The sequence below is a fragment of the Archocentrus centrarchus genome, chromosome 15 (assembly GCF_007364275.1).
Source record: "Archocentrus centrarchus isolate MPI-CPG fArcCen1 chromosome 15, fArcCen1, whole genome shotgun sequence".
Classification (NCBI taxonomy): Eukaryota; Metazoa; Chordata; class Actinopteri; order Cichliformes; family Cichlidae; genus Archocentrus; species Archocentrus centrarchus.
The window spans coordinates 156,932-301,110 of record NC_044360.1 but is presented as its reverse complement, the minus strand read 5'-3'; the positions used below and the strand labels follow the sequence as shown (position 1 = coordinate 301,110).

Sequence of the window (144,179 nt, the reverse complement as noted above, 5' to 3'; positions counted from 1 at the left end):
TCTGGGGTCACCCACGGTTTATTGTTGGAGAAGCACCGTACCTTCTTGGTTGGCACAGTGTTCTCCACACAGAAGTTCATGTAGTCTGTGATGCAGTGGGTGAGGGCGTCGATGTCCTCACCATGAGGCCTGCAGAGTTCCTGCCAGTCTGTACATTCAAAACAGTCTCTCAGGGCCTCACTGCAGTCCTCAGACCACAGTCTTATTGTCTTCTTGGTGGGGGGTTTCCTCTTCACAATGGGGGTGTAGGTGGGGTGAAGAATGACCAGGTTGTGGTCTGAGTGGCCAAGCGGGGGTAGAGGTGATGAGCTGTAAGCCTCCTTTGTGTTGGCAAACAGCAGGTCTATAGTTTTATTGTCCCTTGTGTGGCAGTCGACATATTGGGTGAAGTTAGGGAGAGTGGAAGAAGGTGAGGCATGGTTGAAGTCCCCAGAGATGATAATCAGGGACTGCGGATGTGCCGTCTGTAACTGAGAGACGGTGGTGTGTTCTGTTATTTAGTCATTTGTATGTTTTTCTGGTTTCCCTGTGTTCCTGTGTGTTTTGTCTCTGTGTCTTGGCCCTTCTGTGTTTAGTCTCCCTTCAGTTGGGTTCCTTGTGTTTGGTATTTGGGTTCCCTCTATGTATCCTAGTCCTCGTGTTTTGTTAAGTCTGCATGTGCATCATGGTGAGTCACTTCCTGTTTTATTTTGACAGTCTTGTGTTCCCTGTGCTTTCTGTTTAGTTTCACTTCCTCTGTTATTAGGTTCATTTGTTTCACCTGTTGTTCCCTGTTGTTTCCACTCTCCCTGATTTCCTTGTATGTATTTAATCCCTCAGGTTTTCTCTGTTCTTTGTTGCGGCATCATCTGTGTTTCCCCTCTGCGGCTGTGTGTTTTCTAGTTTAGTGATTTGTTTTTCTATTTTTTTCCCAGGCTTTGTGTTTTATTTTGCCATGGTTGAGATTTTGGGTTGTGTGTGTGTGTGTGTGTGTGTGTGTGGGGGGGGGGTTGTATTATTCAAGTTACCTGCAAATAAAGCAGTGTAAGTTTAGTTCTGTCTCCTGCGTCCTGCGTTTGGGTCCTCCCCTTCCCACCACACAGCCCTAACTGTGACACTAAAGGTATTTTAAGTTCAGTAACTTCCAGTTCTATAGGCCCAATAACCATTTCAGACCATGCTGTTTTTTTTGTTTTTTTTAAACTGTATACCTTATCAAACCCCTCAAAACAGACTATACACTGGAGGTTTGCACCTTATATCCTGACAGACCAAAAGTTTTTGACTTACTTTAAAGAAGAATTTGAGATATTTATGTCAACTAATTTATCGTCTAGAAATGACCCATCAGTAATATGGGAAACATCCAAAGCTTTTTCTAGGGGTCTTATTATATTCTATACATCTACTAAGAGATGTAGGGACGCTGAGCAAAGAAAGATTTTAGAGAACAAATTAAAGCGGGCTGAGAGGAAATATGTCACACATTCATCTGCACAGAATTTTAAAGAAATAGCTACACTTCGAAGCGCCCTTGACACACTTCTGACTAAAGAAGCAGAAAATCAGATCAGATTTGTGAAACAAAAATTGTACGAGCATGGAGACAAGGTGGGGAAATATTTAGCATCTTTAACAAAGAAAAAGGCTGACTCCCATACTATTCCTTCGGTCACAGATGACCAGGGAAAGCAATTTTTTTTAGAATGCAAACATTAATAACATATTTAAGAACTTTTATGAAAAATTATATAAATCAGAATTACAGCCCAATGCAGCTGAAAAAATTGATAGGTTTTTCTCCTATATTAAGCTCCCTTGTCTGAGGACCAGAAGATGAGCCTTGATGCTCCTGTATCTAAAAAAGTTCTATATGCAATAAAAGATTACAATCTGGCAAGTCGCCTGGCCCCGATGGACTTAGCGTTGAGTTTTACAAAGAGTTTCATAGCCTCTTAATTCATCCTCTCTTAAATATGTTTAACTATTCTGAGACCCATTATTATTACTAAGACCCAACTGGATTTATGAAAGGCTGTAATTCATACAATAATATGTGTCGGCTGCTAAACACCATCCAATTTTTTTCAGCAGAAATCTTTAAGTGGTCTTGTGCTTTCTCTTTATGCAGAGAAGGCATTTGACCATGTGGAATTATCACATTTGTTCTATATGCTGTGTAGGTTTGGACTGGGGAAAAGTTCACAAATTGGGTAAAACTCTTATATGAAAATTGTATCTCAGCTGTGTACACAAATGGATTGCGGTCTTCCTACTTTAGTGTCTCAAGAGATACAAAACAGGACAAAACGTCTTCCCCCTGTTTGAACACTTTCAGCTAGACTTACAGAGAATGAATACCCTTCCTTTATCCTGGATAGGTCTAATTGCTTTTTCAAAAATGAATATTCTACCCAGGCTACTCTACCCAATACAAATGGTCCCAGTAGTACTATTGAGTAAGGCCTTAAAACAATTAAATGGTTGGTTTAGCTCCTTTATATTGTCAAAAAGAAAGGCACGTCTCAAAATGGCCATATTATGTCACTCTTCAGTAGAGGGGGGGCCTTGACCTCCCTGATATCCAAAAATACCAACTCAGTGCTCACTTGCGTGTCATTGCTGATTGGGTGCACAATAAATCTACTTCACTCTGGATTTGACATAGAGAGCTCTATGTCTGACTTTCCATTAACAGCTTTACTTTTTTTTAAAGAAAGCAAAATCCCTTAAATTGGTCTGTAACAATCCAATTACTATAGCCGCAGTTACGGGGTGGCATACAATTAGAAAATTAGAAGGTAGGTCACAAACAACCTCGGTTTTTACTCCAATTTGTAATAATCCAGATTTCTTGCTGGGAATAATGGATAATAACTATAAAACCTGGACTGACAAAGGAATACTCAAATTACAGGACTTTATGGAAAATTCTACTCTGTCATTCAATCAATCCATCCATGCAGCCATCCATTTTCTTCCACTTATCCGGGGCCAAGTCGTGGGGGCAGCAGCCCAAGCAAAGAAGCCCAGACTTCCATCTCCCCAGCCCATCTGGAGGGACCCCAAGGTGTTCCCAGGCCAGCCTAGAGATATAATCTCTCCAGCGTGTCCTGGGTCTACCCCGGGGCCTCCTCCCGGTAGGACATGCCCTGAACACCTCACCCAAGAGGATTGACTGTTCACTGATGTTCTCATCATTTTTTCATTGTCTCCTGCTATTTGTTTCCTTTTAATTTTTGAGACACTTCTTTTTTTTTTTTAAAGATTTGTTTTCGGGGTTTTTTGGCCATAGTGGTCAGGAAGGTGGGAGGAGAGATGGGGGAAGAGACGCAGCAAAGAGCAACAGATCGGGACTCGAACCTGCGCTGCCTGCATTTTGCCTCGCAGCATACATGGTTGCTTGCTTTTTCACTGAGCCACTCGGGCGCCCAACTGAATTTTCTGAATTCTGACAAAGTCTAGTAAATCAAAGTTTCTTTATTCTTTCCAGAGATTTAAAGAAATAAAATTTATTTTTTAATATCTAAAGATGCCATCCTATTGGAGCCTGTTATTGCTTCCCTCTGATTTTTTTTTCTGAAGTTTTCACAATTTTTTTAGATGGTTTTGCTTTGTTTTAGATTTTATATTCACCAAATCTTTGTTTAAAAACTTTTTTATTCATCACAAAACAACATGTTTATTTAGGGTGTTCTGCTATTTAAACTCAGGAACATCTTTGATTGGCTGGTGTACTCTTTGTTGACTGCATCCTTCAGCGTCCATGTGGCCGATGTGGTTGATCCATCCACCTTTCTTCACACCGTAACTCTGCGTCTGTTCTCCATCACTGTCATCTTCCTGTGGCTGCGACTCATGAAACATGTCAGAGGCTTCAGGTAACAAAGAGCTACAGTTTACTGCTAAATCATATGGTTTACTGCACAGGTAAAGTTTATTTTGCACTTTCAGGCTGATGGGGCCTTTCATCGTCATGCTGGGGAATATTGTTGGGGACGTGATGCGTTTCCTGTTCCTGTATGCTGAGATCTTTATCCCATATGCCTGCAGCTTCTGGATCATGTTTGGAGGTCTGTGTGTGTAGGTGGGTGTGTTGGTAGTTGTGATACCATGATAACAGCAAATTAATCCCACCCCCAGGCATGACCTCGATACCCAGCATGCAGTCTGTCTTGGGCCTGCTGTACAGTCTGTATCGGATCACTCTGGTGGATGAGTACGAGTATGCTGCCATGGTGGCGGTGGATGGTGTCATGGCTCCTTTGCTGTGTGGGACATTTCTGGCAGCATCTTCCATCCTGTGTGTGAACCTGCTGATTGCCCTGATGACTGATACCTTCCAGAGGTCAGAGGTCACACCTGCACTCACCTGACAAATAGTTTTATTCAGTGAACTTCTAAAGTTGGACAGACATTCAGTTGGACCGACAATCAGAGAGAGCAAAAACTTTAGGAGACCACAAGTCAATAATCTGGTTTATTCTTAGAATAGAATAGAATGAAGGAAAATGAAGGAATGCACTGAGCAGCTCAGGAATGCCAAAAAGGCCTGAAAGACCACATAAGACAGCTAAAGAGGATAATGTCAGAATTATTTTCCCTGTTCATAAAAAAAAAAAACAAAAAAAACTCAAGACTGGCTACACTCAAGAAGGATAGATTAGAGTTTAGGGGTCATTCACAAATATCGACATTTTACAGAGTGTACAAAGCGTACTCTTTTTCAGACCCCCCCCCCCCCCCCCCCCCCCCAAAAAAAAAAACACAAAAAAGCATACAGCAATCCTTCGCTATTTCGCGGTTCACTTTTCGCGGACTCTCTGTTTCGCGGGTTTTCAATTGATATTAGTGTAAAATATTTATTGTGGTATTTTCGCTGTTTTGCAGGTTTTTGCGGTACTCATTCTTCACATGCGTAGTACGTGTTGTACAGTAATGTATATATTTGGTGTATAAGTGTGTGGGGAGGGTTTGCTGTATAACTACTAAAATAGCGTATAAGTATTAAAATAAATATAGTGTCCCTACTTCGCGGATTTTCACTTATCGCAGGTGGTCCTGGAATGTAACACCCGCGATAAGTGAGGGATTACTGTACAAAGAAAATGTTGATCTTTTTTCATGACATTTAATTTCACCTGGTTCTTTGGTATTGTAATGTACTAGGAAGTATTAAAACTACGGAACCCCACAAAGAATATAAGAGAAAAAAAAGATTTACTTTTGCGAGATCTCGAAAAACTTTTTAATTTTAGGCCGTGCGCTTCCGCGTAAATCTTGATATGGCAGCGTCCGTCAAGACGTTGAAAGGATTGGCAAGAGATTGCAGCAAAAGTCGCCTTTAATTTATAATTCAGCGATTCCTGTTGGCTGTAACCACGCAAAAACTGTACAGACATGAAGGAATGAACCTGACTGACTGTCTCGCTCTCATGCCATCACTGCTCGACTGATCGCCCCACACACACACACACACACAGAGCGCTGCCCCTCTCCCTTCTCCTCTAAGCCACTCAACTACAGTTATGAGGACACATACCTGTTTATCTATATCATATATATATATTCATTAAAAAAAGTGTGCGTGTGTGAGATCTCACAAAGTTTTTGCAAAATCTCGCTAAAGAACATCTGTCTCTTTTTTCCCTCATTTTTTTTCTCCCATGTCCCTTGCAGGGTTCCATAAAAACACCTCCTGGTGTTGAAAAATTCTGTAGATCTTGGTATTAAATATACTCTTTCCTATCTATTAAAACATTGTATTGTTGTACTAATAAAAATCCATCCATCCATCCATTATCCTTTTCCGGGTCGCAGGGGGGCTGGTACCTATCCCAGCTGTCATAGGGCGAGATGCAGGGTAATTCAATTCAATTCAATTTTAGTTATATAGCGCCAAATCACAACAAACAGTCACCTACTGTAAAGGCGCTTTGTATTGTGGGTAAAGACCCTACAATAATACAGAGAAAACCCAACAGTCAAAACGACCCCCTATGAGCAGCACTTGGTGACAGTGGGAAAGAAAAACTCCCTTTAACAGGAAGAAACCTCCAGCAGAACCAGGCTCAGGGAGGGGCAGTCATCTGACAGGAGAGAGACACGACAAAAGACATGCTGTGGAAGAGAGCCAGAGATTAATAACAATTAATCATTAAATGCAGAGTGGAATATAAACAAAGTAAACAAGGTGAATGAGAAACAGTGCATTATGTGAACCCCCCAGCAGCCTAGGCCTATAGCAGCATAACTAAGGGAGGGTTCAGGGTCACCTGATCCAGCCCTAACTATAAGCTTGATCATAAAGGAAAGTTTTAAGCCTAATCTTAAAAATAGAGAGGGTGTCTGTCTCCTGAATCCAAGCTGGGAGCTGGTTCCACAGAAGAGGGGCCTGAAAGCTGAAGGCTCTGCCTCCCATTCTACTCTTAAGTATCCGAGGAACCACAAGTAAGCCAGCAGTCTGAGAGCGAAGTGCTCTATTGGGGTGATATGGTACTATGAGGTCTTTGAGATAAGATGGGGCCTGATTATTCAAGACCTTGTATGTGAGGAGAAGAAATTCTATTCTAGATTTAACAGGAAGCCAATGAAGAGAAGCCAGTATGGGAGAAATATGCTCTCTCTTTCTAGTCCCTGTCAGTACTCTAGCTGCAGCATTTTGAATCAGATGAAGGCTTTTCAGGGAGCTTTTAGGACAGCCTGATAATAATGAATTACAATAGTCCACCCTAGAAGTAATAAATGCATGAATTAGCTTTTCAGCATCACTCTGAGAAAGGATGTTTCTAATTTTAGAAATATTGCACAAATGCAAAAAAGCAGTCCTACATATTTGTTTAATATGTGCATTGAAGGACATATCCTGGTCAAAAATGACTCCAAGATTTCTCACAGTGTTACTGGAGGCCAAAGTAATGCCATCCAGAGTAAGTATCTGGTTAGACACCATGTTTCTAAGATTTGTGGGGCCGAGAACAAGAATTTCAGTTTTATCTGAATTCAGAAGCAGGAAATTAGAGGTCATCCAGGCCTTTATGTCTTTAAGACATTCCTGCAGTTTAACTAATTGATGTGTGTCATCTGGCTTCATTGATAGATAAAGCTGAGTATCATCTGCATAACAATGAAAATTGATGCAATGCTTTCTAATAATACTGCCTAAGGGAAGCATGTATAATGTAAATAGAATTGGTCCTAGCACAGAACCCTGTGGAACTCCATAATTAACCTTAGTGTGTGAAGAAGACTCCCCATTTACATGAACAAATTGGAGTCTGTTAGATAAATATGATTCAAACCACTGCAGTGCAGTACCTATGGCATGGTCTAAACCAGTGGTCACCAACCTTTTTGAGCTTAAGATCCTTGAGCTTGACCCTGAACAAGGCAAGATCTACCTGTTGAAGCACTGAACATAAAAAAAAAATAACCCAAATACTTTCCAACTCTAGGCTTTTATTTATGTAGTAAATGTGTTGTTCATAGTGGACAAAAAAACCCAAAAAACAGTTTATTTCTAATAGTACAGATGTGGTACCATTACCGTGACCAAACCTGCCCCATAGAAATGACTACATTTACTGTTGTTCATTCTTGTTTAACAGAAGGGTAAATTAACACATTTTTGTAATGCACAGATAACACATACTGCCATTTATATAATTTTCCTGGTTGAACTTTACTAAAGTTGCTACATTTCCTTTTAACATGTGAAATAGCAGGATGCCTGGCAACAACCCCCCTAATCAAATAAATTGAATGTGGTTCTGAACAATCTTATGCAGTATCACTTTTTTACAGAGCCAGAAGGAAAAGCTTCTCCAGAAAAGCTCATTCAAGTCAGTGTGATGGTTGGGAATGAACACTTTCTGTAAGTTTTTTGTAGTTTGGCTCATAGGTGCAGACAGCCAATCTGATACAGTCTGTGAGGTGTCTGTCAGTGAGGGAGCTCCTATACTTTGACTTACCGTATTTTCCGGAGTATAAGTCGCACTTTTTTTCATAGTTTGGCTGGGGGTGCGACCTATACTCCGGAGCGACGTATATGTGACATTTATAACACATGAACCAAAATACTCCAGCCACTTGACATCTCCGTGAGCTGCAGCTTTAAGGCAGTCTTGCGTAACCTGTGGGCGCAGTGGATGATGGATGGAGAGCACAGCTTAACGGCAACTGGGAGAATGCGCCACCCAACTTTCCTGGAAGTCATTGGATGGATCAAGAAAACATGGGCTTCAGTGACAACCAAACCATCCTGTTGGGATTCAGAAAGGCTGGAATAATTGGAACTGCAGCTGACGACGAGTCTGACTAACGCGACACAGAAGAGGAAGCGGCGCTTCGTCTACGGAGTGTACAGAATTGTTTAGAAGTGACACCGAGGATGAAGAATTCAATGGATTGATGGTTTGGTTAACTTGTTAGTATGTTCTTTATGCTATGGTTATCTGAATAACTTAATGTTACGTTAACATACTGTAGCGATTCTCTTAGTTAGAGAGCGTGTTGATGTTGTGGGATTTCGGACTGTTCGGGAGGTTCGTGAAGGCAGCATGGAGAGAGAGAAAAAGACCGAGAGCTTGCCTGTGTGTGTGTTGCTGTTCCGCTGTTGTAGTTATGGTTGGCGTGGCTGTGGCCTACAGCAGCTGTTTTTCTGTTAATAAAGACGACCTTTGTTGTGAATATCGCCGACTTTGGAAGTGTGTTTACAACGTTACAATACCGAACACGTGTTCGTTGTGCGTCATGTAGCTGAATGTGCTACGTTAGCATAACGTAGGCGTAACCGTGTTCGTCCTGTTCTTTAATCCATTATTATTTTAAATTGCCGTTCAAGATGGAATTTCTGCTCTGGGTCTCGGATTCTATCACCCCCCCCCCCCCCCCCCCCCCCCCAAAAAAGTGCGACTTATTGTCCAGTGCGACCTATATATGTTTTTTTCTTCTTTATTATGCATTTTTTGGCTGGTGCGACCTATACTCCGGAGCGACGTATAGTCCGAAAAATACGGTAATTATTTTCATCTGTGAAAATGCCATCTCACAGAGGTAAGTGGAGCCAAAGTAGGCACTCAATTTCAGTGCACATGTAATGAGAAGAGGGAACTTCTCCCTGCTTACAAGTCCCCAAAAGTCATTGTCCTTTGATCTGGCTTTCAGTTCTGTCATTTTGCAAATCAATTATCTCCATGTCCACACCAGTTTGTAATGCAAATGCATGATGAAATTTTGCTGCTGTCTGCTCTACATCAATGTGCTGAAAGGGGTTTGAGACAAATGCAGCAATGTCCTCCATGACATTTAACTCTGCTGTCACTTTGTCCAGATGTGAGCAGTACTCCTCAGGATGGAAAGCAGCCTGGTCTTTGATTGTTTGAGAGAATTTTTCCAGGTTCGGAAAATGTGTTAGCTTTCTGGTGTTCAGATGTGTCTTCCAAACACAAAGTTTAGCTTTGAATGCATTTACTGCACTTATCATGTGGGACAGGTGTTTGTTTTTTCCCTGGAGTTCAGTGTTGAGGGCATTCAGTTTAGCGGTTAAATCCGTCAAAAACCTCAGATCAAGCAGCCATGCATCATCAGACAATTCTTTGTGCTCCTCATTCCGAGTTGACAGAAAAGTCTTTATCTCTGGAAGTAAATCAACAAACCTCTGCAGCACTTTGCCACGACTCAGCCAGCGAACGTCAGCGTGGAGAATTAGGTCTCAATACGCAGCATCAAGTTCATCCATTAACAACTTGAATAAGCGGTGTTGCAGAGCTTTTGCTCTAATAGAGTTGATCAGTTTGACTACCAATGTCATGACATGAGAAAAGCCCAAGGCTTTCCCAATCAAGGCCTGTTGATGAATCATACAGTGGTAGCTCATAAAGTCTGGGAAATCGGGATCATTGCGACACAGCGCTATAAACCCCAAGCGCACACCCCGCATCGCCGGCGCTCCATCAGTAGTGATCGCTACCAGTTTATGGATAGGAATGTCATTTTCACACACACATTTTTTAAACTCGTTGAAAATATCCTCACCTCTTGTTCTGTCCTTCAAGTGCAAAAGAGTGAGAAAGTCCTCCTTTGATGTAAAATCCTGGAAAGCCATTCTCACAAATACAATGAGTTGCGCTGTGTCGGTTACATCCAAAGATTCATCCAGTTGTAGAGAAAAATATTCACAAAGTGACAAGTCCTTTAAGACCTGTCGATCCACGTCCTCCGACAGTGATTCTACTCTTCTCCTCACAGTTGCAGGCCCGAGCGGGATACTCTTGATTGCAGCTTTGATTTCATCTTTGTTTTTGAAGTCGTTAAAAATTGTGTTTGCTATGATAGTCATTGCCTCCCTAAATAACTCCCCATCGGTAAATGGCTTCTTGTTTTTAGCCAAAACATTACTTACATGAAGCGATGCTTCTGTTGCAGCTTTATGTCGTGCAGTCGGTGTAATGAAGAGTGACTGCTGGGCTTTCAACTCCGATTTCAGCTCCAAAACTTTCCTAGCACGGATACCAGTCTTTGGTGAGAAGAGTTACTTGAATTTTGGGTGGTTTGTGTTGTGGTGCCGCTCCAGATTTCCTCTTTTACTCAGTGCTTGAGTTTGGTGACATAACATACATATACACTTGTCTTTAACTAACGTAAAAATAAATTCATCCTCCCATTCTGGATGAAAATGGTATGTTTTTGACTTCTTCCGCAGGGCCTCCGCCATTTTGGCAGCCTGCTACCTTGCAAAGTTGCGTCTTGTGATTGTGTGAGCGATTAGCTAAAAAAAAAGCACAAAGTTTTCTTTGGTCGCTATGGCTATGGGAGGGGAGGGCACACAAGTAGTACGCAGATGGTGCGTTTAATTTTCCTGTTATTTTCGGGATTTACTGGTAAAGTCTCAAAGATCTACTGGTCGATCGCAATCGACGGGTTTACGACCTCTGGTCTAAACTCTGTAATAAAATGTTATGGTCAACAGTATCAAAAGCTGCACTGAGGTCCAACAGGACAAGAACAGAGATGAGTCCACTGTCAGAGGCTGTAAGAAGATCATTTGTAACCTTCACTAATGCTGTTTCTGTACTGTGATGAATTCTGAAACCTGACTGAAACTCTTCAAATAAACCGTTCCTCTGCAGATGATCAGTTAGCTGTTTTACAACTACTCTTTCAAGAATCTTTGAGAGAAAAGGAAGGTTGGAGATTGGCCTATAATTAGCTAAGACAGCTGGGTCAGTGATGGCTTTTTAAGTAGAGGTTTAATTACAGCCACCTTGAAGGTCTGTGGTACATAGCCAACTAATAAAGACTGATTGATCATTTTTAAGATTGAAGCATCAATAATTGGAAAGACTTCTTTGAACAGTCTAGTAGGAATGGGATCTAATAAACATGTTGCTGGTTTGGAGGAAGTAACTATTGAAGTTAACTCTGAAAGATCAACTGGAGCAAAAGAGTCAAAACAAATACCAGCAGTGCTGAAAGCAGCCGAACATGAAGAATAATCTTTGAGATGGTTATGAATAATTTTTTCTCTAATGTCTAAAAATTTTATTTGTAAAGAAATCCATGAAGTCACTACTAGTTAACGTGAAAGGAATACTCGGCTCTACAGAGCTCTGACTCTTTGTCAGCCTGGCTACAGTGCTGAAAACAAACCTGGGGTTGTTCTTATTTTCTTCAATTAATGATGAATAGTAAGATGTCCTAGCTTTACGGAGGGCTGTTTTATAGAGCAACAAACTCTTTTTCCAGGCTAAATGAGCATCTTCTAATTTATTGAGACACCATTCCCTCTCCAGCTTACGGGTTATCTGCTTTAAGCTGTGCGTTTGTGAATTATACCACGGAGTCAGGCACTTCTGATTTGAGGCTTTCAGAGGAGCCACAGTATCCAAAGTTATATGCAGTGAGTATATAAAACTATTGACGAGATAATCGACCTCACTGGGAGCAGAGTTTTGGTAGCTGCTCTGCACTGTGTTGGCACATGGCACTGAAGAGCATAACAATGAAGGAATTAGATCCTTAAACGTAGTTACAGCACTTTCACAAAGACTTCTACTGTAATAAAACTTACAGTGGCTTGCAAAAGTATTCATACCCCTTGAACATTTCCATATTTTGTCACATTACAACCACAAACATAAATATATTTCACTGAAATTTAATGTGAAAGACCAACACAAAGTGGTATACAATTGTGAAGTGGAAAGAAAATTATACATGATCCAAAACATTTATTTACAAATAAAAAAAATGTCTCCACCAGCTTTGCAGTGTGGGTGGTGGGTGCTGGCCTTGAACGTGGCAGTGCCCTGGGGGTGTTTGGTGAGCCAGTAGTTTGCTGGCTCTCTCCCTCCAGGGGTAGTCTTCTACCTCCTGGTGTTACGCCCCGATCTTGGGGCTAGAGTGCAACGCCAAAAGATGGACAGGTGGCCCCCCTTGCCTCAGCCCCAAAAGCACCACACACCACAAGCGGGTCAGACATAACGATTTAACAGTTTATTGAATGTGCGAAAACATAGGCTCCTGGGTGAGCCAAGGCCAAAACAACAAACAAAATAGCTAACCCAGGAGGGAAAAAACTAACTAAACCCTACCCAAAAAAATGACATTCGCTACCCCTTACTCCCTAACCACAAAACAGGAGAAAAGATCTTCAAAAGAAAATGGCAGCTCACCCCTTATGCTTCGCACCTGAAACACATGGAAAAAAACACAACACTTTGCACTGCCAATGGGTGGATGAGGCAAGGTCTGACAGACAATATGCTCAGCTCAGCTGCCCTCACAGGTGCCGGCTGCAACGAGCCTTCGAGCTGTCAGCTGGCTATCAGCTGGTACCCAGAGCCAGTCGCCAGATGGAGTGCGAAACCCTCAGGACGTCCAATGGCCAGCGAAGGAGGCAGGGCAGTGAGTAGGGCTACTTCCTTGGCTCTGCTTGCTGTGCTGCATGATGTCCCACCCCTCCTTTTTAATTACATCATACAGCTCACAACACGTCATAGTACACATAGGGTCTTGGGGGGCAGGTGTACCATTCGGTGGTTAGTGGATGGAGCTACTGAGGTGGCTCCACTTATTTGTTCACTGCTGCCTGCTCCTCAATGGGCCTTGGGGGGTGGTTTGGATGGGCGCTGTTGCTCAGTGCTCATGTTATATCTGTCTCTCCAATAGCACTGTAGCTTTCACACAGTCATACACATTCCTCCCACTACATACACTCACATAAACCTAAGACATCACCCCAAACACTTTGAGTGGGAGGAGGGGGTGGGCGGGTCTTCCCACACCTCGGTTTCGTGTGCCCTGCCTGGGGTGGGGACTGGCTAGTGGTTCGGGGCTGGGATGGCTGATTCCCCAGGATGCCGCTGGCTTGGTGCTGGTACCTGCTTGCCCACACTTAGTGTCCATTTAAGGTCCGTATGTGTGTGTGTGTGATTGGCATATGTGTGTATTAGTATAATAACCTGTGTGTGTGCGTTTGCGCGCATGTATGAATAGCTGGGCCTGGGTCTGTGGCTTGCCTTGGCCCCTGTGGGATACAGTTGCGGAGGGTGGGAGTTACCCTCCCTACTGCTGCTCACTGCTCCTCATTGATTGTAACTGCTGCCCCTGGGATGTGGGTGCCTGTGGGTCCTGGGTTGCGTGGCCAGATGTCTTGGCGTGGCTTTTGGCCTGCTCCCTTGGTGACTGTGGCCGGGGGGTGGCTCAAAATTCACATTCAAAATTCAGATGTTCTCTGCTTTTCTCTTATAATCTTAACTTTAAACAAATCTACCAAATGAAGAAATGTAAATGCAGAACCACTCCTTTGAGTGTGTCTTGCTAATTGCCAATAATTACCACCTGTTATCTATTCCATTTGCACAACAGCATGTGAAATTGATAGTGAATCAGTGTCGCTTCCTAAGTGGACAGTTTGATTTCACAGAAGATTGATTTACTTGGAGCTATATTGTGTTTAAGTTTATATATATATATATATATATATAATAAAAATTAGCAACTACCAAAAAACTAAACTGAAAACAATGACAAACTAATGGCCTAATCTATAACTTAACATAACTCAGAAGAAACATAAAGCACACTGGGTGAACAGCCCAGCCCAAATAGTCATTTGTCTTCTGTCTAGTATTTATTTTAGAAAAAAGTTCTGTGTTAGCATGATAACCATTTTTTATAATAATTATGCTTATGTATATATTGCTCATTGAAAAAACTGCATTAGTGATGAACAGAGATGCCTACGTGAAGAGGAAACCTTTGTATGACCTCTTCAGGAACCTTCTGTACAGAGTATGTTTCTTTTAAAATAACTAAAATTATAAGGCAAAGTCTAACCGCAGTGTGGAGACCTTCCTTTGACCTGTCTGAGTTTCATATTTGTGTAGTTACCAAGAAAGTTGATAGAAGTGAAATGTTATATTAATTCTTTTGTGTCATTTGTCTTGATTAGGTTCAGCTGGTCCTTGTTCTCCAACTTTTTCCTCTTGCATTGATTACTTCATGTGTAACCTCACTTTTGCCTGTTTGTCACCCACATGTGTTCCTGCTGTTTGTTGGAAGTCTGTTATTTTTAATTGTTCTTTATATTGTTGGAACTACCTCTCTACCAACATTAAGAAGTGTGTTTTGAGTTTGTTTCATCTGTTTTGGAGTCCTTTTTTGGGTCCATTTGCTGCCAACCCTTGACTGTGTGTGTGTGTGTGTGTGTGTGTGTGTGTGTGTTGTAGGGTTCATGATAACTCACAGGCTAACGCTGTGATGCAGCAGGCTGCTGTCATCCTGCAAGTGGAGGACTCCATGCCCTTCCTGCATTGTTTCTATGATGACAAGTACATCTCCAACCACTGCTCACCATTGGCCGAACCCTACGATGATGCCATCACAACAAATCCCCATTACCATGATGAGATGGGACGTATTACAATACAGATCAAGGTGTGTTTCTGAAGAGAAGAAATCTAAAGTCATGTACTTCAGGTTCTGATTGTATCTGTGTGTCTTCAGGAGGTTCTGGACCAGTTCCTGGTCCTGCAGCGGGAGATGGAGACCACCACAGATCCACGGTGAGATCAGCAGAACACCAACACCATTGAGACTCAGTTTGTCTTTATTCAGCTACTTTAACATGGACTTCTCTCCTTCAGAATCCGGATTGACCAGGTGCAGCAGAACCAGCAGGAGGACCAGGATCTCCAGAATCAGTACCAGGAGAACAAAGACCTACAGAACCAGGACCAGGAAAGCCAGAAGCCTCAGGGCCTAAAGCACCTGAACCAGGAGCTTCAGGCTTTCCGAGCAGAGATGAAGGAGCTCCGGACTCTGGTCTTGCAGCTGGTTCAGACCAAGACTGAGTCTGTGTCTGTGTAACAGCTGTGAGTGGGGCTGGGAGGAACCTCAGAACATTGGACAATGGTGACACATGTTTCTGGGTTCTGGTTTTCCAGAAGCTCCTCCAGTCCAAGACTTCCTGTTCCCTTGTTATTTACAAATGCTAATAAATTTAAAAAGTCAGTGAGAAGCTTTCTGATGGTTCAGAGAATGTCATTCATCTTTAGACCTGCACACTGTGAGGTTTACCTGTTCACCTGCATCCAAACTAAGTCTAAAGTCTCGTCACTTGGCAGCCATCTTAGAACAAATCTGATAGTTATTTAACCCTATAACCCAGAAGGTGTTGGCCGTGGCACAATGTACTTTGAAAGTGCCACTGTCTGCGGACTTCCGGCAACAAATACCATAATACCCCTAAATGGCTGTGAAGTGCAATTTCTGTGCTTTCAGGAACTGTTTGAATTTTTCTGATAGGACAAACGGTTGCAGAGTTATGGTAAAAAGCTGACTCAGCTGTGATACGTTACATCTTAACCAGTTGTTTGTGGCTTGTAAGGGCAGGAAACTGGCACTTCAGCGGCGATTGCTCTGAGTTAAAGGGTTAAAAGCCCCGATGTACATGGATGGGGGAGAGAATCAGAACTTAAATTAAAAGGTCATCAGGAAAAGGAGCAAGATGGCGCCAGTGTCTGTGGCCTGCCTTCTGTCTCTACGAACTGTGGTTGTTTTCCTGTTGTTTTGGTTGCTTGTTACGCTTGGTACACTGAATGTCAACTCTCTATTTGTTTATGATTGCCAAACACTCCTAAATATACGTCAATCATGCATATGTTGGGAAGGTTTCAGTCAAGACGGGCAGAGGACCTTCTACCTCCCGCCTCCTTTGGGTATACCGGCTTACCTCCACCGTTTTCCGGCTCTTTCTGCATGCAGAAGGCGCAGACATCGTGGGAAATGCAGTGGCAGGTTGATAAAACTTAAAACCAGTTTGGCGTGCTCTCCTGTCGCTTTCTCTGGATATACTGGGCCGGCGTCTCTTCGCTTTATTTCGTGGCGGTTCCTGGATCCGATTGCCTCCTCTCTGGTTCCTGTGGTCGGCTCGGATGAGGTGCAACTGACAGGTCTCTCCTTTCCCTACCTCAGCGGTCGTGGGGTGAACCTATGCAATCTGCGGCCTCTCTCTCGGGCCCAACAGTCGGCTAATGCTGCGGCTCCTGTCAGGATGGCGCTGGTAAATGCTAGATCGCTAGCCAACAAAACGTTTATCTTGAAGGATTTCTTTACATCCCGCAGACTGGACTTTCTCTGTGTTACTGAGACATGGATGACTGTTGGTGAGTCTAGTGCTTTCTGTGAAGTTACACCACCCGACTGCACTTACTTTAATTCTCCGAGGATGTCAGGATGCGGCGGAGGCACAGCAAGAGTTTACAAAAGAACGATATAAGTGTAAACGGGTCAATCTGACAACATCTTATTCCAGCTTTGAAATTAACTTATTTGAGCTTTGCTCTGCCTCCCCAGTGTTGTGCGCTGTTGTATACAGACCACCCAAGTATAACAAAGATTTTATTGGTGACTTTGCTGACTTCTTGGCAGGAATAATGCTAAACTATGATCGGATTTTAATAGTTGGTGATTTTAATATTCATGTATTCCGGCCCCTGAAACCGTTGACCAATGATTTCCTACATCTTATTGACTCTTTTAATTTTGTACAGTCAACACAAGAATGTGGCACACTCTCAACCTTGTTTTAACATAGGGTTTTACTGTTTCTAATTTGGAGGTTTGTGATGCTATTTTTTCTGACCATATGCCCATTGTTTTTGACATGCCTTTCTTTTGTCATATGGTGAAATCTCACACTGCTACACAGCGCTGTTGTGTTTTTAATTCCTCCACTGCCGCTCAGTTCTCCGCAGCCGTTAACGCTGCAATCAGCCCTTCTGAGTCTCTCAGCTCTAATTCAGATGTCGAGGAATTTACCTCTCAATTCAACTCGACCTGCCAGACTGTCTTAGATACCGTGGCTCAGCTGAAAACTAGATTTTCCAAACCTCGATCTGAGCCTTGGATGAATGACACTACGCACGCTGCCAGGCGCGCTTGCAGGAGAGCTGAGCGAAAGTGGAAGAAGAACAAGTTACAAGGTGTCCTTCCAGTTGTTACGTGACAGCTGGCGTTTTTTATCAGAAAACTGTGAAAGCTGCTAAATCTAAGCACTTTCCTGATATTATTTCTTCTAACTGTCACAATCCCCATGTTCTTTTTAAAATTGTAAATTCTGCTCTAAATGCACCACAATTGGATTGCCTGGAGAGCTCCACTGAACTGTGTGAGAATTTCATGAGCTTTTTTATTAATAAGGATGCTAGCATCAGGGCCGTCATTAGTTGTTCTTCTTATGACCCCTCTATCTCTGTGACATGCCCAGCTGTTTTTGACCAGTTTGAGCCTGTCAGTTTGCCATCTCTGAGAGATATCATTGGTCATTTAAAGCCTGCTGGTTCTCCAAATGACCCCATTCTACCTCATCTTTTTAAGGAGGTCCTTTCCACCTTGGCACCATATGTACTTAAAATTATTAATGGGTGCTTAGCGAATGGTGCCTTCCAGCATTAAGAAGGCAGTGGTGTCCCCACTTATTAAAAAACCTGGTTTAGACTCGAAAGGAGCCAGTTGAGGTGGCTCGGGCATCTGATTAGGATGCCTCCTGGCCGCCTCCTGGGTGAGGTGTTCCGGGCATGTCCCACCGGGAAGAGGCCCCGTGGTAGACCCAGGACACGCTGGAGAGATTATGTATCTCGGCTGGCCTGGGAACGCCTTGGGGTCCCTCCGGATGAGCTGGAGGAGGTGGCTGGGGAGAGGGAAGCCTGGGCTTCTCTGCTTAGGCTTCTGCCCCCGCGACCCGGCCCCGGATAAGCGGAAGAAAATGGATGGATGGATGGACCACACTTATAGTAGGAGGAGACTTCAACCTGTTATTTAATGCAGATATTGACAGGCTCAGTACAGCAGTGAGTCAAAGGAACTGGCAGTCTGCAGACATTCTTAAACAATACATAAAGGATTTTGTTTTTTGTGATGCTTAGCGTTCACATCACCCCACTGTGAGAGATTATACTTTTTTTCCCACCAGAACGTCACTCTCACTTACAGTGGTATGCAAAACTTTGGGCACCCCTGATAATTTTCATGATTTTCCTTTATAAATCATTGGTTGCTTGGATCAGCAGTTTCAGTTAAATATATCATATAGTAGACGAACACAGTGATATTAGTGATATTTGAGAAGTGAAATGAAATTTATAGGATTTACAGAAAGTGTGCAATAAGTATTTAAACAAAATTAGGCAGGTGCATAGGTTTGGGCACCCCAATAGAAAAATTACATCAATATTTAGTAGATCCTCCTTTTGCAGAAATAACTGCCTCTAAATGCTTCCTATAAGATAAGATAAAACTTTAATGATCCCACAACAGGGAAATTTGCGCATTACAGCAGCTCAGTACAGAGAAAAAATGAAAAGGATGAGTAAGAACAAATAACTAAACTAAAACTAAAATAGAATAGAATAAAATAAAATAAAATAGCAAAAAAACTATACACATATACATAAGCACTATATACATAAATATATATATCAATGTCAATACACACATTTACATATACACACATATACACACACATCAAAACACTATATACAGATATCAAAATATTATATACATTTGTAGCCGGTAAGGGTACATTTTACATAAGTCAGCAGTCTCTCACACAACAAAATCAAAATCTTTTAGTTATCCCACATACAAGACTAAGAACCAGGGAGGGGCAGAGCTTTTCAGGCAGTGGTGCCAAAGCTCTGGAACTGTTTACCACTCCAGCTCCATTTAGCTGACTCTGTGGCATCTTAAAAAAACTGTTGAAAAGTTTTCTGTTTAACCAGGCTTTCTGCTCACTTTATTTTTATTCTTTTTCTTTTAATATGGTAATGTTAATATGTTTTTAACATTATGTTTTATCTGGGTTTTTGATATTGTGTTTTAATTATTGTAAAGCACCTTTCTGTCTGTGAAAAACACTAAATAAATAAACTTTACTTACTTACAACAATTGCTCTATCACCTGAATCCTGTTGCTCCTATGTGAGAAGGTGATGCATTGGCTTATGGTATGTTGCAAATTTCAGTAGAGCTGCAACTATCACTTAATTTAGTAATCGAGTATTCAATCAATTATACCATCAATTACCAGAGTAACTGGATAAGAAATACTTTTTTCACATTAACAGTTCATCTGCATATTTTAACTTCCGTACTGCAGTTTTTCCCTGTGTGAAACAAACAGGGTGGATGAAGCAGCTACAAAGTTCTCTTTTCTTCACTTACTGATCAGGTGGTTGATGAAGGACCTCCAGCTGTTTCCCAATAAAGGGTTAATGGTGCTTACAGGGAGAAAACGTTCTTCCGCTCCATCTGAGCTCACCGGCTCCGCCTCTTTCCGCTTGTGCAGACAGACTGCACGTAAATCAGCTGACTACTACTGTTGCGTCATCAGTGTTTATGCTGATAAACTGGGGGCTGCGTGAGCGCAATCTTGTAATGCTTTATATTCACAAGCATTCTCCTAAATACGTTTCTACTGCAGGTCTATATTTAGTCACTAATCAGGGATTAAAGTATAAAAAATATTTTGACGGTACCGGACGATCACTAGTGCTAATGGTGGCGCTCACTAGCAGTATGTCCGGGAGCTGAAGTAGCGAAAAAAATAACAGCTGAAATTCTCAGCACAGCGAGCACAACACACGAACACGCAGAGAGCGGTGGAGGCGGAAAAAACATGTCAGAGCTTCTGTTTACAAGCATCCTGGAGACAATTTGATAAGCGGCAGTCCAAGGCCGCCAGGGAGCCAAATTCCTGATTCTACAACTTGTTTTGGTACAGACTGTACTGATTAATTTGTTGACAGCCTTCAGTCTTACTGGCACCTCTCTGTGGTGAAAAAAATCCAATTCATCCGAATCTTCTTGGTTCATTCCTTCGCTGTGCAGAAACAGATACATACATCTCCAAGATCTTACCCCTCTGAATCAGCTCCAGATATACAGAGTCTGAATTTGAGTCTGTACCTTCCTGCATTCCTGTCATAAGCAGCCTTACCCAGGCCAGATAGCTGCCTAGACTTCCTGAATTGCAACGACAAGCCAGGTATCTCCCGGTCCAATTCGGAGAAATCCCAGTGTCAATAAGCCGAATGTGTGTGTCCTCCATTGTCAATACGGCCAGGCACGTCATCTTCCACACCACACAGGAATCCATAATGTAGCCAGCTGGAATGTCAATTAATAAGAGGGAATAGGGTTCTCCTTCCCCCAATCTCCTCATGGTAAAAATTTGATCAAAACAATGGCGTTGAGAGACCAGGTGACCAGATCCATAATTATAAATTCCAGTTCGGAAGTTGTATGAAGAGAGGCTCTAAAGCAACAAGCAGGGTAAAAAGGGAACGGCTGGGGAGAGAAAAAAGACATGCTGTGGAAGAGAGCCAGAGATTAATAACAATTAATCATTAAATGCAGAGTGGAATATAAACAAAGTAAATAAGGTGAATGAAAAGAAACAGTGCATTATGGGAACCCCCCAGCAGCCTAGGCCTATAGCAGCATAACTAAGGGATGGTTCAGGGTCACCTGATCCAGCCCTAACTATAAGCTTTATCATAAAGGAGAGTTTTAAGCCTAATCTTAAAAATAGAGAGGGTGTCTGTCTCCCGAATCCAAGCTGGGAGCTGGTTCCACAGAAGAGGGGCCTGAAAGCTGAAGGCTCTGCCTCCCATTCTACTCTTAAGTATCCTATTATCCAAAGTCGTATGCAGTGAGGATGTAAAGCTATTGGCGAGATAATCGACCTCACTGGGAGCAGAGTTTAGGTAGCTGCTCTGCACTGTGTTGGCACTGAAGAGCATAATAATGAAGGAATTAGATCCTTAAACTTAGTTACAGCACTTTCAGAAAGACTTCTACTGTAATAAAACTTATTCCCCACTGCTGTGTAATCCATTAAAGTAAATGTAAATGTTACTAAGAAATGATCAGACAGGAGGGGGCTTTCAGGGAATACTGTTAAGTCTTCAGTTTCTATGCCATATGTTAGGACAAGATCCAGAGTATGATTAAAGTGGTGGGTGGGCTCCTTTACAGCAAATTGAATCTAACAATAGATTAAATGCAGTGTTGAGGCTGTCATTCTCAGCATCTACATGGATGTTAAAATCACCCACTATAATTATTTTATCTGAACTGAGCACTAAATCAGATAAAAAGTCTGAGAAATCAGACAGAAACCCTGAGTAAGGACCAGGTGGACGATAGATAATAACAAATAAAACAGGTTTTTGATTTTCCCAATTAGGATGGACAAGACTAAGAGTCAGGCTTTCAAAAGAATGAAAACTTTGTCTGGGTCTTTGATTAATTAATAAGCTGGAATTGAAGATTGCAGCTAATCCTCCTCCTCGACCTGTGCTTCGAGCATTCTGACAGTTACTGTGACTCGGGGGTGTTGATTCATTTAAACTAACATATTCATCCTGCTGTAACCAGGTTTCTGTAAGGCAGAATAAATCAATACGTTGATCAATTATTAAATCATTTACTAATAGGGACTTGGAAGAGAGAGACCTAATGTTTAACAATCCACAGTTAATTGTTTTATTTTTTGGTGCAGTTGATGAAGCTGTATTATTTATTGTTTTTGAATTTTTATGCTTAAATAGTTTTTTACTGATTTTAGCTTTGTTTTTTGGTGGTCTGGGAGCAGCACCGACTCTATGGGGATGGGGTTTTGGGGGGATGGCAGGAGGAGAGAAGCTGCAGAGAGGCGTGGCTGCCTGCCACCTGCAGAACCACTCCTTTATCTGATCTAATATCAAATTGTTTAGACATTCAAAACGCAAATGTTCTCTGCTTTTCTCTTATAATCATAACTTTAAACAAATCTACCAAATGAAGAAATGTAAATGCACAAAAGAGTACATCGGTAACTTGTATTTTATTCTGCATGGGCAAACAAATAGGTTTTTTAGTTCTCTATGCTTTGCTTTGTAACAGAGCGGCAGCTCAAGGTTTGGCACTTTGTTTTGGGTCTCAGATTCGGCTGTTTCACAAAGTATTTACATGCACTGTTTTTTTCTAACATTTCTTTTGAGGTTTCACTAAAACTGAGTTTCTCACGTAGACTTTTTCTTAAAGTTTAACAACCATCTTCTGGAAAAAATTACCTCTAATAATTTGCTTAAAATACTTCAACTTGGGATTTTCAAGGCATTAGTCTATTATACTGGCTTTGTTTATTTATTATTCATTTTTAAAGCAATAAACTCCCCACTCCCTTTTTTGTGATTTTTTTTTAGTTTTTTTCAATTTTTTTAACCTTTTTATCCATCTATGATTGGTTTATCTCTCATATGTATTGGAATCGAAACCGAGATTTTTTTGACCAGCACACCCTTATCTACAACCATATCTATCCAAATTAAAGAAAAGAAAAAAAGAAGAGATAAAAAAACTTAGGGCTATAACTCTCATCTACATCTACAACTTCTCTCTCTCTGACTTTCACTTAGATTCACACGCACACACACAGCAATGCTAAAACCTTGGCACCATTCTCTTTTCTTTCAATTCTTTTCTTTCCCCACACATACGGACACACACACACACACACACACACACACACACACACACACACACACACACACACACACACACAGCTATGACATTGCATAACAGCTAATATGACCACTGGAAAATTGTCCTGTTCCTCTAAACTCTATTCCTATTTAAACAACAAATGACACCATACTTTTGAAAAGTAATTCACCTCAAAATATTTTGTCCTTTTTTCCTATTTCTCTCTCCCTCTCTGTCCTACTGTTACACTTATACACACAGATACACAAACTGTTGCACACACATACTAAACGAAGCAACCATTTTTCTTTTCTCTCCCTCTGAAACACACATGCAATACAAATACACAGCAGTACTCAGAGTCACACACACACACATGGAGGCCTCCTTACACACAAACACAGACACAGAAACACATTCAAGCATCCATCAGTTTTTATCAATATACATTATTTTTATAGACCAGGGTTTGGCAACCCGCAGCTCCGGAGCTGCGGCTCTGTGTGACTTGGTCCAAGTCATGATACCACGATGGCATCATGGCAAGTAAAATACCAACAATGATAAGAGTTTTCAACAAAAACACAACAGCAGCTGTTTCACAGTCTGTCTGCAGCAAAGAGGCAGAGCCGTTACAGAGACGGTGAGGTCAGGTGGAGCAACCGGGAAACAGCTGGAGGTCCTTCATCAACCACCTGATCAGCAACATGAAGAGAAGAGAACTTTGTAGCTGCTTCATCCACCTTGTTTCACACAGAGAAATCTGCAGTACAGAAGTTAAAAAATGCAGATGAATTGTTAATACAAAAATTTTTTTTTATCTGATTAATTAATAGAATAATTGGTCGAATACTCAATTGCTAAAATAATCGATAGTTGCAGCCCTATTTGTATTCAGATAGCCATAGTCAAACATTAGTTTTCAGCACCAGTGGAGCTGTGAAAGGCCTTCAAGAAAAAACTACAGGTGGCTGATATTTGAATGCAGGAAATGCTTTTAGCAGCTGATCGATAAACCATCTGGATTTTTTTTGTGTGTGTGTATGCTTTTTACGTGATTTCTGCAAACCCATTAGTGGAAGGAAACAACACTCGGGGACACATTTTGTTAGATCAGTTTTTGTTGTAATTCTAAATTGTGACCTTGAAACATTAAAATAAAATTATTTATTTATTTTTTTTTATTTTTCATTTCTCAATATATGCGTCACTCGCGGTAGCCGGTAGCAGGTACCAGCTTCCGGTAGTATTTGCAGCTCTCAGTGTTTTCTTTTCCACAGAAACCGGGTCGTAATGGCTCTTTGAGTGTTAAAGGTTGCCGACCCCGTTGTAGACATTTCTTTCCCAAGTGACCTAATTTTGGGAGTGCTTAATGAATTTGCTGACCTTCTGTTGTCAGGTGGGTGAATCAAAGTTTCTGACCCAAACATCAACTTTTACCTGATTAAGATGGAGATGTTTCTCCTTTAAACTTAGCTTTCAGCTTAATATCTGTGCTTGCGAGTTTACACTAAAATAATTTTACATCACTGGTTATTTTGACGCTTCACCCTCTTTTTAATCGGAGCCCTTTTTCTACACCCAGTGTCATCAGTCATTTTGTCAGTCCGTCAGTAAGTCCAAACTGCAACAACAAAAACGTTAACAAGGTACCATTTATATTTTTTCTTTTTTAGGGATTCTTTTCTCTTTATTCTTTATTTCTTCATTTCTGTGTATTCTTTTATTTTTTCTTTATTCTCTTTATTTTTTGCTATCTTTTAAGGCTTTTAAAGGGTTTTAGTTGCTTTTTTTCAACTCTTTTTTTCTTTTCAACTCTTTTTTCCCTTTAAACTCTTTTTTTTTTTTCTTAAACTCTTATACCTGTGTGAAATGGCTCGAATTGCTCTCTATGACACTGGTCACTTGGTGTTGGCTCTCACTGCGGTATTGTATCACTTCCTGTTCCTGTTTCGGAGCACAGTGTTTTGCTGTCTGTTAGCTGTTATATCTGTATAACTCGATTTATCTGGATAATAACATATTTTAGTGTAATCTTCACCTACTTTAAATAGCATACTCTTTGCTGAATCACCTGTATTCACATTACTCACTTTATTTGTTTTTAGAAATTCGCTAGCTTAGCTCAGCTAGTAGCTTAGCCCTTAGCCGACTCACTACCAGCATGGCTTCTTCTCCTGTCTCTCCTGCACTTTCCTGCTCTGGGTGTCACATGTTTAGTTACTCCTCGGCCTCCTTTAGCAGTAACGGTACTTGTAATAAATGTAGTCTGTTTGTAGCTCTGGAGGCCAGGCTTTCTGAACTGGAGACTCGGCTCCGCACCCTGGAAAATCCTGCATCTAGCCAGGCCCCTGTAGCGGGTGCGGACCATGGTAGCTTAGCCGCCGTTAGCTCCCCCCCAGCAGATCCCGAGCAGCAGGGAAAACAGGCCAGCTGGGTGACGGTGAGGAGGAAGCGTAGTCCTAAGCAGAAGCCCCGGGTACACCACCAACCTGTTCACGTCTCTAACCGTTTTTCTCCACTCGGCGACACACCCGCCGAGGAACAAACTCTGGTTATTGGTGACTCTGTTTTGAGAAACGTGAAGCTAGAGACACCAGCGACCATAGTCAAATGTCTTCCAGGGGCCAGAGCAGGCGACATTCATGGAAATTTGAAACTGCTGGCTAAGGCTAATCGTAGATTTGGTAAGATCATTATTCACGTCGGCAGTAATGACACCCGGTTACGCCAATCGGAGGTCACTAAAATTAATATTGACTCGGTGTGTAACTTTGCTAAAACGATGTCGGACTCTGTAGTTTTCTCTGGGCCCCTCCCCAATCAGACCAGGAGCCACATGTTTAGCCGCATGTTCTCCTTGAATCGCTGGCTGTCTGAGTGGTGTCCAAAAAATGACGTGGGCTTCATAGATAATTGGCAAAGTTTCTGGGGAAAACCTGGTCTTGTTAGGAGAGACGGCATCCATCCCACTTTGGATGGAGCAGCTCTCATTTCTAGAAATCTGGCCAAATTTATTAACCCTCCTAAAAACTGACTACCCAGGGTTGAGACCAGGAAGCAGAGTTGCAGTCTTACACGCCTCTCTGCAGCTTCTCTCCTCCTGCCATCCCCCCAAAACCCCATCCCCATAGAGTCGGTGCCTGCTCCCAGACCACCAAAAAACAAAGCTAAAATCAGCAAAAAGCTATTTAAGCATAAAAATTCAAAAACAATAAATAATACAGCTTCATCAACTGCACCAAAAAATAAAACAATTAAATGTGGATTGTTAAACATTAGGTCTCTCTCTTCCAAGTCCCTATTAGTAAATGATTTAATAATTGATCAACGTATTGATTTATTCTGCCTTACAGAAACCTGGTTACAGCAGGATGAATATGTTAGTTTAAATGAATCAACACCCCCGAGTCACAGTAACTGTCAGAATGCTCGAAGCACAGGTCGAGGAGGAGGATTAGCTGCAATCTTCAATTCCAGCTTATTAATTAATCAAAGACCCAGACAAAGTTTTCATTCTTTTGAAAGCCTGACTCTTAGTCTTGTCCATCCTAATTGGGAAAATCAAAAACCTGTTTTATTTGTTATTATCTATCGTCCACCTGGTCCCGACTCAGAGTTTCTGTCTGATTTCTCAGACTTTTTATCTGATTTAGTGCTCAGTTCAGATAAAATAATTATAGTGGGTGATTTTAACATTCATGTAGATGCTGAGAATGACAGCCTCAACACTGCATTTAATCTATTGTTAGATTCAATTGGCTTCTCTCAAAATGTAAAGGAGCCCACCCACCACTTTAATCATACTCTGGATCTTGTCCTGACATATGGCATAGAAACTGAAGATTTAACAGTATTCCCTGAAAGCCCCCTCCTGTCTGATCATTTCTTAGTAACATTTACATTTACTTTAATGGATTACACAGCAGTGGGGAATAAGTTTTATTACAGTAGAAGTCTTTCTGAAAGTGCTGTAACTAAGTTTAAGGATCTAATTCCTTCATTGTTATGCTCTTCAGTGCCAACACAGTACAGAGCAGCTACCTAAACTCTGCTCCCAGTGAGGTTGATTATCTCGTCAATAGTTTTACATCCTCACTGCGTATAACTTTGGATACTGTGGCTCCTCTGAAAAGGAAAGCTTCAAATCAGAAGTGCCTGACTCCGTGGTATAATTCACAAACGCACAGCTTAAAGCAGATAACCCGAAAGCTGGAGAGGGAATGGCGTCTCACTAAATTAGAAGATGCTCATTTAGCCTGCAAAAAGAGTTTGTTGCTCTATAAAAAAGCCCTCCGTAAAGCTAGGACATCTTACTATTCATCATTAATTGAAGAAAATAAGAACAACCCCAGGTTTCTTTTCAGCACTGTAGCCAGGCTGACAAAGAGTCAGAGCTCTGTAGAGCCGAGTATTCCTTTCACGTTAACTAGTAGTGACTTCATGGATTTCTTTACAAATAAAATTTTAGACATTAGAGAAAAAATTATTCATAACCATCTCAAAGATTATTCTTCATGTTCGGCTGCTTTCAGCACTGCTGGTTTTTGTTTAGACTCTTTTGCTCCAGTTGATCTTTCAGAGTTAACTTCAATAGTTACTTCCTCCAAACCAGCAACATGTTTATTAGATCCCATTCCTACTAGACTGTTCAAAGAAGTCTTTCCAATTATTGATGCTTCAATCTTAAAAATGATCAATCAGTCTTTATTAGTTGGCTATGTACCACAGACCTTCAAGGAGGCTGCAATTAAACCACTACTTAAAAAGCCATCACTGACCCAGCTGTCTTAGCTAATTATAGGCCAATCTCCAACCTTCCTTTTCTCTCAAAGATCCTTGAAAGAGTAGTTGTAAAACAGCTAACTGATCATCTGCAGAGGAACGGTTTATTTGAAGAGTTTCAGTCAGGTTTCAGAATTCATCACAGTACAGAAACAGCATTAGTGAAGGTTACAAATGATCTTCTTAGAGCCTCTGACAGTGGACTCATCTCTGTTCTTGTCCTGTTGGACCTCAGTGCAGCTTTTGATACTGTTGACCATAACATTTTATTACAGAGATTAGAGCTTGCTATAGGTATTAAAGGTACTGCACTGCAGTGGTTTGAATCATATTTATCTCATAGACTCCAATTTGTTCATGTAAATGGGGAGTCTTCTTCACACACTAAGGTTAATTATGGAGTTCCACAGGGTTCTGTGCTAGGACCAATTTTATTTACATTATACATGCTTCCCTTAGGCAGTATTATTAGAAAGCACTGCATCAATTTTCATTGTTATGCAGATGATACTCAGCTTTACCTATCAATGAAGCCAGATGACACACATCAATTAATTAAACTGCAGGAATGTCTTAAAGACATTAAGGCCTGGATGACCTCTAATTTCCTGCTTCTAAATTCAGATAAAACTGAAGTTCTTGTTCTCGGCCCCACAAATCTTAGAAACATGGTGTCTAACCAGATACTTATTCTGGATGGCATTACTTTGGCCTCCAGTAACACTGTGAGAAAACTTGGAGTCATTTTTGACCAGGATATGTCCTTCAATGCACATATTAAACAAATATGTAGGACCGCTTTTTTGCATTTGCGCAATATTTCTAAAATTAGAAACATCCTTTCTCAGAGTGATGCTGAAAAGCTCATTCATGCATTTATTACTTCTAGGCTGGATTATTGTAATTCATTATTATCAGGCTGTCCTAAAAGCTCCCTGAAAAGCCTTCAGCTGATCCAAAATGCTGCAGCTAGAGTACTGACAGGGACTAGAAAGAGAGAGCAGATTTCTCCCATATTGGCTTCTCTTCATTGGCTCCCTGTTAAATCTAGAATAGAATTTAAAATCCTTCTCCTCACCTACAAGGTCTTGAATAATCAGGCCCCATCTTATCTCAAAGACCTCATAGTACCATATCACCCCAACAGAGCACTTCTCTCTCAGACTGCTGGCTTACTTGTGGTACCTCGGATACTTAAGAGTAGAATGGGAGGCAGAGCCTTCAGCTTTCAGGCGCCTCTTCTGTGGAACCAGCTTCCAGCTTGGATTCGGGAGACAGACACCCTCTCTATTTTTAAGATTAGGCTTAAAACTTTCCTTTATGATAAAGCTTATAGTTAGGGCTGGATCAGGTGACCCTGAACCATCCCTTAGTTATGCTGCTATAGGCCTAGGCTGCTGGGGGGTTCCCATAATGCACTGTTTCTCATTCACCTTATTTACTTTGTTTATACTCCACTCTGCATTTAATCATTAATTGATATTAATCTCTGGCTCTCTTCCACAGCATGTCTTTCTCTCCCCTCAGCCCAACCGGTCGCGGCAGATGACTGCCCCTCCCTGAGCCTGGTTCTGCTGGAGGTTTCTTCCTGTTAAAAGGGAGTTTTTCCTTTCCACTGTTGCCAAGTGCTGCTCATAGGGGGTCGTTTTGACTGTTGGGTTTTCTCTGTATTATTGTAGGGTCTTTACCCACAATACAAAGCACCTTGAGGCGACAGTTTGTTGTGATTTGGCGCTATATAAATAAAATTGAATCCTAGTGGCTGCCGCAAACTTAAACTCCACTTTCTTGGGACAAGATCTGCTTGCTGACCTTCTTGCCTGCTTGCCTGCCTGCCCTCCTTCGTTGGAGACCTGGAGAATTCCTGTAGCACCTTCATCATCCCCTACCCTTTTTGTGAATCACCAAGTGGATTCCAAAGTAAGCGCCCTCTTGTGAAAGACATTAACCCATGTCTATTTCTGTTCCCAGTGGCCCCGTGTTCAGGATTTCTCTTTTCACTCATTTCCCCTGCCAGTGTTGTGAAATAATTTTATTGCAGAGCTGTTTTCTCGAGGTTGTGCATTGTTGGGTTCTTTTAATAAGTTGGCTCACGAGCCGTGACATCATGGCCTCGCCTCGTCATATCTGTCTGATCTGCTCCACCTGTACGTTCCTTCACGTTCACTCAGGTCAGCTGATCTGGCACTGCTGGCTGTCCCAAAGACAAAGAGGAAGTCCAGTGTCATGGTCCTGGGCCGGTGGCCCAGTATTCTGTGTTCTTGTGATATAGTTCTGTTTTATTATGGTTTCACTGTTTCTGTTCCCCTGTGTTCTGTTGTGCTGGTGTCAGTTGTCCTTCTGTGTCTGTATTCCCAGGTGTTAAGCCGGTGTGTACTCTGTTAGGTTATTTCCTGTTTTATTTTGGTAGGTACGGTGGCCCAGAGGTGTCAGGTCAAATACAAAAGCCGCAACACAAATACAAAAGCCGCAACACAAATACAAAAGCCACAACGGAAATAGAAAACCACAACGGAAGTGACACAACCTGCAACATAAGTAACAGTGCCTGTTGAATGAAACAACACGGTCATGGATCAGCTGTGTGGCAGGTAAGAAGGGGACCCCAAGGCAGACGAGGTAAATGGAAAAGACAGTCTTTAATTGGAAAAGTGCAGGACAGAACCAGGAACAAAACCAGAACTCAAAACCAGGACAAAAGGGAATTACAGAGGAACACAGCAGGGGAGCGAACGACAACGATGCGACGAGGACAAAGTGAAAACACCGACAATATAAACACAGCAGGTAATGGGCAAATGGGAAACAGCTGGGAGGGAAACACAGGAAGCACAACTAAACCCAAAGCGCACAGACAAAAGACCTACCAAAATAAAACAGGAAAGAACCTAACAGAACACACTGGCTTAACACCTGGGAAAACAGACACCGACAGATAACTGACACCAGCACAACAGAACCCAGGGGACAGAAACAGTGAAACCATAACAAAACAGAACTATATCACAAGAACATAAAATACTGGGCCACCGGCCCTGGACCATGACAAACACGAAGAGAAGCTTTGCTTGTCTCTGTCAGTCGCGATATAATTTTATATGTCCATAAGATGATTTCATATCGCTATTATTAATGGCTAGCGGGTAACTTGTGCTCCGACCGTATACTATAAATCCCACAATGCACTGAACAGCTGCTGCGTAGGCCAAGACCTGTGCACAAACTCATTTTTTGTTGCAAATGACACAATGATCAGTTATCAGTTGATAAAAACAACAATCATCACGTTTTACAGTGACATTTAAGCTAGCCTGACCCCCCCCCCCGCAAAAAAAAAAAAGGCCAAATGAAAAGTGGAGAATGGATCTTTCGAAACAGGAGCAATGCAAAGGACCTGATTGCTAACATCGCAGGTAAACCATGTGTTTCTTTTCCTCGCCTGCTATGTTCGATATGGGAGAAGAAGCAGAGGGAGACCTGCACAGGTGAGCTGACAGTGCATCACTGCGTCACACAGCAGACAGAAGCACCGCAACACAGACAGTGAACTTTATAAGTGGCAAAGATTTAAATCACCGGCAGTTTCGGATGAAATAGTTTATGTATTTGGTGACGTTCTTTATCACACAGGTGCCATGAGCTACTTGAGGAAATCTGTCAAGTTCATGAAAAGTACAGGTTGAAGTCCCAGCGGGGCTTTGGGATGAAAGGTGTCTTTGGGAGTCGGCTTCTCTCTGCGACACAATGAAGCAATTTCAGATAACTTGCGTTGCTTAGCGACAGTACGGTGCAAAAAACGGAGATTTGATCGCTCAGAAACTCCCGATTTGGAAGCTATAACTTCAACTATATTCTATTAAATCGTCTCCACAGACTCCTTGAGTTGTTCATTACAATTAATGTCTTTATTGAAAGTTCTGAAAAAAAAAACAAAAAAGAACTTATGTTGCATCACTTCCATTGTGGTTTTCTATATCCGTTGCAGGTTTTGTATTTGTGTTGCAGGTTTTGTATTTGTGTTGTGGCTTTTGTATTTGTGTTGCGGCTTTTGTATTTGACCTGACACCTCTGGGCCACCGTAGGTAGGTCTTTTGTCTGTGTGCTTTGGGTTTAGTTTTGCTTCCTGTGTTTCCCTCCCAGCTGTTTCCCATTTGCCCATTACCTGCTGTGTATATATTGTCGGTGTTTTCACTTTGTCCTCGTTGCGTCGTCAGTTAACTTTAGTCGTTACTCCTGTCGTGTGTTCTGTAGCTGTGTGCACTATGTCTATTTCTGGGTTTACTTTAAGTTTATGTTATGTTGCCAAGCCACGTTATTAAAACCTTGGGTTTCAAGTGAGCTTCTTGCCTCATGAGTCCTGCCTTGGGGCTTCTGACTTGCTTGCCACAGCCTAGTGATGGCAAAACCACGCTTTCTGAAGCTCTGAACCTTTTTGAACCATTGTGTCAAAAATTGGTTCGCTACTCTTGGGTGACATCTGCTGGCCACAGTGGTTGTTGCACAGCCAATTGAAGCCGTGCAGGTGTGACGCACCTTTCATGTGTATAATAACATTTCTTAACATGTGTTGGGACAATTCCTCAAATCCAACTGTGTTTTATATATTTGTTCTTTGTAGCTCATATGTAAAAATAATCTGCCTGAGTAATTCTATCTATGAAATGATAAAAAAAATAAATAAATACATTTGGAAAATGGTTTGGTTTGTCATTGATTCTAAATTACATACTGGACAGGGAAGATGTTCAATAATAATGAGTCAGTAGGTGAGATTGATCCGTTTCCCCCTCTTTTTTTGGTGTACAGTTATTTCCTTTGTTATTGTGCTTGGTGTGCAGGAAATGTGTGCTTATGCACATCTGGGTTTTTTTTTTTAATTATTATTCAGGAATAATTTTTCCACAGTAGATGGGCTTCACTGACTTCTCTTTTTAGGGACAGCTGCCCCAGCCTTTGAGAACATCCTTTCAGACGGAACACAAGAAGCTGGTGTGACCAGGAAGTAAGAAAGGGAGAAAGAAAAGCACCTCTTGAATGATGTGGCACTATGAGTATTATATTTGAATAAACGCTGAATAGGTGTGTTGTGATCACTGCATCTTCTACGTTGTTCGAGCTCACCTGTTTGCTTTTCGACACGTTGAACGTCGCTGGCCACTAATCGCACATTTGGTCACCAATTTAAAGGTGGATGCATAATTTTATGTTTTAAAATAATAGCTAAAACTAAAAATTCATTAAAATTTCTCAATAGAAGGCCTTTTTAAAATGGAAAGTTTTTAACTGCTTTTTAAAAGAATCCACAGAGTCAGCTGAGCGTAGATGTAGGGGTAGACTGTTCCACAGCCTTGGTGCCACTGAGTGAAAGGCTCTGCCCCCCCCTAGTCTTTAGTCGTGTGCGGGAAACAACTAACAAATTCTGAGCCTGTGAACGAAGACAGCGAGAAGCAGTAAATTTTTTGAGAAGCTGGGAAATATAATCTGGAGCCTGGCCATTTAATGCTCTGTATGTGAAAACGAGAATTTTAAATTGAATCCTAAAATCAATTGGGAGCCAATGTAAGGAACGTAAAATCGGAGTAATGTGAGCTTGCTTGCTAGAATTTGTTAATAATCTGGCTGCAGCGTTTTGTATTGCTTGGAGACGTGAAAGAGATGATTCGTCCAAGCCAGTAAACAGGGCATTGCAATAATCTAAACGTGAAGACACAAATACATGAATCATTTTTTCCAGATCAGCCTTGGAGACCATATGTCGTAACTTAGAGATGTTCCTTAAATGAAAAAAGCAGGAACGAGACAGAGATCTTACGTGTGAGTCAAAGCTCAAAGAGGAATCAAATATTACTCCAAGATTATGGATGCTGGACTTAGCGGTGGGACAAAAAGAGGCAAGAGTCTGACTGACTTTTATATATAGCTCAGGAGGAGCTATAATCATAGTCTCAGTCTTATTGGCATTTAAAACAAGGTAATTACTGGAGAGCCACTCACTGATCCAGGTTAAACACTGGACTAGGGTGGACAACCTATCCAGCTGCTGGGGCTTAAAAGACATATACAGCTGAATATCATCAGCATATAAATGGTAAGAAATCACCTTAAAAGACTGAATGATGCCAGCTAAAGGGAGCATATAAAAAGAAAATAATAACGGACCCAGGACTGAACCCTGTGGGACCCCACAATTTAGGGAGGCAATGGTGGAAGTGAATTTGCTGGTCCTAACAGAGAATGTCCTATCAGATAAATAAGAAGAAAACCAGTCTAGTGCTGAGCCAGAGATACCAGCCAAAACCTTAAGCCTGTTAAGCAAAATGTTATGATCAATGGTATCAAAGGCTGCACTGAGATCAAGTAAAATGATGACAGAACAATTCCCTGCATCAGAGGCCTACATACTGACTAGTTATTATACAATACTACTGTTAGTGTCTGTGTAGATTCTCAGTCATCCAGGTCATAGTAGTCTCTGGAGCTTGAAAAAGGCGACTGGACTTCTTTTTGTTTCTTGAAGACGTTTCACCTCTCATCCGAAAGGCTTCTTCAGTTCTCAACCAAATGGTGGAGAGACCCAGGTATTTAAACCCCTGTGGGCGTAGTCCCCTGGAATACTACTGTTACTATACAAGTTAACTTGTAATCCAATCCGTTACACTATTATTATATTCAGTGTTTTTTTACTTTTAAATTGAAATTGTGTGCAGAAGGTAAAAGTAATAATTTGCTTGTTTTTTTTTTACTTTATTTTTTTGACTTTTCACTTAAATGTACTAAATAAAACAAACACCGGAAAAAAACAAAGTTGGCCCCGCCCGTCTCCTTGTTCGTTTCCGGTTCCGGGTTCTTCCTGCCCCAGCGTACAACAGAGGGAGGAAAGATGGCGGTGGCCGAAGCTAAAAGAGATCCATCGTCCGCTTTATGCTCGGAGTTTCTGAACTTCTCCGCCAAAGACACCGCGTCGGTAAGCGGCTCCTGGAGCCCTCAGCCTGGGCTAAGGCTGCGCTGTGCGTCCCGGTGTGCGGCGGAGCTCAGCCCGCTGCTGTTCGCGCGGTTTAATGATCCGCTGCTTGTTTTCATGCTAATGCTAAAGCTAAACATCTGCCTGTCTGTGCGTCACTTGTTTACCTGTCTGCCCGTCAGTCAGCGGTATCAGGACCTGTTGATAACCCTGATTCAACCCTTTAATTAGTCGCGTCAAACGGTTGCTAGGAGGCTGTTTAACGGCAGTCACAAATTTACAGACGGTCACGTGACCTCTGAACACCGGTAAATTAATCTGTGTAGCTGTGAGAGAACAGCTGGAGCACAGATGAGAGCTTCAGGTATGTTTGACAGCTTATGAATTAGAGATGAGGTTCAAGTAACAGCTGACAGGTGCTGAACACAGTTAGGCAGCCTCACAGGTACATTTTACCTGTAATTATGTTTGTTATTCTCATCTACAGCAGGTGGTAGACCTGATTGAATAGAATAGAATACCTTTATTGTTCTTATACAGAATGTACAATGAGATTGGAGGGCCACTCCTGTTCAGTGCAATGCAGTAGGAAGTCACACTTCCTAAAATATAAAATAGAACTTCTAAAAATATACATAAAATAAAACTGAATGTATAAAAATATATACATTGTAAAAAATAAAATAAGCATGTGCATATAATAATGAAGATGGTGAGTATTGCACTTGGTGAATGAATATTGCACTAGTGGATGAACATTGGACATTCCACAATATAGGTGTGACAGATATTGTTCAGTATGAATGATATAATATTGCACAGAGATGTGGGTGTTGCACAGTTAAAGTGGGTGAGTGTGTGAGTTCAGGGTGGTGATTGCTCTGGTGAAGAAACTGTTCTTGAGTCTGTTTGTTCTGGCTGTGATGCTCCTGTAGTTCCTGCCAGAGGGCAACAGGTCAGAGGTCAAAGCCAGGGTGTGAACTGTCCTTGATGATGTTTCTGGCTCTGCTGATGCAGAGGGAGGTGTAGATGTCCATCAGGGAGGGGAGAGGGCAGCCAGCGATTCTTTGTGCTGTCTTGACTACCCTCTGAAGCCTGACCCTGTCTGCCTCAGTGCAGCTGCCGTACCATACTGTGATACAGTACGTCAGCAGGCTCTCAATGGATGAGCGGAAGAAGGTCAGCAGCAGGTTTGAGTCCAAGTTGTTCTTCCTGAGGACCCTCAAGAAGTGAAGTCACCGCTGAGCCTTCTTGATAACAGCTGTGATGTTATCTGACCAAGAGAGATCAGCGGAGATGAGGACACCAAGAAACCTGAAAGTGTGGACCCTCTCCACACGTTCGCCATTGATGTAGAGGGGGGCTGGGTCAGTGTTGATGATCTCTTTGGTTTTCATGGTGTTAAGTGCCAGGTTGTTCTCTGAACACCAGGCTGTCAGCTTCAGGACCTCCTCTCTGTAGGCTGCCTCATCTCCGTTTGAGATAAGTCTGACCACTGTGGTGTCATTAACAAATTTGACGATGAGGTTGTTATTGTGGGCTGGACTGCAGTCATCGGTGTAGAGGCAGTACAGGAGGGGGCTCGGCACACAGCCCTGTGGGGAGCCAGTGCTCAATGTGCGGGTGGAGGAGAGATGGGGGCCGAGTCTGGGGCCGGTTGGTTAAGAAGTCCTTTATCCAGGAACACGTGAGAGGGGGGAGGCCCAGGGTGTGCAGTTTGGTGGTGAGAATGTCCGGGATGATTGTGTTGAACGCTGAGCTGTAATCCACAAAAAGCTCTGCTGCTGCTCCAAGTGGCTCAACACAGAGTGGAGAGCTACAGCGATGGCGTCCCCTGTGGATCTGTTTGCACGATATGCAAACTGATGGGTGTCGAAAGTGGGGGGCAGATGGTCTTTGATGTGCTGGAAAACCAGCCTCTCAAAGCACTTCGTGATTTTGGTGTGAGGGCCACAGGGCAGTAATCATTTAGGCTGGTGACAGATGACCTTTTGGGCACAGGGATGATTGTGGCTGGTTTTAGGCAGGGGGGGATGACCCCTTGGCCAGGGAGAGGTTGAAAATCCTGGTGAGAATCAGGGTGAGCTGGTGGGCACACACTTTGATCACCTTGCCAGGTACTCCGTCTGGTCCAGCAGCCTTCTTGGGGTTCACTGCCAAGAGCACGTGCCGTACCTCATGCTCCTGGACAGTGAGTCTAGTGGAGCTGGAGGGGCAGGGCCGGACCAGATGGGTGGTCCCGAGGTGTCTCAAAGCGAGCAAAGAAACAGTTAAGTTCCTCTGCTAGTGACAAATTCAGGTCTCCTGCAGTCACATCACAGCCTCTGAAATTTGTGATGCTCTGCCCTGCCACACCTCCCGTGTGTTATTGCTGTACAGATGGGACTCTATTCTCCTCATGTAGTCCACCTTGGCTTTTTTAATTCCTCTTTTCAGGTCAGCTCGAGCAGCACTGTACAGAGCTCTGTCACCTGACCTGAAGGCAGCATTGCGAGTTTTGAGGAGTGAACGGACCTGGCTGTTCATCCAGGGTTTCTGGTTAGGGAAAACCTGGATGTTTTTGCTAACAGTCACATTTCTGATACAGAACTTAATGTAGTCCAGTACCGTCCCTGTGAATGCTTCCAGGTCCTCGTGTTTGAATAAGTCCCAGTCTGTGTGTATGAAGCAGTCCTGTAGGTCGCAGAATGCGTTTTCAGGCCAGGTTGTAATGGTAGGCCTGGCTCTCCCTCTGAGGTTGGTGTATGCTGTGGTGAGAAGCAGGGAAGAATGGTCGGACTGGCCGAGGTGGGGGAGGGGTTTGGCTCTGTAAGCGTGCTTAATGTTGGAGTAAACATGGTCAAGAGTGTTCTCCCCTCTTGTAGAACATTTGACATGTTGGTGGAATTTCAGTTCAATTCAATTCAATTTTATTTATATAGCGCCAAATCACAACAAACTGTCGCCTCAAGGCACTTTGTATTATGGGTAAAGACCCTACAATAATACAGAGAAAACCCAACAGTCAAAACGACCCCCTATGAGCAGCACTTGGCGACAGTGGAAAGGAACAACTCCCTTTTAACAGGAAGAAACCTCCAGCAGAACCAGGCTCAGGGAGGGGCAGTCATCTGCCGCGACCGGTTGGGCTGAGGGGAGAGAAAGACATGCTGTGGAAGAGAGCCAGAGATTAATATCAATTAATGATTAAATGCAGAGTGGAGTATAAACAAAGTAAATAAGGTGAATGAGAAGAAACAGTGCATTATGGGAACCCCCCAGCAGCCTAGGCCTATAGCAGCATAACTAAGGGATGGTTCAGGGTCACCTGATCCAGCCCTAACTATAAGCTTTATCATAAAGGAAAGTTTTAAGCCTAATCTTAAAAATAGAGAGGGTGTCTGTCTCCCGAATCCAAGCTGGAAGCTGGTTCCACAGAAGAGGGGCCTGAAAGCTGAAGGCTCTGCCTCCCATTCTACTCTTAAGTATCCGAGGTACCACAAGTAAGCCAGCAGTCTGAGAGCGAAGTGCTCTGTTGGGGTGATATGGTACTATGAGGTCTTTGAGATAAGATGGTGCCTGATTATTCAAGACCTTGTATGTGAGGAGAAGAATTTTAAATTCTATTCTAGATTTAACAGGGAGCCAATGAAGAGAAGCCAATATGGGAGAAATATGCTCTCTCTTTCTAGTCCCTGTCAGTACTCTAGCTGCAGCATTTTGGATCAGCTGAAGGCTTTTCAGGGAGCTTTTAGGACAGCCTGATAATAACGAATTACAATAGTCCAGCCTAGAAGTAATAAATGCATGAATGAGCTTTTCAGCATCACTCTGAGAAAGGATGTTTCTAATTTTAGAAATATTGCGCAAATGCAAAAAAGCGGTCCTACATATTTGTTTAATATGTGCATTGAAGGACATATCCTGGTCAAAAATGACTCCAAGATTTCTCACAGTGTTACTGGAGGCCAAAGTAATGCCATCCAGAGTAAGTATCTGCTTTGACACCATGTTTCTAAGATTTGTGGGGCCGAGTACAAGAACTTCAGTTTTATCTGAATTTAGAAGCAGGAAATTAGAGGTCATCCAGGCCTTAATATCTTTAAGACATTCCTGCAGTTTAACTAATTGATGTGTCATCTGGCTTCATTGATAGGTAAAGCTGAGTATCATCTGCATAACAATGAAAATTGATGCAGTGCTTTCTAATAATACTGCCTAAGGGAAGCATGTATAATGTAAATAGAATTGGTCCTAGCACAGAACCCTGTGGAACTCCATAATTAACCTTAGTGTGTGAAGAAGTCTCCCCATTTACATGAACAAATTGGAGTCTATGAGATAAATATGATTCAAACCACTGCAGTGCAGTACCTTTAATACCTATAGCAAGCTCTAATCTCTGTAATAAAATGTTATGGTCAACAGTATCAAAAGCTGCACTGAGGTCCAACAGGACAAGAACAGAGATGAGTCCACTGTCAGAGGCTCTAAGAAGATCATTTGTAACCTTCACTAATGCTGTTTCTGTACTGTGATGAATTCTGAAACCTGACTGAAACTCTTCAAATAAACCGTTCCTCTGCAGATGATCAGTTAGCTGTTTTACAACTACTCTTTCAAGAGTCTTTGAGAGAAAAGGAAGGTTGGAGATTGGCCTATAATTAGCTAAGACAGCTGGGTCAAGTGATGGCTTTTTAAGTAGTGGTTTAATTACAGCCACCTTGAAGGCCTGTGGTACATAGCCAACTAATAAAGACTGATTGATCATTTTTAAGATTGAAGCATCAATAATTGGAAAGACTTCTTTGAACAGTCTAGTAGGAATGGGATCTAACAAACATGTTGCTGGTTTGGAGGAAGTAACTATTGAAGTTAACTCTGAAAGATCAACTGGAGCGAAAGAGACTAAACAAATACCAGCAGTGCTGAAAGCAGCCGAACATGAAGAATAATCTTTGAGATGGTTATGAATAATTTTTTCTCTAATGTCTAAAATTTTATTTGTAAAGAAATCCATGAAGTCACTACTAGTTAAAGTGAAAGGAATACTCGGCTCTACAGAGCTCTGACTCTTTGTCAGCCTGGCTACAGTGCTGAAAAGAAACCTGGGGTTGTTCTTATTTTCTTCAATTAATGATGAATAGTAAGATGTCCTAGCTTTACGGAGGGCTTTTTTATAGAGCAACAAACTCTTTTTCCAGGCTAAATGAGCATCTTCTAATTTAGTGAGATGCCATTCCCTCTCCAGCTTTCGGGTTATCTGCTTTAAGCTGTGCGTTTGTGAATTATACCACGGAGTCAGGCACTTCTGATTTGAAGCTTTCCTTTTCAGAGGAGCCACAGTATCCAAAGTTATACGCAGTGAGGATGTAAAACTATTGACGAGATAATCGACCTCACTGGGAGCAGAGTTTAGGTAGCTGCTCTGCACTGTGTTGGCACTGAAGAGCATAACAATGAAGGAATTAGATCCTTAAACTTAGTTACAGCACTTTCAGAAAGACTTCTACTGTAATAAAACTTATTCCCCACTGCTGTGTAATCCATTAAAGTAAATGTAAATGTTACTAAGAAATGATCAGACAGGAGGGGGCTTTCAGGGAATACTGTTAAGTCTTCAGTTTCTATGCCATATGTTAGGACAAGATCCAGAGTATGATTAAAGTGGTGGGTGGGCTCCTTTACATTTTGAGAGAAGCCAATTGAATCTAACAATAGATTAAATGCAGTGTTGAGGCTGTCATTCTCAGCATCTACATGGATGTTAAAATCACCCACTATAATTATTTTATCTGAACTGAGCACTAAATCAGATAAAAAGTCTGAGAAATCAGACAGAAACTCTGAGTAAGGACCAGGTGGACGATAGATAATAACAAATAAAACAGGTTTTTGATTTTCCCAATTAGGATGGACAAGACTAAGAGTCAGGCTTTCAAAAGAATGAAAACTTTGTCTGGGTCTTTGATTAATTAATAAGCTGGAATTGAAGATTGCAGCTAATCCTCCTCCTCGACCTGTGCTTCGAGCATTCTGACAGTTACTGTGACTCGGGGGTGTTGATTCATTTAAACTAACATATTCATCCTGCTGTAACCAGGTTTCTGTAAGACAGAATAAATCAATACGTTGATCAATTATTAAATCATTTACTAATAGGGACTTGGAAGAGAGAGACCTAATGTTTAATAATCCACATTTAATTGTTTTATTTTTTGGTGCAGTTGATGAAGCTGTATTATTTATTGTTTTTGAATTTTTATGCTTAAATAGTTTTTTGCTGATTTTAGCTTTGTTTTTTGGTGGTCTGGGAGCAGCACCGACTCTATGGGGATGGGGTTTTGGGGGGATGGCAGGAGGAGAGAAGCTGCAGAGAGGCGTGTAAGACTGCAACTCTGCTTCCTGGTCTCAACCCTGGGTAGTCAGTTTTTAGGAGGGTTAATAAATTTGGCCAGATTTCTAGAAATGAGAGCTGCTCCATCCAAAGTGGGATGGATGCCGTCTCTCCTAACAAGACCAGGTTTTCCCCAGAAACTTTGCCAATTATCTATGAAGCCCACGTCATTTTTTTAGACACCACTCAGACAGCCAGCGATTCAAGGAGAACATGCGGCTAAACATGTGGCTCCTGGTCTGATTGGGGAGGGGCCCAGAGAAAACTACAGAGTCCGACATTGTTTTTGCAAAGTTACACACCGAGTCAATATTAATTTTAGTGACCTCCGATTGGCGTAACCGGGTGTCATTACTGCCGACGTGAATAACGATCTTACCAAATCTACGATTAGCCTTAGCCAGCAGTTTTCCATGAATGTCGCCTGCTCTGGCCCCTGGAAGACATTTGACTATGGTCGCTGGTGTCTCTAGCTTCACGTTTCTCAAAACAGAGTCGCCAATAACCAGAGTTTGTTCCTCGGCGGGTGTGTCGCCGAGTGGAGAAAAACGGTTAGAGACGTGAACAGGTTGGTGGTGTACCCGGGGCTTCTGCTTAGGACTACGCTTCCTCCTCACCGTCACCCAGCCGGCCTGTTTTCCCTGCTGCTCGGGATCTGCTGGGGGGGAGCTAAGCTACCATGGTCCGCACCCGCTACAGGGGCCTGGCTAGATACAGGATTTCAGGAGTACAGTCTTGAAGTAGGCCTTGTTAAAGTCTCCTGCGATAATATGAACACTGTCGGGATGGGCCTGCTGCTGTTTGTTAATGGTTTTCAGCAGGAGAGAGAGCACAGGTCAAACCCTAACCCTGGTAACCAGCTGATTACTGATATCAGTGTAAGTGGATCCAGATAATAGAATGATATCCTGGTTATGCTCAACTCACAGCTGCTACTGCAGAGCTTGGTGTTGGCTGACTTTGAGCTTCGTTTTCTTCTTTTTTTTTTTTTTTTTTTTTTTTTTTTTGGTGGGTCTTAGTTTTAGGGCAGTGTTGGCTGGTTGTTGGCTGGTTTGTAGGGAAGTATTTGCTGGTTGTGGGGCAATGTTGTTCTGTTGTCAGCAGGTTGTTGGCAGGGCCCTGCTATCCAGGTCAGTGTGTTACTCTGACTGACACTGAGTGACAGTCTGAGCTGATTATCGATGACCTGCAGCTCCTGTTTCCATCACAGGTTCTGTCAGCGAACAGAGCCTCAGAGTTGGACTGTCTGTCTCTCACTGTGATATTATTACCTGTGTTTCTGCATTAGTGACACTTTAAAAAGTTTCACCCGCACTCACCTCTTCATGCACTCCACAGCACTCCTGGTGGTCAACAGTATAACACAGGGGTCTGCAACCTGTGGTTCTCCAGCCTCCTTGTAGTGGTCCAACTGACCTTAACAAAAACAATAAAATAATAACGATTATCTCAAATTAATTAATTTTATTTTTGTTGCACAGTTATCTTGGTGTTTGTGGTGATACGTTCGTTATCAAAGTATAAAAAAGTTTAAATAATTTTTCAACTAAAATATACGTCACATCCACTTCTACAGCCCTTGTAAGTGCCTGCAGATGGCGTCTTGAGTTTCTTGATCCCCACCCTTGGTAAGCTAGCCATGAATAAATCCACAAAAAGAAATCTCAAACGAAAACAGAATTTAATTCTGCATGGATAGATTTGTTTATTTTCACTGTGAACAATGCTAGCTTACCTGTGTGCTTTATATTTGGTGAGAAATTAGCAAACAACAAAAAATGTAGCGGTGAAAGACATTTTCAAAACAAGCACTCAGCATTTGCTGAAAAGCACCGAACAAGTGGCTCAACTCTCCAAACTTATATACAGCTGCTAGTTGTATGGCAGCGCAGGAGATTGTAAGAAGGGGAAAGCCGGAGAATACATGACAGAATCATTCATAAAAAATATCAGAGCATCTGTTCTTTGACTTCCAAAAACAAAAAGGAAATTGTTCATAGAATTATAGAAATGCCTCTCTCTGCAAAGACATCAGGGACAGGGCCATTAAAATGGCAACAGACATCACCAGTAAGCAAGTAGATGACATCAATTCAGCTCAAGCATGTTCTATTGCCTGTGATGAGTAAAGCGATGTAAATTATATTGCGCAGACAGCACTGTTATGCAGATACGTGAACTCTGATGGGCCGTAGGAGGAACTGATTGAACTCCTATCAATAAAAGGCCAAACACAGGGCCGGACATTTGTGAGGCTGCTGTGAGTTTGTCTAAAAGCCAAGTGAATAAACACCACTCACCTGGTGTCACTGATGGGACACCTGGTATGAGAGGAGCACAGAAGGGCTGTGAATTTACTTCAAAATCGCTGGATCGAAAACTGACGACTTTTCACGGCGTCTTGCACCCAGAAGCATCGTGCACTTAAACATCCCCCCCGAATGTATGGAAGTAATGAACCTTGCTATTCAGCTAGTGAACAGAATAAACACAGACAGTTCTGTTCATTGGTGATGAACATTGGTGATGAAGTTGACAGTGCATATTTGGATCTCCTGCTGCACATCGAAGTTTCGTGCCTGTCCAGGTGTTGAAATCCTTCGCTGCTTGTGTGGAACATGTGAAAACCTTGAAAAGCAAAGGCTTCAGCTATCTCAAACTGGGAGATCGAGGTTGGCTGGAAAGGTTGCACTTCATGGTGGATATGACAAGTCACTTAAACACACTGAACAAAAATCTTCAGGGAAGGGAAGCACGGCTCTGCAGATACTGGAGGATGTTTCAGCGTTTGTTGATAGTGTTTGCTAGAGATGTACAGAGAGGTATGCACTCTCACTGCTCCTCCCTGGGAGAAGAACACAATCACATAAACTGGGATTTTTGCCAACATGCAATTATTGTAATGCAAACTGCCTTTGGAGAAAGATTCAGTGAGTTCAGAAAGAAAAAAAAAACACTATCCTTCACTGTCACAGCCCTGGACATTGACCCATCCCTGCTGAACATTTTCACATTCACAGGAGGAAGTCAGTCCGGTCTTGAAATGGAACTGGCAAACATCATGGATAAAGACTTGTGGGTGTCCAAGTTCAAAAGTCTGACAGCAGATCTCTAAGAAGGCTCCTATCTGAAGGCCTACCTGACCAACTTGAAACATACCATTCCACACCAATATAGAAAAGTATGCATTTGGCGTCCTGCCAATCTTTGGCTCAACATACTTATGTGAGCAGGTTTTCACGGCCATGAAGTCCAACTATCGCTCCCACCTCACAGATGACAGCCTGCAGTCCTGTGTGTAGATCACAGTCACATCTTACAGCCCTGACAGTGAGAACCTCTGCAGCCATCTCCAGAAACAAAGTTCACATTAAACAGCAGCATTTAACAGACTATTATTTTTGAGTAGAACATTTATTTTAGACCCAGGGCTGATGTTGTTTTGATTGTATGCTCCGATTGATTGCTGTACGTGGCTGAGGAAAAGAAAACAAGAGGATGACATCACACTGAAATGAACTTTAATTACACATGTTCTAATTTTATGTTTACTTTTTTAAACTTTAACCTGAGGCTGTATATTTTACTTATATTTCTGTGGGCTCATTTTTATTTCAGTAATTTTACACAAATATGGGAAGACTCAGATTGGCCTGCATTGTTCAGTGTTGAATTCCTTTCAAAGTAGGTATGCAGTAGTACCTCTGTGTGGGGTTTTCCTTTGTTATAAAAGGTAAAAACAGAAAAAGAATAAAACTTATAAAACTTTATAAGCTGTGTTATGTTTTGCAGCTCCAGGCTACTTTTCTTTGGTGGAAGAGGGGGCAAAAATGACTCTTTTGATAGTAAAGGTTGCAGATCCCTGTTATAACACATTCACAGCACTTGAAATGTGAGTGTTTTATCTGTTATTATGAGTGGTATACAGGTGTGTATATACACACAGGTAGATGTCTGTGTAGATTCTCAGTTATCCAGGTCATAGTAGTCTCTGGAGCTTGAAAAAGGCGACTGGACTTCTTTTTGTTTCTTGAAGACGTTTCACCTCTCATCCGAAAGGCTTCTTCAGTTCTCAACCAAATGGTGGAGAGACCCAGGTATTTAAACCCCTGTGGGCGTAGTCCCCTGGAGGTGGTTATGACCCTCTATTGATCATGTGCTTGAACACATGTGCCCAGGTGTGAAGGGGGCGTGGGTCATATTTAATCAGTGGTTTCAGTTGAAACCAATTTAGGACTCCGCTCCATTGTTTCCTGTGGCCTATTGAGGTCACTGGAACAAAGGTGTGAATGGGGGTTGAGACGTCTGGGAAGGGAGCTCAGGACAGCACTGTAAGCGGGGGAAAGTTGGTGACGTAATCCACCTCCTCTGTTCAATGATGGTTGTTCACAGTGGACATAGATGGCTTCTTTCACTCCTCTTTCAAACCATCTGTTTTCCCTGTCCAAAATGTGGACATTGGCATCCTCAAAAGAGTGCCCTTTTTCCTTCAGATGCAGATGTACTGCTGAATCTTGTCCTGTCGAGGTGGCTCTTCTATGTTGTGCCATTCGTTTGTGAAGAGGCTGTTTGGTTTCACCAATGTAGAGGTCCGAGCACTCTTCACTGCACTGAACAGCATACACTACATCGCTGATCTTGTGTTTGGCGGGTTTGTCCTTGGGATGAACCAGTTTTTGTCTTAGGGTGTGACTTGGTTTGAAGTATACTGAGATGTCATGCTTGGAGAAAATTCTTCTGAGTTTCTCTGACAAGCCTGACACATATGGGATGACAATGTTGTTCCTCTTGTCCTTCCCATTCTCTGTAGTTTGTGTTTGGCCTTCATTCCTGTGCATCTTAGCTGATTTGATGAAGGCCCAGTTGGGGTAACCGCATGTTTTGAGGGCTTTCTTAATGTGTGTGTGTTCCTTATGCTTCCCTTCTGCCTTAGAGGGAACACTTTCCGCACGGTGTTGTAGGGTCCTGATCACCCCAAGTTTGTGTTCCAGAGGGTGGTGGGAGTCAAAGAGGAGATACTGGTCTGTGTGTGTGGGCTTCCGGTAAACTTCAATGTTGAGGCTTCCATCTTCCTCGATAAGCACCGCACAGTCCAGGAATGGTAACTTGTTATCTCTGGTGTCCTCCCTGGTAAAACGTATGTATTTATCCACTGAGTTAATGTGACGAGTGAAGGCTTCTACTTCTTGGGTTTTGATTTTGACCCAGGTGTCATCTACATATCTGTACCAGTGGCTAGTAGGGTTTAATCCCGAGATCCGGGATTCCCGGGAAATGCGATCAGAACCATTTCCCGTTTCCCGGGAAACGTTAGACGGGAAACCGGGAAAAAAGTCGCGCGCGTCGATTTGACTTTCAGAAAGAAAGAAAGCTTCAGAATGTTAAATTTAAGGAAATGTTGAGAGAAGGGTTCGTTTAATGCGAAAAGCATTACTCTTCATTTCAGGCATGTTCAGCCTCCGTTTAAGGCTTCAGCTTCATCTCAAGCGTTTTAATAGAGGTATTACACAGTTGTGCTTTTTTCCTCTTTAATTTGTTGAAATCGTAGGCAATGTGTTTACCCTAAGGTATTTTGTATTATATAATTTTATATTATTATATATTGTTATATTGCATTATATAGCCTATAAAATATGCCTGCCCTGAACAATAAAGAAATTATCATGAAATAGATTGCTTTAACATATTTCGCTTTTAAAATGGAGTTGAGTAAAATGTATATTTTTTTAGGCTATAAGGATTGGCCAGTTTTTCAATAGACGATTCACAGCGAACCTACTTTAACCCTCAGACACGGTGTTATAAATTTGCTGTTGCCAGAATGGCAATGACCAAGTCGTGGTGCATTACTCAAGGCCCTGTGTTATGCCATATTATAGTGTAGTACGGTAGTTAACTTTTCAATGACTGTTACAGCGTTCCACTGGTGGAGATATAGCGCAACAGATGTCGCCACGACAGCGCAAGTGGCTGAGCCTTTATCAATGCTGTGGAGATGAACCGTATTGTTTTGCACCAGCAGTTGTAAAATATCTTGGTATAATTCCATGTACAATGCAGGAATATTCGAATTATATTTGTTAAGGGAGTGTTGAGGAACGATACAACACCGCATAGCTCGAGCACTCGAATGTCGAGATGTAGGTTTTATTGCGTTAATCAAGCCGACGTTACCCCCTACTGGGCATAACAGGACATAGCTGGAAAGCTACCTCTACAATATCACAATAGGTTAAGGCCGACACAGGCTACAGAAGGCCTAATTAAAATAAAAAAATAAATAAACTTTTTCCCGGGATTCCCGGGAAATGGCTCTTCATTTCCCGGGATTTGATCCATGTCATTTTCGGGAAAAATATTAAACCCTAGTGGCTAGGTGCCATCCCTTTGAAAGAACCAAGAGCTTTACTTTCCACTTCCTCCATGTAAAGGTTGGCTACAATGGGAGACACTGGGGAGCCCATGGCACATCCATGCTTCTGTCTGTAGAATCCATCATTGTATTTAAAATATGTTGTGGTAAGGCAGAGATCTAAAAGTGCACAAATCTGATCTGGGGTGAAGCTGGTTCTGTTCAGTAAGGAATCGTCTTCCTGTAGTCGTCTTCTGACGGTCTCCACTGCCTCAGTTGTAGGTATGCAAGTGAAAAGTGAAACCACATCAAAGGACACCATGGTTTCATCTGGATCCAGTACAAGATTCTGGACCTTGTTAGTAAAATCTGTAGAGTTTTCAATGTGGTGGGGTGTGATGCCAACAAGCGGTGATAAGATGGTGGCGAGGTGTTTGGAAATGTTGTAGGTGACCGAGTTTATACTGCTGATAATGGGTCGAAGTGGGACTCCTTCTTTGTGGATCTTTGGGAGTCCATAAATGCATGGAGTGGCTTCTCCAGCGTACAGGCGGTAGTAAGTGGGGCGGTCAATGGCTTTTTCCTTTTCAAGTTGTTGCAGGCAGCAAACAACTTTTTTCTTGTAGTTGCTTGTGGGATCACGTCTCAAGACCTCATAAGTATTGTTGTCACTGAGGAGTGTAGTTATTTTGTTGTGGTAATCCGATGAATTCAGCACAACCGTGCACCTCCCCTTGTCGGCTGGCAGTATGGTGATGTTTTGATCCTTGCTTAGGGCTGTGATGGCCTTCTTCTCCTGAGTGGTGAGGTTGGATGGAGGAAGTCTTGCACTGGAGAGAGTGGCTGAAACTTTCATCCTGATCTGTTCTGCTACAGGATGAGAAAGTTTGTTGATGTGATGTGGTTTCACTTTTCACTTGCATACCTACAACTGAGGCAGTGGAGACCGTCAGAAGACGACTACAGGAAGACGATTCCTTACTGAACAGAACCAGCTTCACCCCAGATCAGATTTGTGCACTTTTAGATCTCTGCCTTACCACAACATATTTTAAATACAATGATGGATTCTACAGACAGAAGCATGGATGTGCCATGGGCTCCCCAGTGTCTCCCATTGTAGCCAACCTTTACATGGAGGAAGTGGAAAGTAAAGCTCTTGGTTCTTTCAAAGGGATGGCACCTAGCCACTGGTACAGATATGTAGATGACACCTGGGTCAAAATCAAAACCCAAGAAGTAGAAGCCTTCACTCGTCACATTAACTCAGTGGATAAATACATACGTTTTACCAGGGAGGACACCAGAGATAACAAGTTACCATTCCTGGACTGTGCGGTGCTTATCGAGGAAGATGGAAGCCTCAACATTGAAGTTTACCGGAAGCCCACACACACAGACCAGTATCTCCTCTTTGACTCCCACCACCCTCTGGAACACAAACTTGGGGTGATCAGGACCCTACAACACCGTGCGGAAAGTGTTCCCTCTAAGGCAGAAGGGAAGCATAAGGAACACACACACATTAAGAAAGCCCTCAAAACATGCGGTTACCCCAACTGGGCCTTCATCAAATCAGCTAAGATGCACAGGAATGAAGGCCAAACACAAACTACAGAGAATAGGAAGGACAAGAGGAACAACATTGTCATCCCATATGTGTCAGGCTTGTCAGAGAAACTCAGAAGAATTTTCTCCAAGCATGACATCTCAGTATACTTCAAACCAAGTCACAACCTAAGACAAAAACTGGTTCACCCCAAGGACAAACCCGCCAAACACAAGATCAGCGATGTAGTGTATGCTGTTCAGTGCAGTGAAGAGTGCTCGGACCTCTACATTGGTGAAACCAAACAGCCTCTTCACAAACGAATGGCACAACATAGAAGAGCCACCTCGACAGGACAAGATTCAGCAGTACATCTGCATCTGAAGGAAAAAGGGCACTCTTTTGAGGATGCCAATGTCCACATTTTGGACAGGGAAAACAGATGGTTTGAAAGAGGAGTGAAAGAAGCCATCTATGTCCACTGTGAACAACCATCATTGAACAGAGGAGGTGGATTACGTCACCAACTTTCCCCCGCTTACAGTGCTGTCCTGAGCTCCCTTCCCAGACGTCTCAACCCCCATTCACACCTTTGTTCCAGTGACCTCAATAGGCCACAGGAAACAATGGAGCGGAGTCCTAAGTTGGTTTCAACTGAAACCACTGATTAAATATGACCCACGCCCCCTTCACACCTGGGCACATGTGTTCAAGCACATGATCAATAGAGGGTCATAACCACCTCCAGGGGACTACGCCCACAGGGATTTAAATACCTGGGTCTCTCCACCATTTGGTTGAGAACTGAAGAAGCCTTTCGGATGAGAGGTGAAACGTCTTCAAGAAACAAAAAGAAGTCCAGTCGCCTTTTTCAAGCTCCAGAGACCACACAGGTAGATGTATGCAGGTGTTCTGCTCTGTGTTCAGTTTTTCTCTTGTGGACATGAACACTGAACTTGTTGAGTTTTTAAAAAAAGAACTGAAGCTGATTTTTGTCCTGCTTTGTTTGCCATACCATTCATAGTCGCCTCACTTCCTGTTTAACCTGTGAAACATCACTGATTGATCTCTTCCTCTTCCTCCATCACAGCGGTGGCTGGCGGCGGCCGACCTGCAGCAGGAGGTGTACTGTCACTTGGCCGTGTATGTACCCAGAATCTTTTGCTTGGGGCCGTGCGGTGGGAGGGAGGAGCAGAGGGAGGAACAAAGGGAGGAGCTCGCCTGTCAGCTTCTCCTCCTCGCTCCATTTGAGTGGTTCCTGCTGGGGGAGGAGCCTGCAGCTGGGCTGGCGCTGCTGCAGGAGAATAACCGGCCGTCAGCACTGTGTGGGCACGTGTTCAAGGTGGGAGAACCCACCTACTCTTGCAGGTAGGAGGTGACACATGCACAGGTGACATAGGTAGCTCTACTTAGGTGATAACCTGTGTGTGTGTGTGTGTAGGGAGTGTGCAGCTGACCCAACGTGTGTCCTCTGCATGCAGTGTTTCCTGGGCAGTGTTCACAAAGAGCATCGATACAGGGTGAGCGTACACACATACACAGTTTGTTCATCATGGTTACATCGTGTTACCATCCTTGAATAAGTGAAGTAAAAGTTTTTTTGGTGGACGTCAGAGCGTGGTGGAAGATGCTGTTTAAAATGAGAAAAAAAATTATAAAATTTAAAATGAAACAAAATAAAGACTCTGAGAAAATAGTGAAAAAGTTATAAAGGAGGATCTCAGTTTAAGAGAAAAAGTTAAATAAAGAAGCTCAGTGGATTAATAATCCTATATATAAATAAATAGAGCTGTTCTTGGTAAAGTAAGCCGAGTACTAAAGATGCATTCAACAGCTGGAACACAAAAACGGAGAGGGGGAGGAAGATTATCTCAGAGTTCATCAGCACCAGCTGGATGAGATCACACAGGCTGACCTGAGATCTGCAGAAAGTATTTAAACTGGAATTCAAAGTCAGAAACTCATTGGGAACAGAGCTCAAACATCTAACTGGGATCAAACAAGAAGCTCTTCATCACTCCAGGGGGTCCTGAACCTAAACCGAAGCTTTGTTCACCAAGCTGTGCTGCATGTGTCATTTTCACACTAACTACATTTTTGAAAAAGTCTTAAGTCTTTCCCTCCTAAAGATGTTTGTTTAGACTCAGAGAGAGATCATAGAAAGCAGCAGTCACACAGTTAGAGCTTATCAGTGATAGCAACAGTGACAGGAAGCAGCTGCAGACTTCAGCTCTATTTGTACTGATCTGTGAGGACTGGTTCAGTTAGAGGTCAGAGGTTTGGCTGTCAGGTTCAGGTGACACTGAGGTATGTGTGTGTTTGTGACCACTAGATGACCACGTCAGGAGGAGGAGGTTTCTGTGACTGCGGAGATGCTGAAGCCTGGAAGACAGGTCCTTACTGCCAGAAACACACACCAGGAGACGAAAGCTGCGACGCTCAGGAGGTGAAATGGACGGACAGATGGCTGTCACTCTGTCTTTGCCTTTGTTAGTCTGACTTGCTGCCTGATGATTTTTTTTCCTTCGCAGGAATAGAATCATTTCTATTTAATTCAGTTTTATTTATATAGCGCCAAATCACAACAAAGTCGCATCAAGGCGCTTTGTATTGTAGGTAAAGACCCTACAATAATTACAGAGAAAACCCAACAGTCAAAATGACCCCCTATGAGCAGCACTTGGTGACAGTGGGAAGGAAAAACTCCCTTTTAACAGGAAGAAACCTCCAGCAGAACCAGGCTCAGGGAGGGGGGGTCATCTGCTGTGACCAGCTGGGGCTGAGGGGAGAGAGACAGGACAAAAGACATGCTGTGGAAGAGAGACAGAGTTTAATAATAACTAATAACTTTTCTGTAATAACAGAATCAGAAAACAACAAAAAAACCCCTCAGAAATAAACCCTCATTGTGCTCAGACTGCCCACTCAGCCTGATACTATCACCAAGTCATTCAGTAATGAGTTCCTCGCTGCACGTTTTGATCCAGGGAGGCAGCAAGCGGATGACCGATTGCTAGTGCTAATAGCCAAGCTCACTTGCTAATTATGGTTATAGCAAAAAAAAAAAAGGACCGTCTGTCTGTGACCTCACTCTGTGCTGTTTTTCTCTCCAGGACCCCATAACTCAGCTGCCTGCTGACATGGTCGGACGTGCGTTAAGCTTCTTCTTCATCATCCTGAAATACGCTGTTGACCTGCTGACCTGGGAGCATGAGGACCTGCTGCCAACAGGACTGGAGCCACTGTATGCACACTTTACCTTTATCTGAGACATGTGACAGGAAATACATCATACTGTAATATTCACTGTTTGTGTGTGTGTCTGTGTGTGTGTGTGTGTGCGCGTGCGTGTGTTTGTGTGCGTACGCGTGCACACACGCATGTGTACAGTGAGCGAGAGGACACCTACTACTGCATGCTCTTCAATGATGAAGTGCACACGTACGAGCAGGTGATCTACACGCTGCAGAAAGCTGTCAACTGCAGCCATAAGGAGGCCATGAGCTTCGCCACCACCGTGGACCGAGATGTCAGTACACACACACACACACACACACACACACAAAGAGGAGCTGTGATGAGGAGCTTCAACGATAATATTATAAGAATTTGCTCTCTGTGTGTGTGTTTGCAGGGCAGGAAGTCAGTTCGATATGGGGACTTGCAGTTCTGTGAACAGGCCAAGTCTGTTATTGTGGTGAGTGTTAACTTATGGGTTAATGTAAAAGTTTTCTCATCAGCCGTATGAACATTTGCCAGCTGTTGAGGGTAATTATTGACATGATTGGGTGTGAGGGGAAGATGTGGAGGGTTCAGCTCTCTGTGAACGATTGAGTGAACAGTTCATCAGGTTAAAGACATGAAAATTACTGATTTTGTCATCTAGGGTTCATAATCTGATTGTAGCACTTCTTATGTACCCCTGAACTGAGATACAGCATCCTAGGTTCGTTCCCTTTAACAACACACAACTAGGGAAAAACACACCCTCTTGGATACTGTAACTGAAAGTAAAATTTCTGGCAAATTGTTGTGTGAGTTTAACCTTTAAGTCATAATGGCATAAATCCCTTACATTCTAATAATCCCCGTATTACTCGGAGAAATGAAAAGGGTAGTGGTGCCAAAATTATGGTATTTATTTACATCAGCCACAGGCCAAAAACCCACCCACTGAAACAGCCTGGTGGTGGTAACTCAGTGCAGCAGAGGTTATTCCTTAACCTTTAAACGTATTTACATGTGTGGTCCCACATGAACTGAAAAGACAGGAAACAATAAAGGAAAATCTGGAAATACCAAAACAAACCCGTTGCAGGCCTGAGCATATGATGTTGGAGTAGTTAACCTATTAACTGGCAGTGTCCCACCCGCGGGACGTTTGTAGCGCTCTCCAAATTTGAAGCCTCATAGCGTCACAGTAACGCTGCAGTCCGCTCTCACGATGCTTTTATATGACAGACTAGACCCTCAGAATTGGATTGACACCTCATTTGGCCAATCATGTTATGAAATGGATTTTCCAGAGCCAATAATAACCAGACAGCGTCATCTGACTTCTCTGGACATGCCCCAGATGTTCTCCAATCGTTCTGATTGGTCAGCTCTGACCCAAAATCCAAAAACACAGATTATAGCCAATAAAATTCCTGACACGTGGGTATATGGCACTATGGGGTGGGTTTTCACATGAATGCATAAACTCCCTGCGTAACCAGTGCATCCTCCGTGCGTGAAACTGAGCAGGAACTAAGAGTCTGTGTGCCGTACTGCGTAAACTGTGTTTACAATACTTTTTCTCGCCAACGGATTATCAGAATGCATCAAAAACAGACTATATTTATTCAAAGAAGTGACTACATGACTCACGAGAGTGGATTATTATTTATTAGAGGATTTTGTCGCTGATTTGACCGGTTTTACGGAATCTCACGAATGGACAGCTGTACTCTGAAGGTGATTTATGGTACGTGTAACTTTTTATTCTCAGCTCGTCCTTGTATTATATGCTGTTTAGATGTAAATATGTATGTAATAGTGAGCTTGACATGCACCATTACACAGAAAATATCACCATACGCTGTTGTTGTGCCACTTATATTGTGTGTGTGCTTTGCATATGGAAATTTACAAGAGCAGTGTTGGGGGCAGGGAAGGTTGTTACAGGTCTCGATGAGGCTTTCACGGGGGTCTTTATTACGTTTATTACGGCAGGATGAGGAGGACAATGGTATCAGAGAAGGACTATTGGGAGGATTGTGGTTTTTTTATTTTATTTGAATATGTAGTGTTTACATTTACTGTAACTTTTGATCAATATACAACTTATTTACTTTGGGTGTGTGAAGGAATCACTGAAAATAGACTGGGGGGGTTTGTAAATGAAGGCCTAACATTTTCCTTTTACAAATTAGGGCAACCACTGATTTATATGTCTATAATTATAATTAATTCACATTATCAGTAACTTTGTGTATAGCAGAGGATTCCTCAGGGTAGTATCTTTGATTAGAGCCTCACTGATGACTCTATGTTGAGGCATTGAGGAGTTACAGCCATTTGAAGTTTGTATATCAAAGGCTGCTCACATGTGAGACCACACCTGGACATCAACACAAAAAAAACTTTACAAAACAGTAGGTTTTTGTGCTATCTTGATAAAATTTGAAATACACATTAAAAAGACTTCATTCTACAGCTTCATTATATTTTCCAGTCCATACCTTCTACACTCAGTGTGTTATATGAAAACAAACAGGAAAAATCCAGACGAGGCAAAAATTGTCCAATTTTTCTGTGTTCAAAACTTAATAGCTACAAACTCATTATAGTTACAGCATTTTTGACTGCAAGAATGAAAAATATAGCTTGTATTCTTCACAAAGAGACCAAGCTTTTGCTTGTACTCCAAAGAGTTCAGGAACAGCAGCTAATTTAATTTGGGTATGCTTTTTCAGGTGTTTTTGTTGATTTTGGAGTGGCCAGTTAACAGGTTAATGAGCACATAGTCTTTGCTAGCATGCAGCGCTGTAACAGGGTTACTCATTCTCTGCAGTCAGTACTGCTAGCAGTCCTACAGACCACGTGATTGTATTGTGGTAGTGACAAAAAACACAGTTCCACGAGGTTTTGGTGCAAAGTCCAGTTCAGTTCTGGTAGAAACTCAGTCCGACCCTGTATTGGCAAAACACGCAAAACTGTGCAATGGAAGCTTGTTTCCACCACTAAGAAGAAGAAGAAAAAAAAAATCGCCATCCGTAACTCGAAATTTCAAGTTTGCTCTGCCAATCGGGAAGCTCCGTTATGATACATCATTTCCTTGTTAACCAGAAGCAGGAGGCTGAAGGCATCAGCTGTCAACAGATCGACATGAAAACATTGATTCCTTTTATGTAGCTGTTTTTCGCTGGAAGGCATTCTGACTGTTGATGATCAAAAACCCGACGACAATTTGTTCATGTTTGCTAACACTGCTAGCTCACTGATACTTTTGCTACCCCATTTTGCGTGCGCATGCGTTGGTGTCATCTGCTTCCAGGCAAAAAGGAAATTACCTGTTTCACAGAGCTTCCTGATTGGCAGTAATAACTGGAAATTTTGTGTTAATGAAAATTTTGAGATACATAAATCAAATTGAGTCACAGATGGTTTTTTTTTCTTTTTTTTTTTTAGTGGCAGAATCTTCCATACAGTCCAGCTCTGCGTCGAAAACGGGGAAAAGAAAACAGCACTAGCCTCTTTCTGAACGAAGAGGCTACTGTATGGCCTGTCCTCAACAGATACTGTCTCTCAAAAAGCTGGTAGCTAGTCACTATCAGTACATGTCCGGCACATTACTTACCCTAACACAAGCTGCCCCTCGCTTCACTCTCCATCTTCTGCTAGTTCCTGCAGACCAACCAATCAGAGTCTGAGAAACGTAAAGTCTCTCAATGTGTACCAATCTCAGGCAGTACACAAAAACACTTTACAAACTATCACATAATCTATTATACAGTAAATGACTGCATACAGTATGCATATTAGGACATATTATTACATACTGACACCCACTATGAAAAAGTAAAAATCTTAAAGGGATACAATTCATTATTATCCCAACAAGAATTTGCCCATTTTCAGAAACCTTTAAACACTGAGGGTTTACCCTGGGGTTACACGATGAAATGTATGCACACAGCGAGCAGCTGCAGAGCTGCTGTATGTTTCTTATTCCAGCAGATGATGAACAGACCTCTCTGAGCTTGTACTGCAGCAGCTTGGCTCCACAGGAAGAGAGTCCAGCTGCTCCGTGTTATTTACAATCATTACCTTGCCCACCAATAGGAGCAGGGAGGTGATCTGTCTGCCAGTAATGTAACATTTTGAACCAAAATTGATGAAACTTTGTGGAAATATTCCTCAGGGATATTTTTCTTAAAACTTTCTGAGGAGAAAACAATGGAAATCTCACCTCCTCTTCCCCCCACCCCCAGAGGAACACCAGCCGTCAGTCGAAGCCTCTCCGGGTTCAGGTGATGCACTCATCTGTTGTTGCTCATCAGTGTTTTGCTCTGAAGGCTCTGAGCTGGTTGGGTCAGATCATTCAGTACTCTGGTATGTGTGGATTTCATTACCCACAATCCCTCTTTTTCTTGCTGCTGCATTTAGTGACTGTGGACTTTGTTTCAGATGGTCTGAGGAGGATCCTGTGTCAGGTGGGCCTGCAGAAAGGTCTGGAGGGAGAGAACTCCTCGCTGGTGGACCAGCTGATGCTCAGTGACTCCAAGATGTGGAAAGGTAACCGGTTGGACGGCCATGATCCACAACACTAACTTGTGTATAATGTCAAACAGTATGATTTTAGCCATCAGTAAATTCTATGAAGACACAAAGCAAAGATGTAGGGCTAAGATTTACTCTATAACTAGCTGGAATTTAGTTGCACGGTGGTCTCCTCACTGCTTTAGTCAATGCTAACTCACCCTTGGCACCCGAGCAGGTAACCTGAGGTCAACTGATCGGCAGTTTGTTGTGTCTGCAGGAGCAAGGAATATCTATCACCAGCTGCTCATGAACAGCCTCCTCATGGACCTCAAGTACAAGAAGATCTTTGCCATCCAGTTTGCCAAGGTAACACACCTGTGCAACATATCTAATCTACGCTCACCACCCACCTCTGTTACGTACACCTTGCTCATACTGGGTTGAATCCCCTTTTGCCTTCAGAGCTGCTTTAATTCTTCATGGCTCTGATTCAACAAGGTGATGGAAACATTCCTCAGAGATGCTGGTCCATGTTGACATGACTGCATGCTGCAGATTTGTCAGCTGCATCCAATATCTGAATCTCACACTGCACCACATCCCAGAGGTACTCTACTGGACTGAGATCTGGTGACTGTGGAGGCTGTCTGAGTACAGTTTCATGATCAAGAAACTAGTTTGAAATGATCTGAGGTGTTGAAACTAAAGGCTGCCGAGAAAAAAAACAAGGCAGTCTGTCCCAAAACATTTGTATTATCAGGAATTCGGCTCCCTAAGCTGGCCTTGAGGCTGGTAATCATATCTCCCTGGGTTGATGTGACAGCAGATGCACTCCCCCGCCCCTACCTTCCTTCTGCGATTTGTGTGAACTGGGATCTGGACTACCACGAGCACTCACACGCCTTTAGTGACTGTGGCTGCAGACACCCATCTCCCTTATGTTAGTCTTGTCTGTCCTACTCTTGGATGGTTGTTCTGAACAAATTCCGTTGTATGTATGATGATTAATTTCGTTGTATGTATAATGACAATAAAATTCTATTCTATTCTATATACCTGATGAGGGCACCTCATCACCATGCCTGTTAGAGCTGGACTGTAGTCTGGGCTGTCTTATCCTAGTAGAAGCTGAATAACCCCCTGACCTCAGTTTGTTATTCTCTGGCAGCATCTATTTATGGAGAAATCCTCTGAAGCTCAATGTAACAGCCTCAAAGATCCTTAAACATCCTCAGACATCCTTAAAAAGCCTTAAATAGGCTATTTCACACGACCTCAGACCTCCTCAGATATTCTCAGACAGCCTCTAAACAACCTTAAACTACCTTAAACAGTCTCGATCATCCTCATTCCATTAACATTGTTGACCGATGTGAGAGCAGCAGGTTTGGGTGTTTCTGCCCTGAGGACCTCGAGGCTGTAAATGCTGAGCTCAGAGGATATTATTGTTTTTAAAACCAACTTCCTGTGGATGTGGAGCCTCATTCTGACATCAGAGATGATGAGGTCACACTCAGTCTAAACATATGTGTTCAGATCTCACTGAGGTTTGACTGCTTTCCCTCCTTAGCAGATGGTGGCAATTGAATGGGGGATGGACTCATGTCTGATGGAATGCATTGAAGTTAAAGATCATGTTTTGCAAATTGGTGATCACTGAGAGAAAATTACTCATTCAGTATTCAAAGCACTAAATGTCCATAGATTATTCACGCGGCAAGCTCAGATGTTTCTTAGTTACTCATTTGAAGATAAAAAATTTGTATATCTATTCTTTTATATGTTAGTCTTCAGATTGGAAACAGGCAATTTTTCCTCCCCTGATGAACTCGTCTACCAATACAATAGTGGGCTTCAGGCCATCGTAAATGACCTTGCTTGTGTTCAAAGTCGGACTGTTTCTTTTTCTCATTACGCACCATGGTATACTCCTGTATCATGACTCCTCAAGGCCAAAGGTTGTCGTTTAGAGTGTCTTTACAGGAAAACTGGACTTACTGTTCACAAAGCTATGTATGTATGCTGATCATGTTCAGGTTTATAAGAATGTTCTGTCTACAGCTAAAGCTGAGTACTATGCAAATCTTATCAGGGCAGGTGAAGGCAATTCTAGAGTATTGTTCTCCACTCTCAATTCCATCCTTAAACCTCCTGTTATGCTATCCTGTCAGATGCATTCCACTGAGCATTGTAACAATTTTATGAACTTCTTTAATCTCAAAATCCAACAAATTCACCACCACTTAGCCTCCCAGAATCTCTCCTTGACCATTTTATCACCTACAATCTCCTGTAATTCATCCACCAGTACCTTTTCCAGCTTTCATCTTCCATCCATCGCTGAAATTTCTGCAATTATACAAAAATCCAAACCTACTACTTGCCAACTCGATCCCCTACCAACTTCTCTGGTTAAAACCTGTCTGCCATTAGTAGTAGTCTAATAGTGCACTTCCTACTGCCTCTTTTTCACTTCCTCTTTTTCATAACTTTCTCATTTTCATATGGTCACGTCCCCCTCAAAACTGAACTATCACCCCCTACCCCACTCACCCACCCACCCGCCCTCAGACTGACAGCTATCCCCCACAAGGGTTGTATCATCTCTATTATGTAATACCGCAGCTCAAACATCAGCACGTCTACACACACACACACACACACACACACACACACACACACACACACACACACACACACACACACACACACACACCTGCCCAGTATCAGCACCAGACACTGACCCCCTGGTGTGTGTGAATCAGTCTTAACGGATCTTAACAGAAAAAGCTTATCATAGAGTTGTCACGAAAACTTGTAGTTGTGCTAGAAAGCGGAGGATGACACCGGTCCGTTCATACAATCTGAAGCGGTGATCAACACCAGTGTGCAATATCAATAACAGACACCGACCCCCTGCTGCAACACCGTGCACATGCGTGGACCAGGCCTTAACAGGAAAAAAAAAAAACTAAAAACTAATCACAGGGATGCAGGAGTGTCACACAACCTGTGGGAGTGGTAGAAAAGCAGAGGAAGACTGGCCGGAGTGGTCATACACTCTGAACGAAGATCCTTGCGTTATTTCAGCAGAACACCGCAAACTCCATAATCAAGTTCGCGGACGATACTACGGTGATAGGCCTAATCAAAGACAACGATGAAACGGCCAACAGGGAGGAGGTTCAGCATCTGGCTGCATGGTGTGAGGACAACAACCTGGAGCTTAACACAGGGAAAATGAAAGAGATTATTGTGGACTTTAGAAGAACTGCAAGTCAGGCACACACCCCCATCTGCATCAATGGTGCAGTAGTAGAAAAGGTGCCCAGCTTCAAATTCCTCGGCGTCCACATCTCTGAAGATCTCTCTTGGTCCCTCAACTCGTCAGTCCTGGTCAGAAAGGCACAACAGTGCCTTTATTTTCTTCGGAGACTCAAAAAAGCTTACTTGTGTCCCAGAATACTCGTGGACTTTTACCGCTGTACCATTGAGAGCATTCTTACAAACTGCATCTCTGTGTGGTACGGCAACTGCTCCGCAGCTGACCGGAAAGCTCTTCAGCGGGTGGTTAAAACTGCCCAACGTATCATCGGCACTCAGTTACCCACCATACAGGACATTTACAGTAAACGGTGCCTGGGTAAAGCGAGGAACATTATCAAGGATGTCTCTCATCCTAATCATGGTTTTTTCACCCTACTTCCGTCTGGCAGGCGTTACAGGTGCCTTCGCTCTCGTACCAGCAGGCTCAGGAAGAGTTTTTTTCCTGAGGCTGTAACCCTGCTAAATTCCAGTTCATCATTGTAAAACATTACTGCACTTCGTATCATACTTAAACCTTGTACTTTTTATAAATGTTCTTATAAATGTTTTATCAGGACTAGTATAATCTGTAAATTTGCACATGGTATTATTGCACTATCTACACCAGCCCAACAATAATGTATATACTGTATATATTTGCCATATACTTAATTTTGTTTACTCTCATTCATTATTTATTCATGTAGCCTTTTTTATTTATTTATTCAACTTTTCTCTCTATAACTATAGGTCACTGTACAATTAATGTTACCCGTTTAATAGTCTCAATTTTTATATGTCTTTTATTCTACCTGTCTGGTTACTCCTGCACTTTAATTGAGCATCAGATGTATATAATCCCTATCTTGCATTTCTGGTTAGATGCTACTGCATTTCGTTGACTCTGTATTTTTACTTTGCACAATGACAATAAAGTTGAATCTGAATCTGAAACGTTATTTTTAAAACATGGCTCAAGGTAAGAAATATATTTTTTTTAAATTCTGACCAGACACTGACCAGGGGGTCAGTGTCTGGTGCTGATATTGGGCAGGTGTGTGTGTGTGTGTGTGTGTGGGGAGAGGTGCTGATGTTTGAGCTGCGGTATTACATAATAGAGATGATACAACCCCTGTGGGGGATAGCTGTCAGTCTGAGGGCGGGTGGGTGAGTGGGGTAGGGGTGATAGTTCAGTTTTGAGGGGGACGTGACCATATGAAAATGAGAAAGTTATGAAAAAGAGGAAGTGAAAAAGAGGCAGTAGGAAGTGCACTATTAGACTACTGCCATTTTTATCCCCTCTCATAACTGATATCATCCATTCCTCTCTCAATTTAGGTCAGGTTCCATCCTCACTTAAAACAGCCTTAATCACTCCTCTGCATTGTAGTTTTTGGCAACCATTTTAGTTTTAGTCTTAGTCTTTTGGACGAAAATACTTCTTAGTTTTAGTCAGTTTGTTATTTCTAAATGTGATAGTTTTAGTCGACAAAAACTCAAAGTTTTAGTCAAGTTTTAGTCAGCTTTAGTGGGGAAAAAATAAGAAGAAAGTATTAGTCTTTACAAATTAATTTAAATAGTTAGTGGTAACAGTGGAATAAAATTACTCCAAAAAATGCAATAAACAAAAACATTCTCACTTGGGCAATTGGGGCTTTATTTCTCAGAATTTGCTAAAGTGCAATAAACATACATATGCCCCAAATATAAGCAATGGATGAGGAACACATGCTTAACTTGACCTTGTCTGCCAGGGCAATCAAGTTGTATATTATATATAAAAACAGACACCATATTGCAAAATATCAGGGTGATGAGCCTTCAGATGCCGCTTAAGATTTGTGGTGTTTTTTCTGACAAGTTTACCGCCGTCTCCCTGGACAATAGATTCAGTTTTCCTTTCAAATGTGTTATATCGTCACCTTTTTAAAGTAATGGCCTAAGTCATTTTTTGGCAAAACTGATTTTTTTTGCCTAAATGATTTCCTCATGATGCTGCCGACCTCTGGTAAAATCGCCTACCTCCTCAGTTGAACAGATCCTGCAGTTTTACCCATTTAATATAATGGCCTATGTCAAGAGTGTGACTTAGGCTGTTTTATTTTGCCTCAGTCAAAAGACTGTGTGACACTTTTTTTTTTTTTTACAAGCTTTTCAAGATGGCAGCTGCTTCGATAAGAAAAAACCTCTCCCTCGCCACTGATGTTATTTCCATGATTCTGGTCTCATCCCCCATTGTTAAGTGAAGAGATTAACTATGATATAGACTAGGCTATAAATATTGCATAGTCATAAATCTTTTTATTCAGTTTTTTAGTCAGCAAAGTAGCTAAATCCATGAAGACTATCTGACTGTTACAAGTGATAGGCTGTTAAATCTGTTAAGTAATTTCTGCCTTTTCAAACAATATTTCATCTACAGGTTTTGCCTCATTTTTTTTTTAACTTTACATGATCTAAAGTAAGAAAATTTTGAAAACGGTATTGTAATCTGATAGCTAGACATTGTGTATAACAAAAAATTACATTATACTTTTGTGTTTATATTTGATGACTATCTCATGGACTACATCCACTGGGGTTTAAATACCTGGGTCTCTCCACCTTTCGGTTTGAGAACTGAAAAAGCCTTTGGGATGACAGGTAAAATGTCTTGAAGAAACAAGAAGAGGTCCAGTCGCCCTTTTCCAAGCTCCAGAGACCTTTATGACCAAGAACCTACACAGACAAGGGTTGAAATGTTTTTGTAGGCAATGCATTTGACAATTCTTTGGCCAGTCAGGGCTCATCGTGTGAAAATCATAATGAGACAGTCATTGAGGAGAGGAGGCAGGTTGTACCAGGCCAAGAGTCTGTTTCAGATGGAGCAGACGATACCTTAAACACTCCTGTTTATGATATTCAAGATGCCATGCAGACACAACCACATCATGAAGTGGGCAATTCTGATGATGATGATGATGATGTCATCTGTGAACCAGATTATCCCCCATCCTGTGATGAGTCCTCTGATCCATAAAATGGTAAATGGACTAGTTCTTATATAGTGCTTTTCTACTCTAGCTGAGCACTCAAAGCACTTCATACAACATGTTTGCATTTACCCATTCATACAAGCACTTCCTTCTACAACTAAGTGCTTAATAGCTAACATTCACACACACTCATACAGTTGTATTGGAGAGCAACTTGGGGTTCAGTATCTTGCCCAAGGATACTTTGGCATACAGACTGGAGCAGCCAGGAGTAGAACCACCAGCCTTCTGATTAGTAGAGGACCTGCTCTACCTCCTGAGTCACAGGCACCACCATGAAGACAAAATGAAAGCAGCCTAATCATAGCAATAATGTCAAAGTGCTTAATCACAATGAGTTCCTGAAACTGAATGCAAGTTACTTCATTAGCATCAGACCAGGCAAAAAAGTTGGAGAGCTGACTGCATGATTTGCAGGCTCTTCAGTTTAGCAGTGAAGGCAAAATCCATTTTGAGCTGTCCATCACGGAGGACTCTGCGTGGGAAGCACTGCCACAGAGGACAAAGGTGGATAAGAATATTTTCAAGTGCTCTGCCCATCAAGGAGAGAAAGTTCCAGGATCTCCAGTCAGTGAACCATCTCATGCCCATGTTGACTGCCATCACTTCTTTGACAATTTGCCGCATCAAAAGGCATCAGTCAAGAACCCAGCAAAAGAGCTGGAGGGAGAAGAGAGGAGATGTACATTTCTCCTCATAATTATGTTTAGTTAGTTATGCTTAATGGTTGACAGAGTTGAACATTTAAAATTGCTTAAGTCGCAAAGGCATGATAAAAAATTTGCCTAAGTCATTTATTCCTCTTATGTTACATAATGGACAAGCATTGTAATTAGCACGTCAAAAGTAATCTATTATCTTAACCTTTTTGAGTGAAATTATAAATAAATAAATTTTCAATTTTTAGTTTTTTTTTTTTTTTGTGTGTTTCCTGATAAACCTGAAAAAATTACTTAGGCTGTTATTTTAACAAGGTGATGATATTGAAAATCCATAGATCTTTTCTTGGTCTGCGTCCACCAAACCCCTTTGTGCAACGTCCAGCATCCGCCATGGTCCACCAGTGATTAAAGCACGTCAGACTCAACGGCCCGGGCCACATGCGGCCCGCCACATAATTTTATATGGCTTTATATGATTTCCTATAGTTATTATTAATGGCCAGTGGGTAAATAGTGCTACCACCACATATACTAGAAATCCCACAATGCACTGCAACAGTTTCCGCGCAGGCCAAGACCTATGCGGTGACCCGTTTTCAGTTTTGCCAATGACACATTGATCAGTGATCAGTGGATAAAAACATAGGCACTTTTTACAGTGACATTTAAACTAGCCTGCCCCCCAAAAATGGCCAAATGAAAAGTGGAAAACAGGGATTTTCCAAACAGGTGGGAGGCAGAGGACCTGATTGTTGACATTGGAGGTAAACCGTGTGTCTCTTTTCCCCACCTGTGATGTGTGGGGAAAATAGGAGATTGGTGGGACAGATGTGGGCGAAGACGCAGAGGGAGACCTGCACAGGTGAGCTGACAGTGCATCACTGTGTCACACACCAGGAGCAAAGTCCTGACGACAGAACACGCCATGAGCACCGCAACAAAGACAGTGAACTTTATAAGAGGCAAAGCTTTAAGTCACTGGCAGTTTCAGAGGAAATAGCTTCTGAGTTTGGTGATGTGCCTTATCACATAGGTGCCATGAGCTACCTGAGGAAACCTGTCAACTTCATGAAAAATAAAGTAAAAGTGTCAGCAGGGCTCCAGGATAAAAGGTGGCTGTGTGAGAACCATCCATACGTCCGTGGAGCTTCAGGGACGGGACTGCGTGATTAGGCGTGTGATTGCCAAAACAAAAATCAGAGCAGGTCTCCACCGCTGTGTTTGCAGCTGCGCTTTATGCTGAGAAACTGGACACACTGCACAGATTATGCAGCGTTTTTCTGACTGTGAAGCACAGAAATTCAGTTTTTACCTGAAAAATTAGAAAATTTTCATCAGCTTGAAATATTTTCATTTTTCCTGATGTTATTTTTGAAGGAAAATATAATTTTATATTTTATTTAATGTGTTGAGGAAAAGGTTGCTGTATTTTGGCCATTCAAATTCATATTGCTGATTAAAATAATTGTTTTTTAATCCTGTTTGGCCCGTGACTCAGACTCTGTCTTCAATTTTGGCCTGTCCTATGACTGAGTTTGACACCTCTGGGTTAAAGTACCGTATTTTTCGGACTATAAGCCGCTACTTTTTTCCCACGTTTTGAACCATGCGGCTTATAGCCCGGTGCGGCGTTTCTGTGGATTTTTCTTTAACCACCAGGGGGCTCTTTAGCAGGATATGAATCATGGGACGTCAAAGTTGGAAATCAAAGAAGAAAGCGCCAACAAGTGCTAGCAGCAGGCACAAAAGAGATTTTTTTCAAACTCCCTCATCATGGAAACCACAAAAAGAACTTCCTATGATGCCGCTTTTAAGTTGAGGGCTATCGACCTGGCACTACAGGAGGGAAATAGAGCCGCTGCACGTAAGCTCGGCGTGAACGAATCAATGGTGAATTGACTTGTTATAACTCAAATTTGGGGTTGTCTGTCCCCCTCTGCTGAGTGCCGAGTAATTGTGGAAAACCGAGAGCGGCGGAGATACCAGCGGCTTATAGCCCGGTGCGGCTTATATATGTACGTTTCCAGTTTTTTCCAAAAAATTTGTAGGTGCGGCTTATAGTATGGTGCGCTCTATAGTCCGGAAAATACGGTAATGGAGGTGGTGTGCGTGACCAGAAATAAATGGGATGCAGCAGCATTACTGATAGGTTTTAGCTTTTGACTGAGAGATTACAAGCACAATAGGCAGACATGTCATGCATTTTGGATGACTGACAGAACATCCATTAACCTTCTCACTGACGTCTCGTCATGTTTTAGTCATCAAAGAGCCATGTTTATCTCGTTATCGTCATAAAAAAAAGGGTCGTCAACGAAATAATTTTGTCATCATTAACAAAAAAAAACACTGCTCCTCTGTTAAAGAAACCTGGAGCTGATCCCAGTACTCTGAATAACTTTCAACCCATCTCTAATTTGCATTTTATCTCCAAAATTCTTGAATGAGTCATGGCTGATCAGGTCCACGCTTATCTTTCTGATAATAATCTCTTCGAAGAACTACAGTCAGGTTGTCATCCCCTACATAGCACTGAGACAGCTTTGGTTAAAATCACCAATGATCTGTTAATGGCAGCTGATTCCCATACTCATCCTCCTCAATCTTAGTGCAGCCTTCACTACCATTTCTCATTCCATTCTCCTCTACAGACTAGCTTCTTTAGGTTTTACAGATACCCCACTCACCTGGTTTGCCCTATCTCTCTGGCTGCACCCACATTGTTCAGTTTAAAAATTATAAGTCATCTATTACTCCAGTGTCCTCTGGCGTTCCCCAAGGTTCTGTGCTTGGTCCCCTCCTTTTTATTATCTATCTCTTACCACTAGGACATATATTTAGAAAACATGGTATAATTTTCACTGTTACACTGACGACACCCAGCTCTATATCTCATCTAAGCCTGACTGCAGCTCTGCCCCCGGCCTCCCTCTCTGACTAAAATCTTGGTTTTCACAAAATTTGCTTAAACTAAATAATGACAAAACAGAAATCTTGCTGGTTGGCACAAAGTCTACTCTGGCCAAATCTAACCAGTTTACTCTCACTATCGATAATTTCACTATTCCTGTCTCTTCCCAAGCAAAAAGCTTAGTGAAGAGCTTAGGTGTTATCCTAGATAGCACACTTTATGAGGCCCATATTAATAACATTACTCGGTCTGCGTACTTTCATCTACGTAACATAAACCGCCTTACTCCTGTTAGCACCACTGTCCTTGTCCATGCCCTGGTTACTTCGCGCATCGATTACTGTAACTCACTCCTCTCCAGTCTACCTCTCAAACTTCTTCGCAATCTTCACTTGGTCCAAAACTCTGCTGCCCGTATCATCACCAGAACTCCCTCTACCCAACACATTACCATATTTTGCAGACTATAAGGTGCACCGCATTATAAGGTGCAACATCAACGGGTCTATTTTCATACATAACTCTCACCGAGTTATAGGACGCATGATAAAACATATGTAGAGTGAAACAAAAGCGTCAGGTAAGTCTAACTTAATTCAACTTTATTCAACTCACAATAACTCAGACTATTGTTCATTTTTTTAAAAAAAGAAAAATATACTCACATTTTAAATCAGGCTCAGGGACAAGTTCTTGCCCCAAGTGGAGGAGTTCAAGTATCTCAGGGTCTTGTTCACGAATGACGGGAGAAGGGAGCGGGAGATTGACAGACGGATCGGGGCTGCTTCTGCAGTGATGCGGACGCTGCACCGGTCTGTCGTGGTGAAGAGGAAGCTTAGTGTAAAAGCGAAGCTCTTGTTTAACTGATTGATCTACGTTCCTACCCTCACCTATGGTCACGAGCTTTGGGTAGTGACCGAAAGAATAAGATTGCGAATACAAGTGGCAGAAATGAGTGTCCTTCATAGGGTGGCTGGCCTCTCCCTTAGAGATAAGGTGAGGAGTGCAGCCATCCAGGAGGGGCTCAGAGTAGAGCCGCTGCTCCTCCACATTGAAAGAAGCCAGGTGAGGTGGCTCGGGCATCTGATTAGGATGCCTCCTGGCCGCCTCTTGGGTCAGGTGTTCAGGGCATGTCCCACCGGGAGGAGGCCCCGTGGTAGACCCAGGACACGCTGGGGAGATTATATCTCCCCAGCGTGTCCTGGGGAGATATAATCCTGGGGAGATTATATCTCTAGGCTGGCCTGGGAACCCCTTGGGGTCCCTCTGGATGAGCTGGGAGAGGGAAGCCTGAGCTTCTCTGCTCAGGCTCCTGTCCCCACGACCCAGCCCTGGATAAGCAGAAGAGAATGGATGGATGGATTTTAAATCATTCATCTTCCACAAATCCATCAAATTCCTCATCTTCAGTGTCTGAGTTGAACAGTTGGGCTATTTCGGCATCAAGCATACTAGGTTCCCTCTCATCATTAGCTGAGTCAGTCTCGTTGTTGTTACTGTTTTGTTTTGGTTGCGGCCCACAGCAACCATTTAATTGTTAATAAAAGGGCAACTTTTGCTGGCAATCTCTCACCATCATCTTCAACATCTTAACAGACGCTGCAATATATTTTTTATTAATGAGGGTAAGAAGAAGTCATTTCTTAATTTTATATATAAGCCCTTCATAAATCCTGTGCACCAGTATATTTACCGATATAAGCAAAGAAAAAAACATTAAATTTAAAAAAAAAAAGAAAGAAAATCCCTCTTTGACTCAACACCAGAAACCTGAAAACTCCGCTGTCACCGTGTTTTGTGTACATACAGCGCTCATATTGCATCCCCTCGTATGCTGTGGCATCGCCCGGACCTCTCTTTGGCACCAAGGGGGGCAGCACACACACCCCAGGACCTGGATTTGGTCTTTAGCGACTTTTGAGACAGCCCACAGCGAGTTTTGTTGCACAAAAGTTGGTAACAGTGCCGGCCACCAATTGCCAGATCATGCACATATATATAGGCCAGCATAGATGAAAATAGGCCAAATCCATCATAGTTTTCATAGTTTACTGGGTACAGTTTCCATTTTTGGAACAATGCTTCCACTTCTTGCTGAATTTATCTCCGGTAGCTTTGGCTGCTTTCCACACCTGCTGCGCTGCACTCACAGCTTGGTGCTGTCTAATATCGTCAGTAGAGTCATTTTGTGAATCGATGATGGACTATTTTAGAGAATTCAATGAGGCCTTTGTGTCATTGTCCCTGGCCGGTGGCCCAGTGTTATGTGTTCTCTTGGTTCTGTTTCAGTTATTTCTGTGATTATGTTTATTAGTTCTCCTTTGTATTCCTTTGCATTTGATTCACCTGCTGTGCCCTGGTGTTTCCTCTTGCCCTGATTGCCTAATGTGTATTTAAGCCCTCCGTTTTCTTCTGTTCTTTGTCGTGTCGTGTCGTGACGGAGAACACACACATTGTGTGTGTTCTCCGTCCTTTGTGTCCCGTAGTTTAGTTCTGGCCTCAGCCCAGCCCAGTTTATTTGTTTATGATCTTCATTACAATAAAAATACATTAAGTTCACCACTTCTGAGTCCTGCATTTTGGGGTCTTCCTGCTCCTGCCACACACCGACACTTACAACTGATCTGCCAGACTGGAGCCAATATCGCTGCAGACAACGCAATGGTGCAGTGGTGTGGATGCCTCGGCCATCGGCGGTCAGACTGCAGCGCTCAAGTTACACAGACCAACCGACATTTTCTAACTATTGGAAAAGCATACGCTGGGTGTTACCCCCCTCCCCCCTGCTTTGTACGCTCTGGAAAATGTCGATATTTGTTAAACGTCCCTTTCGAAAGTTGCACTAAAACATTTTGACAGATTTTTGAGTGCAGTGTACCACATAAAATTGGTTCAAGGTCAGTAAGCAAAACAAGAATTCATACATAAGGCGCACTGCCGATTTTTGAGAAAATTTAAGGATTTTAAGTGCGCCTTATAGTGCGAAAAATACAGTACTCCTTCACTGGCTCCCCATAAACCAGCAGATTCCATACAAACCCTGCATTTTGTTCTGTGTTCATCTTCAGTGAGCTCATTTTTAAAAATGCCATTTTAGTGAAAGACTTTGAAAGGAGTCAGTGTGTGGTGGTGATAGTGTTGGTGGGGTGTCGGGCGGACAGCAGCAACCTCTGACCTCGAGGTGAAAAATACCCCCCCCCCCCGAACTACAGACGCTTGCAGACAGATTTTATAGAGGACAACCATGAGCGAGTAGTGTCAGTGACATCGCTGTCTGTCCAGCTTTTCACCGTACCGACTGTGGTGAGCACTCGTCCTCCTACTTCTCCTGCGCCTCCACACACCTCTGTCTCTCTCTCTCTCTCTCTCTCTCTCTGTGTCCCTCTCTCCTGCTCTTAGAATTACGAACGCTTGCAGAGCGACTATGTGAAAGACGACCACGACCGTGAGTTCTCCATCACTGACCTGTCAGTGCAAATGTTCACCGTCCCGTCACTGGTGAGTTCAGCCAGCTCCCGCTGGAGGAGATGGTCATTGCACCTGCTGATGTCACACCTGATCATTCCATTTTTGCAACTGCTGATATCACACTGCACACCTGATCTGTTTAAAGTGGCTGCTTCACCCTCAGGTGGAGCAAAGCCTTGATGTTAGACAGCACTGAGAGAAACTTTATCTAAAGTCATCCCAGAAGAATCACACAAAAGATGATCAGCTGATCGTTAATAATCATCAATGATCAATCAGAGGGCAGCATGGTAGTATAGTGGTTAGCACTGCTGCCTCACAGCAAGAAAGTCCTGGGTTTGAATCCACCATCTGGCCAGGACCTTTCTGGGTAGAGTTTGGATGTTCTCCCCATGTCTGATGGGTTCTCCAGCTTCCTCCCACAGTCCCAAGGCATGCAGTTAGTGGGGTTAGGTTACCTGGTAATTCTGAATTGCCCATAGATGTGAGTGTGAATGTTTGTCTGTCTGTCTGTGTTAGCCCTGCGACAGGCTGCTGACCTGTCCAGGTGTACCCCGCCTCTTGCTCTATGACAGCTAGGGTAGGCTCCCCCTGTGACCTTGAAAAGGAAAACTGAAAGAAAATAAATGTATGGATGGATATCAGAGTTTAGTTCAGAAAACCTTTAAAAATCTTTTGTTCTTCAGAATCCACCAAAAGAAAAATTGATGGATATTGTAACAGGCCTGACACTGAGCCCTGAGGAACTCCAATCCTTAATACTATTTATTTTTAACCGTGTGTGTCTGTCACACACGCACTGCAGGCCCGAATGCTAATGGTGGAGGAGAACCTGATGACCACCATCATCAGAACCTTTGTGGATCATCTCCGCCACAGAGACCTGCAGGGACGCTTCCAGTTTGACCGCTACACCGCTCAGCAGGCCTTCAAGTTTGGACGAGTCCAGAGCCTCATTGGAGACCTCAAGTGAGCACCACTTACACACCAGTTAGAGGCCAGTTCTTCTGCCTTGAATTTATGTTGTGATAATAGTGTACCTATGAGCCGTGTTCTGTAGTCTCATCTTTGTTCATGAGCCTAAATGGTGTTGGTAAGTGTAGATCAAGTTTTAGGATGAAACCAGTCCTCCCAGTGTAACCATTTCCTCTGTCTGTAGGTACGTCCTGATCAGCCCTCCATCTGAGTGGAGTGATCAGCTCAGGCTCAAGTTTCTGGAAGGTTTTGATGCTTTTCTGGAGCTCCTGAAGTGCATGCAGGTAATGTGGAGATGGTGTGAGGTTTACCTGTACAGGTGTGGGCCGAATGTCTCTGAGCATGTCTTTCTGCAGGGCATGGACCCAGTGGTGAGACAGGTGGGGCAGCACATTGAGATGGAGCCTGAGTGGGAGGCGGCGTTTACGCTGCAGATGAAGCTGACCAATATCATCTCCATGATCCAGGAATGGTGCTCCACTGATGTGAGACCACATACTGCTAAAAAAAATGCTACATGTAACAAGCTAAACATGTTACAGGTTACATGTTGCACTACATTTTTATCTTTCTACAGTTTTTTTACTTTTTTAAATCAATACCTGGTTGGTTATAAATAAACATTAATTAAGCCAGCTGATCTTTGCTTTTTTTTGTGCATGTTTGTGTCAGGAGTGTGTGCTGATTGAGGCCTACAAGAAATGTCTGAGCGCACTCAGTCACTGTCACAGCAGACTCCCAGATGGTGAGCAGCCAATCAGCTTGAGCTTGGCAGGTCACAGCGTGGAGACTTTCAGGTACCAGGTGTCTCAGGACAAAGTGTCCATACACCTGCCAGTCTGCAGGCTTCTGGCAGGTAAACACATACACGTGCAGACACTTTTTAAAAGGCACAGCAAGTTTCTTCATTTACTGTTTCAAGTTGTAAATCAATAATTAGATTGATTGATTACCTCTTTAGGTCTCCATGTCCTCCTCAGCAAAACAGAGGTGGCATCTCGATTCCCTGAGCAGCTCCCATTGGTCAGTCACAGATTACTCGTCACTGATCCTCTGATAGGAAACACGTTGATACCGATTAGATCCATTGATTATTGAAAACTTGTGTCCTCAGGGTGAACTTAGTCCCCCCCTTCTGATTGAACTCCCCCTCCGTTGCCTGGTGCTCTGTGCCCAGGTGCATGCTGGGATGTGGAGAAGGAACGGATTCTCATTGATTAACCAGGTGAGTTCCTACCTGCTTATCAATACCGAAGGGATCAATACTGATTGACTAAGTTTCTCTTGTTGTTTGTGTTTCAGATTTATTATTACCACAATGTCAAGTGTAGAGTGGAGATGTTCGACAAAGACATCATCATGCTGCAGGTACAACTCTACTTGGACACCTCTGCGATTCTTTCAATGCTGCATCCGCACCCTCCCGAACCTCGGCCCTCTTTATGAAGACTTTACCAACTTGGCTGGAGACTCACTGCTGACAGTCTGTGATTTCTGATTTGATGCAGGCGGGGGCGTCGATGATGGATCCAAACCACTTCCTTATGATCGTTCTGAGTCGATTCGAACTGTTTCATGTTTTCAGTACTGCAGACATCAGGAAGAGATACAGAGAAGCCAACAAGGTCAGTGCACCTCAACATCACTGAAATGCTCCATGGCTACAGACCTTTAGAGGCTATACCCCTAACACAAATAAATTTACCGATACTGATTTTAATTCTTCATTTTTTTCAAATAGAACCCTAAAATCTGTGTAAAAGAGAACTCGCTGATGTGTAAAACAAAGACCCTTATGAAGTTCCTGCTGTGTGCACGAGAATCAATTTAAGGAAGCTACAGGAGTTTATTAAATTTACAGCCACCTGTGGCCAACAGACAGGAAATCAGATTTTCCAGCAGGTCTCTTTAACATATATTTGTTTATTTACAGATTGTAATTTAAAATTAAAATCACCTCCAACATCACATCTGCCAGTCAGATATTCACATAAAGCTGTGTTTAAGTTTTAAATGCTCAAAAATCTGCTTACATTTGATGGTTGAATCATTAGAGTTTAGATGGCAAGCTTGACTCTGCAGATTAAACTGTGCAGGTGCACGACAGACCCTCCTGACTCTTCCTGACTCTGTCCTGTGTTTCAGGACCTGGTCCAGCAGAATACTCTGATCGAAGAGATGCTTCATCTCATCATTATGGTGGTCGGTGAGTTAGTCTCTAAAAATAAAACTTTAGAATTTAGAGTAGAATAGGTCATTTCTCCAGGTGGAATTCAGCCCTTCTGTGTGTGTGTGTTACAGGTGAGCGATATGTGGCGGGAGTCGGCCAGGTGGAGCCTTGCGATGAAGTCAGAAGAGAAATTATCCACCAGCTATCGATCAGACCGATGGCTCACAGCGAGCTGGTGAAGGCTCTACCTGAGAATGTGAGACACTCACCTGCCTCTCTGATCACCTGTCTTTTAAAATATGTTTTCCTTTTCACTTTATTGCTTGTTAAGGTTTTAGCTTTACTGTTATGAGTTAGTGAAAGTATTTTTGAGGGCACTGTTAGATATTAGAATCCAAACTCTTTCTAAGGTGGCTGACTCTCATTCATATAAGATCTGAGTCAACAGGTGAACCAGACTCACCTCAGGCTGGTGAAACAAACATTCAGAGGCTAAAAACATTTTCCTTTTCATTTTGTTAGTTTTCTGAGTGCACCATATTTGTTTGTTTGTTGGTTTTCTAAAGTCTATTTTTTTATCTTGGGTACCTAAAGTGTTATTTGTGTTGTTTTTAGTTTACTTTAACTTCGATAATAACCTGTGTTTGTGTCTGTTCAGGGAAACAAGGAGACGGGATTGGAGAGAGTCATCGACAGTGTGGCTTCATTCAAGTTAGTCTTCCACCTTAAATGTTATCAGTCCACCTTAAATGTATGTCCATCCTTAAAGGTAAGCTGTCGTTATTAACAACAGCGTCACTTGATAGAAATCAGTCCACTGGCTGTTAGAGGGAACCAGACAATTGAGGAACGAATGCCCATCCACTTTAAATACTATAGTACTGTCAGTAGTTCTGTATGTATTTGTACTGTAGTGCTGTGTGTATTTGTACTGCGTTGACAGGAAGCCAGGTGTGACAGGTAGAGGTCTGTACGAGCTTCGCCCTGAGTGGAGCAAACACTTCAACCTTTACTTCCATCACTACAGCAGAGCCGACCAGACCAAGGTATGCTCACTGATCCAGGGGCCTATTCCAGAAGGTTTTGCTAATAACTCTGAGTTTGTTAACCCAAAATGAGGGAAACTCGGGTTTTCAGTTCCAGAAAGAGAGCTAACTCCAACTCTGAGTCAGTTACCATGGTAACAGACTCTGTGACCCTAACCTGGCAGGTTTTATCCAACAACTCTGAGTGTCTCTCTGACTCCACCTCTCCTGCTGCACCTGAACCACCTGTCTGACACTCCCATTCATTTCCTCCTTCATAAAGATACTGCAAAGCGATCAGAGGAGTGAATTCATCTGCAGACGTTTATGTTCCTACAAGCTCTGAAATCCCAGTTAGACGTTAGTTTATTTTTTTTTTTACGTAAGATGAAGCTTTTACAGTCGTTCACTCGTCAACAGGCTGTAAGGACGGAGACAGCGATGATGTCATGGATTTATAATGAGGCAGCTGCAGCTGTCAGACTGTCAGTCAGTTCCTCTGAAACATTTACTGTAGTTACTGCAGCATCACTGTTACATCACACTGATCTGGATGAAGCTGCTGACACAGGAACACACTGTGGATGGAAAAATGTCCGGATCTTAGAGATGATGTGAATGTTTGAGTGAAGATGAGGCTGAAATGATTCAAAGACTTGAAAACTGAACTAAATGGATTTAAGGTGACTTAAATGATGTCATTCTGAAAGTTACGGCGTCTGAAGTTCAGGGTATGAAATTCCACATATTTTCCACTGAAAATCACCTAAATCGCTGATCATAGGCTCTATAATGGATCCGCAAACCGTGTCTGAGTCCACCCACGCAGCAGGAGGATCCAAATGGATCAGGATCATGGATTCAGACATGATAAGGCCCAGATCCAGTTCAGGCTCCAGTTATTTTGGAGCTCATCCAGTCTGGATCTGTTCATAATGGATTGATTTTCCCAATACGATCTGCATTCTTTAACAAACTGACCTTTATTTATTTATTTACCTGTTGCCATGGTGAATCCTGGTATCAGAGCTCCATTGACGATGGCTTTCTTTCCTTACTCACGCACGTGCTAATTCAGGGTGATCATACTCAGAGTTGATTGAACTAACTCTGATCAGCTGTTCCTGAACGGAAAACTCAGTTGCCAATGTCAGAGTTGATCAACTCAGGGTATGTTTTTAAATTCAGAGTTTGTTGAACATGCTTCCTGGAATAGGCCCCGGTCTCCATCAGAGTGATCATCTGGTTATTGATTGGTGTACTGATCGGAGTACTGTTGTCATGGTAATGCTGTGTGCTGTGTTTCAGGCTGAGGAGGCTCAGAGAAAGCTGAGAAGACAGAATGGGGAGGACACAGGCAAGCACACCTGTCTGTAACACCAGCAGAAAGACTGATGCTTGACATGGTCACTAAAATAACGTGCCTGTGTGTGTGTGTGTGTAGCCCTGCCCCCTCCTTCCCCTCCCCCCCTCCGTCCTCTGTTTGGCAGCCTGGTGAACCTCCTTCAGTGTGATGTGCTCCTCGCCATAGAGGGCGCTGTCCTGCAGTGGGCCGTGGAACCCAGCGGGGGTAGCTGGACTGAGTCCATGCTGCAGCGGGTGAGTGTGTGTAGAGTTAAATCAGTATTGTAGGTGTTACATCAGTATGAAGAGCTTTTAAGACTCACTTTAATCATCACTAGCGTTGCAACGATTCATTGAATAAGTTGATTCTAAAAAAATCCTTCAATGCTTTGTTTAATCTCATGTGTCACCATGTAAGCCCAAGTGTTTCACCCACATTTAAAACTAAAAAATAGACTTGCAGTAGAGATGTATCTAGAAGCACGTGTGAATAAAAAGTATTACAACATTCAGCCCATGCACACGTCAGTTTTCCAAACCAAAATAGTGATAGTACAACAGCAGTACTGAAAATGATGCTATCACAGTTTACCGTGGCTCTGTCTACACACCCACAGCAAAGAGTCGTTACCGAGACAGTAAGCTCAGGTGGCATCAAAGAAAAAAATTTTCTAGCTGCCAAAACAGCAGTGCTTATTCCTGTAATCACCATTAAAACCTTTACTGGCGGGAGTCCTTCATCAAACCACCTGATCAACAAGCTCCAACCTCAAGAAAAGATAGCTTTGTAGCTGCTCCATCCACCGCCGTTTGTATTACACAGCAAAAAATCTACAGTAAAGCTACCGAAGTTAAAATATGCAGATGAACTGTCAGCTTAGTCTGATATGGTGTTTAAAACAGGCAGCTCACTAAAGGCTGTTGTCAGCCGTCCTGCTTTCTCTCGCAGTGATACCTGCAGAATCTAAAGGGAGCGTGGGGTGTTCCAGACTGTATTCAATTTCAAGGTTTTAGTAATGTTGTTTTGCAGATTTAAATGAATATAAACATTAATAAAATTTGATATAAATTAAATTGTATTCATTTTTTAAAATGAAAAATGTAAAAATGAAAGCTTTTTTCTGTTGCTGCAGGCCATTAAAAATATATAGTAAAACTCTGAACCATCAACCTCGGACTGTTAGGACAATGAATTATTATTATTAACATTAATTATAAACAACTACACCATTACAATGTGTATATATTAATATGCAAGAAACGTTGCATCAAAGCACTGGGCAAGCCTCAGTTCTGAGAATGCTGATAGGCTGGCTTTTCTTCATTACAACCACCACATGCTCCTTTAAAGGCTTAAAATGCAATTCAATTCAATTCAATTTTATTTATATACCACCCAATCACAACATTAGTCACCTCACCTGCTTATCCTGGTCAAAAATGACTTCTGCAGGTTAATTGTCATCTGGCTTCATGGATTGATAAAGCTGGGTATCATCTGCATAACAATGAATATGTATGCAATGTTTTCTAATAATACTGCCTAAGGGAAGCATGTATAGTGTAAATAAAATTGGTCCTAGCACAGAACCCCGTGGAACTCCATAATTAACCCTCATGTGTGAAGAAGACTCCCCATCTAATAGACCCTTTTACTGTTTGTAAACACTGATGATGTAGGTAGCGATGCGCGCGCATTTTGGAAACGGAAATAGAGCGGAGTTCAATAGCGTTTCAATCTACAAGAAGGGATTATCAACGAAAGATCGTCAAAACTACCTGCAAAAATTAATTTTGACCACCGGCAACCGACTCCCTGATCCCTGTGGTACATTAGCAAGTGGCCCAGTATATATCCGTGGGCGGATATATACGTGTATTTGGTGGAGAAACCCAGCATATACACTGGAGAGAAGTTGTGGCATACAAGTCACTGGATGCTTACAATTATGTTGTTTGCAGCCGTGTACCGAACATCAAATATGACACAGACTTGGAGTTTTGTGTCTTGAAGGTAGAAGTTCTTCCAAGTCAAAGACAAGGAAACAGGACCGCTGTGTATGAGGCTCGGGTCATTGTAAACAAGTCAGAGAACTACGTCCTCACAGCAGATTGTACCTGCATGACAGCATGAGTACTTCGTCAAATTGCTTTTCTAGCTTGCTAAGAGTTTTCCGACTGCAGATATTGATTTACAATGAAAAATATGTACTCTTCCAGTCACACTGTGAGACACACTCAACCATTCATATGCGAGTCTGCTCAGACTTTTGACTGGCACTGCATTTTGTAATCTATAGTGCCATTAAATATTAATTTAAAAATCAGGACTCTCTGAGTCCAGCGATGCCTCACCTGTAAATAGCCACGCTACAGTTTAAAAGCCAAATAGCCTACCAGCTAATGCTGTTTACTTTAGATACCTGACATCCATGTATAAACACCGGAAAATAAATAACTTTACCTGATATAAAATGGGCGTTTCAAACGTGAGCATTTCTGATCCTGTCCTCAGTCCTGATCGTGTCCTTGTTTTTCCAATTTTTATCAATACATTTGATGGCTTTCAGCCACAGACGCCTCTGTTTTCTCTTAAACAGCCGTGATCCCATGGGATTCGGTACAACTTCAGTCCACTTTTGGTAAAGTAGAAATTCTGACACCCAAACACATAACAGCCAGACATTTTGATGCTGATATCGCTTTTAAATCACATTTAAATGCTGCGCAGTCTCCTTGTTCTTATTGATTTGAATGGAGTAGCAGTTCACTTCCGTTGCCAAAATGCACGCACATCCTTTGATGACGTAGGCTGTAAAAGGGTCTATAGACTCCCTAAGTCTATTAGATAAATATGATTCAAACCACTGCAGTGCAGTACCTTTAATACCTATGGCATGCTCTAATCTCTAATAAAATGTTATAGCCAGCAGTATCAAAAGCTGCACTGAGGTTCGAGATTGGCCTATAATTAGCTAAGAGAAGTGATCAATTTATGACTTTTTAAGTAATGGTTTAATTACTGCCACCTTAAAGCCTATGGTACATAACACATTAATAAAGACAGATTGATCATATTTAATATTTAATAGCATTAATTAATGGAAGGACTTCGTTGAGCAGTCTAGTAGGAATGGGATCTAATAGACATGGTTTGGAGGAAGTAACTATTGAAATCAACTCAGATCAGTCAGAGAGAGAGTCTAAAAAAAATCCCAGCAGTAAGAGAGGGTTAAGAGATACCTTATGTCAAACATTATTTATGAGGGGCAATAAACTATGATTTAAGACATAAATTTATGATTGTGATATAGTTAGTTATAATTCATATTTGTGTCATAAATGGACCATGCTTAATCTGAAAATAAAACTCACTAGAGCAGTAAACGGTAGCTGTGGCTCCAGCTGTACAAATTAGCCACATGGCAGCTCTAATGAGAGCTAACGCTCTTTACCCTCTGTCCTGAATCAATGTGAAAACTTGCACGATCCCTGAAAACTCACAGATATGTCATCAAGACTATTTCCTGGGAGCTTACCAAAGTGTTGATGTTCAGCATGGTGAACCACAAAGCTTTTACAGGGAGGTATGACCTGTCACTGTTTAATTTTCAACACAATGATCTGGAGTACTTAGCTCTGTGTCTGGAGGGGAGACAGATCCCAGCCAAAGCCTTTCAGCCAAACTTTAATAATGAGCGATCTGTTAGGGCAGGGGTGTCAATCTCAATCACAGGAAGGGCCAAAAATCACAGTCTGTCAACGGGCCGAACATAATTTAAAAAATATATTTTAATCAGCGATATGAATTTGAATGGCCAGGAAACAGCAAGTTTTTTCTCAGTACAATGAATAATATATAAAATTATATTTTCTTTTGTTTTGTTTTTCCCTCTTCTTGTTGTAGAGGTATTTTTTGTGTTTGCACCGTCTTATGTCAATTAGATCACTTTTTTCACACCTTTTCTCTTTCTGCACTCAGCAATATGTTTACGTCACTTTCAGTGCTGCAATTTACCACAATAACATACAATGCAGACGCACACACACCAACATACAGTGTACACACACACACACACACACACTAACATACAGCGCATATATACACACATACACACCCAACTTTAGTGAACACACAACACTTCACCTGTTAGTTTAAACATGAGCATGCTCAGATTTGTCTCATGGAATGTACACGGGGCTGGTTCGAGGGAAAAGAGACTAAAAATTTTTAATCGGTTAAACTTAAAGGCAGATGCTGTGTTTCCACAGGAAGCACGTGTATCCAAAACATCTGCACACACTTTCTCCTCTCCACAGTTCCCTCACACGTACTCAGCCTGCTACAACTCCAAACAAAGAGGTGTGGCAATATTAACAGGAAGATAAATTTTAACATTAGCAACACTACAATAGACCCAGAAGGTAGATTTATAATACTTAATTTATCTATTCATAATACAGATTTATGTATTGCTTATGTATATATGGACCAAATGTTGATGTTTACTTCACTCTCTGATGACACATCACTTATAATAGGGGGAGATTTCAATCTGGTATTTAATCCAGATATTGACAGGCTCAGTACAGCAGTGAGTCAAAGGAACTGGCAGTCTGCAGACATTCTTAAACAGTACATGAAGGATTTTGGTCTTTGTGATGCTTGGCGTTCACATCACCCCACTCTGAGGGATTATAGTTTTTTCTCACCGGTACATCATTCTCACTCCTGCTTAGACTATTTTTTAGTTATGATGATGAATTTCACAGACACTCAGATTCACCCTATCACTATCAGTGATCATGCACCGGTGTCTATCACTCTGACACAGAAAAGGGTCACACCACCAATTAGGAACTGGAGATTTAATACATCATTACTTAAAGAAAAAGATGTCCTTAATTATTTCAAAAACAAGGTTTCTGCGGGGTAGGAAAAGGTAGTGAATTAAATGAGGTCAAATTAAGGCTAGTAAAAGGTAGTAAACAGAATTTGACTTGGTAGTAAATTTTTCATCACCCCTTCAATATATTTTGATTTTTCCATTGATGCAGACTTTTTAAGTTCGTTTAACTATAAACTTTGTATAGAAATATAACTACTCAGCAGGACCTGAGCTGATGTTGATAGACGAGTGGTTCCACGGTCCGATCTGCTGTGTGCATGCGCAGTCATTTTGCGCCTCGTCATGGGAAAATGTAGTTTTCACAACTCTGGCGCGATGACCCGGCATTCAATGACTGGCTTAACCCTCTGGAGTACACGGACGCGCTGGTGCGTCAAAATTACATCACCAATTTTAGATGACGTAGCATCAGGACGCTGCTGCCATAAATCGAAAGTGCAGACTTCAAACTATGTATTAGTTTTTAAATTACGTAAATAGGCCAAATAAAAGCAGAGTTATGCCCAATAATTTATGCCATGCGTTTTCCTGTATATTGTCCTCACCTTCGATGCGCGATTTGTGCAGAAATAAACGGCGAAAACGTGAGTTTCACTAACAGGAAGTGCTTGCTAATAAAAACAAAATGAAACAAAATCATTCCCGACAACCCCCTTCCTATTGGTGGAAAAATGCCCCCTATCAACCAATCAGAAAATTATGCGGTAACACGATGCATTTGGGTGCATTTGACTGCTGCGGAGCAGATGAAAAAGTGGTAAAAGAGACATTATTGGCAAGTTATGCCAGTTTCTGTCTTGTGCAGGACAGAAACTGTTTTTTGAATTGGCATAAAAATTTTTGTCTAGCATCTTAATGTGAGTCCTGATTGCTCTGCAAATAGTTGTACACAAAAACACCTGAGGCCTTTCCTGCATTTTAATGTGAATAGTTGTATTTAACCTTATTATTTACTATATTTTTACACAAGTTTTGAAAATTTTACAACTTATATTTGCATTTTAATTGTAAAAATAATTCGTTAAGCATGTTTGTGATTTTTACAGTAAAGAAAATTTAACTTTTTCTACTCTGATTTTATGTTATCTGATTATAAGTCCAATGTGTTAATACAGTATGTCAAAATGAAATAATAACTATACAGTCACACACATGAGGTTGTGGTGAAAAAAAAATGATACCAAACAAGGCAAGGTAAAGAGTTTCTAAGGTCAGCTATGAAGCTAAAAACAAAACTAGTCAAAAATGGCCAAATATACCCCGGACCCCAAAGGGTTAAGCCGGTCATGGGGAATGATCGAGAGGCGTTTTGTGCAGCAAAAAAATATAAATTTGACCTGAAACAGTGTGACTGCGATCAAATCACACCGAGCATCCACCATTCACCAGCAGCGGATTCGTGTGCACGGGGAGCAGATCCCTATTATGTTTTTTGGTGCTACACAAAGCACTGCAACTGCAACCTCAAGGTCAGCTATGAGCACAAGTATTGCCCTCACACCTCAGCAGAAAACCAGTATTCCAATATTCTACTGGAAAATAAATTATCGGCTTGTGAAACTTGAATTTCATTGCATTTTGTTTATATTCTTAAAAAAACAAGTTTAGATGGATAGATTCAACTCATTGTCATTGTGCGCACAAGGCACACAACGAAATGATTGTTCCAGATCATTCATCCAGAGACGAGCATCTGCAGTCATGCAGCCAGAGACCGGCACTACCGTAAGGCAATGTGGTTTAAATGTGTTGCCCAAGGACACAATGCAGCACAGGCACAGGGACTCAAACCAGCAACCCGCCGGCTGCAAGGCGAGCACCTACCCACTGCGCCACTTTTTGAAATGTGTTTGGAATATTAACGTGTATGAGGTCTTAGTCAAGACAAAGTCACAGTTACACCTTCAAGTAAGTGGGATAACGTTTTGTCTTTGGTGAGAGATGGGCTATCATCTTACATGACTTAGTGCTGTGAATCCACTGCTACCCCCAAAAAGGCTGCTGCTCGATTTGATGCTGGTAGTAAAAATATTATAGAGGTAGTAAAAATAGGTAGTAAAAGGTAGTAAATTGAACTCTAGGATTCCTGTATAAACCCTGAAAAAGGAGTGGGCAACATATTTAGAAAATAATCATCTACCTGGAATATCACCATGTGCTCGTATAAGAAAAAGAAAGAAAAAACACTAAGAACAAAAAATTAAATCTTTAGAAACTGCCTATGCTGCTTCACCACAAGAACATATAATTAACAACCTGAAACTAAACTTGGAATTAAATGAAATAATTGATAAGAAGACACAATTTCTGCTGCAGAGGCTGCGTTTGGAAAACTTTGATCGTGGAAATAAATCTGGAAAATTCCTGGCCAACCAGTTAAAACTAAATAAATAAAAAAAACAGGTATTTTTTTTCTATTAAAGATTCAACTGGTAACATTACTCATGACCCACAACAAATAAATAAATCTTTTAAAGACTTTTATGAAGCATTATACTCATCACAGATTTATCCATCTGATGCTGAAATTGAAGAATTTCTTAATAATATAAATCTACCAAAACTAAATGACTAACAGGTTGCAGCTCTGGATTCACCTCTTTCAATATCTGAATTTTATGAAGCAATAAAGCATCTCCCAAATAATAAAGGTCCAGGCCCAGATGGTTTTCCAGCAGAGTTTTATAAAGAATTTTGGTCTGTGCTAGCTAGCACCCTTTTTTTTCTTCTTCAAAATGGTGACTCAGAATGATCACACATTATCTCCAAACATAAACTCTGCTAACATTAGCCTGCTTCTTAAACCAAGCAAAGACCCCACACTCCCATCCAGCTACTGCCCAATCTCTCTCATTAATGTAGACCTTCAAATAATTTGCAAAGTCCTTGCCAGAAGATTAGAAATTATTACTCCATTTATAATACATCTGGATCAAACCGGTTTTATCAAGGGTCGGCACTCGGCCATTAATACACGCTGACTAATAAATTTAATAGAATATTGATTTATTAACAAATTAGATACCACAGTTGTCTCTTTAGATGCAGAAGAGGCATTTGACCAGCTAAATTGGAAATTTTTATTAGCAGTTTTACAAAAATTTGGATTTGGTTCATTAGAACTGGATTAGAACACTACACAGCTCCCCAAATGCACGGGTTAGGACAAATGATCTTATTTCCCAAAGCTTCAGTCTGCAGAGGGGTACCAGGCAGGGCTGCCCACTCTCTCCCTCTCTTTTTATCATTTTCATTGAGCCACTAGCAGCAGTAATCCGACAAAATGCAAATATTAAAGGGATTCAAACTGAAAATAGAGACCATGAAATTAGCCTCTATGCTGATGATGTATTACTTTTCCTTGGGAATTCACAAGCTTCTCTTTTGAATACTATCACACTGATAGATAAGTTCTCATCTGTATCTGATTACTCTATGAACTGGGTTAAATCAACAGTTTTGCCCCTGAATTGTAATTTTCATAACACCTCTAGGACTCCACTAAAGTCAGGTAATATTAGATATTTAGGCATAAATTTTTCAGCCAGGCTCTCAAACTTGGTACAATTAAATCATACCCCCTTATTAAAAACAACAGAGGAGGATCTCTTGGTGGGAATTTTTAAAAATAACTAAGTCTTCACTTATCGCCTATAAACTAACACCCATTTGGAACAATCCAGATATTTGTCAGAAAAAGAAAATGCTGAATTTTTTTGTTATGGCGTGATAAGGGTCTAAATAATTTAGAACATATTATCCAAGATGGAAACCTTATTGCGTTCCAAGAACTTATATAAAAATATAGAATTGGCAACGGTAGATTTCTGGAATATCAGGAACTGAAGTCCCATCTTGCCGGGAAGATTTAATTTTAATCAATTGAATTTAGAAATACCTATATGGGTAACAGAATTTCTAAACCTCTGTACCCCCAAATTGTTGCCAAAATTATAGAAATTATTACAAAAAACTGATGATTCAGTTTCCCTCCCAATTCCAAAGTGGGAGCATGATCTTTCTGTCAACCAGGATAAAAACTTATGGACAGAAATATGTTTAAATATCTCCAAAATGACTAAAAGTCCCCAATTACAACTTACACAAAATAAAATTCTCCATAGAATGCACTATACTGGACAAAGGATGTTCCAAATGGGCTATACACACTCAAACATATGCACCCACTGTACAAGCAATTCAGAGGAGAATTATCTGCATGCTCTATGGTCTTGTATACCTGTTCAGAGGTTCTGGCAGAGGGTAATTTACAACAATATAAATACCAGCAGTAATTTTTTGGCAAATACCAGAAATCACTTTTTGGCACAAGACCGGCGGTTCAGATGACAGATTGCTCCATTGCCACTGTGTACAGTGTGGCGGCATGTACATTTTGTGTACATGCAGTGCAGTACAATTTTTTTAATGGATAGGAAAGAGTACATTTGATACCAAGATTTCCAGAATTTTTCAACACCAGGATGTGTTTTTAATACTTCCTATTACATTAAAATACCAAAGAACCAGGTGAAATTAAATGTCATGAAAAAGGTCAAGATTTTCTTTTTACACTTTTGGGGAGGGGGGTCTGAAAAAGAGTACTCTTTGTAAACTTTGGAAAATGTTGATAATTGTGAATGACCCCTCAATGTGCTGGAAAATCTTGAAAATTGACCTTGATGGTGCTTTAGAAGTGCTTAAAATTTGATCCTGGAAAAGGTGTACAAACCCTGAATAAAGAACCCCGGAGAACCCCACCCTTAAGAGGAGACACTGATGATGAGTACTGTCCCAGATGCACAGTGAAACTTCTATCAGACAGACATGACTGTAACCATTTGTCCCTTTAATGCTCACACATGATTCAAGGCATGACAGAAGAATACTATGATCTACAGTGTCAAAAACTGCAGTCAGGTCCAGCAGCACAAGGACAGCAGAATTACCAGCATCAAGAGTTAAAAGCAGGTCATTAAAAACTCTTAAAAGGGCTGTTTCTGTGCTATGCTGTAGCTTAAAACCAGACTAAAACTTCTCCGAGATACTATTTAAATCAAGATACGACTGTAATTGAATATACACAACCTTCTATTATTCCATCGATTAATTACATGATTAATCGATGGAATAATTGATAGAATATTCAATTACTAAAACAGTAAATAGTTGAAGCCCTAATCATTACTGTGACTTTCAGAATTACCTGTAGAGGGCACCCTCTGTCCGAAATAACATGAAACACCTGATTCTGAGTGTGTGTATGTTGACCTCACTTCCAGGTGCTTCACCTGGTGGGCATGGCTCTGCTGGAGGAGCAACAGCAGCTGGAGAACAGCAGCGGAGATGATACTGTCACCTTCAACTACACTTGCAAGATCATACGTCAGTACACCTGTGAATGTGTTTACCTGTGAATGTGTTTACCTGTGAATGTGTTTACCTGTGAATGTGTGTTCAGGTCCAGGTGAGGCGCCCAGTACTTCAGGAAGTGTCCTGGCTCTGCTGGAGAGTCTGCAGAATGCCCCTCACCTGGAGGTCCACAAAGACATGATCACCTGGATCCTTAAGGTAATTGCTGATGTCAGATTACTGCAGCATGTGTGTGAAGGCGTGCCACTGAATCACATTTTAAACAAAGATGAGGATGATGAATGTTTGCATTATCTACCTCCAGTTTTTTTCCTGTCATTGATCATTCATTGTGTTTCTGATAATCAGCTCTGTGTGTGTACGTGTGTGTGTGCATGCGTGCAGGTGGTGTCAAATATCAAAATGATGAGAGAGCGAACCTCATCGGCCTCCACAGTCACTGTCAGCCCAGGAAGAGGCCCCGAGGAGGTGAGAGTCAGCACCACTTCCTGTTCCTGTAACCGGGGTTATTGATTGATCGCCTAATTAATCGATGTATTGATTGGTTCCACATGCAGACCGTGAGAGACAAAGACAAGGCGGAGAGAAAGAGGAAGGCGGAGATGGCAAGGCTTCGCAGGGAGAAGATCATGGCTCAGATGTCAGAGATGCAGAAACATTTCATCAACGAGAACAAGGAGCTGTTCCAGCAGAGCATGGAGGAGCTGGAGGTATCCATGTCAGCAGCTGACCACAGGTACAACTTTATATATACAACTGTATGCACCTAGTGTGGTTCCTGATTATTTTAAACATATAACAGTCTTAACATTGATCAAAAAACCTGGACTGGATTCCACTGTATTTTCTAATTTTAGGCCTATTTCGAGGCTTCCCTTTCTTTCTAAAATTATAGAAAAAGCCATATATAGCCAAGTGAGAGCCATTTTGGACGAAAATTATATCCTCAAAGTCTTTCAGTCTGGCTTCAAGCCTCTTCATAGCACAGAGTCTGCCTTGATAAGGTTTTTTTTTTTTTTTTTTTTTAAATGCATTTTTGGCCACAGCAGCTTTTTATCATCAGTGGAGGGAGACAGGAAATGGGGGAAAGACACAGGGGGGGGACACGCGGAAAAATTGGCGACAGGTCAGGACTCGAACCCACGCCACCTGCACCACAACGCGGCATATGTATGTGGTCGCCAGCTTCACCACTATGCCACCCGGATGCTCCTTGCTAAGGGTTTTTAATGACATGCTCCTGGCTACAGTTGCGGGTGATTATGTGATTTTCTATTCTCAGAAAGCATAAAGTTGCTTTCCACTGCTACGCTGACGATACCCAAATATATATGCCCCTAAAATGTAGCGATGCAAACTCCTTACAGACCCTAACAAAGTGTCGCGATGAAATCAAAGCTTGGATAGCTTTGAATTTCCTGAATTCTAATGAAAATAAGACGAGGGTGATCATTTTGGGTCTGGGCGTCACTGGGGGGTCAACTTCTGTGTTTCTGGGTCCTTTATCCCAGTATGTCAAGCCTGTGGTCACAAATTTCATCAACTGCACCAAAGGATAAAACAATTAAATGCGGATTATTGAACATTAGGTCTCTCTCTTCCAAGTCCCTGTTAGTAAACAATTTAATAATTGATCAACATATTGATTTATTCTGCCTTACAGAAACCTGGTTACAGCAGGATGAATATGTTAGTTTAAATGAATCAACAACTCCGAGTCACAGTAACTGTCAGAATGCTCGAAGCACAGGTCGAGGAGGAGGAGTAGCTGCAATCTTCAATTCCAGCTTATTAATTAATCAAAGACCCAGACAAAGTTTTAATTCTTTTAAAAGCCTGACTCTTAGTCTTGTCCACCCTAATTGGGAAAATCAAAAACCTGTTTTATTTGTTATTATCTATCGTCCACCTGGTCCTTACTCAGGGTTTCTTTCTGATTTCTCAGACTTTTTATCTGATTTAGTGCTCAGTTCAGATAAAATAATTATAGTGGGTCAACACAGTGCAGAGCAGCTACCTAAACTCTGCTCCCACTGAGGTCGATTATCTTGTCAGTAGTTTTACATCCTCACTGCGTACAACTTTGGATACTGTGGCTCCTCTGAAAAGGAAAGCTTCAAATCAGAAGTGTCTGACTCTGTGGTATAATTCACAAACGCACAGCTTAAAGCAGATAACCCGTAAGCTGGAGAGGGAACGGCGTCTCACTAAATTAGAAGATGCTCATTTAGCCTGGAAAAAGAGTTTGTTGCTCTATAAAAAAGCCCTCCGTAAAGCTAGGACATCTTTACTACTCATCATTAATTGAAGAAGATAAGAACAACCCCAGGTTTCTTTTCAGCACCGTAGCCAGGCTGACAAAGAGTCAGAGCTCTGTAGAGCCGAGTATTCCTTTCACTTTAACTTGAATAGAATAGTATAGAATAGAATGCCTTTATTGTCATTATACAGGATGTACAATGAGATTGGAGTGACTTCATGGATTTCTTGACAAAATTTTAGACATTAGAGAAAAAATTATTCATAACCATCTCAAAGATTTATCTTCATGTTCGGCTGCTTTCAGCACTGCTGGTATTTGTTTAGACACTTCCGCTCTATTGATCTTTCAGAGTTAACTTCAGTAGTTACTTCGTCCAAACCAGCAACATGTTTATTAGATCCTATTCCTACTAGACTGTTCAAAGAAATCTTTCCAATTATTGATGCTTCAATCTTAAAAATGATCAATCAGTCTTTATTAGTTGGCTATGTACCACAGACCTTCAAGGTGGCTGTAATTAAACCTCTGCTTAAAAAGCCATCACTTGACCCAGCTGTCTTAGCTAATTATAGGCCAATCTCCAACCTTCCTTTTCTCTCAAAGATTCTTGAAAGAGTAGTTGTAAAACAGCTAACTGATCATCTGCAGAGGAACGGTTTATTTGAAGAGTTTCAGTCAGGTTTCAGAATTCATCACAGTACAGAAACAGCATTAGTGAAGGTTACAAATGATCTTCTTACAGCCTCTGACAGTGGACTCATCTCTGTTCTTGTCCTGTTGGACCTCAGTGCAGCTTTGATACTGTTGACCATAACATTTTATTACAGAGATTAGAGCATACTATAGGTATTAAAGGTACTGCACTGCAGTGGTTTGAATCATATTTATCTAATAGACTCCAATTTGTTCATGTAAATGGGGAGTCTTCTTCACACACTAAGGTTAATTATGGAGTTCCACAGGGTTCTGTGCTAGGACCAATTCTATTTACATTATACATGCTTCCCTTAGGCAGTATTATTAGAAAGCATTGCATCAGTTTTCATCGTTATGCAGATGATACTCAGCTTTACCTATCAATGAAGCCAGATGACACACATCAATTAGTTAAACTGTAGGAATGTCTTAAAGACATTAAGTCCTGGATGACCCCTAATTTCCTGCTTCTAAATTCAGATAAAACTTAAGTTCTTGTACTCGGCCCCACAAATCTTAGAAACATGGTGGCCTGATTATTCAAAACCTTGTATGTGGGAAGCATTTTAAATTCTATTCTAGATTTAACAGGGAGCCAATGAAGAGAAGCCAGTATGGGAGAAATCTGCTCTCTCTTTCTAGTCCCTGTCAGTACTCTAGCTGCTGCATTTTGAATCAGCTGAAGGCTTTTCAGGGAGCTTTTAGGACAGCCTGAAAGTAATAAATGCATGAGTTAGCTTTTCAACATCAGTCTGAGAAAGGATGTTTCTAGTTTTAGAAATATTACGCAAATGCAAAAAAGCGGTCCTACATATTTGTTTAATATGTGCATTGACGGACATGTCCTGGTTAAAAATAACTCCAGAATTTCCCACAGTGTTACTGGAGGCCAAAGTAATGCCATCCAGAGTAAGTATCTGGTTTGACACCATGTTTCTAAGATTTGTGGGGCCAAGTACAAGAACCTCAGTTTTATCTGAATTTAGAAGCAGGAAATTAGAGGTCATCCAGGCTTTAATGTCTTTAAGATGTCCTGCAGTTTAGTTAATTGATGTGTGTCATCTGGCTTCATCGATAGATAAAGCTGGGTATCATCTGCATAACAATGAAAATTGATGCAGTGCATTCTAATAATACTGCCTAAGGGAACCATGTATAATGTATATAAAATTGGGTCTAGCACAGAACCCTGTGGAACTGCATAATTAACCTTAGGGTGTGAATAAGACTCCCCATTTACATGTTCAAATTGGAGTCTATTAGATAAATAGAATTCAAACCACTGCAGTGCAGTACCTTTAATACCTATGGCCAAGGGCGTAGGAAGGAGTTTACTATTGGGGGGACATATATCGGAAACCTGACAGATCCGTAAATACTCGGAGCAAAGCATTAAAAATGCTATTTGATCTTTTACTTTCTTCTTTTTCAAATGTTTCTTGGAAAAATAGTGTTGTGTGTTAAGTTGTATTATCCTACTGCACGAGTCAGAGGGAGGAGTTGGGAGTTGGTCTTGTTTATGGAAACCATTAAAGTGTGTATTCTAACGTAAGTGATGTGGTTATTGAATTAACATTGGTAGCAGAGGATGGCTGCTGCTGGGAATTACAAAGTTCCTCCGTCGTTCGATGAGAAGACATCTTACGAAAGTTGGAAAAATGAGATTGAAATCTGGAGACTAGTTACAGACTTGGACAAAAAGAAGCAGGGAAAGCGCGCTGGAAACCGCGGCGCAAGACCTCAACGTCGATACGGGAATGAGTGTTCTTTTGACCAAGCTCGACTCAGTGTTTTTACAAGAAGAAAAGGATATACAGTATGAGGCTTACACGGATGTTGATCGGATCAAGAGACAGGGCGACACATCCATGATGGATTACATTATCGAATTTGATCGACGATACAAGTTACGTAAGTTCAAAATGGAACTGCCAGATGCAGTGTTAGCATTCAAGCTTCTAGACACCGCAGGGCTAAACGTTAAAGACAAACAGCTAGCTCTAACCGCCTGTTCCACCGTTACTTTTACAAACATGAAGTCGGCCTTGAAAAGAATTTTTGGCGATAACGACTGTTCGCCACTAGAGGGCGACTCCGCCTTCTTCACCAAATACACAGGCAAACGTGAACGGAGTTCAAACTCAGGAGAAGCACTAAATGTGCAATATGTCAAAGCACTTATCACTGGGCAAAGGACTGCCCCAACAAAAGAGAACATGTGAAACTAACAAATGTTGAGTGATCAAAAGATGATGTGGAAGAATGTAACATTACTGTGCTTTCAAACACTGCTTCGGGGTACCGGGAGGCAAGATGGCTGCAGGTGGGAGAGGTGTTGTCACAGCACTCCTGTTCTATTGTTTGCTTACAAAGTTTTCAAAGCCTGTTCATGTTGATCCAGCTCAGTTGGTTGGTAACATCTTACCATTGTTTCATTTAAATGACAACTCGTCAAAATATGAGGATCTGGGATACAAACAAACAAACATTGAACTGGCAAAGGCAAGCACCGGCTATGGAGCTTTCACACTGGCTGTGACTTTGGTTTACCCATCACTATACAATAAGTTTACCAAGAAGACTAAATCAATTACACCGACACAATCATCTCCGACAACTGGACTTATCGCCATATGTTTGATGTTATCCGGGGACACCCATGCCCAGGCCCGCACCACCTCGAGACGCCAAGAGAGGCTAACCCAGGTGCAGAGGACAAATGTGGCGCTCCTACCTTACAGGTATGTTCAGGTACATCTCCGTCTTCCTCTGCACAACATCCTGATCCTCTCCTTCCTCTATGCCCTCTGTCAACTGTGGCCGAGCTGTCTGTCCGGGGAGACAAGGGCGATGGTGTGGATGGCACGGTACCGGGACGGTCTGTCGGGGAAACTCTGGTTCCGAGGGTGTCTGTTGGTGCGTCGGGAAGAAGCTTCAGTCGAGAGTCCGTGGGACAACTGTGCGATACAACCGTGGCCTCGCATAGAAGCGGGAGGCATGATCCTGACACACAACAACAAACTTTTCTGAATGGTCGTTCCGTCACCATGGCAACGACCGTAAACAGGAAGCTGCTCAATCCAGGGATAGCCAAACACCGGAAGTGGGAGTTCTTTCAAACTGTTAATCACTCAAAAATAGTTTGGGACACTAAAGCAAAGCCCAAAGGTCTGCTAGGTGGGCATTTAAATATAAGAAGCATCATGTCAAAAATAGAACAAGTTAATCACCTGCTGCTTAACTCAAATCTGGACTATCTTTGTCTATCTGAGACCTGGCTCTATAAAAATGCTCCCTCTGCAGAACTTAACATCCCTGGCTATAATATGTTCAGAAGAGACAGAGAAGGAGCAAAGGGTGGTGGTGTCATGATATACATAAAAAACAATATTCAGTGTCAGGAAATTATGTGGATGAATGATCATGATTTGGAATGCTTGGGTTTAAACATCATACTAGCACCACAAATGTCTTTCACAATCGTTGTGATATATCGCCCCCCCTCTTCAGATGTCACTTTTTATGAAAAGTTTGAAAATCTACTGAAAAAATCTAACTTAAACAGACAGACCATTATTTTGGGGGATACCAACATAAACTGGGAAGACACATCATGTAGAAAAAATCTTTAAAAAATAACTGACAAATTTGATCTAGTCCAAATGATCAAAGGGCCCACAAGAATCACCACATCAAGCAGCACCCAGATTGATTTAGCATTTACCAACCGACCTGAGAGAATCATTAAGTCTTATAATATGTTAGTTGGTCTTTCTGACCACAATTTAATCCTTGTGGCCAGAAAGCTCTCAAAAAAGAGGTTTGGTCATCCTGTCAGAGAGCGTGAGTATGTTGGAATTCCAAAAAAACAACAGGAAGGATTTAAAAGTGCTGTCCAGCAGATTGATTGGGATCACATATTGCTGGGAACAAATTGTGAAATGGACTGTGAATCTTTTATAGTTGCAATTGAGAGAACAATAAAAGATTTTAGCTGTAAAGTTAAACACAAACACAAGAAAAACATACTTCCCTGGCTGAGCTCTGACATACTCAAACTAATGAAAGAGAGGGATCTTGCGTTAAAAAATGCAATTAAAACTAAGTCAGTTAGTGCTAAAAATCTGTTTACAACACTGAGGAATAAAACTGTTAAAGCCACACGCAAGGCTAAAGCAGATTTTTGTCTTGACTATAATAGAAAATGCAAAAGGGGATTCTAAAACAATATGGAACCAACTGAAAAAACTTTTAGGACAGAACATAAAAAGGAAACAACTTCTAGAAATTAACATAAATAGACAAATTACAAATAACACAAAGTTGCAGATGCCTTTAATAATTTTTTTTATTGAATCTATATCCACTATTGCCCAAAGCTTCCCACCTAACAATCTGAATGTTTGTCTGATAAATAAGTCAGAGCCGATTTTCAATCTAGGCATAGTCACAGAATCTGAAGTCTTACAGACAATAAAAACATTAAAAGCTTCCAGAACTAGAGATATATTTGGCATAGATATGTGCATGCTGAAAGAATTCAGTTCCGCGTTATTAACACCAGTGACCAAAATTGTCAATCTCTCCATTACTGAGGCGGTATTTCCAAGTGTGTGGAAATCAGCTGCTATTGTCCCAGTATTCAAAAACGGAGATCCATTGTCAGTGGAAAATTACAGACCAATCAGTATCGTACCTACAGTGTCAAAAGTTGCAGAGAAACTTATTTCCCAACAAATAATAACACATCTGAATACCACTACATTTTCCCTTCATTCAATGCAATTTGGTTTCAGAACTCGACACTCCACGAAAACTGCTAATTGTTTTTTCATAGAAAATATCAAACATTTGTTGGATAAAGGTGGTGTGGTTGGAGCTGTGTTTCTTGATCTAAAAAAGCCTTTGACACAGTAAACCATAAAATATTGTTAACCAAACTAAGAAAATTTAACTTCTCAGTAGATGCAATAAAATGGATAGAATCATATCTTTCGAATTATTCACAGTCAGTCAGGATCAGTGATTACCACTCACCGCCCCTCGCTCTGTCCACAGGGGTACCTCAAGGTTCTATTTTGGGGCCTCTGTTATTTTCACTTTATATAAATGACTTACCTTCAGTTTGTCCAGATGTCTATATTCAGATGTATGCAGATGATACCGTCATTTACACTCATGGTAAAAACACAACACAAGTAGCTGAAAAACTTTCACAGTCTATGGCCCATGTCTCTGAATGGCTAAACCAATCTTGCTTACAACTTAATGTAAACAAAACTGTTTCAATGTTCTTTTCTAAATCAAACATTGTAAATAATAAAGCAGATATTTATGTGACAGGTGAAAAAATAAAAGTTTTGTCAGAATTCAAATACCTAGGTATCTTAATAGACTCTAGACTAACTTTTAAATCACAGATAAAAATGGTCTGTAAGCGAGTGAAATTTAATATTGCAAATTTCCATTACATAAGATCACACCTATCACTTCAGGCAGCTAAAATGTTCATGTACAGTATGGTTCTGTCTCATATCACCTACTGTCTTACAACCTGGTCACAGGCAAACAAAACAGCACTTAAACCTTTAGAGTCACTTTACAAACAGACAATCAAAATTTTGGATAGAAAACCATCACGATATCATCATTGTCATTCTACAAAAGCATAAGTTTTTAAGTTGGGAAAATGTCATCAAGTATTCAAATCTCTGTCTGATATTTAAAATCATCCATGGTCTGACATCTCCTCCACTCAATCAGTTTGTTAACATGAGAAATGCCACCCACAGAGTAACACGAGGGGCGGCCCGAGGAGACTGTGTTGTTCCTCTCAGGAAAAGTGCCTTCAGTCAGAGTGCCTTTTCAGTTACAGCAGCACAGGAGTGGAACTGTGTCTCTCAAAACATTAGAGAACTGACCACATACACTCTGTTCAAAAAGCATCTAAAAAACTGGTTCATAACACATCAGATATGTCAGCATTAATAGGATTATGGACAGTGTCTCCCCTCAACCCAACCCTGTTGCCACTTGTGTCTCTATGTTAATATGTAGTATAATTTTTTATCCTAATGTCTGTATTATAGTTAACTTGGATTCTTTTTTTTTCAACAGGATTTGAAGAATTATAATCTGTTGTATTGCTCTTTTACATTCGTTCATTGTAATCCTCTTATTGTTGTTTTTTAGGTAGACAATTTTAAGATCTGTCCAGGGACAACAGATGAAAAATAGCCTTTTGGCTAATTCTGGTGCATTTACAATAATGTTAATTAATGTACACTGTCCCTGTCAAATAAACTAATAAACTTAATAAACGAATCCTTCTCTGATGCACAGATTTTCATGGTAGAAGCTTTGGGATCTGCTGTGATTGACACTGCCTGTACAAGAACTGTGTGTGGTGAAAAATGATTATGTAAGTGGACTACCCCAGAGAGAATTATTAAAAATTAAAGATGAAAAGAGCGCAAAACCCTTCTGGTTTGGGGATGGAAAAATTGTGCAGTCCATAAGAAAAGTGACTATTCCAGCAAAAATTGGAGAAACTAGGTGCAAAATAGAGACAGAAGTGGTTCCAGCAGATATACCAATGGTTTTGAGCAAAACATCATTGAAGAGAGCGAGTGCTGTTTTGGACATTGCTCAAGACAAGGCAACAATGTTTGACCAACCTGTAAAACTCGAACTGACATCTTCTGGACATTATTGTGTAAGCTTAAGAAAGGAAAGGAACAACAATGAAAGTCAGGTTGACAACAGCGAGACATCAAATGATGAAGACGAAATTCTCATCGTGACAGAAAAGATGACAGCAAAGGAAAAAAAGCAGTACTGCTAAAGCTGCATAAACAATTTGGACATGCCTCAGTTGACAGATTGCAAAAACTCTTGCCCTGCTCAGGCAACATTGATGATGAAAGCATTACAATCCTGAAGGAAATTGTAGAAAACTGTGAAATATGCATTCGATACAGTAAACCAAAACACAAACCTGCAGTGGGTTTACACATGCTGCAACAGATAATGAAACCGTAGCTGTGGACCTGCATGAGCTTGAGCCAGGACTGTGGTATATATATGCCATCGATCATTTTACAAGGTTCAGTGCAGGACGTATTATCACCACAAAAAGACCCAAAGAGATATTGAAGCACTTTATTCACTGCTGGATAAGCATTCATGGTCCACCACGCAGATTATTCAATGACAATGGAGGTGAATTTAACAATGAAGAAATAAGAGACATGGCTGAACATTTTAACACTGAGGTTAAAACCACTGCAGGATACAGTCCATGGAGCAACGGCCTCCTGGAAAGACACAATCAGATCCTCACTGAAATGTTACTCAAGGTAAAGAGAGACAACAAATGTGACTGGAAAATGGCTCTGGACTGGGCTTTGATGGCAAAAAACTGCATGCACAATGTACACGGCTACAGCCCCTATGAACTTGTCTTTGGACAAAACCGAAACCTACCTTCAGTCCTAACTGATAGACCTCCAGCATTGGAAACTAATGTCAATACATGGATGAGTCATCACACTGCAACACTGCATTGCATGAGAAAGGCTTTTGCTGAGGCTGAATGTTCTGAGAGGATACGAAGAGCCCTTCGAAAACAGCTGCGGCCCACGGATGAAAAATATGAAACAAGAGACAAAGTCTATTATAAACGTACAGTCTGTCAGGAGTGGAAAGGTCCAGGCGTGGTTATTGGCCAAGATGGCGTAGTAATATTTGTCAGGCATGGTGGAACATATGTCAGAGTACACCACTCTAAGCTAAGAAAAGTGAATGAAACACAAGAGAACCAGGAAGAAACTAATTAGATAAATCTGATCAAAATGGAAGAAAACATTTTTGAGACACCAGCAGCAGTTCTTGATTTTGAAAGTGAACATGAGGAGGTGACATCAACAAGGGATGAACCACATCGCACTACAGAAAACAGCGAATCCTCCTGTGAATCAGTACAACCTGGAGAGGGTGATCTCCCACTGGCACACTCAGCAACTGTCAGTGAAGGACTGTAACTGAGAGCTGGACAAGTAGTTAAATATACAGACAAAGAAACAGGACAAAAATATTCTGGAAGAATAACCAGCCAGGCAGGAAAGGCCAGTGGGAAACAGAAACTGGTACAATTTGGAATACAGTGAGCCAGAGGAGAAAGCTGAATCCACAGGATCAGTTGATATGGGACAAGTAAACAACCTTGAAATAGTTGAAAATGCCAAGTCAAACACAGACAACAACAGAGTTGAAATATTAGTGGTGAACAAGGATATTTTCTCACATGCCAAACAAACTGAACTTGACAACTGGAAAACAAACAATGTATTTACAGAGGGAAAAAGATGAAGGTCACAAATGCATATCAACGAGGTGGGTGTGCACACTCAAGAAAACACAAGTGGGCATTGTACCCAAAGCTAGACTGGTTGCAAAAGGCTTTGAAGAAATAAATACTCAAGATCTTCCTAAAGATTCACCCACTTGTTCCGCTGGATCCCTGAAGATGGTCATAGCCGTCATATGTCAAAATAAATGGAAAATAAACTCCATGGACATCAAAGCAGCCTTCTTTCAAGGTAAAGATTTAACCCGGGATGTGTATAACTCAGACCTCAGCTCCTCTGAGTCCAACCTGCGGCCTCTGCTCCACAGCACTCCTGTTTTATTTCAGCACAGCCAGCAGAGAGGCATCTTTAATCCAATGATGCCATCACAAATAAGAACTCACACAACCAGCTGAAGTGGCAGACCCCCGCGGCAGCTACCACCAGCCCCCGCAGCAGCTACCACCGGGCCTCGCATCAGCTACTAACAAGCCCCGCATCAGCTACCGTCTGCCGTCCAGTATGTGCTATCATTACATTCCCGTTATCGCCGGGTTGGCCAGAAAGCGCAGATCAGTCTTCAGGTATCAAAATCATGCTAATCTCAGGCCGATAACACTGACCTCATCCACTACTACTACCCTTTCTATGGGGCTATGGAATTGTCAATCAGCCGTGAACAAGGCGGACTTTATCTCAGCTCATGCTAATAATTTATCTCAGCTCATGCTAATAATTTATCTCTACAAATACTCGCTCTGACTGAAACTTGGATCAAGCCTGAAAATACTGCTACTCTGGCAGCTCTCTCCAGTACCTATTCTTTCAGCCACACATCTCATCCATCCGGACGAGGCGGGGGGACAGGCTTGCTAATTGCTAATGGCTTACAATACACTACTTTACCATGGTCAACTACATATACCTCATTTGAATACCATGCCGTATTGGTTAGTGCTCCAGTTAAACTTGGTATTATTGTCATCTATCGTCCTCCTGGACATCTAGGTGAATTCATAAATGAACTAGACATGTATCAATGCCACATGCCAGGACAAGATCCAGAGTATGATTAAAGTGGTGGGTGGGCTCCTTTACATTTTGAGAGAAGCCAATTGAATCTAATAATAGATTAAATTCAGTGTTGAGGCTGTCATTTTCAGCATCTACATGGATGTTAAAATCACCCACTATAATTTTTTTATCTGAACTGAGCACTAAATCAGATAAAAAGTCTGAGAAATCAGACAGAAACTCTGAGTAAGGACCAAGTGGATGATAGATAATAAATTAAAACAGATTTTTGAGTTTCCCAATTAGGGTGGACAAGACTAAGAGTCAAGCTTTCAAAAGAATTAAAACTTTGTCTGTGTCTTTGATTAATTACTGAGCTGGAATTGAAGATTGCTGCTACTCCTCCTCCTCGACCTGTGCTTCGAGCATTCTGACAGCTACTGTGACTCCGGGGTGTTGATTCATTTAAACTAACATATTCATCCTGCTGTAACCAGGTTTCTGTAAGGCAGAATAAATCAATATGTTGATCAATTATTAAATCGTTTACTAACCAGCTAACAGACAGCAAAATACCACTGTGCTCCGAAAGAGGAACAGGAAAAACAAGATGGCGCCGGTGAGGTCAGCAGCCGTCGTACCTGCTCCTACGCTTTGTCTGTATAGCTTTAATTTTTGACTTTATAATTCTGCCTTCTCTGTGTCATATCACGTATGACAGACAGACTCTTCTTAATATCAGAATACAGCATACGGCTTGGCCCCGGGACATCCTGCGCCAGTGGGCCAGCTCAAACAAAGGAGGGTGCAGGGCACCCAGGTCACACACAAGGCCCCGAGGGAAAAGAGCCGGCGTAAGAGAGAGGCTGAGGTGTGGAGCGCACCAAACACCACTGCCAAGCATCCTGTTGGCTAATGTCCAGTCACTGGATAACAAGCTGGATGAACTCAGGGCCAGGATACAGTTTCAGAGGGACATAAGGGACTACAACATCATCTGTCTCACGGAGACATGGCTGACCCCCCTCATACCGGACCACGCCGTACAGCCAGCGGAGTTCTTCGGTGTTCATCGCATGGACAGAACGAGTGAGTCTGGAAAATCAAGAGGAGGAGGTGTGTGCCTAATGATTAATAACAACTGGTGTGACAGTAGGAATGTCGTCCCTCTGAAAAAAATCACGTTTGCCTAACCTGGAGCTCCTAACCCTGAAATGCCGCCCCCACTACCTGCCCCGCGAGTTCACTTTGGTCATCTTCAGCACCGTCTATATTCCACCTCAGGCGGACACAAACACTGCACTATCCGAGCTACATGAGGCTGTTTCCACCTATCAGGCTAACCAGCGTGATGTGGCTCTCATCGTAGCCAGGGACTTTAACAGTGCAAACTTGAAAAGGGTGATACCGGAGTTTATTCAACCATAGACTGCCCCACCAGAGGAGAAAGGACCCTAGACCACTGCTACTCTCCATTCAAAGAGGGCAACAAAGCAAAGCCTCTTCCGCCCTTTGGGAAGTCAGATCACACCTCTGTCCTTCTCATGCCGAAATACAAACAAAGGCTCAGGCAGGAACCCCCTGCTGTGAGAGAAATGACACGGTGGTCTGATCAGAGGCCGCTCTGCAGGGTGCGTTGGATTCAACCGACTGGGATATGTTTTGCAGCAGCGCGGGAGGAGACATCAAGGAGTTTATGGAAACGGTTGTGGGATTTATTGGGAAATCCCACTTTGCTTAGGCAGCTGCATCATTTCCCAACTAGAAGCTGTAGGTGGATAAATCTGTCCGCGATGCTCTGAGGTCCCGCACCGCTGCCTAGAACTCTGGCCTCGCCTCTGGGAACATGGATGACTACAAGGCTGCGTCATACAACGTCCGCAGAGCGGTTAAAGAGGCCAAACATTGCTGCAGCTGCAGACTGGAACAGCAACTACAACAGTCTGACTCCAGGGGACTGTGGCAGGGACTACGCACCATCATGGACTATAAAGCACCACACACACCCCCGGTGAGTGCCGATGCTTCTCTGGCTGATCAACTCAACAACTTCTTTGCGCGCTTCGAGTCGGGAAGCCAACAGCCCGGGACGGAAACACTCACTGTGACGGAGCATGACGTGAGGAGGGCGTTTAGATGTGTAAACACCAGGAAAGCGGCTGGACCAAACGGTATTAGCGGACGTGTCCTCAAGACCTGCGTTGACCAGTTGGCACCTTTGTTTAAAGTGATATTTAACCTCTCACTTGAACTGTGTGTGATTCCCACCTGCTTCAAAAAGTCCATTATAGTCCCTGTCCCAAAGAAACCACACCCCAGCAGCCCCAATGACTTCAGGCCCATAGTGCTCACCTCTGTGGTGATAAAATGTTTTGAGAGACTCATCAAGACATTCATCACCTCCTCACTGCCCACCACCCTCGACCCACTACAGTTCGCATACCGGCCAGATAGATCCACAGAAGACGCCATATCCTTCCTCCTCCACAAGACCCTTTCGCACATAGACACTGGTAAGGGGAACTATGTGAGAGTGCTGTTTGTAGATTACAGCTCAGCATTCAACACCATAGTTCCCTCCAGGCTGGTCTCTAAGCTGCTGGACCTGGGCCTGGGCCCGTCCCTGTGCAGTTGGGTTTACAGCTTCCTGACCAGCAGACCACAGGTGGTACGAGTGGGTCACCTCACCTCATCCTCCCTCACCCTCAACACTGGATCCCCCCAAGGCTGTGTGCTCAGCCCTCTGCTGTACTCACTGTACACCCATGACTGCGTGGCCACGTCAGAGTCCAACGTCATCATCAAGTTTGCTGACGACACTGCTGTTGTGGGACTGATGTCCCACAATGAAGAGACAGCCTACAGGAGAGAGGTCTGGAGAACTGGTTCCAGGCGAACCACCTCCTGCTCATCGTCAGCAAAACAAAGGAACTGATTGTGGACTTCAGCAGGAAGCAGCAGAGGGACTACCATCCACTTGTCATCAGTGGTGCTGAGGTGGAAAGAGTGGACACTTTCAAATACCTGGGAGTGACCATCTCACAGGACCTGTCCTGGACTCATTACATAAACATCACTGTGAAGAAGGCCAGACAGCGTCTCTACCTCCTCAGGCGGCTGAGAGACTTCAAGCTCCCACTCAAGGTGCTCAGGAACTTTTACACCTGCACCATCGAGAGCATCGTGCGTGGGAGCATCACCACCTGGATGGGAAACTGCACCAAGCAGGACTTCATGGCCCTAAAAAGGGTGGTTCGTTCAGCTGAACGGACCATCAGAACCACCCTCCCCAACCTGCAGGACATTTACACCAAGCAGTGCAGGCTGAGGGCCATGAAGATCCTAAAACAGCCCAGCCACCCCGGACACTCTCTCTTCTCCCTGCTCCCATCAGGCCGGCGTTACCGCTGCCTGAGGGCTAAGACTGAAAGGTTGAAGAAGAGTTTTTACCCACAAGCCATCCGTCTGCTCAACTCTGAGCCCTAACTGGACCATTATTGCACAATGTAAATATTATAATTTATAATCTATAATTCCACGTAAAAGTGTGTATAGTGTATAGTATATAGAGTATAGTGTATAGTGTGAATTACTTTTTTATTCATATTCTTCTTATTTATATGTGTGTGTATATATGGTTGCAGGTACAAAATACATTTCACTGTGCATTGTACTGTGTATAACTGCATGTGACGAATAAACACTATCTTATCTTATCTTATCTATAAATACAGTAAAAGTACAGTACAGTAAAATAATACAATGTTGCACAGTGTGTCTGCTAGCTAAAAGAAGAGCTGCTGTATTTCCAGGGAGAGAAAAGAGAAAGAAGTTCACTCAGAGATGTAGAAAGATGTAAGAAAGCGGACAAGTGAGGAAGAAGAGAGGTTAGATTTAAAGGTAAAGACTGGCAAAACAAACTGAGGTATGCTAACTTTGTGTAATTCAAAGATTGTATGAAAACAGGTCAGTTTTTACTGTATTTACAGTAAGGCTCTGTGTTGGACTGTACACAGTGTCTGTGTTCATGGTTAGAGTTACAGGTTACATCAGTGTACCAGAGATGAGTTCGAATCAAAGCTGTTGATGCTGAGATTCATTCACTGAATTCAACATTTATACAACCTCGTACTTTTACTCTCTTACTTTGTACTTTTTTACTTTTATACTTATACTTAAGTAAATAAGGACAAATAAAGACATACACAAGCACTTGTACTATATATATATATATATATATATATATATATATATATATATATATAAAAACACAGTGGCCCCCCGCTGAGATGATAGAACCAGCAGTGGCCCCCAGGTCATTTGAGTTTGAGACCCCTGCTTTAGTCCATCCTCTGCCCAGTGTGAATGAAGGCAAAAGGCCCAAATATTACAAAAAGATTTCTACGGGGTGCCTGGGTGGCTCAGTGGTGGAGCAGGTGACTACATACTTTTGCCACGTTGCAGTGCGGGCGGCACAGGTTTGAGTCCCGGCCTGTTGCCAATTAGCCCGTGTGTCTTTCCCCACATCTTTCCCCCATTTCCTGTCTATCTACACTATTAGAAAAGCCACTGTGGCCAAAAAACAGAAAGAAAAAAAAAAGATTTCTACATAGATTCACTTAGTACAACCACAACAGCGCAAAATGGCAGCATATCTTTTTTAGCAATAACAGAATAGTAGATACTATGCCGTGGTGGTCGTGATGATGGATGGACGTGAACGGTGGGGGGGACTGTGACAGTGCCAACTGGATGCAGGTACACGGCAAACCACCAACCCGTGTGGCTTGCTCCACCGCCCCGTCACCCTGCAAGTGGACTGTGTGAGAGACCCTCGGCAGGGAAGGAAACAGGAGCACTGCTGGCTCCTGTCAAGTGTGCTCGGCAGTCGGTAACGATCCTTCCGCAGGTTCACAGACGGAAATCTTGTTACAACTTTTACTTACTTTGAATAGTGAATTTTGATCAAACATTTCTTCTACATACAAAATAATGCTAGACTCACCTACCGCTGTGTTTACAATTTGATCACCACCAACAAAAGCCAGCTCCTCAGTGCAGCGCAGTGCTGAAAACACTTCAAGTCACATGATTCGGTCTTGTGTTCTGATTGGTTCTAGGGATGTAGAGGCTTTTGTGGGCAATCCACAGTATTCCTGACTTCGCGCCATTACCCCTAATTCATAGCAGAAGCCGGTTTTTTACCTCCAGTTGCGCTGTTGTTTACGGTTGTGGGCTTACACACTTGCCGTTCATTTAAACATTTTGACATTGCAGTTTCTTTTACCTGGCATAAATGGTACCACATTTGAGGTGGATACATTGTAAGGATGTTTTAAAAAGCAGCGAGGACAATTCAGTAACAGTGCCTCACCCGTCACTTCTCACTGACTGTGTAATTATGGCCCGAAGTCAGCTACATCCACATTATAAATCACCTTGTTTTTTCCAAAGGTGTTGATGGTGGAGAATCACGCAATTATAAGAGCACCGAGACGTATCATTACCTTCTAAGCAATAAAATCAATAAAGTTATGCTGAACAAACAAGGCAATGTTATTTTCCTTAAAGCAGCTGTAGAGCCGAGCCAGAGCATCGGCCAAGCTAAGCACTTAGCATGGGTCGTGCTAAGGGAAAGTGGAGTGGTGGAGACAGTCAGCTGTTTCTCTATCACCGATTAGGGAAATCATGTAGTGATGCGGCAGCTATTCTGTGGAAGGTATATCACTGATCTGGATATCAGAATGTTCAGATCACTGAAACAGAAACACTGGACTGGCTGAAGGCTGTGATTGAGGAGACACGCAGCTGTCATCTTGCTAACTGCTACGTGTTTACATGTGGAAGCCATGCATTGTTAAAGCTTTGTGTAGGCTGTATGCTGTAGTGTCACACTATAAATAAAATAACGTAAAAAAATAAGAGGCTGTACATTAAAGGAAAACTTAAAACATAAGGAAAAAATACAGTAATAGGATGTGCAACTGGGTAGTATAATTTTGGGGAAAAAGAACAAATTTACAGAATAAAATAATTTAAAAAAATGTACAGACTGATGTAGTGACAACCGACAACAGCACAAGTTGAACCCGAGCTCATGTTCCAACTAATAAAGCCGCCTGTTACAGCACAAAGTAACCAAATTTTGGCATTAACTCTGGCTCTGACTTTGGGTAACCGGAAGTATAAAACCGTGCAGCTGAAGTAGCAGCCTGTCATGGCAGCCTATGTATGCTCTTCCAGAAACCTGTGGATAGGAAGTGGTGTTTAGAGGCTTTTGACAACACACAGATAATTCAGGCTAGGTGGAGATGGTATTTAGTGGGTTATGACATGAAATGATTTGATTGGTGTATAATACATGTGGAAAGAATTCCGTAAACATCGTTATCTCATTTTTGACAGCGGTGGCATTTAGCAGTTTTTGCATCTGAACTTTTCATATACACAACTGTGTATAAACATTTGTGTACAGTAATCCCTCGCTACTTCCTGGACTCGCTGTTTCGCAGGTTTTCAATCAATATTAGTGTAAAATATTTATCGCAGTATTTCCGCTGTTTCACGGGTTTTTGTGGTACTCGTTCTTCACGTGCGTAGTACGTGTTATACAGTAATGTGTATATTTGGTGTATAAGTGTGTGGGGAGGGTTTATAAAAACTTACAATAGTGTATAACTACTAAAATAATGTATAAGTATTAAAATAAATATAGCGTCCCTACTTCGCGGATTTTAAATTATCCCGGGTGGTCCTGGAACAGAACACCCACGATAAGTGAGGGATTACTGTATATCTGCTTCTGACTACAGGTACACCTGTATATACCTCACTACAGCTTTTAGTATCAGATGAGTAGGTACATTTGAAGAGCTTATTCAGAGAATATTAAGATGTTCTCTCCCTCCTGCTTTCCAGTCCTCCCAGTACAGAATTCACCTGTATGTCTCAGGTGTGTGTTGGTCCCAGGAGGGTGGGTGGGGCTGAGCACCGACAGCTGGTCACCTGCATCCTGTGTCAGGAAGAGCAAGAGGTCAGAGGTCATAGCAGAGCAATGGTGCTGGCAGCATTTGTCCAGAGGTCTACTGTTCTGTCTAAAAACCGCTGCCGCAACTTGTCTAATCCAGGTGGGCAAAGCCATACTGTGATATCATTGAGAGAGTCACCTATCAGAGTTAAGGTTTTAACCTGTGATTGTGTGTTTCAGACCACCATGAGCCCCTGTTCATGCACCCCGAGCTCTCTCTCGGGATTCACACCGCCAGCTGTGGACACATCATGCACGCCACCTGCTGGCAGAGGTGACACCCTGCACTTGCACACCTTCCAGTTAGCTCATAGGATGTCACACCTGTTCTCACCTGTTCTCACTGTGTTCAGGTACTTTGAGGCAGTGCAGCTGAAGGAACAGCGACGGCAGCAGCGTCTGAGAGGCCACACGAGCTATGACGTGGAAAATGGCGAGTTCCTGTGTCCGCTGTGCGAGTGTCTGAGCAATACTGTGATCCCTCTGCTGCCACTTGCACCCTCACCTGATCGCAGGTGCGCCCTGACCTGATCAGAAGTACACACCTGGTTTTACCTGATGTTGCCTAAGCTGTTTTTCTCTTCTTTTTTTTCTTCAGTGTTGCACATCCAAGTTTGGAGGCATGGCTTAAGACAACCATTGAGCAGATAGCAGCTCTTCACTCAGCTCACAGGAAGCAGTTTGATGGTCAGTTACCTGTGAGAAGGGAGAGTTACACTGAGGTGTGTGTGTTAATGTTTATTAAGGTGTGTGTGTGTGTTCCAGGTGCAGCAGATGAGGCGGAGCCTGTTGTTCCTGAAGGGTTCCAAATTGACTTCACTCCACAGTGAGTCAGATGCTCTTTCTACTTATCTGAATCAATGACCTAATAGGATATCATGTGGTGATGATGTCACTGTGATGTCACAGGAACCCATTCTCCAGCAGCATCAGTGAGATGATCACCACCTTCAGCCTGTCCACATATAATGTGGGACTTAAGGTGAACCCCAATGAGCAGGACCCCCGAGTCCCAGTGCTGAGCTGGTCCACCTGTGCCTACACCATTCAGAGCATAGGTATGCACACCTGACACAGGTACGCAACCATCCAGAGCATAGGCAGTGTTCTAGCTAGCGGTTGATCGCAAGGCGCTGCGCCGGGCTGAGACGCCTTTGCGCCGGGGTGAGGATTTCACTGTTTCACTTTCGGAGCTCTGCTGTCACTGCATTTAGCAAACACGAGGCCGCCCTGCAGACATCGCCCCGGCTAGATCACTGCTTTTATCGCTGGTTGCGCCTGTATTATTTCACTGTAATTTACAATCTACCCCACAGCACGGACAGTTCACAGTGTGCACATTTGATCTCCCTACAGTCGTGCGTGCGCTTGATTTTGAGGTCAAGTTTTTTTCCACGCCTCAATTGTTTGTGTGGCTGCGTGCGCGTGTTTTACTCGCTGTGCAGACAATGTCAGCTGTTATTTTTTTCTAATAATAGTTATATGAAATCATCTTGCTGGCCGTATAAAATTAGATCCCAGGCCGGATGTGGCACGCCCGGCTGAAAAAAATTTCTGGCTAGAACCGTGATAGGTACGCATATACCTGACACAGGTACGCACGCACATACCTGACACAGGTGTACTCACAACTGAGAGGTCAGAGGTTGTCCTGACTGTTTTTTTTTCTTTTCTTTTTCCCTGCAGAGTGCCTGCTGATGGATGAGGAGAAGCCACTTTTTGGAAGTTTACCTTGCAGACAGGTAAAACTTAAAGAAGAGAAAGAAGAGTTGTGACTGATCAGGCAGAGAGGGGGTAGGGTTTAAGATGAGGTCCCAGAATTAAATTATAGATCAGTAGATTGATTAGTGAAGCTTTGTCCACATATGAAGTCATTCTTCTTGTTGGTTGTCTCCAGTGGATGCTCCAGTTACCTAGGTAACCATATAATTATTTAAAACACATTTAGCGTATCCTTCGCTGTCACTGGTTCACTCCCTCTTAGAAATCATTTACTGAAGTTGCTAAATATTTCTGACTTTTAATATCCAGAGTTCTTCACGGCATGTGTTTGGCACACAGAATCAGAGGCTTTTATTTTGAAAAGCAGATATAAATTTATGCAGACATATTTTTTTCCTTTTCAGCTGTGATGATTTTTTTTTTTTTTTACTAAAATGAATGAACTGAAACAACTTGACCACATAAACATTACAGTTACGTGTGTGTGTGTGTGTGTGTGTGTGTGCATGTGTGTTGTTGTGTTGCAGGACGACTGTCTGAGCTCTCTCACCAGGTTCAGTTCAGCCTGTTGGACTACAGTTCCTCTGAACACTGTTCAGACTCACTTCATCAGACTGTTCTCAGGTATGCATACACACACACTCAGGTCTAGCAGTGTTTGGACAGGTTTCGTGAAAACTCTTGACCTTTAATTTAAGGGGTGGATCTGAAGTTGTGTTCATAAGCATTATGCTTCCATTCTCAGCTAGTTTCCTGTTTCAGAGGAAGCTGGCAGTAAAGATTAGAATATGTAACCACCCTTTATTAATCCCTTTAGAAAGGTTCCGTCAGGGAAATTAAAGTTCCAGCAGCAGCTCTTACAGGTAACAAAAATAGGAACACAAACACAGCAGAAATCACAATAAACAAACATATGAAAAAATAATAAAACAGACAGGTATTTTTTATGTTGTCATGGTCAGGCTCAGGCTGCTACTCCTCCCCTCCCTCTGTTTTCGTGTTACCCCCCTCCAGAGAGGAGCTGTACAGTCTGATGAGTGCCAAAGGAGTTTTTCAGTCTGTTGGTCCTACACTTGGGAAGGAGCAGTCCATCACTGAACAGGCTCCTTTGGTTGCTGATGACAGTGTGCAAAGGGTGACTGGCATCATCCACAATGTCCAGCAGTTTGTCCATTGTCCTCTTCTCTGCCACCGTCACCAGAGTTCAGTTTCATGCTGACCACAGAGCCGGCCCGCCTGATCAGTTTGTCCAGCCTGGATGTGTCCTTCCTGAATGTGCTGCCCCCCCAGCACAACACACTGTAAAACAGGACACTCACTATAACAGTCTTATAAAACATCTCCAGGAGTTTCCTGCAGATGTTAAAAGCCTGCAGCCTCCTCAGGAAGTACAGCCTGCTCTGCCCCTTCCTGTATAGACGTTCTGTGTTGCATGTGCAGTCCAGCGTGCTGTGTAATCACAGTCCAAGGTACTTGTAGGCGTCCAGAACCAGCTGATTTTTAACCTTTTGAGGCATTTTCTGCCTTTTAGTTTAGTCTTCAAGAGTGAAATGCAGCTACATCAGGTTCTCATAGTGAAATGAGTCCAAAACATGCTGTTTTAGAGCTGCTCAGCCTGTTTTTCAGTATTTTAAACTCTAATCTTTCTGTTTCTGAGGCTGATGGATGACCTAAATCCTCTGGATTCTTCTCTTGGATAATGACATGTTTTTCTCAATTGACTGACTCTTGTGATGCAAGAAAGGATCCTGAGATCGTCCCACTCTTTTTTCTCCTGTGAACTCCAGGTCTTTTTACCCCTCAACCTTTTTAGGCTGAGGGGTATTGTTGTTACTTCACTAGGCGGGTGGGATACCAACTTTCAAATTTGTGAACGCGATAACTGTTGTTGGTAAAACGTCCACTCTTGCCAAATCAAATTATTTTACACTCACTATCAACAACTTCACTGTCCCTATCTCTTCCCAAGTCAAGATCCTGGGCGTCATCCTGGATAGCACACTCTCCTTTGAGAACATCAATAACCATACTCGGTCTGCATATTTTCATCTACGTAACATCAACCGCCTTCGTCCATCCATCACACCCGACAGCACCGCCATCCTTGTTCATTCCCTGGTCACTTCTCGCATTGATTATTGTAACTCACTTCTCTCTGGTTTACCACTAAAACTCCTCCATAAACTTCAAATGGTCCAGAATTCTGCTGCCCACATTACCTGAACCCCTTCCACTCAACACATCACCCCCATCCTTCGGGAACTTCACTGGCTCCCTATAAACCATACAAGATTCTCCTACTCATGTACAAATCTCTTCATAACCTTGCACCCCCATATATCGCTGCTCTTATTCATTTTTACACTCCCTCACATACACTTTGTTCCTCTTCTTCCATGCTTCTCTCCACACCTCCTGTCTGTCTATCTACAATGGGGTCTAGATTATTTCCAAGATGGCGCCGCGAATGGATGCCCTGGTACTTCGGTGCGCTCTGTTTTGTTTGTTTTTGTGCGTTATTTCTGTGTCTGGACACTCTTCTGGGTATTCTTACACCAGAGAAGAGCTTTTCAACATTAGGTCCACAACACCTTCGGATTTATTTCCTGTTTTTGTCGCATCTGCGGCGGATTTATTACACACTCTGGCCCAGAAAGTGAGACGCCGAAAGAGAGGGAAGCGCGCTGGCGTCCTTGTGAGGCTAAGGAGACGTGGATTACGCACAGCCTTACCTGGGATTTTCCTCTCCAACGTGCGTTCACTTAGGAACAAAATGGACGAACTGATACTGATGAGGAGCATGAATAGAGACTTTTCCATATCCTGTGTGTTATGCTTCACGGAGTCATGGCTGTGTGAGGAGATACCGGACTGCGCGCTCCAGTTGGAGGGATTTCATCTCCTCCGCGCAGACCGGCAAGCTGCGCTTTCCGGCAAGGCTACAGGTGGAGGAGTCTGCTTCTACATAAACAGTGGCTGGTGTACGGATGTGACAGTGATTGCTAAGCACTGCTCTCCCTCACTGGAATATCTTTTCATTCACTGTAAACCGTTCTACTCTCCGCGGGAGTTCGCTTCATTCATACTGGCTGCTGTTTACATCCCGCCGGACGCGGACGTGCACGAGGCCCAGTGCGCGCTCACAGAGCAGATTCTGTGCATGGAGCGGACATACCCGGACTCTCTTATCATCGTACTTGGGGACTTTAATAAAGCCAGCCTGAGACAGGAACTTCCCAAATATAAACAATATATCACATGTCCGACCAGAGAGGAGAAGACACTAGACCACTGCTACAGCACGATAAGAGGGGCTTATCACGCAGTGCCCCGCGCTGCACTCGGCCTCTCTGACCACGACATGATCCACCTGATCCCCGCGTACAGACAGAGGCTGAAGCTCTCAAAACCTGTGGTGAGGACAACAAAGCAGTGGACCCGTGAGGCTGTGGAGGAGCTCCGCACATGCTTCGAAACTACAGACTGGGACTCAATGAGGGCTGCCTGTGACAGTCTGGATGACTACACGGACACTGTAACCTCGTATATCCACTTCTGCGAGGACAGCATTGTGCCATCACGCACCAGGGTGAGTTATAACAGTGACAAACCCTGGTTTACTCCCAAACTGAAGCAGCTGTGGATAGAGAAGAGGGAGGCTTTTAAAAGTGGGGACAAAGACTGCTACAAAGAGGCCAAGTACAGGTTTAGCAAGGAAGTGGCCACTGCTAGATCACATCACTCTGAGAATATACAGCAGCAGATCTCAGAGAACGACGCGGCCTCTGTATGGAAAAGTTTTAGGCAGATTACCAACTACAAGCCTAAAACCCCCCACTCCACAGACGACCTACAAACTGCAAATAGACTGAACGAGTTCTATTGTCGTTTTGATGGTCAGTTCAGCAGCCTTCACACCTCCACCAGTCCCAACTACAATACAGCCAACACAAATATTCACCCCCCAACCTCCCCCACTCCCCACACCTCAGAGAAGCCCACATCATCAAGGACTCCCACCCCAGAGTCCCCCTCCTCCCCCACCCCCACAGTCTTTTGTATTCAGGAGGACCAGGTGCTAAAGCAGTTCAGGAGTGTCAAAGCTCGCAAAGCTCCAGGTCCAGATGGTGTCTCACCTGCCACACTGAGACACTGTGCTAACGAGCTTGCCCCATTGTTCACGAACATCTTCAACTCCTCACTGGAGGCTTGCCACGTGCCTGTCTGCTTTAAAACCGCTACCATTGTTCCTGTCCCCAAGAAGCCAAGGATCACTGGACTAAATGACTACAGACCTGTGGCACTGACTTCTGTGGTCATGAAGTCATTTGAGCGTCTGGTGCTGTCCCACCTCAAGTCCCTCACAGCCCCCCTTCTGGACCCCCTGCAGTTTGCCTACAGAGCCAACAGGTCTGTGGACGACGCCATCAACCTGACTCTGCACTTCATCCTACAGCATCTGGACTCCCAGGGAACCTACGCCAGGATCCTGTTTGTGGACTTCAGCTCTGCCTTCAACACCATCATCCCTGATCTCCTCCAAGACAAGCTGTCCCAGATGAACGTGCCAGATCCCATCTGCAGGTGGATCATTGACTTCCTGATGAACAGGAAGCAGCACGTGAGGCTGGGGAAGAATGTCTCGGACTCCCGGACCATCAGCACTGGCACTCCTCAGGGCTGTGTCCTCTCTCCTCTGCTCTTCTCCCTGTATACCAACTGCTGCACCTCTGACCACCAGTCTGTCAAGCTTATTAAGTTTGCAGACGACATGACTCTCATCGGACTCATCTCAGACGGGGACGAGTCGGCCTACAGGATGGAGGTCAAACGTCTGGTGTCCTGGTGCAGCCACAATAACCTGGTACTGAACGCCCAGAAGACAGTGGAGATTATAGTGGACTTTAGGAAGCACACAGCCCCTCTACCCTCCATCATCCTGACTGACACCCCCATCACCACAGTGGACTCTTTTCGCTTCCTGGGAACTACCATCACCCAGGACCTCAAGTGGGAGCCCACCATCACCTCTGTCATCAAAAAGGCCCAGCAGAGGATGTACTTCCTGCGGCAGTTGAAGAAATTCAACTTGCCAGCAAGGACCATGGTGCAGTTCTATACTGCCATCATTGAGTCCATCCTCACCTCCTCCATCACTGTGTGGTACGCTGGAGCCACCACTAGGGACAAACAGAGACTACAGCGCGTTGTGCACTCTGCTGAGAAGGTGATTGGCTGTAACCTCCCATCTCTCCAGGACCTGTACACCTCCAGGACACTGGGGCGTGCAGGTCGGATCACAGCCGACCACTCTCACCCTGGGCACAGACTTTTTGACCCTCTCCCCTCAGGCAGGAGGCTACGGTCCATACGGACCAGAACCTCCCGCCATAAGAACAGTTTCTTCCCCTCTGCTGTTGGACTCATGAACAATAACCCTAAGACTGTTACTACCACCCTCCACAAACGCTGATGACCCTATGTCTATGCACCTGTCTGACTGCACTGATGTACATATTAGTGGAATATAGTCTACATTCTTTTATCTTTTAATTAGTCTCTGCACTGTATATTTTGTAATTTTGTAATATTGTGCTATAGTTATAGCTCTAATATCTCTGTATATTTGCAATTTGTATACTTGTATATTGTCTTATAGTTTTTATACTTATTTGTTTTTTTTCTGTAAGCACGAAGTACCGCAGCAATTTCCTAATGCTGTGAACCTGTTCACCCATATGGCAATAAAAACCTTCTGATTCTGATTCTGATTCTGATCCTTCTGTTACACAGCCGCTCATCTTTGGAACTCACTCCCACAATCCTTGAAGAACATCAATAGTCTGTCCCTCTTTGAATCCCATCTAAAAACTCACCTGTTTAAACAAGCATTCAGAATCTAATTACAATGATTACTAGGGATTTCATTCACTAGGTTTAGCAAATTGTTTTTATTACTCCTGTACTGCTGCTTATTTTGTACTTGTTTTATTTTGTTTTGTTGTTCGTATGTTACTGTTTTATTCTGTAAGGTGACCTTGAGTGTCTTGAAAGGCTCCCACAAATAAAATGTATCATTATTATTATTATTATGTTTACAAGATGGCGCCGGTGAGGTCAGCAGCCGTCGTACCTGCTCCTACGCTTTGTTTGTATATATTAGGTTTAGCTCTAATTTTGGACTTTATAATTCCGCCTGCTCTGTGTCATATCACGTATGACAGACAGACTCTTTTTAATATCAGAATACAGCACTCTGGCTGTATTCTGACACCTTTTTCTCCCGACCCGACTTGGCCTCAGGAGATCCAGCGTTTCCAGTGGGCCAGCTCAAACAAAGGACGGACCAGGTCACGGACAAGGCCCCGAGGGAAAAGAGCCGGCGTAAGAGAGAGGCTGAGGCGCAGAGCGCACCAAACGCCACTGCCGAGCATCCTGTTGGCTAATGTCCAGTCACTGGATAACAAGCTGGACGAACTCAGGGCCAGGATACAGTTTCAGAGGGACATAAGGGACTGCAACATCATCTGTCTCACGGAGACATGGCTGACCCCCCTCATACCGGACCACGCCGTACAGCCGTCGGAGTTCTTCAGTGTTCATCGCACGGACAGAACGAGTGAGTCTGGAAAATCAAGAGGAGGAGGTGTGTGCCTAATGATTAATAACAACTGGTGTGACAGTAGGAATGTTGTCCTTCTGAAACAATCATGTTCACCTAACCTGGAGCTCCTAACCCTGAAATGCCGCCCCCACTACCTGCCCCGCGAGTTCACTTCGGTCATCTTCAGCGCCGTCTATATTCCACCTCAGGCGGACACAAACACTGCACTATCCGAGCTACATGAGGCGATTTCCACCTATCAGGCTAACCAGCGTGATGCGGCTCTCATCGTAGCCGGGGACTTTAACAGTGCAAACTTGAAAAAGCTGATACCGGAGTTGATTCAACACATCGACTGCCCCACCAGAGGAGAGAGGACCCTAGACCACTGCTACTCTGCATTCAAAGAGGGCTACAAAGCAAAGCCTCTTCCGCCTTTTGGGAAGTCTGACCACACCTCTGTCCTTCTCATGCCGAAATACAAACAACGGCTCAGGCAGGAACCCCCTGCTGTGAGAGAAGTGACACGGTGGTCTGATCAAACAGAGGCCGCTCTGCAGGGTGCGTTGGATTCAACCGACTGGGACATGTTTCGCAGCAGCGCGGGCGGAGACATCGAGGAGTTTACGGAAACTGTCGTGGGATTTATTGGGAAAGTTGTTGAAGACACTTCACTTAGGAGGACCATCAGGACTTTTCCCAACCAGAAGCCGTGGGTGGATGAATCTGTCCGCGACGCCCTGAGGTCCCGCACCATTGCCTACAACTCCGGCCTCGCCTCTGGGAACATGGAGGACTACAAGGCTGCATCATACAACGTCCGCAGAGCGGTGAAAGAGGCTAAACATCGCTACGGCCGCAGACTGGAACAGCAACTACAACAGTCTGACCCCAGGGGACTGTGGCAGGGACTACGCACCATCACGGACTACAAAGCACCACACACACACCCGGTGAGTGCCGACGCTTCTCTGGCTGATCAACTCAACATCTTCTTTGCGCGCTTTGAGTCGGGAAGCCGACAGCCCGCTGCGCTCCCGGCCGGAGGGGAGGAGACACTCACTGTGACGGAGCGCGACGTGAGGAGGGCGTTTAGAGGTGTAAACACCAGGAAAGCGGCTGGACCAGACGGTATTAGTGGACGTGTCCTTAAGACCTGCGCTGACCAGCTGGCACCTGTGTTTACACTGATATTCAACCTCTCACTGAAACTGTGTGTGATTCCCACCTGCTTTAAAAAGTCCATCATAGTCCCTGTCCCAAAGAAACCACACCCCAGCAGCCCCAATGACTTCAGGCCCATAGCACTCACCTCTGTGGTGATGAAGTGTTTTGAGAGACTCATCAAGACATTCATCACCTCCTCACTGCCCACCACCCTCGACCCACTACAGTTTGCATACCGGCCAGACAGATCCACAGATGACGCCATATCCTTCCTCCTCCACAAGACCCTTTCACACATAGACACTGGTAAGGGGAACTATGTGAGAGTGCTGTTTGTAGATTACAGCTCAGCATTCAACACCATAGTTCCCTCCAGGCTGGTCTCTAAGCTGCTGGACCTGGGCCTGGGCCCATCCCTGTGCAGGTGGGTTCACAGCTTCCTGACCAGCAGACCACAGGTGGTACGAGTGGGTCACCTCACCTCATCCTCCCTCACCCTCAACACTGGATCCCCCCAAGGCTGTGTGCTCAGCCGTCTGCTGTACTCACTGTACACCCATGACTGCGAGGCCACGTCAGAGTCCAACGTCATCATCAAGTTTGCTGACGACACTGCTGTTGTGGGACTAATCTCCCACAATGAGGAGACAGCCTACAGGAGAGAGGTCTCCCGCCTGGAGAACTGGTGCCAGGAGAACCACCTCCTGCTCAACGTCAGCAAAACGAAGGAACTGATCGTGGACTTCAGCAGGAAGCAGCAGAGGGACTACCATCCACTTGTCATCAGTGGTGCTGAGGTGGAAAGAGTGGACACTTTCAAATACCTGGGAGTGACCATCTCACAGGACCTGTCCTGGACTCAACACATAAACATCACTGTGAAGAAGGCCAGACAGCGTCTCTACCTCCTCAGGCGGCTGAGAGACTTCAAGCTCCCACTCAAGGTGCTCAGGAACTTTTACACCTGCACCATCGAGAGCATCATGCGTGGGAGCATCACCACCTGGATGGGAAACTGCACCAAGCAGGACTTCATGGCCCTAAAAAGGGTGGTTCGTTCAGCTGAACGGACCATCAGAACCACCCTCCCCAACCTGCAGGACATTTACACCAAGCAGTGCAGGCTGAGGGCCATGAAGATCCTAAAACAGCCCAGCCACCCCGGACACTCTCTCTTCTCCCTGCTCCCATCAGGCCGGCGTTACCGCTGCCTGAGGGCTAAGACTGAAAGGTTGAAGAAGAGTTTTTACCCACAAGCCATCCGTCTGCTCAACTCTGAGCCCTAACTGGACCATTATTGCACAATGTAAATATTATAATTTATAAAAGTGTGTATAGTGTATAGTATATAGAGTATAGTGTATAGTGTGAATTACTTTTTTTATTTTTATTCTTCTTCTTATTTATATGTGTGTGTATATATGGTTGCAGGTACAAAATACATTTCACTGTGCATTGTACTGTGTATAACTGTGCATGTGACAAATAAAACACTATCTGATCTGATGTTCAAATTCACATATGCATCTACTAAAAAGCTCAGACAAGTTGGAATCTCAGTGACCTTCACCCCAAGGTCAGAGATCAAAGGTCAAGTTTTCTGAAAATTGTGTGAACACAATAACTGGAGAACGATGTGACCTAGGATTTTCAAATTGATGCCATAGATGTACCACCGATCTGCTAAACATATCAGACAATTTGGTTCTTGACAGTGACAGTATACTCAGTGGTTCATGCTTATTGTAATTTTAGCATTTCTTTGGTAAAGACCTTACAATAATTACAGAGAACCCCCAACAATCAAAACAACACCTGTGAGCAAGCACTTGGTAACAGCAGAAAGGAAAAACTCCCTTTTAACAGGAAGAAAACTCCGGCAGATCCAGGCTCAGGGAGGGGCAGTCATCTGCTGTGACTGGTTGGGGATGAGAGGAGAGAGAGGACAAAAGACACACTGTGGAAGAGACAGAGATTAATAATAACTATGCTTGGAGAAAATTCTTCTGACTTGAAGAAGAAAGTCATCTGCTGTCTACAACAACTTGAAAAGAAAAAGCCACTGAACACCATACATACTATCACCTACACCATGCATTAATGGACTGCCGAAGATCCGCAAAGAAGAAGTCCCACTCAGACCTGGTATTGGCAGTATAAACTTGGTCATCTACAACATTTCCAAGCACCTCACCACCATCTTATCGCCACTTGTGAGCAACACACTCCACCACATTGAAAACTTCACCAACTTCACTGAATCCAGATGTAACCATTGTGTCCTTTGATGTGGTTTCACTTGCATACCCACAACTGAGGCAGTGGAGACTGTCAGAAAACAACTACAGGAAGATGACTCCTTACAAAACAGAACCAGCTTTACCCAGATCAGATTTGTGCGCTTTTAGACCTCTGCCTTACCACAACATATTTCAAATACAACAATGAATTCTACAGACAAAAGCATGGATGTGCCATGGGCTCCCCACTGTCACCCATTGTAGCCAACCTTTACATGGCGGAAGTGGAAGGTAAAGCTCTTGGTTCTTTCAAAGGGATGGCACCTAGCCACTGGTACAGATATGTGGATGACACCTGGGTCAGAATCAAAACCCAAGAAGTAGAAGCCTTCACTCGCCACATCAACTCAGTGGATAAATACATAAGTTTTACCAGGGAGGACACCAGAGATAACAAGTTACCATTCCTGGACTGTGCAGTGATTACTGAGGAAGATGGAAGCCTCAACATTGAAGTTTACCAGAAGCCCACACACACAGACCAGTATCTTCTCTTTGACTCCCACCACCCACTGGAATACAAACTTGGGGTGATCAGGACCCTGCAACACCGGGCAGAAGGCATTTCCTCTAAAGCAGACGGGAAACAAAAGGAACACACACAAAGAAAGTCCTTAAAACATAGTTATCCCGACTGGGCTTTCATCAAATCAGCCAAGATGCACAGGAAAGAAGGTCAAACACAAACTAGGGGGAATAAGAACAACAAGCGGACCAACATTGTCATACCTTATGTGGCAGGCTTGTCAGAGAAACTCAGAAGAATTTTCTCCAAGCATGACATCCCAGTATACTTCAAACCAAGTCACACCCTAAGGCAAAAACTGGTTCATCCCAAGGACAAACCCCCCAAACACGAGACCAGCAATGTCTGCTGTCCAGTGCAGTGAAGAGTGCTTGGACCTCCACATTGGAGAAACCAATGGGCAATGGCATCTTGACAGTACAGGTGCTGGTCATAAAATTAGCATATCATGAAAAAGTTGATTCATTTCAGTAATTCCATTCAAAAAGTGAAACTTGTATATTATATTCATTCATCACACACAGACTGATATATTTCAAATGTTTTTCTTTTAATTTTGATGATTATAACTGACAACTAATGAAAACCCCAAATTCAGAATCTCAGAAAATTAGAATATTGTAAAAGGTTCAATATTGAACACACCCGGTGCCACACTCTAATCAGCTAATTAATTCAAAACACCTGCAAAGGCCTTTAAATGGTCTCTCAGTCTAGTTCTGTAGGCTACACAATCATGGGGAAGACTGCTGACTTGACAGTTGTCCAAAAGATGACCTTTGACACCTTGCACAAGGAGGGCGAGACACAAAGGTCATTGCTAAAGAGGCTGGCTGTTCACAGAGCTCTGTGTCCAAGCACATTAATAGAGAGGTGAAGGGAAGGAAAAGATGTGGTAGAAAAAAGTGTCCAACAACAGGGATAACTGCACCCTGGAGAGGATTGTGGAACAAAACCCATTCAAAAATGTGGGGGAGATTCACAAAGAGTGGACTGCAGCTGGAGTCAGAGCTTCAAGAACCACCAGCACAGACGTATGCAGACATGGTTTCAGCTGTCACAGTCCTCGTGTCGAGCCGCTCTTGAACTAGAGACGGTGTCAGAAGCGTCTCGCCTGGACTAAAGACAAAAAGGACTGGACTGCTGCTGAGTGCTCTAAAGTTATGTCCTCTGATCAAAGTCAGTTTTGCATTTCCTTTGGAAATCAAGGTCCCAGAGTCTGGAGGAAGAGAGGAGAGGCACAGAGTCCACGCTGGCTGAGGTCCAGTGTAAAGTTTCCACAGTCAGTGATGGTTTGGGGTGCCATGTCATCTGCTGGTGTTGGTCCACTGTGTTTTCTGAGGTCCAAGGTCAACGCGGCCGTCTACCAGGAAGTTTTAGAGCACTTCATGCTTCCTGCTTACCAACTTTATGGAGATGCAGATTTCATTTTCCAACAGGACTTGGCACCTGCACACAGTGCCAAAGCTACCAGTACTTGCTTTAAGGACCATGGTATCCCTGTTCTTCATTGGCCAGCAAACTCGCCTGACCTTAACCCCATAGAAAATCTATGGGCTATTGTGAAGAGGAAGATGAGATACGCCAGACCCAACAATTCAGAAGAGCTGAAGGCCACTATCAGAGCAACCTGGGCTCTCATAACACCTGAGCAGTGCCACAGACTGATCGACTCCATGCCATGCCGCATTGCTGCAGTAATCCAGGCAAAAGGACCCCAAGTATTGAGTGCTGTACATGCTCATACTTTTCATGTTCATACTTTTCAGTTCGCCAGCATTTCTAAAAATCCTTTTTTTTCATATTGGTTTTAAGTAATATTCTAATTTTCTGAGATTCTGAATTTGGGGTTTTCATTAGTTGTCAGTTATAATCATCAAAATTAAAAGAAACAAACATTTGAAATATATCTGTCTGTGGGTAATGAATGAATATAATATACAAGTTTCACTTTTTGAATGGAATTACTGAAATAAATAAACTTTTTTATGATATTCTAATTTTATGACCAGCAGCTGTATTTTCTTGTTTCTCTGAATTGACCAAAATGTTGTGTCCTTTCCTGATGTTCCTGCTGTGTCTCTGATGGACTTCTTGTGCCATTCAGACCTCCTTTCACTGCAGCTTCAACCACCTGGAATCACCAGCACACCTTTAATCTGATGAAATAAAGAATAACTTACACCTGTCCTTGAAACAGCTTTGAGTCACATATGCAGTTATTTTTGATTACTATAAAAGAAGAAACTACATATAAAGATCCATGATATAGATGATTTACTGTTCCTCTGGTTTGGAATGTTCATGACCTCAAATTAAAGCTTAGTCTTCAAGTGTTCAGCTTTAGCCTCTGTTTGTAATCAATTAACATATCTACCTGATCACTGAGTGACCTACTTGTACATTTACAGTGATCAGCTGGGGTATGCACTCTGACTGTGTAATGTATGTGTGTGTGTGCAGCTTTGGTTCCAGACACTCAGGTAGAAAACACTCCGAGTATCCTCGACGTCGACATGTTTCACCTGCTGGTGAGTTTCATCACTTCACATCCATTTACGAATACCGTTATTAGTCCCACAATGGGGACAGTTAACAGAACACCCATCCAAGAAATACAAACAAAAACAGGAGGGACAGGTGTCTGAGGTCATGCAGCCGTTTTACCGGCGCTACCTTTAGCAGGAAAACTGAAAGAGATACATTAGGATAGTTAGGTTAAAAAAATCATCTCGTACTGTGTTCATTGTGAACACCTTACAAGGTTCCAAAAGAACACCTCAGCAAAGCAGCAGCACATTTAAAGCCTGGAGAGCACTAGGGTGGGTAGGGGAGACGAGCAGGATGCTGTGATGGACACGCATCTTCCAGACCAGCAGTTCATGATAAAATGGTACAGTCAGCCTTGGTTGCCAGGATACCAGTTCATACAGGTCACAACACGGGGCGGGGGTGAAGAGCATCTGTTTACAAACATCTCCAAGAGGTGATTTAGATAGACAGCATCCAAGGCCGTCTGGGAGCCAAATTCCAAATACTGCAATTGTTTTGGTTCAGGCCGTCATAACTATTTGCTGACAGACCTTACAGTTTTCTGGTGACCTCTCAGAAGTCCAATCATCCGAATTTGGTTCTACCCCGCCACGCAGAACAGACACTCCAACACTCCTCCAGATGTAATCCACTTCGATGCAGCTCTACTGAGCCTGATTGGGTTCGTACTGTTTCTGCATCCCTCGTAGGCAGCCTTACTAGGGCCCAAACAGCTGCCCAGAAACCAGATATCCCCAGGTCCAATTCAAGAAAATCCTGGTATCAATATATATGCCACGCCCACACAGTATAGCCAGGAACGTTATCTTCCATTCCCCACGGGAATCCATAACATAGCCAGCTGGGTGTGTAGTCGGACCAGAGGAAAGAGGGTTCCCCTTCTCCCAATCTCCTTGTGATGAGAATTTGATTATCAATAATGTTGAGAGACCAGTTGACCAGATCTATAATTTAAATTCCAGTTTGGGGATGTGTAAAGGGACGCGCTAAGCAGCGAAGCAGCAAAAAGCAGGGGTAGATGGGGAAGGTTGGGGAGAAGAGAAAAATGCTTCTGTCTCCACCGAGAGCAGGGAAGGGAAAAAAAAAAATCTGGATTCAAACCAGTTAAAGCTCATTTTATGTCCAGTTTGCATCCAGGTGACTCTCGTTTCTCGGCTTCTCTGCAGGTTTATGCCGTGCTGTCTTACACCTCTGTTCACTGTTTGGACCAGTCAGGATGCAGCGTGGTAGACTCGGGCCACCTCCACCTCCTTCACCTGGTTACTGTGGCTCACCTGATTCAGATCCTGCTCACCTCCACCACGGGTCTCTCTCTCTCTCTCTCTCTCTTGCACACACACACACATACACACACAAACAGCAGGTTTATGAACCTGAAGTGGCTGTCTCATCTGTCTCCCTCTCACCCTTGTGTCTTATCTGCATATGCAGAGGAGGTATGTATGGATCAGGACATTGGAGGGTCAGAGGAGGAGGAGCTCACCTGTCAGCTGTACAGCACACTGAAGAAATACCTGGGAAGGTGAGTTTGGATCGTGACCTCAGATAGTTATTGATCTGGCAGATATGTAATGTGTTAATACATTAAAAATTAATTGATCTTTATTGAGATTTTCCCCACATTATTTACATATTGATTAGCTGATGTAGTGTGTGTGTGTGTGTGTGTGTGTCAGTGTGTTACCTGAGGTGTCCTCTGGGTGGCAGCTGTATCGTAGTCTTAAAGCTGGTGTTCTGCCATTCCTCCGAGCCACGGCCCTGTTTTTCCACTACCTGAACTCTACAACGCCCCCTGCTGAGCTGCTGGGTAATAACAACAACACAGCTCAGTACAACAACAACAAACAAATGAAGACCAAAGTACCTACAACGAACTACTGTTTTGTAGTTACAGGTCCTGGTCAGTGGGAGGCACTGTGCAGCTACCTCAGTCTACCCTCCAACCTGCTGCTGCTTCACCACAACCAACAGACACTGCTGGAGCCACTCATTCACAGGTAAGGTTTATAAAGGTGACTGACGTACAGGTGACACCAATACACACAGTCGTGGAAAATAATTTTAGACATCAGAACATAATAAAAAATCTGGTCCTCAGCAGGTTATAAAATAACCAAAACGTAGAAGCAGTCCTGTAAAAACTGGGTCCCCCCGGTGATTCAGCAGCTTGTAGAACCTCTTTTAGCAGCAGTAACTGCAGAAATGGTTTTCACCCCTCAGCCTAAAAAGGCTGATGGGGTTTTGTTGACACCCCACCGGGCGGGCAGCCAACTTTCAAGTTAGTGAAGGCAATAACTCAAGAACCATGTGACCTAGGATGCTCACATGTTTTTTTTTTTTTCTTTTTCATTCATACCGTAGCATCTCAGATGAGTTCTGACCGTAATGATGATGATTACAAACAGTGACAGTATCCTCAGTGGCTTATAATTATTACAGTGTACAGGGTTCTAGCCAGAAAGAAAATTCAAAATTAGCTAATTAGCATTAGCTTGCTAATGTTAAAGAGAAATTCCCAACGCACTTGCCAATTGAGTGATGGTGACAGATAAGGCCTGAATTAGACTTCTGCCTCAGGTCTTTGCGGGTAACTAGAAGTCACCTCTGAAGCCTACATGGTAATCACAATCCTTGTAGATGTGTAGCTACATTTCCATTTGTCTATCTATTTTCTTCTGCTTATCCAATTCAGGGGCGCTGGAGCCTATCCCAGCTGCCAGCTGGTGGATTTGAATTCAGGATCTTCACCAACGCTAACCACAACACTGCTCACTTATCATTTATTTACTTATATTTTTTTAATACCACCAGCCAAAAATGCTCAGAATTAAATACACCTGCTGACCACTTCATTAGGTACACTTTGCTGCAGTGATGGACCCCTTTTACCTTCAGAGCTGCTCAGATTCAGAGAGGTGCTTTACTTTACTCTGAGATGTTGGTCCATGTTGGCTGCTGCAGATATGTTAAATGATTTCAAGACCTGCTAAGGATCAGATTATTTTTTGTCCTCATGTGTTGGAGATGGTATATGTTTGTTTTACTGTGACTGTACCCTACAGGTAAGTTACACAGACAAGTAGCGCACACACCAGTGTGTGACCCAGAACACCTAAGAGTGTTTATATTCACCCAACAGCTCAGCTCAACTCAACTTTATTTATAAAGCACTTTAATATCAATGCCATTGGCCAAAGTGCTGTACACAAATAAGAGCAAACAGGTTTAAAACACATGTATAAAAACTAAAACCACAATTAAAGCAATAAACAATAAGAACCAACATCTCAGACTGAGTTAAAAGCCAAAGAGAAGAAATGTGTTTTAAGAGAGCATTTAAAAGCAGAGAGCCAGCCTGCCTGATATGCAGAGGGAGATCATTCCACAGTTTTGGGGCAGCGACTGAAAAAGCACGGTCACCTCTCATCTTCCTCTTTGTCTTTGGGATAACCAACAGTGACAGATCAGCTGACCTGAGGGAGCGTGCAGGGACGTATAGGTGGAGAAGGTCAGACAGATATGGTGGGGCAAGGCCATGAAGACATTTAAAAACAAATAAAAGAATTTTAAAATCAATCCTAAAATGAACTGGGAGCCAGTGAAGTGAGGCTAAAGTCACTGTCATCTGTTCACATTTTTTGGCACCAATTAAAAGTCGAGCAGCAGCATTTTGTACCATCTGTAGTCGGGTGAGTTGTGTCTGGTTCAGCCCAACATAAGGTGCATTGCAATAGTCTAAGCGAGTAGTGACAAAAGCATGGATTAAAATCTCAAAGTGGTGCCGTGAAAGAAATCGCTTTATCTTGGCCAGTTGTCTTAATTGATAAAAGCTGGACTTGACTACTGACGCTATTTGAGCTGAGTGAAGCTGACACCCCACCCACATGAAAAATTCCAGCAAATAGATTGAGCGGTTAGTTCTTCGTTTGTGCTGCTTTTGTTTTGGAGTTATTAAAAATTATTTTTTAGGTCATCCAAAGGTCACCATCCCCCCATCTTGCTCCAAAACAAACCAGAGTGGTTTCCTTTTTTAGTGCTTCATTTGTGCTGGTTTGTGCCGTTAAAACTAGCGTTTGTGCTGCTTTCTTCTTCCTTTTTTTTTTAGTTTATTGATGGTGGGCAAGGAAATTGGTGCATTACCGTCACCGACTGGTATGGAGTGTGGACCAGAATGTCGCTCAAGGGTTATGTGTTAATTTTAGGATAACAAAATACTGTCTGATAAATTTTCATCTTTGAGATTTTTCCAAATATATCAACTAAATCTAGCTGTAGGAGCAGAATATGTATTTACTGGGTATCACGCATCACGGGGTAATTGGTGGGCCTGACTATATATGGTAGGGGGGTTTTTTTTGTTTGGTCAGGTGTTCCACCCGGAAGGAAAAACAGTTTTTGACCGCTGAAGCTGCAAGGACCTTTGCGAATTATAGCTGTTGATGTTTCAAGTGTTTTTGGAAATCTGTGCAAGTATAATGGACACTGATGATTGTGGATAAAAATAAATGGACGAAGTGTTCAACTGGCAAGTATGGCTCAGACTTTGATTCATCAGGCACCGTAATCAGCGCGTCAATTAGGGTAGCCCGTGTGTAGCACCTCAGTGGCTTAAAGCATTGGCTTAGCCTCTACACTAGCTTTACCGTATTTTTCGGGCTATAAGGCGCAGTTAAATTCCTTAAATTTCCTCAAAAATCGACAGTGCGCCTTATAATCCGGTGCGCCTTATGTATGAATTCTTGTGCTTACTGACCTTGAAACAATTTTATGTGGTACACTGCGCTCAAAAAATCTGTCGAAATGTTTGGTGCAACTTTGGTGAGGGACATTTAATAAACATCGACATTTTCCAGAGCGTACAACAGGGGGCAGGGGGGTAACACCCAGCGTACACTTTTCAAATAGTTGAGCGCCGCCATCTGACTGCCGATGGCTGAGGAATCCACACCATTGTGTGGTGTGCAGCGATATTTCCTCCGGTCTGGCAGATCAGTTCAAAGGCCTCATTGAATTCTCTAAAATAGTCCATCATCGATTCACAAAATGACTCTACTGACGATATTAGACAGGAACAAGCTGCAAGCGCGGCGCAGCAGGTGTGGAAAGCAGCCAAAGCCGCCGGAGATAAATTCAGCAAGAAGTGGAAGCATTTTTCCAAAATTAGAAACCGTACGCAGTAAACAGCAGAAAATGATGATGAATTTTATTCTACATGTTCCTGGCCTATTTTCATCTATGCTGGCCCATATCTTTGAGCGTAATATGAAAATAGACCCGTTCATTGATATTGCGTCTTATAATGCAGTGCGCCTTATGGTCCAAAAAATACGGTACTTTAATTCTTTTGTGGTGCTTACCGGTCAGTGTTATGTTTTACTGTCAGGCGATCACATGTCTTCACCTAATTAGAAGACAATGAATCACCTGCTGCAGGCTGTAATTACTGTTTTGGTTATGCGTTGGTTGTGTTTCAGCACTTTCTTGTCACCAATTCATTCAGTGTGAATTTGTCGGATGTTGTCAACGCAGGAAAGGACATTCGGTAAGTGTAGTTTCTCTTCGCTCTGCAAATAGTTGTACAGGAAAATACCCGAGGCCTTTCCTGCTTTTTAATGAGAATAGTTGTATACAACTTTATTATTTACTATATTTTTACACACGTTTTGAAAAAACGTGGTGGTGGTGGTGGGGGTGACATTATCGGCCAAAATAATAATTCATATCTCCGAAACGAAAGCAGCACAAACGCTAGTTTTAACGGCACAAACCAGCACAAACGAAGCACTAAAAAAGTAGACCACTCTGGTTTGTTTTGGAGCATGATGGGGGGATGATGACGTCATCGGTCAAATTATAATTCATAATAACTCAAAAACAATAGCAGCACAAACACTAGTTTTAACGGCACAAACCAGCACAAACAAAGCACTAACCGCTCAGTCTATTTGCTGGAATTTTTCATGTGGGTGGACTGTCAGCTTCACTCAGCTCTTAATTTGAGCATCAAGTTTAAGATTACTGTCCAGTTTTACACCCAGATTTGTTGCTGTCAGTGTCAGATGTTGACTCACAGGACCCAGATCAACATTAACTTTGGAGGTGTCACTAGGCCCAAACAACATGACCTCAGTCTTTTTATCATTCAGGTGCAAAAAATTTGTGGACAGCCTTAATATCTCCAATGTACTCTAAAAGATGGTTTGCAGAAAATGCATTTTGCTGCTTCAGTGGCACATAAATTTGACAATTTCAATTAGCATAAAAGTGGAATGCGATGTCATGTCTCCTAAAAATTAATTCCATTGGAAGTAGGTACAGAGAGAAAAGAAGAGGGCCAAGTATAGAGCCTTGAGGCACCCCACATGTAAGGGGTGTTGCACAAGATTCAGCAGCTCCAATATGGACACAAAAGCTTCTCTCTGGCCTCTTTCCCACCAACAGGGTTCCAGAGCCTGTGCCGTAATTTGAACCGTTAGGCGGGTTTTCCACCGCCGAAGCACTTGGTGCTCGGCCGAAAAACGGGTTCAGTTCCGGCCCCACAAGCTAGCTGGTCTCGAACCACGAACACGTGACAAAAGTGGCAGAAGGGCGTGACTCTGCCGTCTCAACATCCAGCTTTCTACCATATTACATGTGTATTACAGGAGAAAGCGAAGCGATTTTCACGGCTGTGAATTAGGTTGGGCTCTAAGGCTGAACTTGCTGCTTTGTATCAGTTCATATCACAGATAAAAGGACACAAAGTGCGTACTTGTCGTCTTGCTCTAATCGCTGTCTGTGTTTCCCTCTGTGCTGCACACAGATGCTGCAGTACTTTGGTTTGGACCCTAAAATGTATTTGCAGCACAAGAAAGGGGAGCGTGTTCTCCCACGTTTGTGCGCTTCGGCTTCCGGGTCCAGACAAGGACCCGCCCACACTCATACGTAAAGGAGCAGTTCACAGAAACGCGGTGGGAATGCGGACCCGTTCTTAATCGTTTCGCCGGTTCATTGGGAACAGCACGAGCACTGGCACGCGAACCGGTTCCTCGGCGGTGGGAAAGTAGCATCTGAAAGGTAGGACCTGAACCAATCTAAAACAACACCCTTAATGCCCACCCAGTTTTCCAGACGAGACAGGAGGATGTGATGGTCCACTGTGTCAAAGGCCGCTGTTAGATCCAACAGGACCAAAGCAACACAGTGACCAGAGTCAGTGGATAAAAGAATGTCATTAAAAACCCGCAACAGTGCTGACTCAGTACTGTGATGGGATTTAAAACCAGACTGGAACACCTCCAGGGTGTCATGATTATTTAAAAATGAGCTTAGCTGGCAGTAGACAACTTTTTCTAAAATTTTAGAAAGAAAAGGAAGTTTGGAGATCGGCCTAAAGTTGAAAAGTTTAGAGGAGTCTAAACCAGGTTTTTTAATAAGTGGGGACACCACTGCCTTCTTAAAGCTGGAAGGCACTATACCATTTGCTAAGCTCCCATTAATAATATTAAGGACATATGGTGCCAAGGTGGAAAGGACCTCCTTAAAAAGACGAGGTGGAATGGGGTCATTTGGAGAACCAACAGGCTTTAAATGACCAGTGATATCTCTCAGAGATGGCAAACTGACAGGCTCAAACTGGTCAAAAACAGCTAGCAACCTTATAGCGGCTTTCACAGTTTTCTGATAAAAACGCCAGCTGTCACGTAACAACTGGAAGGACACCTGTAACTTGTTGTTCTTCCACTTTTGCTCAGCTCTCCTGCAAGTGTGCCTGGCAGCGTGCATAGTGTCATTCATCCAAGGCTCAGATCGAGGTTTGGAAAATCTAGTTTTCAGCGGAGCCACGGTATCTAAGACAGTCTGGCAGGTCGAGTTGAACTGAGAGGTAAATTCCTCAACTAGACACAGACTGTACAAAATTAAAAGAGTCAATAAGATGTAGGAAATCATTGGCCAGCGGCTTCAAGGGACAGCATACATGAATATTAAAATTACCAACTATTAAAATCCGATCATAGTTTGGCATTATTCCCGCCAAGAAGTCAGCAAAGTCACCAATAAAATCTTTGTTATACTTGGGTGGTCTGTATACAACAGCGCACAACACTGGGGAGGCAGAGCAAAGCTCAAATAAGTTAATTTCAAAGCTGGAATAAGATGTTGTCAGATTGACCCGTTTACACTTATATCGTTCTTTGTAAACAGTTGCTGTGCCTCCGCCGCATCCTGACGTCCTCGGAGAATTAAAGTAAGTGCAGTCGGGTGGCAAAAGTTCACAGAAAGCGCTGGACTCACGAACAGTCATCGATGTCTCAGTAACACAGAGAAAGTCCAGTCTGCGGGATGTAAAGAAATCCTTCAGGATAAACGTTTTGTTGGCTAGCGATCTAGCATTTACCAGCGCCATCCTGACAGGAGCCGCAGCATTAGCCGACTGTTGGGCCCGAGAGAGAGGCCGCAGATTGCGTAGGTTCACCCCACGACCACTGAGGTAGGGAAAGGAGAGATCTGTTGGTTGCACCTCATCCGAGCCGACCACAGGAACCAGAGAGGAGGCAATCGGATCCACGAAGCGCCATGAAATAAAACGAAGAGACGCCGGCCCAGTATATCCAGAGAAAGCGACAGGAGAGCACGCCAAACTGGTTTTAAGTTTTATCAACCCGCCGCTGCATTTCCCACGATGTCTGCGCCTTCTGCGTGCAGAAAGAGCCGGAAAACGGTGGAGGTAAGCCGGTATACCCAAAGGAGGTGGGAGGTAGAAGGTCCTCTGCCCGTCTTGACTGAAACCTTCCCAACATATGCATGATTGACGTATATTTAGGAGTGTTTGGCAATCATAAACAAATAGAGAGTTGACATTCAGTGTACCAAGCGTAACAAGCAACCAAAACAACAGGAAAACAACCACAGTTCGTAGAGACAGAAGGCAGGCCACAGACACTGGCGCCATCTTGCTTATAGCTACAGCTGCAGAAAGCACACCTGGTAACCACATGTTACCTGAGGTCTCTGGTTATCTTAACATGAATAAAATTCGCCCAATTTCAGGAAATGAGAAAACTCATACTTGCAGTTACCTGAGGAAGAATCACCTGATCCCCCGTCTCTGTGTGTGTGTTTTCAGGTGGTGTTGTCATCCAAGTGTGAGACAGATGTTGCAGGGGGGTGGAGCCATTATCAGGTTCCCTAGGGAGTCGAATCGACTGATTGAGCTGCCAGAGGATTACAGTGTGTTGATCAACCAGGCATCCAGCTTCACGTCAGTATGCGCACTCACACACACACACACACACACACACACACACACACACACACACACACACACGTTCGTCCCGGTCTTTCACAAGAGTTTAGTCTGCAAAGAGACTTTTACTTTGAAAAATGACCAGACGCTCCTGTATAGGTGAGCTTGCAGGTCTCATGCCGTGTTTATAGATTACATCATCACTGCTTCAGTCAGCTAATCAACATCAGATTTTCTGATCCACCACCTGTTAACCAATCAGTCGGTTACAAAAAAATATTGCGATTCTGTAAATTCTGACATGACCTGAAACTCTGGACTAATCAGGACTCATCTGAGTGTTTGATAGGTCTCTGTGTTACCTGTGCAGGTGTCCGCGGTCAGGTAGGGATAAGTCTCGTGCTCCCACACTGTGCCTGGTGTGCGGCTGCATGCTCTGCTCTCATAGTTACTGCTGTCGGACGGAGGTGGATGGCGAGGATGTGGGCGCCTGCACCGCACACAGCTTCACCTGCGGAGCAGGCCTCGGCCTTTTCTTCAGGTAATACATCTGCACCTGTGGAGGACAGCATGTTACTCTGTCATGCACTGGTAACCTGTGTGTGTGTGTGTGTGTGTGTGTGTGTGTGTGTGTGTGTGTGTGTGTGTGTGTGTGTGAGAGCAGGGTCAGAGAGAGTCAGGTGTTGTTTGTAGCAGGTAAAACAAAGGGCTGCTTGTACCCGCCGCCGTACCTGGACGACTATGGAGAAACAGACCAGGGCCTCAAGTATGTCATTTGTTTATTTAGCCCCGGCCCGAGCCACCCCCTCCACCTGTTTGTTTGTTTATTTGTTTGTTTGTTTTTTGTTTTATTCAGGCGCGGGAACCCCCTCCACCTGTGTGCTGAGCGTTACAGGAAGATTGAACGTCTGTGGCGGCAGCATGGCATCACTGAGATCATCGGTCACGCTCAGGAGGCCAATCAGACACTGGTCACCATCAACTGGCAGCACCTGTGATATTTAACTCAGCCCCACCCTTGACCTTAGAGAGGCACTCACTAATTGGCTCTAAGCTGTGGCTCCACCCCTTTTAATAACAAACCTTCCTTGAACCAATAAACTTCCTGCAGCCCAATGCCAAGTAACTTTCAGGGATTTTTGACCTCCACATCTGCCCACCAATCAGAATAAGACAATAACAGGAAGCTGGAGTGAAGCCCCACCCCCTATCTTCAGACACATCACCACCCTCGTTTGTTACTGGCTGAAAGCATACTCATACTGTCTCTGTAGCAGTTTATTGATCGATATGTGGATCGATTCAGATCTATCAATAAAGCAAGATTGGAAGAGCTGAAGCTTCAGCTGATTGATAAGTGAAAACATATCAGCTGCATATTGACAAGCAGTGATCACGTTTATTTTAGTTTAACGTTTATTTAGAGCTGATTGGTGGTGTGCTGTGTGATGTCACTTTCTGTGTTTTATGTTTGAATGCAGAGAAACTTTATTTAAAGAGGTCAAGTTTTCAGTTTGATGTTTTTTTTTAATGGCTGTCAGCTGATCATCTCATTGATCTCATGACCTGTTAATATGTGAATTCTTGTATAAACGAGGACATGTATTATAAAAACAATAAAAGCTTTAAAATGACATCATTTCCTGTCATTTCATCACCTCAAGGTTGGAGCCTGTTTTCACTCTTATGATGTCATAGATGTATCCTCACAGGAACATCACACCAGTTTATCAATGTTCAGGTAAATTTTACCTGCTCTCACCTGCCAGATGATTGGTGGCACAAAACATGCCGTGTGTGTGGGATTAATGGTTAACTCGTGCTCAGTGTGGGTGGTGATTGTTGCTGAGCAGGATGTATTCAAAGCTCAACCTGCAGAGGTTACATGGGTGAAAACAGGTAACCAATTAACTGAGGAAACACCTGCAGGAGGAAGAGCATTTCCAAGCAAAGAGAGGAATTTATTTTCAAGATCCAGTGAAACTACAGAATAAGCACATCAGCATACTAGGGCTGCAATGATTAGTCAACATTGTCAACAACAATCAACAATAAAAATAGTTGATGACAAATTTAATTGTCAATAGTTTTTTTTTTTTTTTACTGATAATTTTATTTATTTTTTTAACAGATTGAGATGTCTTCCTGTCCGTCTACCTCTGGAGAGCTTCACATATGGGCAATCTGGTTTTTAAGGGATGATGTAAAATTCCATTTCCAGGTCCAAAACTGTCACGTGATCAATATGTCACAATGCTGTGGCCCTGGTTGTTTTAATGAGCCAATTCAAGCTGTGATTTTACTGATGAGAAAGAGAAGCAGAAATGGCTGCAGTTGATAAGGTATGTTACAATCATCTTTAATAGTGAACAGTCATTGGTTGTGCCATTGCTGTTTATTTACAAGCATTTGGACCCTGAAATGACATCAGACTTAAAGACCGGATTGCATTCAGCAACATGTTTAGTCATGGCGGCTGCTGGTGAAACTGCAACTTTGTTTTACAGGGAAGAAAAAGTACTATATATTGTTTTTATGGTTGGAAAAATGGACCGTTAAATTTATATCAGCAGCAAACCTGATTAAAATTTTTGAATGAAGTATCCATCTTCCGTGTGTTTACTACCACATTTTAAATAACCTTATGCTAAATGTAAAAGCTGATAGCTAAGTAAGTGCCATTTCATAATTATGTGATTCATAATCCGATTAGTCGACTAATTTCAATAGTCGATGACTAATTGACTATCAAAATAGTCATTAGTTGCAACCCTACAGCATACACATTAAAAATGAGTTATAGGTAAAGACATTTAAACTGCAGGACATATAGGGGTTGGACAATGAAACTGAAACACCTGTCATTTTATTGTGGGAGGTTTCATGGCTAAATTGGACCAGCCTGGTGGCCAATCTTCATTAATTGCACATTGCACCAGTAAGAGCAGAGTGTGACGGTCCAATTAGCAGGGTAAGAGCACAGTTTTGCTCAAAATATTGCAATGCACACAACATTATGGGTGACATACCAGAGTTCAAAAGAGGACAAATTGTTGGTGCACATCTTGCTGGCGCATCTGTGACCAAGACAGCAAGTCTTTGCGATGTATCAAGAGCCACGGTATCCAGGTTAATGTCAGCATACCACCAAGAAGGAGGAGGCACATCCAACAGGATTAACTGTGGACGCAAGAGGAAGCTGTCTGAAAGGGATGTTCGAGTGCTAACCCGGATTGTATCCAAAAAACATAAAACCACGGCTGCCCAAATCACGGCAGAATTAAATGTGCACCTCAACTCTCCTGTTTCCACCAAAACTGTCTGTCGGGAGCTCCACAGGGTCAATATACACGGCCGGGCTGCTATAGCCAAACCTTTGGTCGCTCGTGCTAATGCCAAACGTTGGTTTCAATGGTGCAAGGAGCGCAAATCTTGGGCTGTGGACAATGTGAAACATGTATTGTTCTCTGATGAGTCCGACTTTACTGTTTTCCCCACATCCGGGAGAGTTACGGTGTGGAGAAGCCCCAAAGAAGCGTACCACCCAGACTGTTGCATGCCCAGAGTGAAGCATGGGGGTGGATCAGTGATGGTTTGGGCTGCCATATCATGGCTTTCCCTTCGCCCAATACTTGTGCTAGATGGGTGCGTCACTGCCAAGGACTACCGAACCATTCTGGAGGACCATGTGCATCCAATGGTTCAAACATTGTATCCTGAAGGCGGTGCCGTGTATCAGGATGACAATGCACCAATACACACAGCAAGACTGGTGAAAGATTGGTTTGATGAAAGTGAAGTTGAACATCTCCCATGGCCTGCATAGTCACCAGATCTAAATATTATTGAGCCACTTTGGGGTGTTTTGGAGGAGCGAGTCAGGAAATGTTTTCCTCCACCAGCATCACGTCGTGACCTGGCCACTATCCTGCAAGAAGAATGGCTTAAAATCCCTCTGACTACTGTGTAGGACTTGTATATGTCATTCCCAAGACGAATTGAAGCTGTATTGGCCGCAAAAGGAGGCCCTACACCATACTAATAAATTATTGTGGTCTAAAACCAGGTGTTTTAGTTTCATTGTCCAACCCCTGTATTTTTAAGATTTTTATAGTCTCATTATGGGAAGAATAAATTATGTCTTAATGAAGTGCATCTTCTTTGAAAGTTTATGGATGTGGAATTTGGCAGTAGATCAGACTAATGAGCCAGAATGCTCATTCACACTGAAGTCAGGACCAAATGTTGTTATAGAAAAGTATATATCTGACAAGATGTTGTCAGATATATGTTGATGAAATTTGTAATGGTTTTTCTATAAAATCTGTAAAAGTATCTGATAAATGGGAGCTAGTCTGGGAAAATTCCATAAAAAGAGCAAAATGTGTCTATATCACTAATATTTATGCAGATTTATCCATTTTCTGCTGATTTACTGCATTGGAAACTTCTTTCAGATCCACAGAAGTCACTGTACTCTGTAGACAGCTGGTCAGCATCAGGGAGAGAAGGTGATGACAGTAGTTAAAGGTAAAACTTTTTTTTTTGGTTCATCAAGTCTTAAATACTGTATTGAATTGCTTCCTGACTTGTCTTTCTGATCTAAACAGCAAGTTGAATTCTGCTCGCTTTCTCCAACCCATTGTCTACGTGATCAAGAACTCTTTCAGCCTGACATTTGTACATCTTGTCTAACTGTTGCTGCTGCTTGGTGAGCTTGTTCTTTTGAGATGCACTAAGGGCATCTGCAGGTTTTGTGGTCAAAGAGGAAATTTTGTGTCTTAAATAATTTTCCTCTGCTTTTCTCAATTTCAGAAAGGACGTCCTCAGAAATTTGACAGTTTTGTATTTTAACAGCTCCCAATGAGGACCAAACATACACTGCTCAAAAGGATTAAAGGAACACTTTGATGAAAATGAAAATTATTGACCTACAGAGGCTGAATTCAAAGACCCTAAAAATCAAAATGAAAAATGATGCAGCAGCTGGAACATTTAGCTGAAATTTCATTGCAGTAACTCAAAATGGTACTCAGTAGTTTGTGTGGCCCCAACATGCTTGCATGTATGTCTGGCAATGTTGGGGCTCCTAATGAGATGATGGATGGTGTTCTGGGCAATCTCCTTCCAGATCTGGACCAGGGCATCACTGAGCTCCTGGACAGTCTGAGGTGCAACCTGGAGGTGTCAGATAGACTGAAACATAATATCCCAGAGGTGTTCTACTGGACTTAGGTCAGGCGAGCATGGGGGCCAGTCAATGATACCAATTCTTTCACCAGGAACTGCCTGCATACTCTCATTACATGAGGCCGGGCATTGTCGTGTCCCACAAGAGGGCATCAGGCCCTCAGGCCATCCTCAAGAAGTCTGTCTCTGATTGTTTGATCAGAGACATTAACACCAGTGACTGCTGGAGGTCATTTTGTAGCTCTGCAGTGCTCATCCTGTTCCTCCTTGCACAAAGGAGCATGTACCAGTCCTGCTGATGGGTTAAGGGCCTTCTACGGCCCTGTCCAGCTCTCCTAGAGTAACTGCCTGTCTCCTGGAATCTCCTCCATGCCCTGAGACTGTGCTGGGAGACACAACAAACCTTCTGGCAATGGCACCTATTGATGTGCCATCCTGGAGGAGTTGGACTAGCTGTGCAACCTCTGTAGGGTCCAGGTATGGCCTCATGCTACCAGCAGTGACACTGACCCTAGCCAAATGCAAAACCCATGAAAAAAAGACAATATGAGGAGGGAAAAATGTCAGTGGCCTCCACCTGTATTGGGGGTTGTCTCATTGTTGCTCCTCTAGTCCCCCAACTCTGGTCTTTGTGTTGTGGCCTGTGATGGTTTTCACACCTTCCCAGACCTCTCTTATGCTATTCTCCTTTAGCTTCTGCTCCACCTTTCTCCTGTAGCTTCCCTCACACAGCGTTTCACCTCCTCCTATGCTGCTTTAATCACCTCCTTCTCCCTACTCTCAAAGCCAGCCTTTTTCCTGTTGAGGACAACTTTGACTTCCTGCTTTACCCATGGTTTTTTGTTAGGGTAATACAAGAGCATTTCACCAAGCTCAGCTTGCTGAACAGAATTCTCCTGGGGAGCCTCATCTTGCTTATGCAGATTACATGTCCTGACTATCTGAGTCGATGTTTAATGACAGTAGCTTTGATGCTAGTCACCCCTGCTCTTTCCAGGACAACAATGTTGGTAATGTGGTCCTGCCAGCTGATGTAGAGAATGGAGCAGAGCTTCTTTTCATGGAATTGCTCCAGCTTTTTTTTTTATGTCTCGCTGGTACAGGGTCCATGTCTCGCAGCCTTATAGAAGGGTGGAAACAACTACAGCATTGTAGGCCATGATCATTCTGATATTGAGGTCTTTGTTCTTGAAAACACAGTTGATGAGCTTTCTGAAAACAAGATGCTCTGGACGCAGAGCAGATTTCCAAGGTAGGGGAAGTATTTCATGCATTCAATGTTAGTTCATGGGTGGATCTGTGTATAGTAATGGTTGTACCAGGATCTTGGTCTTTCCAGTGTTGACTAAAACAGGAATGTGCAGAGCACAAATTGTCAACTGACTGCTGCAGTTCTAGGGCTGAGTGAGCTGGGGCAGCATTAGTATCTGCATATTGCATCTCTGTCACTTTACAGGTGGTAGTAAGCTGCTCGGAGCAGAAGCAAGACAGATTAAACAGTTCACTGTTGAACCAGTATGTGATCTCCACTCCTGAGTTGCCTGGTGGAACCTTGTGCAGCATGGCAGCAAGGTAAAGGGAAAACAGAATTGGGACAAGAAAGCAACTCTGCTTCAGTCCACACGTTATAGGAAATTCATCCGAGATGGAGTTCAATTGTGTAGCACCTGGATAAAGTTGGTGAAGGGGTCTGGGAGACTGAAGCATCAAAGCACGGCACACATGGCTTCTCTTGGCACATTGTTGAAGGCCTTTTATTAAGTCATAGAAAATGATGAAGATGGGTTTTTTCACTGCTCTTGAGCCTCCTCCTGATGCTGTCATGTACAGAAAATCACGTTGATCATTCCTTGTGAGGCATGGAACCCACACTGGGATTCAGGCAAGATGGCTTCTGCAATCTCCTGAAGGTGACTGAGGCTGATACTAACCAGGAATGGAGGGCAGGGATATTGCTCTGTAACTGTCGCAGATGTTTTGGTCCCCTTTCTTGAAGATGGCAATAAAGACTGCATTTTTCAGGTCGTTCAATACATGCTTTGCCTCCCACATTTGATCTTATAGAAAATCTGTGGAGGTAGCCGAAGCTTTGAGCTGTGAAGTGGCACCAATGAAATCTAAAGGATTTAGAGAGTTTCTGTAAAAAGTGGGCCAAAATCCCTCCTTAGATGGTTGCAAACCCAGTGACCAACTGCCAGAAACATTGCCAGCAAGGGTTTCTCCACCAAGTACTAAGTTATGTTTTGGATTTCCTCTGCGTGACTGAAACCTGGATGTCTCCTGGTGAGTCCAGTGCCTTTTCTGAACTGTTGCCGCCTGACTGCTTGTACTTCAATTCTCCACGGTCTTCGGGGCGCGGTGGAGGTTTACTGACTGTTTTCAACTCAAACTTTGACTGTAAGCAGTTGTTTCCTTCAGTCCAGCTTTGAACTGAGTGTTTTCGAGTTGAGCCACTCTCCTGCACCGCTCTGTGGTGGTTTACCATCCACCAAAGTATAATTAAGACTTTTTAAGTGACTTCTCTTATCTCTTGGATGAAATCATGCCAAGATATGACCAAGTTTTAATGATTGGGGATTTTAATATTCACATTTCTTGCCCCGAGAAGCCTCTGGTGAAGGATTTTTTTAGATTTCTCGGACTCTTTTAATCTAATTCAGTCTGTGAATGGTCCCACTCAGAAACATGGGCACACTTTGGATCTTGTTTTATCCTTTGGTTTATCTGTTCTTAATTATGAAATTGGTGATGTAGTGTTCTCAGATCATATATCTGTTTTATTTGATTTTGTTTTATCTGTCAACCTGCTAAAAAATGCGCTCCTGTTTGGGGCTTCCATGCTCTTAAAACTTCCACCGCCATTCACTTCTCTGCTGCTTTTTTTGGCCATGAAGTGACCTCAAACCTTTCAGTGTACCCCAGTACCGAGGAGCTAACCCTTCAATTTAATTCTATTTGCTGAACCGTCCTGGACTCTTCAGCTCCATTAACAATCAGGCAAGTAAAGCCCAGACCACAGCCATGGTTAAATGAGTATACCCATGCCATTAGACAGGACTGCAGGAAAGCTGAACGAAGGCGGAAAAAGGACAGATTGCAGGTTCATTTTGAAATACTGAGAGAAAGATTGCAGTGTTATCAGAAAACTGTGAAAACTGCTGGGTTGAAATTCTTTTCCAGTATCATTGTCTCTAACTCTCACAACCCCTGTGTGCTTTTTACCACACTGAACTCTGTTCTGAATGTCCATGAACCTGTCCATGTGGAAGCCTCCAGTGAAATTTGTGATAGATTCCTTCACTTCTTTTTAGAGAACGTGGTAAGCACTAGGGCCCTAATTTCACCACCTTCTCATGATCCATCTACTCTAATACCCTGTTCAGCTGACTTGGCCCACTTTGAGCCAGTCTCGCTCTCCTTTTTAGAACAGCCGGTTTCCTGAGTCTGCTCTGTTAAGGGTTTTTAATGATATTCTGTTAGCAACTGACTCCGGTGACTGTGTGATACCTGAGTTATTAGACTTAACAGCTGCTTTTAACACTGTGGATCATGAGATCCTCATCTCCAGGCTGGAGCAGTGTGTGGGCATCACAGGTGCAGTGCTCCAGTGGTTTAAGTCGTGCCTCTCTGATAGAAGCTTCTGTGTCGGCATTAATGATGTGTCTGTCTCTACTCCCCTCCCTTGGGGGGGTTCTACAAGGCTCCATTCTGGGACCTCTCCTGTTCTCCTTATACCTGCTGCCACTTGAAACTATTTTCTGGAAGCATGATATTTCTTTTCACTGCTACGTGGACGACTTTCAAGTGTATTTTCCACTGAAACACACTGGTCCATGCCCTATCCAGCCTCTATCCTTGACTGCCTTATGGACATCAGGGGATGGATGCCACTAAATCTAATGAGTTTGAATGAAAAAAAGACACAAATCATGTTGTTAAACCCAGTGGCACCAGCAGTACCCCCTGTGTTGACCTTTCCTCTCAGGCCCCAAATGAGAAATCCATTATCACTAATTTAGGTGTGAAAATGGACCCAACTTTAAGGCTTGATACTCAGGTGAACACAGTGGTGAAATCCTGCCTCTTTCAGCTAAGGAGACTGTCAAAAATCAAGCCTCTTCTCTCCAAAGGTAATCTCAAAATGGCAATACATGCTTTTATAATGTCTCATCTTGATTACTGTAATGCACTTCTGACTGGAATTAGCCAGGCCTCCATTGCTCACCTACAGCTGGTGCAAAATGCTGCTGCTCGATTTTTATCTGGTGCAAGTAAGTGAGAGCACATCACCCCAATTTTAGCTTCTCTTCAATGGCTTCCAGTTAATTTATGAATCCATTTTAAAATTATTTAGTTTTTAAGTCTCTTAATGGTTGTGCCCCATTTTATCTATCTGAACTGCTGCACCCATATGTTCCATCTCATTCCCTTAGGTCAGCAGACCAGATGCTTTTACTTGTTCCAGAGACACATGCTTGGGGATCAAATACTTCTTTCACTTAGTGACATGCAAATCAATTTAGACCTTTTATTTATAACTGATCAATTCTATTTACACTATACATGTTTATACATGTCTATACATATACTGTTTTATTTGTTATTATCTATCGTCCACCTGGTCCTTACTCAGAGTTTCTGTCTGATTTCTCAGACTTTTTATCTGATTTAGTGCTCAGTTCAGATAAAATAATTATAGTGGGTGATTTTAACATCCATGTAGATGCTGAGAATGACAGCCTCAACACTGCATTTAATCTATTGTTAGATTCAATTGGCTTCTCTCAAAATGTAAAGGAGCCCACCCACCACTTTAATCATACTCTGGATCTTGTCCTGACATATGGCATAGAAACTGAAGACTTAACAGTATTCCCTGAAAGCCCCCTCCTGTCTGATCATTTCTTAGTAACATTTACATTTACTTTAATGGATTACACAGCAGTGGGGAATAAGTTTTATTACAGTAGAAGTCTTTCTGAAAGTGCTGTAACTATGTTTAAGGATCTAATTCCTTCATTGTTATGCTCTTCAGTGCCATGTGCCAACACAGTGCAGAGCAGCTACCTAAACTCTGCTCCCAGTGAGGTTGATTATCTCGTCAATAGTTTTACATCCTCACTGCGTATAACTTTGGATACTGTGGCTCCTCTGAAAAGGAAAGCTTCAAATCAGAAGTGCCTGACTCCGTGGTATAATTCACAAACGCACAGCTTAAAGCAGATAACCCGAAAGCTGGAGAGGGAATGGCGTCTCACTAAATTAGAAGATGCTCATTTAGCCTGGAAAAAGAGTTTGTTGCTCTATAAAAAAGCCCTCCGTAAAGCTAGGACATCTTACTATTCATCATTAATTGAAGAAAATAAGAACAACCCCAGGTTTCTTTTCAGCACTGTAGCCAGGCTGACAAAGAGTCAGAGCTCTGTAGAGCCGAGTATTCCTTTCACTTTAACTAGCAGTGACTTCATGGATTTCTTTACAAATAAAATTTTAGACATTAGAGAAAAAATTATTCATAACCATCTCAAAGATTATTCTTCATGTTCGGCTGCTTTCAGCACTGCTGGTATTTGTTTAGTCTCTTTTGCTCCAGTTGATCTTTCAGAGTTAACTTCAATAGTTACTTCCTCCAAACCAGCAACATGTTTGTTAGATCCCATTCCTACTAGACTGTTCAAAGAAGTCTTTCCAATTATTGATGCTTCAATCTTAAAAATGATCAATCAGTCTTTATTAGTTGGCTATGTACCACAGACCTTCAAGGTGGCTGTAATTAAACCTCTGCTTAAAAAGCCATCACTTGACCCAGCTGTCTTAGCTAATTATAGGCCAATCTCCAACCTTCCTTTTCTCTCAAAGATTCTTGAAAGAGTAGTTGTAAAACAGCTAACTGATCATCTGCAGAGGAACGGTTTATTTGAAGAGTTTCAGTCAGGTTTCAGAATTCATCACAGTACAGAAACAGCATTAGTGAAGGTTACAAATGATCTTCTTACAGCCTCTGACAGTGGACTCATCTCTGTTCTTGTCCTGTTGGACCTCAGTGCAGCTTTTGATACTGTTGACCATAACATTTTATTACAGAGATTAGAGCTTGCTATAGGTATTAAAGGTACTGCACTGCAGTGGTTTGAATCATATTTATCTCATAGACTCCAATTTGTTCATGTAAATGGGGAGTCTTCTTCACACACTAAGGTTAATTATGGAGTTCCACAGGGTTCTGTGCTAGGACCAATTCTATTTACATTATACATGCTTCCCTTAGGCAGTATTATTAGAAAGCACTGCATCAATTTTCATTGTTATGCAGATGATACTCAGCTTTACCTATCAATGAAGCCAGATGACACACATCAATTAATTAAACTGCAGGAATGTCTTAAAGACATTAAGGCCTGGATGACCTCTAATTTCCTGCTTCTAAATTCAGATAAAACTGAAATTCTTGTTCTCGGCCCCACAAATCTTAGAAACATGGTGTCTAACCAGATACTTACTCTGGATGGCATTACTTTGGCCTCCAGTAACACTGTGAGAAATCTTGGAGTCATTTTTGACCAGGATATGTCCTTCAATGCACATATTAAACAAATATGTAGGACCGCTTTTTTGCATTTGCGCAATATTTCTAAAATTAGAAACATCCTTTCTCAGAGTGATGCTGAAAAGCTAATTCATGCATTTATTACTTCTAGGCTGGACTATTGTAATTCGTTATTATCAGGCTGTCCTAAAAGCTCCCTGAAAAGCCTTCAGCTGATCCAAAATGCTGCAGCTAGAGTACTGACAGGGACTAGAAAGAGAGAGCATATTTCTCCCATATTGGCTTCTCTTCATTGGCTCCCTGTTAAATCTAGAATAGAATTTAAAATTCTTCTCCTCACATACAAGGTCTTGAATAATCAGGCACCATCTTATCTCAAAGACCTCATAGTACCATATCACCCCAACAGAGCACTTCGCTCTCAGACTGCTGGCTTACTTGTGGTTCCTAGGATACTTAAGAGTAGAATGGGAGGCAGAGCCTTCAGCTTTCAGGCGCCTCTTCTGTGGAACCAGCTTCCAGCTTGGATTCGGGAGACAGACACCCTCTCTATTTTTAAGATTAGGCTTAAAACTTTCCTTTATGATCAAGCTTATAGTTAGGGCTGGATCAGGTGACCCTGAACCTTCCCTTAGTTATGCTGCTATAGGCCTAGTCTGCTGGGGGGTTCACATGATACACTGTTTCTCATTCACCTTATTTACTTTGTTTATACTCCACTCTGCATTTAATCATTAATTGATATTAATCTCTGGCTCTCTTCCACAGCATGTCTTTCTCTCCCCTCAGCCCAACCGGTCGCGGCAGATGACTGCCCCTCCCTGAGCCTGGTTCTGCTGGAGGTTTCTTCCTGTTAAAAGGGAGTTTTTCCTTTCCACTGTCGCCAAGTGCTTGCTCATAGGGGGTTGTTTTGACTGTTGGGTTTTCTCTGTATTATTGTAGGGTCTTTACCCACAATACAAAGCGCCTTGAGGCGACAGTTTGTTGTTATTTGGCGCTATATAAATAAAATTGAATTGAATTGAATTGAATACATGCTTCACTTAGGCAGTATTTTAAGAAAGCACAGCATATATTTTCATTGTTATGCAGATGATACTCAGCTTTATCTATCCATGAAGCCAGATGACACACATCAATTAGTCAAACTGCAGGAATGTCTTAAAGAAGCTTCCTGCTTCTAAATCAAAGTGATGTTCTTGTGCTCGGTCCCACAAATCTTAGAAACATGGTGTCTAACCAGATACTTACTATGGATGGCATTACCTTGACCTCCAGTAACACAGAAATCTTGGAGTCATTTTTGACCAGAATATGTCCTTCAGTGCACATATTAAACAAATATGTAGGACCGCTTTTTTTGCATGTGTGCAATATTTCTAAAATTAGAAACATTCTTTCTCAGACTGATGCTGAAAAGCTAATTCATGCATTTATTACTTTTAGGCTTGCTTATTGTAATTCATTATTATCAGGCTGTCCTAAAAGCTTCCTGAAAAGCCTTCAGCTGATCCAAAATGCTGCAGCTAGAGTACTGACAGGGACTAGAAAGAGAGAGCAGATTTCTCCCATATTGGCTTCTCTTCATTGGCTCCCTGTTAAATCTAGAATAGAATTTAAAATCCTTCTCCTCACCTACAAGGTCTTGAATAATCAGCCCCCATCTTATCTTAAAGACCTCATAGTACCATATCACCCCAACAGAGCACTTCTCTCTCAGACTGCTGGCTTACTTGTGGTTCCTCGGATACTTAAGAGTAGAATGGGAGGCAGAGCCTTCAGCTTTCAGGCCCCTCTTCTGTGGAACCAGCTTCCAGCTTGGATTCAGGAGACAGACACCCTCTCTATTTTTAAGATTAAGCTTAAAACTTTCCTTTATGATAAAGCTTATAGTTAGGGCTGGATCAGGTGACCCTGAACCTTCCCTTAGTTATGCTGCTATAGGCCTAGTCTGCTGGGGGGTTCACATAATGCACTGTTTCTCATTCACCTTATTTACTTTGTTTATACTCCACTCTGCATTTAATCATTAATTGATATTAATCTCTGGCTCTCTTCCACAGCATGTCTTTCTCTCCCCTCAGCCCAACCGGTCGCGGCAGATGACTGCCCCTCCCTGAGCCTGGTTCTGCTGGAGGTGTCTTCCTGTTAAAAGGGAGTTTTTCCTTTCCACTGTCGCCAAGTGCTGCTCATAGGGGGTCGTTTTGACTGTTGGGTTTTCTCTGTATTATTGTAGGGTCTTTACCCACAATACAAAGCGCCTTGAGGTGACAGTTTGTTGTGATTTGGCGCTATATAAATAAAATTGAATTGAATTGAATTGGTGATTTTTCGGATTACCAGTTGGTCAGTATGCATTTTTTTTTTTTGCTGCGGTGCTTGCAAATAGGATAAAATATTTCTTATAATAGTTTACATTGAGGGATGCTGTCTCCTAGAATCCATATTTTGGGATCCTGCTCAATCTAATTTCCTGTAGCCATTGAAGTTATTTTGATAGTATGTTTCCAAAATTCTTCTATAATTGGGTAACTCCACAGTACGTGTAAGAGATCCCTATCAGTCACCTTACATCTCTGGAATTTGGGGGAAATTTTGCTGTCAATTTTATAGTCTGTAAGGAGTATAGTACGTCCTATGAAATATATTAAATTGAATTCGTTTGTGGTTTGTGGAGATTAACAGTCTGTGCCTGTTCCAGTAGGCAATTCCAATCCATCTCCTCATAAACACAGCCAAGGTCTGTTTCCCATTTTTGTCTTGTAGCTGCCTTATATATGGGTAACTTTCCATTAATTATACCGTATATTGAAGATGTTATTCCTTTTGTTGATCTGCATAGTTTGTTACATAAATGGGATTTGAGGTGAGTTTCTTCTGGGATATCTGGGAATGTTTCATTAGATTTCTCTTTAACCCAGTGTCTGATTTGTAAGAATTTGAAGAAACCTTTTAGGGAGATTAAATTTCTTATTTAGTTGTTGGAAGCTAGCTAATGTGTCATCGATATACAAATCAGGTACTATTTGGATTTT

The 144,179-nt window shown here is 42.7% G+C and overlaps 1 protein-coding gene across 3 annotated transcripts; it reads left to right on the top strand.

Annotated features, from left to right (window-relative positions):
- Positions 1-34,645: 34,645 nt before the first annotated feature.
- ubr2 (ubiquitin protein ligase E3 component n-recognin 2) lies at positions 34,646-131,041 on the top strand. 3 transcript variants are annotated; one of them, XM_030747547.1, is made up of 46 exons: positions 34,646-34,762; positions 50,127-50,404; positions 50,478-50,556; positions 51,369-51,482; positions 52,150-52,280; positions 52,427-52,565; positions 52,671-52,733; positions 56,512-56,632; positions 56,708-56,815; positions 57,060-57,148; positions 70,096-70,194; positions 70,970-71,133; positions 71,324-71,423; positions 71,496-71,624; positions 71,812-71,995; positions 72,101-72,162; positions 72,254-72,364; positions 72,442-72,507; positions 72,648-72,764; positions 73,285-73,345; positions 73,441-73,565; positions 73,968-74,020; positions 74,253-74,355; positions 75,643-75,691; positions 75,779-75,933; positions 85,871-85,973; positions 86,050-86,159; positions 86,346-86,429; positions 86,519-86,697; positions 105,201-105,409; positions 105,490-105,583; positions 105,663-105,824; positions 105,908-105,996; positions 106,075-106,135; positions 106,219-106,367; positions 106,996-107,051; positions 107,559-107,655; positions 120,092-120,159; positions 121,348-121,486; positions 121,613-121,703; positions 121,858-121,988; positions 122,076-122,178; positions 129,288-129,422; positions 129,778-129,948; positions 130,072-130,173; positions 130,264-131,041. In XM_030747547.1, the coding sequence occupies exons 1-46, from the start codon at positions 34,679-34,681 to the stop codon at positions 130,403-130,405; spliced, it is 5,259 nt and encodes a 1,752-aa protein (XP_030603407.1). In that variant the 5' UTR covers positions 34,646-34,678; the 3' UTR covers positions 130,406-131,041. The 3 variants fall into 3 exon arrangements, with proteins under 3 accessions (XP_030603407.1, XP_030603406.1, XP_030603408.1); XM_030747546.1 differs by having other exon boundaries at positions 122,070-122,178; XM_030747548.1 differs by lacking the exons at positions 129,288-129,422; positions 129,778-129,948; positions 130,072-130,173; positions 130,264-131,041 and adding an exon at positions 128,366-129,262 and having other exon boundaries at positions 122,070-122,178.
- Positions 131,042-144,179: the final 13,138 nt, after the last annotated feature.

Coding starts and splice junctions, on each gene's coding strand:
- ubr2 (XM_030747546.1), top strand. CDS start 34,679: ATGGCGGTGGCCGAAGCTAAAAGAGATCCATCGTCCGCTTTATGCTCG. Junction 86,430..86,518: donor CAGGAAGAGGCCCCGAGGAG/GTGAGAGTCAGC, acceptor TTCCACATGCAG/ACCGTGAGAGACAAAGACAA. Junction 105,825..105,907: donor GCACCCTCACCTGATCGCAG/GTGCGCCCTGAC, acceptor TTTTTTCTTCAG/TGTTGCACATCCAAGTTTGG.